Source organism: Tinamus guttatus, unplaced genomic scaffold (assembly GCF_059628265.1).
Source record: "Tinamus guttatus ecotype Peru unplaced genomic scaffold, ASM5962826v1 Tinamus_guttatus_pri_ptg000116l, whole genome shotgun sequence".
NCBI lineage: Eukaryota > Metazoa > Chordata > Aves > Tinamiformes > Tinamidae > Tinamus > Tinamus guttatus.
The window spans coordinates 77,190-219,417 of NW_028288650.1; the positions used below are offsets into that span (position 1 = coordinate 77,190).

A 142,228-nucleotide genomic window follows, 5' to 3' on the forward strand; every position below is an offset into this window, starting at 1 on the left:
TAGAACTTTTCAGAGTTGCTTTTTCATCTACATTTAGGTAACAGTTAGCACGTTCAGACTGCTGAGCAAAAAAGATCTAAGAGTAAACTGCCTCTTCTGCCTCTTCATGCAGAAAAAACATGCGGGAACTAATCAGGCTGAATTCCAATTGTAGAACAGGAAGGAAATGACCAGCTACCAAAATATAAAGTGGCTAAACTGGACTGTAGAAAGGGGGTCATCAGTAGAGGCCTAGCAGGGTCTGCTACCACAGTGCCAGAAAAGAGAACTCAGCTATACACATCGTTTGCATGGTACACTAACACTCAACTGAACTTCTCAGTATAGCATGGTATGCACAAGTCAAAAGTTGCAAACACTTCTGAATTTTACCAAAATTATTGGGGGTTTTAACCTTTTCAGCTGCAGTCAGTCATGCCCCCCAGCCAGCCATAAACATATTGATACATACAGATCTACACCGGAGACAAGGCTTAAAAGCAATGACAGTTTTTTCCATTAAGCTTCATGTCAAAAATCGTGAAATTCTTCCAACACATAAAAGCACATTTGCACTGACAACTTGTAAGGTTTTGACATTTTGATGTTCTGCTTTTGGACAAATGCAAGCCTCGATGCTGTCATATAAAAAAGCTTCATATACAGTTAGTAAGACCTCTATTACAAAGCTGACACTATTTCTCCCTAGACTTCAAATAGCAATGAACAGCCTGGCAGCCCATCCTCTAACTTCTGCAGCATCTGAGCTATCATGAGCCGAGTTACCACGAGTTTCACACGAGCCCTAGAAGCCAGAGGTGGATGCTTAAGAAAGCAAGACATCACAGCCCAATTCATTCCTGGTACAAAGTTCATTGAAATGTGGCATTAACACAAGGGATGAATTTGCCTTGATATACTAAAAATTTGATTAACACTAACCTTAGTCAAAATAGAGCTCTAAGAATTTGCACCTAACATCTTAACACAAATGAAATATGACTCACTGAGGAAGGACCTCCAGGATGATTAATTGTTTTGGATACCATGAAAAAAAAATCTGCTACAGATCATTTGCCTTATCTCTGAAATATTTAATATATTTTTTCTCTAAGGATCACAAACTAACATTTTGTGCTTGCCAACTGATATAAAATATTATATAATGAACTCATAGAGCTGAATAAAACTTCTTGCATTTTTTAAAAATGAAAACAACTAATGAAATTTCCACTTGCTGAAAAAGCAGAATCATTAGCTAGTCCTATAAGCTAAAATGCACAACACTCGAAGCATCTATTCCCACATAGACTTGTCATAAATATGGTATGGTGGGAGTTAAAAACATGAGATAGTGGAAAGGGGGAATGAGGCAGGAGCGAAATCAACCTTGAATGAATTAACTGGCCCTTCCACTTCGAGTGCCTTCAGCCGGCACTCAAGCACAAAGCAAGCAAGGAAGAAACTCTGCAACATACTAATTTCCAGGACTGCAATATGACCCAAATAGCACTTAAAAGGGAGATGAGGCTCCCCAACCTTCATCCCATGACCTTTATTCTCGGAGAACCATGTACAAAGCTTGCACTAATGCTTTCTATGCCCCATTCATTCCACAGATCCATGAGTGATGAGGCCTCCCCTACAGAGAGCTGCTGTATGAATAACCAAAGGGAAAATCGTGGACAGGCAAAAATGTGGTGAACTTCAGATCACCAGCATGAATCTTATTCAGCTCAAGGTGAAATACTGGTTCTAGCTAGCAGAGATTTGATATCAAGATGAGTCCCAGCTTCAACTCCTCCATCACAAATTAGTCTTTGTATTTCTTGTGACATCTGATTTTCACTAACAGATAGGGCTCTGACCACAGCAGAGCCTTCTACCAACAACCTCTGGTTGCAGCAATGTCCAAAAACACTTTAATACAGATTTTCAGGAATTAATAGAACAAATTATCATGTTTATGAAAAGGAAAATAAATTGAATTATAAAAAGGTCAGAAGTTTTGTGGACTGTAAATCACAGATGCTTCCAAAATACTGAAGTCAGTAAACAAAATTTGTAAAAATGTCAATTATTTAATGTAAAACACTCCAAGAAGCCACATTATGCTGTTCAATTCTCTAGTTTGGCATAAAACAGCAGCACCTTTTGTTGGGATTTATGAGAAAAGCTGCAGTGCTAACATTCTGACTCAAAGTTCTCAGGCATAACTTCAAGTATTAGCGCTTAAAAAAAGAACTTGAGATACATTAGCCCCATAACTGATATGCATTTTTAGAAATAATTCCTTACAAAGTTTGAAGGACTAGTTTTGGAAAAAGCTCTCGGAATACAGCAGGGTTTTGAATTCCAGCATCTGAAAGCAGCTTCAGAAATTCTGTCCCACTCGCCCGCTAACTTAAACATCACAGCGCTACACCTCAACCTTCCTCCTAATCCCTGCAGATATCCCTCCTTCCACATGAGGGAGCCTTTCACCTGGAATGCGGCTGAACCTCTCGTTCAGTTACCTCATCTTGGAAACGGTGGGGAAGTTCTCAACAGCTCAGGACAGCTCTTATTGGAACAGCTTTCACAAAGGAGCAGAAAGGGTTCACAAAATGAAGCAGAAAATTGGAAAGCAAAGCTGCAGTCCTTATAATACTTATAAACTAAACTACATTTACTTATTCCCAAAACAAACAAACAAAAACACCCTGCAAGGTTCCAGAAGTTACATAAAGCAAGTTTAACTCAGTGTGAGCTGACAAAAATTTTCTAGGCCCTTCTGATCTCAGAGATAGAAAATTAAGATTGCATAGAAGCGCTGCCTTGATTTTCTTTGATCCTTGTGCCACTGCATGCTGTGGCTCTGCTTCTCCTCCCAGTTATTTGGGTCTTGGCACACTGCAAGAGCACCATTTATACACAGACACACCTGACGTCAGTAAACTTCCAAAACACAACCAAACCATGAGCTCTCCAGACAGCACTAGAAGGAGCAATAAAATCACACTAACTCAAAGCACACAGCATCTCGAGAAGACATCCTCCCTAACAAGGGAAAGAAAAAAACTCAAGCTTGAAAATATATTTTGAAGGAAACAAAGAAAAAAGGTAGATGTAGATTAGTAAGCAAGTATCTACAAAACATTTTGTAGATACTTGCTTACTAATCCAGTCTCAAGTGAAGTTCACGTTTACCAGGTTAACATGCACAGCAGTTTTTTTCCAGGAAAAAACAAAGAAACAACCCCAAAAACAAAAACATGACAGCTCACTGCCATTACTCAAATTCATTTCCACTACTGCATTATTTGTCTTCCTTACTTGCACCACACTTGATGGGAGCTCTGAGGTGCACTTTCTACAATCGCAATATTGTGGTAATTGTATAATTAGTAGTTTTCGAAGTTGCTACTTACAGCACTGTTTCCTTAGTAAAATCAGCAAACCCAGAAGTGACAAATCAAGGATTAAGCTTTGCTGTCCTCACCACTTAATAGCTAGAGAATTTTACAGTCCCTCTTGTCTCAGTTCAAGTCCCTAAGGGCCATCCTTCTCCTACTGTGTATCGCTAACTGGCAATAATGGCAATAACACATGCACGAAAGGGACAATGAGCCCTTGAACTCTCCTATAGCAGTAATTTCAAAATATCAGAGTAAACAAATTTTGCATGTGAAGATAATAAGCCTAGTCACCAGTTTCCATGTTTCAGAAAGCATGAGTCCGTATACTGAGAACACATGATAAACTAAAGACACCAGGGTCCCTTAGTTTCCAGTTTTGTAAGAATTTCAAGTACTGGTTCTACTACAAACAATTTTAATAGCTTATTAACACAGTGACCTAAAATAGTGCAATACCATGGAGCCAAGTGAGGGAGAGGGCAGCAGACAAAATGCACCTTCTTCCTCAAAGGTCTCACAATCTTGATTTATGATTAGTCACCCCCTCGCAAAAAGCTCTTTTCTTCTGGCATTTAAAGTAATGACTTCAAAGTAATATTATGAGTCTCCACTGTCTACAACACTTGCTACTACACTGTGAGCACATGGGATCTGTTTTCACTTACAATAACCAACAGCAGGAAAGATGGATTCAACTCTAGGTCACGGCCAGCTATGCTGCAGGCTACAATTTAAGTGAGAAAGGCTGAGCACAAGGTGCTAACTCAGCACTGTTCCACCTTTTTAACCAAAGCGCTCCCTATCTTTTTTGGAGGGAAAGGGAAAAACAACCTGCAGATGATGCCAATGGCAGATCACCTGCCATGACTGGCAGGTATTTTGCAGGACAAAGCCTTCACTGCTCAGTGGTAGTGAACCCTGCAAAATTATCATGCTCTAGGATATGTGTAAATTGCTAACAAAATATTAATACTGAACCAAAGACCAGACAGCATAGCTTGAAAGAAGTCTGCCAAGTCCACAATATAAGCTAAGGCAACCAAAGAAAATCTTGCTTATGTTGTTTATGTAACACTTAATAAATCCCAGTGGGAGAAGGGACAGCTGTGCAAAGCTGGCTTGGTTGCCCCACTTTTTTAAACAATAATAATATCTATTATTGCCATTTCATAGAAATAAATATGCACAGAATCTGTTGAAAATTCAAGGTGAATATTGATAAAGTTTAAACACAGAAAGCAGATAAAAATACAGCCTCAGGGGTGCATTTTGGAAGAGAGCCAAAATCATCTTGGAAGCATAATCTTGATGTCAAGAATGTCTTGATTCCATATTGTTGTTTAACAAGATGAAGGGTTAAATTAGTCATTTGGCTCTCCAATGTCCTCTTGGACCTATACCCTTTCTCTTATTTCAAATAAGCAAACTGAGATGGCAGGGCATGATCCTTGGCAAGCCACATATCTATTTAACCCTGAACATTAGTAAGTACCAGATCTTTCACAGCAATACGGTTCTCTGTTGGGCTTCTCACAGGAGGCATCCCACAGTTTTGACCAAGGAAAGGGGATGTGACTGGAGAGCTGGGTTACAGCCACCAGCGGTTTGGCTCGTGCCTGTTGCTTTGCTTGGTTCCTGTGCTGAACACAGCAGCACTTTCCAGGCTTCTCTGCTTGCAGACCTGCATGAGGCAGGGCCCCGAGCGCAGGTTTTGGCCTGCTGCTCACACATGAAACATGGAATGGGCAACTCCAGGTCTCTGGAGCCTCCAATTCAGAAGGAGCACAGGCAACAAATTGCCTGGAAAGTGCTGCAGTACATTTAGAGGCTCACTTAGGTGGAATGTGAGACATACACGTGATGTTTAACATTATAACATTTAGGAAGCCTGACATTAAGTCCTTTTTAAGTTTTATGATCCCAAGTAGCTTCATTTAAGGTATTTGCCTTGTCTGGTGAAAGAACAGTATGTAAATGCATGGCCATTTCTAGATAACTTGCATTTCTGAAATATCAGTGGAGACAAAAACATTATTTTCCCTATGTTGGAGAAGCCCATAAAAGTGCCTAAGATTAAAGTAAAAGCAACTAAACATTTAAAGAATCCCACAAAAACATACAGATCAAATTGAAGAAAAAGTTTATTCAGAAGACTTACAGAAGTCTTGAGATTTGAAGCCACTGAAATATATGGAAGTGGAGAAAACAGAATTCAATTCCTTCTAAGTAGTTCAGTCCCTTCCCCGACACACACATGAGTACAGGAGCTTTTAATCAGGTCTGTAACAGGACATTCAAAAACAAAACAGCAAATTTCTAGTAGGATAAAGGGCTCCATCGAGTTGTGGTAAATGGTTTCCAAGCTCTCCATTTCACCAGGATTTGTGAGGGAATTAACTGCATCACTGCAGAAATCTAGCAGCACTACCTTAAAATACCAATTGCCTTAACTTTTCAGGAACTGTAAAGTTGAAAAATCATTTAGCCCATGGTACCAGATATAAATTAGCTTGGCTTCCTGTACACTGATACTCCAGTGTTTGGTGGACTGGCATCTAAAAAGGGGAGACCTCCAATTAAAATTTCTCACAAGCGAGACAAACAGTCCTCGCTCTGCCATGGGTTTTTGGTGCCTAACAAAGATCTCGCGTACCTGCCCTAGCCAGTGTAATACAGAGCTTCCCCCGCCTCCTCCGTGGCCCATTTGCACGCAGTTTCCAAGAAGTCAATACCCTGAAGAGCTATAACTGCTCATTACACGTAGCTGAGGTTGACTGAGGTATTCAATTCTATTGAAAGGGCACACACACCATCATCACAGACCCTTGGTTCCCTAAACCTAGTTAAAAGGTCTTAAACTGTCAGGGCAGTAATGCTCCTTTTGTTGCCCCTCTTTTATAGAGAAAATTGCAACTGGCGTTCCTGCCAGCAAAGATTCATCTATCTACAGGATTTTAAAAGGAGTACCTTAGACGGTATTAACACCACATATGGAAAGCTGCAGACTTCACTTTCCTTACATCTATGCTCTTTTCCAAACAGTACTCAGAACATGCACAGAATGTTTTTATTAGAGTTGCAGTCAAGTACATATCAGCTATAATGAAACAGTGAAACGTAACTGCTGCCAACAACATTCTGGCTTCGTCTACAATAAGTTGACTTTCTGCCCAACATCCACTCGCTATCAGGCTCCCATAGAATGACACTAAGCTGCTTCATCAACAGTCTTATTTTGCTCTTACTGCAACGCTTGACTACGCAGTTGTGCAGTAGTAAACATGACCTTAACACAGAGCACAAGTTTGGCAACAACTTGATTGCAAATGTAATCTACAACAGCCACAGAAGCTAACCATGCCAACAGCAGAGCTACAGCTAAGAACTAGGACTATAAATGGCTATATAAGATCACATCTCCCACTGCAACGTTCCAGCACAATTAACTGTAGTCTTTTTACACTTGTAAATCACTTATCTTTTGCAGCTGCTGCATAAGTAATTTAGAGGTCCTCGTACCTGACCATCCTCAAAACAAGTCCCAGTACAGGGAAAACAATAAATTTGTGGTAACGCTTCAAACATATGCTGCTAAGCAAGTGTGCAAGTCTCCGTGGGATCAGGACCTCGGATGGTGAAGTGATGTAAAGTATGCTGCAAAGTAAAACACCGTAATTTTAAAGGCTGCAAATGAAGCCCTGCTTACCGTAGCAGATAAAAAGTAAAAGCCTTCATGAAGCTTTTAGGATAAATGTCTTACAAGCTTGGCCTGTAAGTTTTGTTCAACAAAATGCAGTTATAAAACAGATACTCTTGCAGTGTTTCATATGACAGAGTGAGCAGCCCATAAATGAATTCATCTGTGATTTATTTACAAATAGGCCACAGAAATAACTAGCAACTATCCTTGCTGTTGTTACAAAGAAAAACTACAATGAAAAGATGATGCTTCTTTGAAAGAAACTGTTTAGGTACACACAAAAAAACCATAAAACTGAAGATACAAAGATGCCATTAACTAAATGGAACAGAATAAAATCCACCTACTGAAGTGAATAAAGTCTCTGGTGAATATTGTGGTCATTCTTCAGAGATTAACAGAAGGTATCTCAGCATTAGAGAATGGACATCAAATCTGCATTTTCTTTGCACTTTCTTTTGTCTGAAAATCACTTTGGAGTCTTATTGGAGGTAGTAAGAATACCAAGTTTAGGATTACCCAGGTGGAGTCACAAAAATCACTTCAAAAATAATATGATGAGATTACCTTTTCATTTATGCTGACTGACCTCTAGGGAGGCGCTGAACAAGTAGCTTCAGCAGCAACTTCAGTGAGACACAGACCTTCTCATACTCCTCAATCACCCACGGCCTCACTAGCACTCATGTGGTCACATGGACAGACACACCAAAAAGCCGAGCGGGTGGAAACTAACTTTGAGGAGGTTATTTTTCAGCCACGTCAGCTCCCTGACACCGCCAGCCACGCAGCCCCTGGAACTGACACCCACCCAGGAGAGGGAAGAGCACATGGAGAGCTTGGCTGTGCCTCGACCGACTGGGAACTGCCCTTGCAGGCAGCAGCCCAGGCCTCAGCTCCCAACAGCATCTGCAGCCTGGGGAGCAGAGCACAGTGACGCAAGGCCTTGGTTACTATGGCAACAAGCAGGGAATAAGGTTTTGTATAGAATTAGATAAATTCTCCCTTCAAAGAAACAGTTGTTCTTCTCGCAGGCAGCTATTTTTTTTTAAGCAGATATTAAAAAAATTATTAACATTTTAAAGGTTAATAAACAGTATTACTCATAGGCAAATAAACAACAGTTTAAATCTATGGCAACAATTAACAAAAAGCAGTCAATGAGAATCCTGACTCTACCGAAAACTGCATTGCTGCCTAAAGATGAAGTCAATGCTTATTTTTTTAAAGCATGTTAAATACTAGCTTATGAAAAACAGAAACAACTTTAAAACTAGATATTATTGCATAGGTACAAAAAAAAATAACAACAATCTTATTTAATTCACGAACAAACACATAAATCTGTCTTCTGTGCAATCACTTCACTAAATCACCCTTACTTGTAAAGTAATGTGAGCATTTTGCAATTCTAAGCTTACGTAAGAGTGGCAAGCTGATATACACCGGTTATACTAGTTAAAATACCTCATTTATAAACTCACAATAAGTACCTGACTTTCTTCAAGAGAATCTTCTGTTGAAAGTCAGTGATGTAAGAACAACAATGAGCTGAAGTAGCCGAAAATTACAAACCAGAAATCAGAAACACAACCATGGTTTTAGTAGGTGTAGACATGCTAAAGATACCTGTTCATCCACACTCCTCCCTTTTAAAATCTAGTGTCCCTACAGTGGTGAAAAATGACCCGACCTTCATAAAGCTTCTACAGTCTGCACTGTAGAAGGAGGTATGGAAAAAAATGTTCCCCTGTGTCCCTAACCTTCTTATTTGATTTTTTTTTCACCTATACCTCGCCCTGAAAAATATCATCTCCTTCATTTCCCCAGTTTTAGCTCCAACTTACACATGCATACATGCAAGAAAACAAGGGCAGATACCCATTAATTTCTTTCAATCAAAAAAACAGTTGTAGGTGTAAGAAAAATACAGTGACACCTTTCCATTCATGTCAGTTTTAGTCAGTACTGTATCTTTAGATTTGCTTCTTATTCTGGCTGTTGTTCCAGATAAAATACGATGAATAAATACAGCACATTAAAGGTTTACATGTTCCCTACCTGCAGCAATTGGCAATTCAGATAGAGCATTCTGAGAAGGACATTTCTCATTTCTGCCTAGAAAGTCTTCCTCTTTTGCTGATAATACTCAACATCCTTCCTTCCTTCCCTATCCCCAGCAGTTAAAAAGCATTCTTTCATTACAGGCAGGTGATAAAAGGTGTCATCTTTTTCTGCTAAGAAGTTACAGAAGAAAAGTTTTTATATTATAAATACATGACAGAAGCCGTTAAGAACACTTATATGCTTAAAAACAGCATCTTTTTCAAGCTTTTCTGCATCGCCCCAAGAGTTTACCTGCTTTGCTGGGAAAAGCTGCTTACAGACTGATGTTTAGAGTCAGGTTAACTAATTAACATTAGATAATTAGATGGCAGCCCTCACCCTGGGTTAACAGATACAGGAATACTCCATACAAGATAAACATTCAAGACAACATTTCTGATGAAGTATGTAAGAACATAACATGGCAACACAAAGAATATTCTCAAAGGATCAAAAACACACATTATATTAAAAAAAATCTAAAAATACATGAGCCATGACAAATAGCACTTAAGAACAATGCTGTGAAAAGAACTTCACCTAGATACAAGTCACATCACCATGAACATGGAAATAGTTTTTTAAGCATTAGGTTGAGCACTACACAAACCGCATCATTATTCTTCATGTCAATAAAGAACCCCCACGGGTACACAGTTAACTTACCTGTTTATGTATCTGTAACCTTAACGGACATTGCGCAAAAACATAATTATTTTGAAGTTGAACTGTTATAATTAAACTGCAAAAGAGCTTTACTAAGAGTCTGAAGCTTACTCTAAAAATACATTTCAGTACTTGTATTTGAAAAAAAGGAAAAAAAAAGGCTATTCAGAAATACAGAAAATATCATGTAAAATATTAAATGCAAGTCATGGTTTTGTACTGATTGCATTCACATATTAGCATGTGATTTAAGGATCCCGGGTTTCTCCAGGAACTCTTGCATTAGCCTTACCTAGTCTTAGGCCAGCTTACAGTCCCACAACAGGACTATCACAATGAGGCATTTTCTAAGATGCCAAAAAGAGAAGAAATGTTCATTTTTGAGAAGAAAGCCCCCAGCCAGCTGTGATCCTAGGAAAAAAAAAAAACAAAAAAAAAAACACAGTTTTAATGTAATAATACAGTTTCCCCCCAACCTTTGCAAATAAGGTCGTCATCCCACTGAACATGGCAGGATTGATTTGCATTGCCCTAGCAAAGTGTCCGGCTATGACAAGTCAAACATCAAATGCCTGAAGAACATCAACATGGTACTGAACCTACTCTTGGGCAGTATTAACACAATGATATTTAGTATGTAATTGTTATTTTCACATCATCACTTTCATTTGTCATGGTGTTATGCACTGTGTCATGGCACTCCAAAACACGCTCACCAGAGCAAGCAGAGACAGAAAGGCAAAAGCAAAAGGAATGTAAAAATCAGTCCATCTCCACTATATTACATGATCATTCAATGAGGCTTTAAAGGCATCATTTGGCCTACTTTAAACTTTACATATATATAGGTCATTCCCTCAGGGTCAGTTTCTCACTTCTCATTTCTGCAAGCAGTTGCACTGTCCTAAATCTTGCCTCAAAAGACTACATCTTTTTAATTTTACATTTAACTGTATCAGGCACCTAAAAAAAAAAAAAAGAGAGACCGATTCCCCTATAAAGCATCCCAAAACCACAGACACATAGACGCTTTTCAGAATTATTTGATCAGAAGCATTTTGCTGGTTTCGTATGATTATTTAAAGGTACAAAACAAGCAGTCTCCTAAAAGTTGTAAAGCACCAAGCGCTCTTCAGTTTGGACAGTCTCCAGCACCGTTAACAGCAACAGGACACCAGCTCCCACTTGGAGCCAGGCATCCATGGCCCAGCCAGGAGCTTTTTCATTTTTTTTTCTCCCCAAGAGGCAGCAGCGATACAAAAAGCAAGAAAAGTAGCTGGAGTATTAAGTGTCCTGACCATAATTCAGCAGAGGAAGAGGAGCGAAAGAGACACAGAGTGACCAAGGAAGCCAAAGAACCACAGGGCCTCGCAGCACCTCAAGGGGCAGAAGGAGGACGCACCTCCCCTGCTGGTACCGGGCTCCCTTTGCAGACCCCTCAGGGCAGCGGGGCGGCTGCGTAACAACCGCTGGCCACCACCTGCCCCCAGGGGCGCCCGCGGGCCGGGCCGGGCTGGGCCGGGCACACTACCGTCATCACCACCCGCGTCCCCGCGGCCGCCATTTTGTACCCCTGCCCACTCCCGCCCCGGCCCGCCAAGGCGGACGTCACGCGGCGGCACCGCCCAAGGCGGCGCTCGGTGCCCGGATGTAGGAGGCGGCGCCGAGCGTTGGCGCTGCGCCCCCTGCTCCCCCCGCGCGCCGTTGCGGGTCAGCGCGAGCCTCTGCAGTGAGGGGAAAGCGGCAGGTCCGGCGGCGGCGGCGCCGAGTGACGACAGTGAGGCCGGCGCTCGGTCGCTTTGGTTGTGGGAGAGACGCCTGACGCCCACCCGCCATCATGGTGAGGACACCCCCTCCTTGCCCTCTAGCCTCCTCCTGCCGAGCCCCCCGCCCCAGGCCCGCCGGAATATTCCAGAGCGCCGGCGGGGAGGAGGGGGCGCCGCGGCCCGGCCTAGCCTCGCTGCCCGGCCGCTGACCCGCCTGGGGGCCATCCGCCTCTTCCCACCCTCGCTGGACTTCCCTCTCCCACCGCTGCTGGCCCGGTGTGGGGGAGGCGGGTGGCACGTCTTCCTGGGCCGGCTTCCCCTCTGCCGCCCACGGTCGCCGCCTCTGCGCCGTTCGCCCCGCTGCCTCTCCGCCTACTGCCCGTGCTGCTGCCTCCCCCCGCTCCTGCTTCCTGTGCCCCCGCCAGCGCTAATCTGCCTCCCTTCCCACCTGAGCTCCTTCCTTTTTCCTCCTGCGGCTTCATATATTCACCCGCTCTTCCCCCGCACACATTTCCCTCGCCCCAAACGCGACCGCAGCTTCGCAGCCCTTTCCCCACACGCGGGGGTCGCGGCGCCGCGGCCGGGGCTCCATCTGTTTTCCAGATGCATCGGCGCTGCCGGGGCGCTCCCGTCGCGTTGCCTTGCGGGGCGGGTGAGCAGCGCCGAGAGGCTCCCCCCCGCCGTGGCGCGGCAGCGCTTGTCTCTTCGTGAGCAGACCGGAAAGCTCCGACGCACGTAGCCCGCGGCGGGAGCCTCCGCGGCCCTGGGGCCGGCTCCCTACGTGCGCCCGAGCGCGTGAAGCCGAGCGAGGGAAAGTGCCCGGGGTGGCCTCCTGGCTGCGCAGCCTTTTACATCATGGCGATTTAAATTCCCCCTTCGCTGCCGTAAAATCAGTCCAGGGATACAGCATGGAGTCCTGTACTATTTTACGTCGACACTAGGGGTGTCTTCTGCTTGCCACCACTGCCAAGAAATCAACGCCCTTTTTTTTTTTTTTTTTTTTTTTTGTTTGTTTTGTTTTTGTTTCGTTTAAATAAACATTTATTAGAGCCTAAATTATCTGGTACTCTGTCTACAAGAGAACTCTGGTGATATTTTGTTTTGAGAATTGTAGAAGTACATGGTGCAAGCAGTTTCGTTCTGAGCTCTTTACATGCAAGGCCAGCTGTTTATTGCATTTTCACATTAGCCCTCAGAGAGAGCCAGCAGCCAAAAACAATTTTCCTTTGTTTTTAAGTGGAGGATTGCAGTGTTTCCTTTAAATAATAAGGTAGTGGCAGACACTGTTCCTTATGCTCAAGCTGTCTCTGTGTGTGCACTTTGATGTATGTTAGATGTAGGTTTGGGGAAATACTTGAAAATGTTCAGGGACTTGTTTTGAATTGTGGGTTTAAGTAAGGTGTTTGCTGAATGCCTTCACACACCACGGGCTACGCTGAGACTGTCTGAAAAGAAAGCTCACATTTTGAAACAAGGTGAGATTGAGAGCTCGAAACCAAAAGTTATGCTCCTTGATAATAGTTGTTCTGAGAATGTAGACATGTATGGACAGTTTTTATCTTCCACGCAATAGCTGTGCTCTTTCTGCTGTTAGTTGGTCTCCTGTGAAAATTTTGTTCTTGGGAATTTGTCTGATGAGAGGCGCTAATGCCCACAAGAGGAGAGAAAGTGTTACTTAAGGGGGATCTGTGTCTCTGTTAGTGCTGCATAATGAATCTGGCTGTCAGGATGATTAACTCTTAATAAGACAAAATGAGGGAAAAAGTCCTGGACTCCTTTGCTACTGTAATAATGTTGGTTATTATTTTGTGTCTCCTTAAATAGTATTTCTATACACTCAGATGACATGCTGTAAGTGCTGGTACATGAAGAAAAGCTACTCCGGATATTATTTTTGTCAGCAAAATATTTGTTTGCTAGATAAGCAATAACACCACCAGGAGAGTGTGTTAGTACCCTGTTTCTGATACACCTGTTTTTAGAGGCCTTGTAGTTTGCAGAGTAAGGTAAAGCTAAATAGTTTATATGCATTTTTTTTAAAGAAGTCATTTAGATTATTGTAATTTTTATTGCTTTTACTTTATTTTTTAATAAAACTTATTTCATTCATCCTTTACTTTTTTTTTCTATAATAGTGATCTTTTTCATAGTTTGGAGTAACTTTTTTTTTATTTTTTTTCTTTTGTGTTCCTACAGGACCAGATTGCTGACAGTTAGAGTGGAGAAAGAGACGAATGTGCTGTCAGGTTCATAAAAGATATTTTAAGATAGAACATAAGTATTTAGTGAGTCAGTACAACCTTGAATGTTTTGGTATAGTGATTTTAAAAATATTTTTTAAACAGACAAAGAGTATTAAGTTGGTGAATCTATTGCAGTAAAGTCAGATGTAATATTGATATGCCATTTCTGCCAAAGATGATTTCAAAAATACCATTCACAGAAACAGTTGTTATAAAAAGGTAAACAACGCACACAGAGGCTAGAGAACAATTTTGATTTTGGATAAATTGTTTGAGCAGCCCATATTCTAGTAGGGAATGCCTCCCAGGGACTTGCCCGTACCTAGTTCTTGAGCTTTGCAGTTGCGGAGCAGAAGACGCAGAATTCCATTGAAGTAATCCAAGCACATGTTACATAACGCGCGGGTCCTCTTAATAAGCTGAAAAGAATCTTTGGGAATCTTTTGAACAGACCAGTTTAAATCTGGACCTTACTGCTGCTGCTAGCTCAGTTCTGACTCCCTGTCCTTGAACAGGGGCACTTACAGTATTTAAGTATTTTTCTCTAGCTGAAGCGATTCATTCACAAGGTGGTGTTTTTTTTTTGTTTGTTTGTTTTTTTTTCTTTTTTTGGGAGGGAGAGTACTAAACAAACTTTGGTTGAAGGGAAAGCTAGTTTTTTTTTTTTCTGCTGAAAAATCATAACTTCACTGCTATCTTTGTAAACTTGTAGAGTTGTTGCCAAATTGGACGTATTATCTGTCTGACTGCCGAGCGCGAGCCGTGGATAGAAGCTGTTTAACTGTTAAAGAAATGTCAAACTTATTGACTGCATTGGATAGCAATGCAGACCACTGCACACTACTGGTGGCTGATCTGCGGTGGGTCCATTTAAAAAAAAAAGAAAATCAAACTGCAAAGTTCATGTGTAGGTCTGGAGGAAGAAATATGTGGTAAGCTTATTTAAGCCAGTTTATTAAAGGCTTTTATTTTGAAAGTGATGGTAAAGAGGCATAGTTTAGAGGCATAGTTTGAATATACTAATTTACTTAGCTGTCATCTTTAAAGGAAAATAGGCTGTTGGGGAAGGAGGGAAGAGACTGAATTAATTACATTTTTCTCAGTGTTTCTGTGGTGGAATAAAATTGGAATTCTGTCTTTATAGGAGCAAGATGTTAAATTAAATGTACTAACTCTGAAGTTCAGAACAGTGAAGTATTAAAGTTGAGCAGTTTAAGGGAAAATTGTGTGTGGTGGACGTGCTCAGGAGCTTCCAAGAATGTCCGTCTTATCTGCTAAGGCATCTCTCCGGTTCTGTTCTGCTGACCTCAGCCTGAGAGTCAGAGAGAGGAAGCATTAAAGGAGTGAGTTTAATAATGCCTACACTGGGGCTTTTTCCAGACGTTTAAAGAAGGGTATGTGACCATATCTGTCTGTCATTGGCAAAAAGAAGACATTATAGTGTTTTTTTTTTTTTTTTGAACTTCTAGGGAAACAAATGAATTGTAAACATGCATTATTGTGCTAAAACAGTTTTCAGTTTCCTTCTATATGTATATATATCTCAGATCTGAGATGTGCAAAAAATTGTTATGGTATACCTAGGCTTCTTTAATATATGCTTCACTTTTGCTTTATGTAATGTATTTTAAGAAAAAAAACAGAACTCTAAAGATCTCATGACTTCCATATGGCTGAGGGTTGAATCGGTGCTTATCTGTCAGTGGCACAGAAGGAATAGTTCTTTTTAGTTAGAGGTACTTTTAATAGTTTTGTCATACTATAATACACCAGTTACAACTACACAGGATTTTTCAGCATTGCTCCATTTTTCATTACTGTTAAAAATTTCTCCCCTTTCTTTTGCTGTCCGTGATTATTTAAGTTTTGTTTAAAAAAAATATATTCTCTGCTAAATTGTTACATAAATATGAAGTGTAAATGATTGCTGAGCATCAAACTATGAAGGTTTTGGTTGAGTTATATGAAATGATGACCAAAACAAACAAACAAACAAAAAAAAAAACCACTTTGTCCATAGAACACTTGTTATTTGAGCCAATTTATTCCTTGAAAGTCATTTGCTTTCGACTTCGATGCCGCTCCTTTTTCCTCCAAAGATATTTTTTTCCTGATTGGCATTGTAACGTATTGTAAATTTCTAATCACAAGGAAACATTAGTGTGCTGTTCTTTGCACAGCAGCAAATTCACTGTAACCTTTTTAAAATTTCTTCCTGGCTTATGTGTTTTTCTCTGTTTCCGTATTTGTTTATTCCTGTGTGTTCGCTGCAGAAAGACCGCAGAAGCCAAGGTGGTTGATTGTAGTTCTCATGTGTTCCCATGTTGCCAGTGTTCCCATGTGTTCCCAGTTCTTTCCCCAGGATCCCCAGCAGAAATGGGAGAAGTGCTGTTCTGTGATGTCTTAGTCTCGATTCAACTCCTCTGCTTCCGGGGGAGCAAGCACTGGAAGGATGGGGATGTGAAGACTGAAGTGATGAGAAGCAAAGATCTGTATATGTACATATGTGTTTGTGTGTATATAGCAAAAGAGAAGAGCTTATAGGGTGTGCAATTGGAAAGTACTCAGCAGGATATTGTAAGGACACAAGCACTCTTTTTTATGTATAAAACTTTCACTTAACCTGTCATCAATTAAAATGGGAGTAAAAAAAAGGGTTTAAACTCCTTACCTCTGGAAATTGAGGAGTTTTATTTACTGACTTGAGTAAATATTCTAGAACATGTTCTTTTTCAGTTAGTGGTCATAAGAGCTTGTCTTGCTATGCTTTTGTGAAGCATATTTTCCTTGTTACACAAACAAAAAAAGGTGAGGTCATGGAGGGGGAATAACTTGTCTGAGGCCCTTTTGACTGTCTGAAAACTAACAGTACTGTGTCATCTGGAAAACAGAAGATGTGTGTCCCTGGAAATGAGAAGTTCAAACCAAGTGGACCGCTAGGAATTTTGATGTTTTGGGGCTGATGAATCATTGAAGTTGGAATGCAGCTTTGTGCCACTAGAAAACTTGCTGTACACTGTCCACTTGCTTTAGGGCATACAACGGTAAGTAGAAGTTAAAAGCTTAGATACACACTGCCTTCTTCCAAGGGTTAGGCCTAAAATGGGCTTTTATAGCACGTGAGAGCTATTGAGTTTCCTGGATGTCAGTGGCCTAAAGAAAGTCCTCTTAAGTCCAGCAGTTTGAGAGAGATTTGCTAGAGAGAGGTTTGCTTGCTGAATGAAGTGGGACAGACTGGGTAAGGGCCAGTGTCTTTTAATTGGGTGTAGATGCGTCTGCTGCACTGTAGCAGTTCAAGGACTTCTGGGATGTTTTTGCTGTTGTTGCCCTGGATCAATGATAAGAAAGCTTGAATGCTTTGAAATTCATTAATTCACAATGATGCAAGTGCAAGACTGGAAGCAATATATACTACTTGACATGCGTTTGTAGCTAGATCATTTTGGTCACAATTTGAAATCTTATATTTCTTTATAATCTCAATAATGCTGATTATTGAGATAAGTGTAACCAACGTTAAGGTAGAATGTAGCTTGTTTTCCTGTGCACATCTCTCTAGATATAGTTTAAGTGGCAAAAGTCAGCGTGGAGAGGGTTCGGTTATTTTTATATACATATATATATATGCATGTATATATATTTATTTTTAATGAAGTTTTCAAAAGACAACTTCTAACAGCAACAAATTTTAATTTAGCAACTATTAGTGACTAGCAACTAAGTTTTTTCCACATATTTATATATGTGAAATATTTATTTCTTGCTTCGACATTGTGTATATCTAGCACAGATGCAAACACGTTATTTTAACTGTTTGTGAAAGCTATATAGTGTCCAGCCTCTTTTGCATCATTGAGATCTCATTTGCTTGTAACTTGACAGTTGGTCTTGTTGTTGATACTCTGTGCCACAAATAAGGAAGAATCCTTAGAGATATAAAATATAGTTCTTAACTGTTAAAGAAATGTCAAACTTATTGACTGCCTTGGATAGCAAGACCATGCTGCTTGTAAACTGCCAATTAAAATGTTAGCCTCCAAGTTGTAAACAGATTTTGGCAATCCATATACTCAGGTCAGTATTTGTGAAGTCTGTGTTGATGGATGTTTTTAAGCAAACTGTTAAGGCAAAGAGCCTAAGGCCCCCAGTAAGCTGATATTGTGGCTATTTTAAAAAGCTCATGCAGTCAGCCTGAAGTTCACAGACGCTTTATAACATTTTGTAAGTTATGTAAAGTGGGAATTAAAAATGGGTTAAGATAGTTGTTATGTAAAGAACTTGAGCCAGATTTGGGGGAGGGAATAATGGATGGAAAGCCCAGAAATGAAGACCTGGGGTAATACTGTTCTGGGCAGAAAGCACACTACAGGAAAAGTGGATTCAGCTGGGATTCTCATAAAAATGTGATTTTAGTATCATCTTTAAAAGCTCTGAAACTTTCCCTCCCATACATTCGTGACAAATGTGGATTTTCTTACCCTTTTTATTTTAAACAGATGGAAATTCTGGGAAAGAAACCTATAGTATAGTACATATTTTCTCTCTCTTGCTCTCTTCCTACCCTGGTCGCTCTGTGAACAGTCCCCCTATGTCTTATCAGGTGCTTGAGGTTTTTAAGTAACAGGTTGTATAAGATGGGCAACTGTTGTTGCACCGACAACTTGTAGGTTCTGAATAATAGCGTCGCTGAAGTTGAAACGTTACTTGCATTTGCTCCTCTCGATTCTATGACTGATTTCAAAGCCAATTTATGGAAACAAACAGTACGCCTATGAACTGAGACTCATACTCCATGAAGGAAAACCTTGCAAACTTTGTGGGCATGATGACTGAGCAGCTTTTTCAGTGTTGGGTATGTAATGATATTTTGTTAAGAAATGTAATTTAGTATCGAGCCAGTGCTTAGCAGGCTTAGCACCTTGGTAGGTGAGTAATAATGAGTCAATTGATAACACTGAGGACACTCTTCTACTTCTTTTGGAGATCAAACGTGATCTCATTTACCTGCTAACAAGTCTAGCAAATTTTTCGGGATAAATATGAAAGCTCCAGTAACAAAATCCTGTATGAATAAATGCGCTTGATACTTTCTTTTGATATTTTCTTTTTATTGGGACTGAGCAGACTTATTTAACTCTGTAATAGCTGTTCTTTCTAAGTATGTCTAATAAAATGTCTCCAGTACTTAATCCTTCAAAATGTTTAAGAATCTTATAAAAAATGTTACTTTACCTGAAATATTTTTATTCAGACTAGTAAGTTTGACTCTCTTAAATAATGGAGGACTAATATTGAAGAATTTATACAGGGCACAATTTGGGTTAGTTTATTAAATTTCAGACAGTGTATTGAAAAATGAGGTTATAGCGGTGAATGTCGTTCAGAGAATGTGAGAGGTTAATAAGTTTTAATCTTTTGTAGTCTTGAACATTATAGTGAAATTCAAAATTTGCTACAATTGCACTTTCTGAAACGATTGAAGCTCACTATTTGAAAGGTCTGAAACACAAGCAGTTAGCTGTAAGGTGGTCAAAATCTTTTTACTGATATGAAAAACAGAACTCCGAAATGAGTAAAAGTGATTAAAGTCAAGTGCAACTGCAAGATAAGGTCTTAAATTTTAGGTCTTGTATATAATGCAGAAGCTTTGAAGTGCCCTGTGGTAGGGAGTTAAGCCAGTTGCATTCCAGAAAATTGCCAGCTGCGGGAGTGGGAAAAGGACTTCTGGCCATGGTTCTGTTGGGTGTCTTGCGCTGGGAGGTTGTTCTGAGCCTGTGCTATGTCTCCATGGTTGTTTATGTCAGTTTAATCCATATTTCCCAGCATCTCACAAACAGCAGTGAAATCAGTCTTGTTTTACAGTTGATGTTCTGTGATTCATAGTTCATGTTAAACAAGAGCGTGTAGGTGTTAACAAAGTGCATTTGTTGTGGGTTGCAAGTAATTAACTTGGTAAGTGTGGCCTGTGCCACGATACGAAGGGAAGCAGCAGCAAGCCAGCAACCTGCACCTCCCCAGGTAAACTGTGACTGCTGCCCACTTGTCAGTGGGAGTCTTCTGGGGCTGGCTGCACTCACTGGTGCTGTGTCTTGGACTGGGGTGCCTAGATTCCCGATTGAGAGCCTCCAGAGCAACTGGGAATTATTACCAGTAATCACTGGGAGCTGCAGGGCTGGATCTGCTTATTTTGAGAAACTGTGGACCCCATAAACAGCAGTTGCTTTTATACTGCTGCTTTGTGCATACTTTTGTGCCTGCTTTTATGTACATTTATAACTTGCATAAACTTACAACTGTTTTTAGTCTTCTGTTGCTACTTGCAACAGTTAATGAGTCTTGATTCCTGAGGAGAAGGAATCTTAGTTCTAAGACTTTACAAAAAAAAAATGGAAGCATCTCTTAAATCTTGACATCATTGTTTAAAGTTTCTTAAAGTGGGGTTGATTTCTAATTTAATCTTTTGAATATCCTCCTTTTATTAGCTTGTAGTAAAAGTGCTGAGTGTGATATCTGAATTGGATACTGAATATTAAATATTTGTGTTTTCTCACATAAATGTAAGTGACATGCCCTGAAGAATTTAAGCTTGGGTATTTTGTAGTCTTGATTGCACATGACCATCACGTCTGACTGCAGAATTGACATCACCTTTCTATTGTGGTGCAATGTCAGTATTTTCTCTATGGTACAGTTCAAATCTGTTTCAATATTTTTGAAATAATTATTGGAAATGAATGTCTTAAGAGTATCACACTGATTTCAGTTATGTTTTACTGTTTTTCACTTTGCATTCCTCTGTTGTGGAAGGCCATGATAAAAACTGGAAGGCTTTGGAAATTTGCAGTGCGTCTTTTCCAGAAAATAATAAATTCCCAATCTATTGGAGTGGCAGTACAAGAAATTCTGTACAAGTATTCCCTTGTAGGGAATTCCTTGTAGGGAATACTCCCATTTTAATATGGGAGTAATTACTTAATACTCTGAAGGCCCGTTTTGAATATCAAGAATTTTGTAAATATAACGTTTTTGATCCAGCTGTATTGGATCACTGTGGTGTTAGGGTCTGTTTTCAAACTCTAACTCATCTTTATCCTTTACTGAGTTAATTCTTAGTTCAGCCTTGACTGGCATAAACTTATCCAGAGCTTGTTAAAATGTCGCAGTTTAATAGCTGACAGCTGTAGTTTTGACGAGTTTTTTTTTTTTCCCCCCCCCCCCAAGAACCACCAAGTATTAAGATTAGTGCTAGGTAGTTATCTATCAATTTAATTATCAAATTAATATTAAATATTACTGGAATACAGCTTTTATTTTGCAGATTCTGTATCTGTGCAGCAGTTGCCCTTCAGTAAAGTCTGCTTATTCCTTTGATTTGCCCATTTGCCTAGTTCTGCTTCTCTGCATCCCTGGTTGTTGACCGTACTTGACTGTTGAGCCATGAACCAGAATTCTATGCTGTTCTTAGCCAATCTTGTGCTCAGCATGATCCACGCTTGAACTGACTACTTTCCTTTATGTTCTTCCCCTTTATATTGGTTTCCACCTCTTGTTGGCCATTCTTAAGGTTCTTTTCCTCCGTCCTTTCAAACTAAAATTTCTCTTTTTTCTTGCTAAGTGGTAGCTATCTGTTCATGGATTTCTTAAATGGATATTACCAGCATTTTGGTCAGTTACCCGATCTGTTTCCGTGCTCTTATTCTACCATTTATTCGATTTTCAAATCCGTGCGCTGACCTGTTGGCCTATTCTCAAACCCTGTCATGCATCCTCGTGGAACAGCCTGTCTGAATCGGCCCTTAAGACTTTCCTCCTCAGGACATCTGAGCTATTACTACATGTTTACTGCAACAGAATTGAATCATATATATATATATATATATATTTTTTTTAGGCCCTCTCAGATTTCTTTAAAAATATCTCTGCAACTATTCCCAAAGCTCTAATTGCAGTTAGTAGTTAACAAAGTTTACTTTTACTCTAGCAAAGTTTACAGTAATGTGTTAAAACATTACTGAAAAACTTTAAAGTTTGGGCTAATTAGCAGAGAAAGATGCACTGGTGACTGTTTAAAGTATTTCTGAGATTTAATAACTATATCCAACAGTAATTATTCCAGTTCTTCAGTTCTAGAATGTCTTTGTTTCTGTGTTTTTGCTCTACAAGTACTCCTTATATCAGTGTAGTTAATCTATCTCTAACCTACCCCTAAACTGAAGTTTTCTAAACTTTTTCTGACTGCTGCCTGTAAAAGTAGGGTTTTCAGTGTTGGTTCTGGTCTCTCTAATTTGCTAGCGCTATAGAAGTTCAGAAATGTCAGAAGACTGGCCTACCCTTAATTTCGCACACTCCTGTGTATTTGGAGTATCACAAATCATTTTTAAGGGGTAGAGTTTTGATTCTATAGTTGTTGATAAAGTTTGCCTTTTTTTCAAAATTATTCCAAAAATGTTTGAATTTCCAGGTATGCTTGAATGTACTATAGCCTTAAGCTGGCGTGGTTTATGCAACATACTAAAGCATGTTTAAAAAACAGTGCAACAGAAAAAGAGAAAAGCCTACCTCCATGGAATAGACCCCTGACTAGGTGGCAAGGATGCCCTTCATCTGGAAGGGCTACAGGGAATATATTTAATCTTTCAACTATTTTTTCCCAGTTTTGGATGGGGGTATTGAACTACTAGTTAAATTTTGAAGAGTTTTACTCATACTGCTCCAGCGAACTGTTTGCTAAAACTCTCTAGTTCTTTCTCTTTTTTAGTACCTGGGAAAGCTGAGAATTAAATAGGCATAATTAAAAATAGCTTTATGAGTGTATTTATATAGGTCATGCAGTGATTAATTCTGAGTTTTGTTGGACAACTATTTTTATGCCTTTGTATTGGAGTGAAAGTTTTGAATATTGTCAGCTTTCTTGGAAGGTGCTTGGGACAAAAACTGGTGTCTGGTTTTGTTTTTCCCCAAATCCTTGCAGAGAAAGGGAGAAGCGGGAATAGCTTTAATTGGCAGTTAATATTTTTCCTCTAATGTTTTGACTCATTTGGTAGTTTTGTGTTAACTCATTTGGCAGACTATGAGAAACTAAATAACTCATATGTTTTAGTAATTGGTCATAAGTGAATGACTCTCTTTTTCTGTTCTCTCCAGGTTCCCACTGATACTGACGTACTTTTGGCTTAGTATTGAGAATGAAGTTTTGTTTCCTTTTATGTAAATATTACTTTATTTTTCCAGCACTGAAGTTATATTCCACACAAGTGCTCACACACAATTTACTCTTCCTAGTAACTTGTGAACAGAATATGGTTTTTCTACTAATCGAAGAATTTAAGTAGAGAAGGTCAGATACAGTCTAAAACTTAGTATCTGTTTCATTAAATAGATATTGCTATCCAATTTTTGTTCCTTAATCCCTAAATCTTGTCCCAAAGAACAAGATCAACATAAGTGTATATTTTTTTTTGTTAGGGTTCTTTTTTATTTTTTGGTAGATCTTCCTATCTATTCCTCTTCTAGTTTCCCTTCAAGCATAAATTGTTTTTGAAGTAGTGTGGCCTGTTTCCCACTCCCTTTGGTGTCACTTCTCTGATATTAAGGTGTTAGCTCTTCACCCCGATAGCCCCATAACACAATACCTCTTGTTACCTCTTGTTAAATCTTAAACCACATCCTATTCTTTTGCCTATATTGTTAGTTGTAAGCTTTTAAAACCATACAGTTAACCATAAAACTGCCTTTCTTGCTATAAGTTAACTCCTTTTGTTATATGTGAAGACTTATGTATTCTGTAAATCTGTTTATCTGTTTGTTTCTTGGGCTTGTGTATAGTTCTGAAAATACCTTAAGTCTGAGGAAAAATCTGGCTGCCCAGCTCTGGGTACTTCTAGGAAAATGTGCCCCAAACTTTGCTTTAACCAGACTGTTGCAAATAAATGAAGCATCTTGCTGTTCAATGAAAACATTTCTGTCTGACTGTCAATTATGCACCAAATATATCATGCACCAAATCTTTAGTATATTGAAATTAGTATATTAAAAATAGGTCTTTCAGTGACCATGGTTATGAAATAGTGCCTCTGAAAAAAGGTGGCCAACTATGGGTTGAATTTCTCTTATCTAAAGCTCTGTATTCTGTGTGTAGAGTTTTCTTGCTTTTTTGTGATCCTTGTAGCCTTCTCTGAGTCGTCTCAAATTTAACAATCCAGAATTTGAATTTGCTCCCCCAAAAAAAGTTTTGAAGGGGTAGAGCTCCTCTGTGGGCAGCTCAATACAAGTTTCAATGTAGTAAAGTAACTGTAAATACATTGACAAGTTAACTTAGGGAAACCAGATAATTTATGACCTGTAGGAATTTCTTGATTCTTAAGATTCTAATTCTTTTGAAAGCATTTCAAGGAAATGCTCACCTCAAAGTTGCACACTGAAAATATATTTTATTACATTACTTATTTTGAGGCTCTTTGCTTAATATTTCTATTTTAGAAATTTTGAGAGACACTCTGTCTGATCTAGATTAGTAGCAGGCTTATTTTGAACTGAAAGGTGCCGTTTCATTCTTTCATATTGGTGTCGTATAGGATGTATTCTGTATAGAGTTCATATCCTAGCATTTTGTTACCTTTCTTCTGTACAGGAGAAAGGAACTTTGTGGTTACCTTCTAGTCCACAGAGCGGGCGGATGTGCTCTCGATCTGTGGTGTTGAGTTCAGTGGAATGCTGCATGCTGGGACTCTGCCCCTCGACGGGGAAGGGCAGTGTGCTGCACCTGGGGAGTTTTAAATCTCTGCACCCAAAAGTTAATGGAGGCTGTCTCATCATCATGGGTAGTGGGGTATATTAAATAGAGCACTGGTAAATATATATCCATGCTCAGAATCCTGGCACTACCTATGATGATGAGACAGCTTCCATAAACTTTTGAGTGCAGAGATTGTAAATCCCCCATTTAATATGGAATTTGGCCACTCAACAGCTTTTGGGTCAGTATCAGTCTGACTTTTGATTTGAAAACAAGCTGACATTTCTCTTGTGGAAAAAAAATCAGAGTCCATGTCTGCCTCTTAGTAGCGATAGGCTGTTTCCCCAGAGTCTTTAGCCTTCTTGGGGTTTATATATTGCAGTCCCTGGGGTTAACCAGTGAAAACATGTCAGAGAAATGTAGTGATCTTCTGTGTTTCAGACTCAAAGAACTGCTGTGCCTGGAAGTTCTCTGTTATTTCCATCTGCATAAGAGGCTTTACAGGTCAAAGTAGTATATTGACAGAAGCAGAACAAAATAGAAGATTCTCTTGCCAATACGTTTTGTGACTAATCTGGAAGGAATGGGAGGGCCAAGCTCTTTTGCTCCAAAGACTAGGTAACACAAACTCTTAATTGCATTAAAATGTACTTTGATTTAGCGGTGACAGTACATTGTTCCCTTTTAAAAGGTGACTTGCTTCAGCATCTTCCTGACAAATATTCTGTTCCTTGGCTTTTGGGGAATTTGTGGTTAACTTAGGTACTTCAAAAAAGCAATGTTCTTACGACTTTTCAAAATTCATGCAAACTTCAGAAATGACAGCTCCTGAGTGATTGCATAAGTAGCTTGAGTTGTTGTTCCTAAACAGTAGTAGTTAGATAATTTTACTTCTGGTAGCTCCTAGTAACAAGCAGAACATTATAACTTAACTCACAGAAGTTATTCTATTCTTACGACTTCTCTTAAGTTTGCTTTTGGTTTTGGGGAGGGTTGGTTTGTGGATTGCAGTTCTTATACAAGATAGCGAAATCTCTCATTGCACAAACTTGCATGACACCTTGGTTTCTAGTACCTGTGAGATTGTTCTACTCTTTATAATGATGGAATTGGTTTGTTGGTTTTCTCACCATGTGGCATGAACTTTCCTTACCTCGTTTCAAGAACGGTGTGGTGTTTCCAGTGCTCTTATGTATCTCCCTACCCATCATTTTGTGCCACTGGCACAGAGTTCATAAAACAACAGAAAACTTTCATTGGGGTTCTGGCATATTACAGATCCATGAATGAAGCTGTGTCCCGTTTAAAGCAATCTAGTTATCCGTCAAGTTTTTATTATGTCAACATCAAACTTGCACAAGATGTACTCCCACCTCCCGTGAAGGGGGTTATCAATGATGACTGGAAGTGCATCCTCCGATTTGATGGTTGCTTTCTTTCTCCAAGTTCAGGAGGAAGGCTTGGTAGTAAAACGACTTTCTATCTTTGATCAATCCGTCTGCCTAGAAAACCAGTTTTGTGAACGGTCTGCAGAGTTTCTGCAGCTGTTCTTCTATATATTGTTATGTTTTGTGTGACGATTAAAAAACTTCTGCCTCTGGTTTATGTGCAGATGAATGAATGCAGTGGTGTGTGTTTGTGTGTATAGGTATGTGATTAAACTAAGTACTTGACATTTGAGATCATGAAAGTTCAGGTTTTGTTAAAAGCTCAGCAATTGTAACTGGATTCGAACTGGGAAAGCTGTGGCATCTGTGTACATGAATATATGAATCACATAATCCCTGCTGAAATTAGATAAACTTTACAGATTGCTACTGGATGCCTCTTTTCAGAATTCAAGACGTTAACATTATGTAAGGCTTAGCTACTTGAATATATATATATATATATATATATATAAAATATGTATATTTTACACTTCTCTGTTCCATCTATCATTAATGTCTCATTTTGCTGTGTTTAGACTGAACCCCGTTAAAGCTATGCCCTCGATTTCTTTGCCTCTCCTCTGCAGTAAAAGGTTTCAGCAGCCCTCGGTAGCTGCCTCTGATTCTGGGTTGAGATCATGCTCCATTTGTTTGGGCTTCCCTGTGATGTCCTAGAATAGCTGCCTGACTGGTGCTCTTAAGCTGTTAATAACTCCCTGTGGAGAAGACCCCCGCGCAGCCCGGGATTTAAATAGAGCAGAGGATGCGAGCGGCTGCTGCCAGTTCTGGGCCGAGCGGCGACGTGCCCGGTCGCTGCTGGGCCCCAGGAGCAAACTGCAGCTCTTGGGCTTGCAGAGCCTGCTGCTTCTTGGAGTGAGAGGGGATGTGGTGACATTGGATTGGCATCAGAAAGAGTAGGGTCTGAACAAAATGCTACCTGTTTTGCTATGTACAAATCTACAGAATGTATCCTAAATAAGTGTCTTTTGTTTTAAGTCAGTCTCGTGAAATGTGGCCCAGTCAGTTGCAGTGCTTTGTTAGGATGCTAGTGAAGAACAGCAGTGCCAGGATGCTGTAAAAGCCTTAACCTGACTTGATCCTACTATAATTCTAAATCTGGCAATCCCCTTTGCCTTGGTTCATTATCTCTGATGTCTGCAATTTAAATGCCATGTTCAAGAATTAGATACTAATCTATTTATTTATTTATTTATTTATTCAGTAAGATGCAAGAATCATGACAACAATTTTTAGTTTCTCTGTTTATTGTGGGGCACATCTGCCTTAGTGAGCATGAGAGACTTCAAGTGCTTGAGTTGTAGTTGAATCCAAAGTTAAAACCATGAGAGAAATTTTGAACTAAAATCAAAAGCTCTTTATTCTACTGACAGCTATGGCTGGGAAAGCTCTTTTTTTTTTTTTTTTCTTTTCTTTTTTTTTTCCCCCTTCCTTAAAGCTGCTGTTGGAGTAAGTTAAAGTCACTGCTGAATTGTGATTATTATTATTATTTAACATTATCCAATTTCAGCCTAAAGCTTTGCAGGTGTTAGATCTGCTCTTGAACTTTTACCTGCAACATCTCATTGGAATTACAGGCTATAAATATGAAAATATAGGGCCAGTGCAGAGGTTTCATAGCTTCTGTAAATGCCTCTTGTGCTCAAAGCCCTGGAGAAAGTAATTCATTGCTCTTTATTGCTGTAATGGTTGCCTTATTTCTGGTTGACTAAAGAATAAAGAAGCAAACAGTGGATATATCTCCAATGTAAAAAGAGACCTCGTCTTTCTTAACATAATTTTGACAGATTTATTTGTAATTTATGTGTCTGTTCCATGAAAGTAACTTTGTGAATAGTCTTAGAGTGTCTGGATGTGTTGATGACTTGGAAAATAGTGGGAGACTGGGAGTGGCAGTGCAGTGCGCTGCTAGAGGAGGTCACACCTGATGTTGCAAACTCACTGTGTGTGAGGTGGGTGTCACTGTTTTTAGGTATTCTTTGAATTCTTGCTGTGCATCAGAACCTTGAAAATAAGTTTGAGAAATTGGGATAAAAAAGTGAAATTGTCAATACCCTTAAGTTGCTTTAGCTTCTGTGTGTCTTATGAAGCTAATATCTTCGCTTCCCTTAGTTCTGTGGTATTACAATATCTGACTTAACATTAATATAGTCTGAAAAAAATCAGAGATATATATTCCTTTAGAATTTAAGTAAAAATCCTGTGTATTAAAAATAGGTTCTGTTATTGGAAGTATTTAAGTACGCTATCCAAAAGATCAGCTCAGTTTATCAGTGGAAAGCTCAGAAGATTGCTTAATTTCTTGGAATCAGAAAAACAAATACTAAGTTCCGTAGCTGTATTTATTCCCATTATAAGTGTCTGTCTTCACTGCAAATTTATTTTTATAATTGAATATTCCTGTTTAAACATACAGGAAGATAATCAGTACCATGCTTTATGTTGATTCACTGATCTTTCTGATAGTCCTTTCCTCCTAGGCTAAGATACCTTTTCTGTGGGGCAAGATATATTCATGCCACTCCTGAAATGGGTGGGTTGGAAGTGTTTTGCTTACTGCTTTTAGTCATACCTAATTCCTGTTTATAACTTATTTAAAGCCATGTTTATTTTGGTATGTTCAGAAGTTTGGACATACTTGTCACTTGCGCTCCAAAGATAATCTTTAGGCTTTGATTCCAGTATGCCACATATGAAATGTGCAAGTTACAGTATGTGAGGTCCTGCATGGTTTTCTGACCATCAGTTAATTTAGTAATTTGAATATTAATGTGGTTTAAAGCCTCATGGGCTTCGTCAGAAATTCATTTTAATAAATATTTGAATCATTGGGACTGTATGGCATGGTTGGTAACCATGCAAAAGCTTTTGTAGCTTTGGTGGCAAACACCACTTTTCTTGGGTCTGCTAATTTACCCGCTCACCTGTGGGTGAAGACTACATTACTGACCAGCATGACAGCCAAAGCTCTGGTAATCTGCTGGAATGGTCTTTAAAAAAAAAAAAAAAAAATCTCGTTACCAAGTTGGCAGTTCTTCAGTTTGAAAATTGTGATGTGAAGAATGAAGTGAAAGAAGTGTCTGTATTAGGTAATTTTCTTTAATCCTTAATTTTGGTGGTCTGGAAGGTAACAAAAATAGGAAGAAACATTTTGCATTTTTGCAGAAGAAGGATTTGAGGGGGATATCCTTGACGTCTGAATGCCAGACTTGATCATCTTGCCTCGGAACACTCCCATTTTTTGGTTGATGACAAAGGGTTTGTCCATGTGCGTATGTATTTAATTAGAGAAGCAAAATTGATCATCTTCAGCTGTAGTTCTGCCCCCCAGCTGGTATGGCATAGTTATCTGTTTTAATTGCACACTGCAGTTTGTTTCTTGCTATAATGAAGATAGCTACTCTTTCAGAAGTTGCGGGCTCCAGTGCAGGAATCACAATGCATTTCCAACATGAGTTGGAGAAAATCCCATGATGTAAAAATAAGAATGTAGAAAGGCTCCATTGGGAGTGTCCCATGGGAGGCTTTGGTACACAGATGTAGGAGCCCACTGCACTACTGGAGCAGCCTGTGAGCCCAAAGCCCTTTTAACAAGGATCAACGTATTGCACCTCAATTCTTGGCAAGGTCCTGTTGAAATCAGTAAATAGCTCATAACTATTTCTACAGGGATACTAAACTAATCTAAAGAGCCACTTGTGCCACCTGTTGAATTAATGTGTTGTCTGTTTTAGGAGACAAATCAAAAGCTCTGAAATATTCCAGCTTTTAAGATGTTTTCCGGGTGTTGGTTTGTACATGTAACCCCTCATGCAGAACCCTCTAGGGGGCAGAGTTTCGAATGAGATGTAATCTAGCGTTGTGGCTTGTGTCATGGTGACATTTAGACACGCTGAGAACTGCTTTATCGAAGTAAAAAAGCGTCTGGAAACCGTCCCTTGTGTTTAAGCTCTGAGTGACTTGGAGGAAAAAAATGCTTCTAACAGAAGTACCTTAAACAAATGGATCTAGACAGTGCTGCATTTTTGCTAATAGGTGCTGAATAGCAATTTTGCATGCTTGTCTCTTAGTGTTCAAGCTTTTTAAATATGAACAACTTAAGCTGCAAAGCTTAAATTTTGTGCCAGTATTAAATTTCTCTTTCTTCTTTTATTCTCTATTCACAGCTCTTCGCCTCTTTCACCAAGAGGAAACTTTTGTCAAGATAATAGTTGTCCGTAACCTTAGAGGAGCATGTACATAACTGTTTTCACAAATAATGAGTAGTAATTGAAGTAACTGCTAGCAGAAGAAATGAAGAAACATGCTTTTATGAATAATACGTAAAAGAAATAAAGATTAAAGGATGTTAATAGATTATCCAATCAATATAAAGCACAGCTAGGAGAATGAGGAAGAGGAACAAATAAGTGGAGAACAGGATTGCAAAAAACATACTTTTGTTCTCAGTGAAATGGACTACATGCTATATGAAACTCCGAAATATTGTAATAATATGGTTTGATTTGTCACTAGTAAACTGGTATTTCTTCAGCACTCAGAATTTGGTCATTCTTCTGTTAGACTCTAGACTGTTTCTTGATCTGTAATTATTTTGGTCTAAAAGTCACGATTTTGTTGCTAATTAGCCAGGAATTGGCTTGTAGGGATCCAACAGCATTGAGTAAAAATTCATGGCTGATCTAAAAGGATAAGTCTATTCAGAAGCATTGACGCTGTTCCAGCTGCTTGATTTTGATAGTGTAACTCCAGAGACAAGAGTTCCTCTCCAACGTTAGGGTAGTGATACACAGATGTACCTGAACAAAGTGTCTTCTGTGTTAGGCGTAGGTGCCAGATGAGTGTGCTGTGCTAAGAAGTGTTAATGCTGTCCAGGCTGCCTTTCTGCAGCAAACCATGTGTGGCTGGCTTCTGGGTGCCAGGATATTCCCACTTCATGGGAGATGCGCTAAATGCTTGGCAGGAAATACTAATACTACATTGAACTTTAAGGTTTTCCCCCTTTTTCTAAGGAGAAAAATATGTTATTTTGTTATTTGCCCAATCACAATATTTTCCAGCATTCTTTGAAATGCTTACAAAGTCATGGTGTTATGTTTTAATAATTCTGTACATTAAAATTTTGGAGAAGAAAATTTGTATCTTCCCTGTCCACTTTTTTTTTTTTTTTTTTTTTTTGAAAAAGGACTTACAGCATTCTTTGTGGAATACCATAGCTGCCCATATCTGCCTGCTTTTTTCATAATTCATGAATATGAAGGAAAGTAGCTTTAGGCCTTCATCTTATCCGCTGCATGCCAAGACTTGCAACAAGAAAATACTTTATTTAATACTTGCGTTTCAGGGCTTAAATTACATCACAAATGATTTGCACACATACTGGTCCTGTTTGGAGGCAAATAAGTGACTTTTGCACTATGGTGTAAAATGTGAAAAATAACCTGCCCCCAAGATCAAGTGATCAAATCATGTCTGTGAGGACTGAATCTTTGCTCTGAGTGACCATCTTCATGTGTGCCCAGTTCACAGGTCTACACACAGATGTAGCTTGGGTAATTAATAAAAACTGAAGATTAAAAGCTATTTTTAAAGGGTAGCTTTTTGGATTCTTCTGTGAAAATGAACACTCAGCGCATGAATGACAGGTAATTACCTTTTTAAATGCTCTCCTTAAATACCACAGAGCAAATATTAAATACTCATGTAATACTTACATTATCATGTACTAGATTCTTCTCATCTTTTTTTCTAGATTCAGAAGTTCCAGTCCAGGATAGGTAAGTATTCCTAAGCTTTCTTGTTAGCCATACCTGTTTCACACACACACAGAGAGAGAGAGAGAGAGAGAGAGAGAGAGAGGAGGAAAAAAAAATATAATCTTATTCATTTATTTTTCTTTTCCTCTCCAAGGATACTTTTTTTTCTACACTACTTCATGTAGTAACTTTTCTGTGGGTTAGCATGCGCATCTAGGTGCGTAGTAAAGCTCCTTGCAACATTACAAACCCCATGCAAACGTGAGCATACACTCAGTTCAAGAATTAAAGTTGCTTCTACCGTTTAATTCTTCCTGCTCACTTTTCAGAAGCATCTTATGCTTCTTTGGCCAGTTTGTTTTTAAGGACCTGTACTGGAAATTATTTGTCCCATCACCTGGTCAAGCATGTAAATGCCTACAACATTTTTTAATGTGGTTAAGATACTATTGTATATTTGTGTGTGCATGTGCACAAGTGCACTGGTTTTAATTCAACTTTCTTCTTTAATTTGCAGCTTCCCAGTCTGGTGTTTTTCTTGCCTCTTCATGGCCTCGTGTCTTAAGAGCAGCCTAGCTGGATCCCCTGGTTCCTGTTTCTTCCTGCTTCAGAGTTCTCTGATTCCGTTTTCCCCACATTTAAAATTCCATGCCCTTTTATTTTCACGCACACACACTAAGCCTTTACTACCTGTTTTGGTCTTCATGGTTTTCGTGAGACTGGTTGGGTCTTGTCCAAGATTTCCCATGTGACGCTGTTCTTTTGGATTCCCTGCAGCCAAGGAGAAGTTTCTGGTGTTGAACAGCTCAGTCTTGCTTTTCAGTTTTTAGGGACCTGGCTGTCCCTATCTGTTTCTGGTCTTCTATTTTATCTTGCTGTAAATGCATTAGTATAGAAGTTAAGGATGTACCTTTTGCTACTCCGCTTCAAAAGCAAGTCTTATTAATTTTTTTGTAAAGAAGCGAGGGAATTTATGCATTATGGGGAATAAGGATTCTGGGGGATAAGGAATATTAGGTCCTGAAGAAAAAAGCAGACAGCCCCCCCTCCCCACAACACATCTCCTCGTGGAGATGTTTAGATTCATGAGATGTTTGTTCTGCCCCTTTCCCTCCTTATTAGGAAAAGCAACCGCATGCTTCTAAGCTAAATGCAGTACTTCTTTTTTTCCTCCATCAAGTAATCTCTTTATTTCTGTGCAGTTTGTGTAACTTTAAGGAGTCTTTATGTGCCCATATCGAACCGGAGTTCCTTGTGCTCCATGCCATGCAGGAGTTGCTGCGGAATTGAACGTGGTTTAGACTCATCCTAAACGTTTTTACTTTCTCGTGTAAAACTTTGCCTTGTGTATTTTCTTGAAAGGGTTGATTAGGAATCTCTTTGGGTATGTGGTCTCCAGGAGGAGATTAGGGGTGTGTGTTGTGATCTTCTCTGGCCCCAACAACACTGTGGGGAGACAGGTACTGGTTTTATTCTCTTTTGGAGTTCACGCTGAAGCAGCTGCAGGTTTCTTTATGTGTCGGTTCAGAGTGGCTGCACTCGCACAGAGCCTTAATTTGCCTGCTGTCACTGGATTAAGGTGTGTCTAGGGTTTAAAGCACTAAGCATTAACTTTCTATTCTGCTACAACATAAAGGCATGTTAAATTAGTCCTATACAAAAATATTGAAAAGTAAAGCTGCTGCATCTGGATTGCTGGAAGTTTGTTATTTTTATAGTGGTGTTTTTAAAATATTTTTTCTCTAATACAAATCATTAGAGGGAGGGAGGGTTAGTGGGGGAATATCTGATGGAACTTTTTCCTGCTATTGAAGTAACTTTTGTCATGGTTATTTGTAAGCATTTTTCACACTTTTTTCATATAAAGTATTAAAACACCTTTTTTTGTGAAGTTTTGATGCTAACTTAAATCCTACTTTAACTAGGCAGTGGTGTTCACACTAGTAATAAATGCCCTTTTCGGTGTTTAGAATATAGGTTCAAAGCTATTAAACTTCGTGATCTTCTGGACTTTTAATATTGGGAATAATGAAAATATGTTTACATTGGAAGATAAAACTGAATGGCTTTATATTACTTTTTACATTTTGGTAACATAGAATACAGTAGTTGGTTTTGATTTTAAAATATAGACTTTTAAAGTGACCATGTAACTTGTATTGCTGAAAATCTTTACATTGTTGAAACTTAAAATGCTTCCTCAAAGTTACCTTGGGAGTAATTACAACCTTTTTCTTTCCTGTGTTTCAGGGGAATGAGGCAAGCTACCCCTTGGAAATGTGCTCACACTGTAAGTATTTTTATCACAAATTGTATTGTTTGAGAAAGAAAACTTGAATGTCAATTGGCAATTGATAATACAACTTGCTTATGAATTTACCACTGGAAAAATTTCACAGTTTAAATACTCTTCTAAAGAATAAAGTTAAAATGTGAAAAAAATGTCTTTGAAGAATACTCTTTTTTGCTGTTTGGTTGTAATTTTGATTATAATAGTGCGGAGTGTACAATTGTTATTTATATTTTATATATAAATTTATATTTATATTTTACTCTAAATATAAATATGTGTGTGTATAGGGGGTGCGTATGTATATATAATTTTTTTTCTTGTGTATGCCTGCACCCAGGTATTTAAGTGAGAAATCAGTTAAGTTAGTGGTAGGCGCTTCTGGCCACATGAGCATAAAGTTCATTGCTTTATCCTTGTGAGGTTAGTTTATCCTGTAAAAATGACAAAGTATGTCTTGCCTAAAGATGCCCAGAGAAATGGTTGTTTTGTAGTGTCCCTCTGTAAGAGTACTTTTAATTGCTTTGTTCCTTAAACTTTTTTTTAAGTGCTAAATCTCACATCTGCTTGTATTCGCGGTCAGCTTGATCCAAACTTGCATTCTTTGATCATTGAGATCTTTCTAAACAGGACCGTAAGTTCTTCAGGATAAAGCTTATCTTGTAGACTGCTTCCGTGCACTAGTCGTAACCCTGTGTCTCATCGCAAGAGTCCCAAGCAGTAATGGAATCACAGAAGAGTCTTACTAAATATATTTTAGCATTTTTTGCTAAATTGTTGCAAAAATAATTTGAAAACCCTGTATGCCTAATTATGTACAGGTCTGTATGAATTATAATTTGAGTGATCAGCTTGCAAATACTCCGTGCATGCGAGGAGTATCTTATCTGCCTCACTGAAGCGCTGTATTGCTGGCTCACACTCTAAATGTGTACGTCGTTCAATGTGCATGCGAGTGAAACGTCCAAATTTAAGGAACACTTTAGAGCTCTTTCTGAATCATGTGTCTATTTTTAGCTGGCTGCTGCTTTGGTCAGGTTTTGCTTAGAGGCAAATTGCCCCCTGTAGATGGTTCTTCCTGGCAGTTTGTGCCTCATCTGTTTAATTCTTCTTACTTGCTCAAAATAGCAGCATATTCCTCTTCTAAACTTCTGATTTTGGGAAAACTCAAAGCTCTGTTTATTTGTAGCTTCTGCACTGCCTTATTTTATTGCTGGACTTGTCTGCCCCTTTCCTTGCAAAGGAAGAGAGGATTTCCACGTAGTTTTCTGTGGTCAAGCTGTATTTTTGAGATACCATGTAAATCTGGGCATTTTTGCAATTAAATCTTTTCTGCTCTGGTCTCACAGGAAGGGAAAGTGGGCTGCTTCTCTCAGCAGCAACACTTCACATACATTAGGGAAAACATGGCTCTCAGATCGTTTTCTTGATTGTATGTGAAGAAAAATGATTGCCTTGTGCTTAAAGATGCTTCATATTTGGAGAAAAAAAAAGATGCAATTTTTGGAATAGAAACATATACAGTAGCACTTGGAGAATAGATACGTAAGTACCTCGTTGTTCAAATGTTACATGCTCCTTCTGCTTCCAAGTAGTTTGACTGTCAGGGTGAAAGTTTCTTCAGGGTAAGACCTGAAAAGCTCCTTGCAGCTCTTTAGCTGAAGATTTTGGATAGCTAGATTTTGAGGAGACCTTTGTCAGCCAGTGCTGTGGCTCTAGGTCAGAACCTCTGTCTGGCGCTACAGTTGCCTCTGCTGCAGTGTGTCACTTTTGTAAGGAGAATTTTGCCCTCACGTTGGCAGCTCTGAAAAGCAAATTGAGACTGTTGGGCGGCAGCTGTGCACCACTGATTAGTCGTGAAGGCTGCTTTTACTGCACTCCTTCACTCGGCTGCTAGGGTTTTTCAGCGCATTGCGTTCCTGTGCACAGAATGTCTTTCTCCAGCAACCATGCCGTGTTGGAGAAATCACGGAAAATCTAGAACTGCTTTACACTGTGGTTTGTCAGTCAAGCTGCATCCAGCTACCCATAAGATTTTCTTTTTTTCCATCACAAAGAGCTGAGAAGTAAAATAATTATTTTACAGTATGCTTTGATTTTAGACTAAGATGACTAGTATCTCTTTTCTAACTTAAGAAATAGTAATTGACACATCTGATGTAGTGAAAAGGATTAGGCCAGCTGTGTGTAAGCATAGACAAGTGGTTGAATGTGTTCTCAAGGGCATCATCTTTTTGAAATTTGATCTACCAGACTGAAATGGCCGTCTTGGTTGCTTAGTCTGGAATGCTATATTCATGAATCAGACAAGATCGTAGATGTGAGACTGTAGAGGTGAGAACTTTCGTTGAAAGTCTCTCTTATTTTGAGTTCTCTGCAGGCAATGCCTTGAGAAAACACTTCTTTCCCCTCTCCTTTTCCCTTCTCTCCTTTTTAAAAGTTTAAGATTAGTTTCAGAACACATTTTACTTGCAAAGAAGCTTTATCTAATTCCTTAACAAGACCTCTGTTTATACTGATATCTAATTTGAGAAATATATCTAGACTTATTGCAGACTTGCTTTCTGGTCTCCTTTTGTCTTTGTAGTTTTATCTTTGAGCTAGTATCTGAAAAGCCAAGATTTTAAATATGTGTTTAAACATCTAGACAACACATTTCAGAAGTGCTGAGTCCTTTCAGCAAGGGGTGCTGGGATGAACAGTATTTCTGAGACTTGAACACTGCACAGGTGCCTCCAGAAGTGCTGTGTGCTCTGCAACAGTAATGTGCAGCACTTCAGAATATGTAGGCAGTTATCCCAGTAAAATCTCAGCGAATCACAGATCTGGATTTTTAAGGAATTCGTGGACAACATTTGGAACATCTGCTCTGTACTGCTGTGTCCTGGGGAAGCGTGGAGCCTTCTCTAAGAAGGCCTGCTGAGGAGTTCCATCTTGAGGATGGAACTACTAAAACACCACCAGAATGCTTCTGAAAAATACCTTTCTAGCAAGCTGTTTTCCTACAAGGAACATGTAGATCTTGCATTTTAACCTGTCATGTTGCATTTTTAGATGTATGTAAATGAGTTTGTTACCAAGAAGGTATTTTGACTGTAGAATTTTAATGCCGCAGTTGCTTGGCTGAAAGAGGAAGCTTTAGAAAATACTGTCTTTTAAAATTTATTTATTTATTTTAATTTGGCACTGTCAGAAAGACCTTCCTTCTTAATTAAAAGGCAAATGAAATGCAGAATGGGCAGGGAAAAAAGGCAAATCTGTGTGCTTTAAAACCCTGAAGCACCTGATCCTTGCACAGGGCTATGAGTAAAAACCCTTTCAAGATAATCATTTAACCGCTGTAGTTTCCAGTCAATTAGTATCTTTTGCGGCCTCAGGCACGAGTGCCCTGTGGATGGGATAATGTCCGGAGCATCCAGGGACTGCAGAACTTCACCTGAGCCGTGAGGTTACTGGGATGCTCAGTGCAGCCGGAACTCCTGCCAGCCCAGGCCTCTGAGTCCCCCGCAAATGCTGCTTCTACGAGCTAAGCAGAGCTTGACCCTCCTTGTTTTGCTCAGCGGTTTTATCACCGGTTCATGCTTTTGCGGACTCGGACCTCCTTGGAGGTGGCGATCCTAGTGGCGATCTCTGTCCTAGTCTCCTGAGTCTGTCTTGTTAAGTTCTGTCTCCTACTGCCCCCCTCAGTCCTTGTGGCTCCAGTGCCTTCTCTGTATCAGAGTTACCCTCTGACTTGCGTTCCAGGATAGTTGAGTTGTCTGAGGCAAGAGTTGGTGAATACCTTTGATAAGTGGTAAGAGGAAGCCTTCTGCCCTGTCAGACCTTGTAAGCATCTGTACTGTGTCTGAAGTTTGCTCTTTTCTGTTCTCAGCTACTGCTGTTGTGCATCCCTGCATTAGTGACTAGTTGATATATAGATACTGACAGTGGGAAGTTTAATTGGAAGTTTGTTAGTGCTCTGGTAGAGGATCAGGTTACTGAATCTGCTACAGTCTTCAAGCCTAAGTCTCCAAGCTCTGCATATTGGCTGACCTTACAAGGGAAACTAAGTGCCATGTGCTTCTATTCTGTACTTATCATAGAATCATAGAATGCTTAAGGTTGGAAGGGACCTCTAGAGGTCATCTAGTCCAACCCCCTGCACACGCCTGTGCATGTGGCACAGGACTGCATCCAAGCGGGTTTTGAAGATCTCCAGAGAAGGAGACTCCACAACCTCTCTGTGCAGCCTGTTCTAGTGCTCTGTCACCCTCACTGTTAAAAAAAAAAAAAAAAAGAAATTCCTTAAGTTCATGTGGAACTTTCGGTGCTTCAGGTTGTGGCTATTACCTCTAGTTCTGTCGGTGGCCACCACTGAAAAGAGACCAGCACCATCCTCTTCACTCCCTCCCTTGAGGTACTTATATACACTGATTAGATCCCCTCTCAGCCTTCTCTTCTCCAGGCTTCATCTACTTCATCTTCTTAAGCTTTTATAAGATGTGTGTAAAAAATGGATCAAGTGGTACATATGTGAAGTACACAAGTAAAACAATTTATTTTACAATTGGAGCAAGTAGACTGAATGGACCTGGGAAATTTTGCAGAAAAAGCTTGTGTTAGGGTGGGAAGGAAGTTTGTGTGGGAAGATTGAAAATTTCATGCTCTGCAGGCTGTCTGCTGGGTTTGCTTGTGCCCTCTACCTCTGTAGTGCTTCTGAAGATCCTCAGGTCCTCTTTCCTACCCGCATGTGCTGAGTAACTTGGAAACAAACTTTGGTCTTCTAAATGAAACTGGATGCAAATTTCCAGGTTGTCACAGAGAGAGTTTTCAGGCCCTTTAGCATGGACAACACGGCAAAATCGAAGATCCTAAAGTAAGGTGTTACATGTTAGAACTGAACCTTGCTTTAAATCTGAAGAGAGCAGATTTAAATCTGAAGGTGGCATGATATTGCTGCAGCAAGAACCCGAACCCCTTTTAGTTTCTGGGACAAAAAGCACTGATTGGAGGCTGTGGTTAAGTGTTTGTCCAGATTTTGTTGAAGACGGAGGGAGATTTTGCTTCTGGTCTGTGTGTGGGGTGTTTCCGAATAGGTGTATGGATGTTGCTCAGCATTGACGGTCCCACTGTGGCGCTGGCAGCGCTTCTCATGCATTTGGTGTGCCGAAGCAGCTCTCCTTCACTGTCATCGTGTATTAATAGAATTCCCTCTGACGTACTCTGTTATTTTACTTTAAACTTAATGCCGTTTCCCTGCAAGAGAAGCTGGGTGTCTCTTTTGTTTCGGGCTTGTATTTGTGAGGGCTGTGTGGCTAAGAACTAGCTAAGCGTGGTCAATCCCTCGGAAGGTTGTGTCAGCAGATGCTGCCCGGGGGGCACATAGCTCCCGCAGCATGGCTGGTGCGGGGAGAGAAAAGGGTAAGTTTGAAAGCACTGGGGAAAATGTTTCATTTAACTAGCAGTGTTTATTGAACTCTTTGTGAGATTTTTCTTTTTTAACCCTTTTCAGTTGATGCTGATGAGATTAAACGACTAGGGAAGAGATTTAAAAAGCTCGATTTGGACAACTCTGGTTCTTTGAGTGTGGAAGAGTTCATGTCTTTACCTGAGTTGCAGCAGAACCCATTAGTACAGCGAGTAATAGATATATTTGACACTGATGGAAATGGAGAAGTGGACTTCAAAGGTAAGAAGCTATGCTTTCTGCTAGTTTCATTTGATCAGAATTCCTCATGCCTCAAAACTTAAGTGCAGCTGCAAGTGGGAAAGGAATTGGGAAGAAAACTTGTTAATAAGGTATTAATTCCACGTAAAAATAGCTGCTAGTGAAACTATTCCCTTTAGCAAGTTTCTCATATTGTAGAACAATGCACTCTTGCATGAAATGCTTAAAAGAGCAAAGTGCTCAGTAGTTGGTCCTATTTATTTATCAGCATCCATTAAGTACCTCTTGAATCATCCAGATGCAGACTTCTAATGGAGGTGCTATCTGGAGTACACCCTTGCACTAAAAAGGCTATGAAAAGGACTAACTTGTACTTGTCCCAGTGTCAGTGTGAGATACCTGACTTGGAGTATTTTAAAAGGGCCTTCTGCACTGTGAAGGTGATGCTGAGTTTGTGTTGTCATCTCCTTTGCAGGATTCTGTGCTCAGTTGTGCCTATCTGTTTTTTTTGTTCGTTTGTTTTTAATGGTTTAAGTAGTTGCTTCAGTCTAAAAGTGAACATTTTGACTAGAGTCTGAAATTTTGAAGAAATATATTTCAAATATTCTTTCTTATTAGAAAGATCACAAGATCAAACGCCTTAATTATTAGTATATTGAAACAATTTCTCTCCCTTAGAAGTGACAGTTCCTGTAACATCAGGAAGGCTCAGGCTAATGTAGATATCTCTGTGGTCACACCTAGAAACTGTGATTCCAGTTTTCTATTGCCTCTTTTTATAGAAGAAAATTTTTCAAGGTGACTTATATTGATGGGTTGACTTTTTAAATAAAATACTAATAAACATATAAGTTATCGAAGTTCTTGAATTTTTAGTATTTTTAAAAAGCTCCTTCTAAACTTGTGAATGGGGGAAAATATAGTGCAATTGGAAAACTCTGAAGACTTTTTATTGGTGGTGGTTTCTGAAGCTCTGTAAATTTGTGTTGCAGTTCACAATGCACTTGCAAAAATGATGCAGTGAGGGAAGATGCTATATAATATATGATATTAAGCTATAATTAATAGAATTATGAAGAGCTCTTTCTTGTAGGTGGGAACAGGAAGCTGTCGGAGCTAGTTGTGTGTCATAAAGAAAGTGCTGTTGCTGCAATAGGTGGCAGTGAATTTTAACATGTTGTCTAACTATGTCTGGTTCACTTAAATTTTTGACCTCTATTACAGGGAAGCTCAGAGGAAAAGACAAATTACTAGTGGGAATAAACTTGCATATTTTTGATAGAAGACCTTTAGACCTGTAATTATGGAGGAAAAATTAAGCTATTTGGCAGTTCAGCTGCAATTTTGCTCTGTTGCTTTCATTACTGAAAGCTCTAGAGAGTCTTATTGTGGGATCTCACCTGCACGTGTCATGTCTGCGTGTGTTATCCTGGCAAGCATAGTGTAGGGCTGGTACCTTGGATAATGACCTTGTTGTTAAACAGTGTGAACCGTCTCTTTTCCCTGCTTTTCATATGAAGATATCCTTCGGGGGCTTTGTTTTGGTAGAAGAGTTTTCAGCTTGATATAATTCTTGCCTTAGGTTGAGAAATTTGTGTTGAGATGAGCTCTACAATTAAAGTTCCCACTGGAGTAGGTTTAGTCAAGATCTAGATGCATTTTCATATAAGGAATTGGATGAAACAAAGTGTGGGAATAGGTGCCGCAAGGTAAGCCACATCTTAAAGACTTCATGGTAAAGATTCTTCCTGCAATGTCTGAAAAAAATTCTGAGCGTGATTTTCTTGTGCTTGTTAAGAAAAACACTATGGCTTCAAACAAACAAATCTGTTCTGTGTCCCTCAGAGTTTATAGAAGGGGTCTCCCAGTTCAGCGTCAAAGGAGACAAGGAGCAGAAGTTGAGGTGTAAGTATTTTGTTTTTCCTTTTGTAAACAACAACAAACTTTGTCTCTACAGAGTTTGGTTTTGTTATTTAATGGTAAAGAATATGGATTTATTGATTTCTGCTGCCAAGGTGCTTTATTTTTGCTGGTGAGGTTTTTTTCAGTTCAGTATTCTTAGAACTATTTTATACCTGGTTCTTGAAAACATCAGCTGAGATTATGGCTTTAAGGTGGGTTTTTTCATTATGTTGTTTCTGCTGCTTTTTTGCAAAATGAAGCTTAAAAATATAACTGCTACTTTTAACATGTTACAAACAATCTTCACTGTTAAATACAGCATTTTTTCCCTCGGTGGTGCTGAGTGATGTAATGAATGTGCTTTGCAGTAACATCATGACTGTGCATTACCCTGTTATGGCCACATTTGTTACTGAAAGGGTCTTTTTTGTGTGTGTGTTTTACTTCTGTAGTTGCTTTTCGCATTTATGATATGGACAAAGATGGTTATATCTCGAATGGGGAGCTCTTCCAGGTGCTGAAGATGATGGTTGGGAACAATCTCAAAGACACTCAGTTACAGCAAATTGTAGATAAAACCATAATTAATGCAGATAAGGATGGTGATGGAAGAATATCTTTTGAAGAATTCTGTGCTGTAAGTAGATCTCTAAAGAATTTTTTGATAATTTGAAATGAAAATGAAGACGCAGTAAACGTTTTCGCAGGCTGAGGTTATGGAAGCAGGGGGGTGGTTGTGGTGTGGGGGCCGGGCCCTTCTGCTGCGGCTGCGTGGTGACAATCTCGTCCCCTGGTGTGTGGGACACGGTGGAGCACACGGGCTCGAGTGTGTCGGTTTGTGAGGGGGCAGCTGCTTCCACTGAGTGCAGCTGCCTGCAGAGGAGAGCCAGGCAGAGCCCTCTTCCAGGAGAAGCGCTGTGGGATCTGCACAGGAAAAAATAGTTAGCGCTAGTCTTGTGTTTAGTTCAGAACCAACAAAGCTAGATTGACATGGAGGCTTGCGGGGTTTTGAGTAACTGGTTTGTTGTAGGAAGCTGATTTTTCCTTGTTTTGAACACTTATAGTATACTTTTCAGTTGTGTTGAATGTCTTTGAATGCTTTATTGAAATACTGAGTGAAAAAGGGTAAAGAAGAGTGACTAGGTACAGTCTGTTGAGTAGAAGAAAAGCTTTAAACCACCTGAGAGCTGGGTAAGACGAGTGCTCTGCCTCTTAGAAGCTGCAGGTGGCTGGAGGGGAGAGCTGCATCCTGCAGAGGGTGACTCTAGCCTAGCCAGGTTAATCTCCCTGCCTCTAAACTAGGTGTCTGCTCCCAATCACCCTTCAGAAGGGTTTATCTTTTCTGTGCGAGGAGGGAGGTCTAGGTCGATTAGCGACCTCTGCAGAGCACAGCACAGCGTGTGTGGCGGCCACAGGAGTGAGAGGCTTCTCGCCCAAACGGACAGCGACTCCCCAAGTGCTGCTTCTGGAAAAGCCCGAACATGTCAAGACACACTTTCAGCCCCTTTGGTAGGGATGATGGTAACACTTCAGACCCAAAGTTGATTTAGATCCATCATGTTGGATCATGTTGGTATAATCAGAGTTGACAGCGAGCTTTAAATCTCTTATCTCTCTTATCTCTCTATATATACACACACACCATACGTTCAAACTTTTATTTGAAAATCACAGTGCTCATTTACACATTGGTTTTAAATGGAGAGTGTGTAGATTTATTTAGAATTGAATAGAACCTGCCTGAGTTGTGACATATGTGTTCAAGCATTGCATTTACTTCTCACCATTGGAAATTTGCAATTGAATTCAAGCAAGTAGTTTGTAATTATCTGCGTGTTTATTTTTGTGACATCTTGTTGAGAAAGTGAGGTTCTTCCTTAGCCATGTTAGCCTGCAGACACCCATAGACGAGTGAGACATTCCTTTTGTTTCTCTGCTGGGGTCTCTACTTTTAGCCGTCCACTGAACATCATTTTGCTCTTTCTCTTTCCTTTCTGTCTCTGGACTTCTGCACAGACTTCCTGTCTTGCAGTAGCATACCCCTCCCTTACATTTTTTCACTTAGAAGAGTGAGTGAGTGTATGCACATGTCTGTGCTCCTGGTTTATCTTCTTCCTTTTCTTACTGCATTTACCTCCTTTTGGATTTTGTGCAGTTCCTACAGAAATATTTTTCTATCACTGCATTTGACTGCTCCAGTTGGCCTTTAATATTCTTTCCATATTGTAAAAACAAAACCCAAATCCAACAGAACACTCCTGATTTTGCATCGTTCTCTCTTCTTCCTGCACGTGGGAGTCACACTTTTGGGACCCTGGTAAAGATGGAGAACTTCATAGAGTGTTTAAAGAGGAAAAAAGAAGCAAACACATTTTGGTTAGAAGGTCGAAGCACAGATAAATGGTAGAGTGACCCTGGTCTTTCCAGGCTCTTGGTGTGTAAACTGAACCAATAGAGTGACCTTGGGTGTTGCTTAATCCACATCAGACAGCGCTTGCAATATCTAAATTAGTTTAGCTTAGGCTAGAGATACATTTAGGTCCAATAATAATTAAATTTTATCTTCTGAATAAAGTTACTGTGTGTTTTGTTACCTTCTGAATCTCATATTTTTTGTCATTGTGTATTTTTCTCCTAGGTTGTAGGAGGCCTAGATATCCACAAAAAGATGGTGGTAGATGTGTGACTCTGTAGGGCACCACCCAACACTTTTGCTTTCTTCTCCATCTCTGAAGATCTGCTCAAGACGTCCAGCAATGCTCTCTGTGTATTTAAATGGAAGTATTTTTCTCTGTGAAGCCACATTTTTCCAACATGAGCCTCATGAAGCCAACTAAGTGTTATTGAACTTTTATTCTCTCAATAACTCAGTGTAGCACTTTAAATTCTGAAGGACAGCAAAGATTGAAAGAGCATATCAGTGTGGTGGAGAAAGGGAAGGGGTTGGCTTTTTAATTTATTTTTCTTCATCTTTTATAACAAGGAAATATCTATATATATATATGTGTGTGTGTATTTATATATAGATATATATGTAGCTTTCTATATGTAGTAGCTAGATGGGCTTTAATTTAATATACTTGATTCAGAAACAGAACTAGAGTACAAAGTGCCAAGCAGAATATTAACAGTTCAATATATGGATATACATCCTTACTTTTATTTCACACAGTTTTATATATATAGTAGAAGAATGTAAAATTTTAACTGGGTGTTAGGTAAACTCTTTTCTTTTTCCTGTGACTGTTGAGATGTTTCTATATATTGACTGGCTGACAAAGCGTTGCTTCTTATTAATTTACCTTAATTACTTTTTTTTTTTTTGGGTAACACAGGAGACTAAGTTTATTTATACCTGTTAATATATTACCAGGGACTGTGTCCCTTTGCTAAATAACTTAGTACAGTTCTACTTAATATGAGAATATAGTTTAATGCTACTGCCAAGAACCAGTCCCCATGGGTGCAGTGACTGCACAGTGTTCCCCTGGCCACTAGATCTTGTCACCTAGGAACTAGGAGCGATTACACTTATCCCTAGGGAAATGTAAACCTGCTATTCGAGATCCAGTTAGATGTGGCTGCTGCTCGTGATACTAGATGCGTTCATGATTTTCTCTTGTACTTAGTTTAATGAAATTAGGATTGACATTAACTGCAGGATTCCCATCTGCTTCTTTTGTATAGTACTTAGATTATAAAATGCTCTTGCCAGTAAATTCTGCTATTTCGACTATGATAGTTTCCCCTCTGCATTTAAAGAATACTACAAGTAGCGAATATTGCTGGTAATATTTTATATATATGTATATAGGATTCATACATGGGGAAAATCTTGTTAACCTATGCCATAGAGGAGGAGAACTTCACACTATCTAAATTTATACCTCTTGCAGTTCTCCAGCCCTTTGCCTGGAGAATTTTTCTTTTCTAGATTTGTCCATATCATAATTTGTAACGGATGGTAACTTGATATATTTGTGTGATATAAAAGTAGCGAGCCATATTTCATGACTTTATATCATCCCTTCCCTTTTCTGCAATGGTACTATTGGCTGGAAGGAAAACATTTGGTAGGTTTTTTTTAGGACAGTACATCTTTCCTGTATAGTAGTTTTTCTATTTAAAAAGAAAATTGTTTTATAATCAGCAGTGGAAAGTGCAGGTTTTCTGAACCTAGTTCAGTCGAGCACCTGTCTGCCATAGCTGTTCCTTCAAGTGAGTGCTGCACATCATGGGCTCTGTCTGTGAGAGAGAAATTCAGGTGCTTGGTGTCCTTGCATGACATGAAGTTTTGCATGTAGATCGATTTGAAATGTTCCTCTTGTTTACATAATTTGCATAATTTAAAATACAATGTTGCCAAACTTTGGTAAATGTTCATGTTCAAAACAAAACCTCTCCACTACATGTAACTTTCTTCCCCTGGATCAGTTACATGGCTTATCCCAGCCCGTGGTTGTATCTGCTCCAGTGTCAACTGCCATGTGCTCTGCTTCAAGGGGGAACGAGTCTTTTGTGAATTTTTTGTACATAAGTATTTGTTACAAACATTTTAGCAAGTGCTTTCAATTTCTCTTACTTGCTTGTGCATATCTTGGCTGGCGTTATAGAAAATAGTGCTAATGTTATTTCCTTAAGGGGGTTGCAAGGGGAGGGATGAGGTTTTCTTTTTTTTTTCTTCTTTTTTTCTTTTTCTTTTTTTTTTTTTTTTTTAGTTTGTGTGGGGAAAAAATGATTTTTGTTGAATGTTTAGTTTTTCCTCTGCATGCTACATCATATGTTGTGGGAACTATAAGAACCTTCATACTATATGAATACAAAATAAAATATTTGAACCTTGGCTTGAGCTCTATTTTCCTAAATGTTTCCTTTTAAACTTAAGACAGCTTTTCACCCACCCAGGTTTAAACCAGATTTGCTGTCTGTAATTTCTTTAACCCATCTTTCTTAAGTTCTAAAGACTTAGAAAAAAACTATATAAGAATAGACTGTCTGCTGAACACTTCCAGGCTTCACTTTAATGTTCCAAGCCCCCATGTTTTGTTTCTTTTTAGAGACATTAATTCTTTATGTGCTACACTTTCTCTTTGGAGCATGAAAGGCTGCTGATTTTTCTGCAGGTGGAAACAACCCTTGTGGTAGGAATTTCCTCTGCAACCGCAGCTTGGACTCTATATTGCCTTATGCGTTTCATGGATCATAAAATGCAGCACTTGAGAAATTTCGTTTTGCTGCATGAGTGTCACATTCTCCCCTTCTACAGCAGCTCTTGCTCAGGATACACTAACACTCTCTTCATAGTGTTTCAAGGTAAGGGAGAGGATGAGGCAACACTGATTTTTATTCTTGCTTCATGTAGTAGGTGCATTGCTTTATCTGCAGCTGCTTAAGGGGGCAGTTGTCTTCCCTAGGGAGCTGGGGATTTTGGATAATTTTAAAAAACAGTCTTAGCTCTTTGGTGTTGAAGACTTGAAATAATTTTGCCATAAAAACACTCCCTGGTACGTGGGGCACTGCTCATGTTACAGATATTGTTTCTCAATCTTGTGCTACTTTATCTATTTTCTTTCACTGTTTTGAAATAGTTTTAGGGACAAGTCTAGCAGGGGGAAGGGGCCCCCAGGGCAGTCCCAATGGGCCAGCTCCTGGAGGTTCCCTCATCTCCCTATTCCGCATCAAGGGATCGTGAGTGTTCAGGGACACGTGGGTACTTGGGGGGCAGCCTTGGGTGCTGCCCCAGAGCTTCTGAGTGCTCCCTCAGGAAAAGGATATTGGTGAGATCAAAATAAACCTTGCTCTCCTAGGAACAACTACTCAGGATTAAGTGTACTACTAACTGCTTAATCTTTCCTTTTTTTCTTTTTTGTTCAACATTCTGCTGTACGAGCAGCAGACTTCACATGCCTCCAATTTGTCATATAAAGTCTCAGAAGAGGGATAGCTGAAAAGATGGTCTCATCCTAAAGCCTCTCAGGAGTCTCCAAGTAAACACTGAAAGCTACCCTTGAGTCTTTCTAGAAAGGTGCTGAGCCAGGGCTGTAGGGTTGCCAGCACTTTGTGCCATCTTCTTTAGGCTCTTCAAAGCCTTCTCAAGGCCTTCTAAATCCTGAAAATGCTGCCTTAATTATTTGAGAGTCAGAAAATCCTTTAGGTGTTGAGAATAAGCTTAAACACAGACACTTTAGACTTTTTTTTTTTTTTTTAATACCTACACACAAGGCAGAATCACTTAAAATACTTGAGCTGGGCTGCCTGAAGGGAACTGGACTGCACAAATAGTGCACAAATAGTGGATTTTTCTGGGCTTCCATGTCCCCTAGAAGGTAAAACGGGTCCTTGTGTAACTCTAGGCCTCTGCAGTCCATCTCTTGTGTACATGGAGGTCCTGCCTCCCAGCCCCAGTTCTCGGAGTGGCAGCAGCACTTTGCATCTCAGAACCTTTCAGCTGCTCTGCTGGCCACAGCCCTAATATTGCCATAGACTTTGGAGGGTGGACTCCCTGTAGCAGAGAAAAGGACAAAGTCAATGCAGCCACCACCATGGCACTCTACAGAGTTGTTTTGCTCTCCTGCTTCTGTGTGCACCCCATGGAGGAAGGGTAAGGAAGATGCTCCCTGTCTATTCCTGCATGCAGTGACTTGGGCTGCTGCTGGGACAGGGGCTTCCGGAGGCTGTTCCTGTGCTGAGAGCCCCGGCCGCCCTCCCACGGCTCCCTGCTGCCCGCCCCCTCAGCAGGGCTCCTCCGGGACCACCCCGGAGCTCCCGAGCCTGGAGAGCTTTTCCACAGGAGGCGGCTGTGGATGCAGACACCAAGCCCTGCAGGAAGGAGGGGAAGGAAGCAGGAGAAGAGCACTGCGCTCCCTGGCTCCCAAGGGCAAGAGCCACCCCCAGCAGCCACCCTCCTCCAAGAGCACATGCAGGTAAATGGGACAGGAGTTAAGACCCCCCCTGGAAAAACCTCTAACTGCAACCAGTTTATTTTCATGTAAGGAACAAAGATAACAGGACTTACCTAAAATTAGATTGCAAATTGCTGTCCGTGCCATTTTTATGTTCTGAAAAGATCCCAAAATATGAATTTTTCTGGAAAAAAAAAAGCAGGTATGAAGCATTAGTTACTGGAGGGGGAAGAAAAAAAAAAATCACACAATAAATGGAGAATCTGGAAGTCAGAGGTGAACAAGAGCCTTCAAATCACTGTACGAATTCTTTTTCCACAGTTGTAATCTTTTTCTAATGAGGTAGATATATTTTGTAAATACTCTGCTGGATTTTAGAATTTGCCAGTTTACTACTGTAGCAGCTTTGGGAGAAAAACATTTTTTATAGGGCTGGGGGGTGCAATTTTGATTGCTCATACAAAGACATTCTTACACTGCGTAGAATCATCCCTTTCTGGATGTACTGGTATACTGTCTAGGAGGAAAGTCTGTACTTACGTGTCAGCAAGAACTATTCGTGTTCTTGTCACGTTTTCTATAGTGAACTTGGTTTTTCCACCTTTCCCTGCTATTCTCCCTATTGCTCTTGACAGATGGTCTCCTTTCAAAGGCTTGACTAGAAGGAGAAGAAACAAAGTAAAACATCAGATGTGTTTCTGGAATACATTGTGCAAGTTACTGAAATGACCAACTTATGTTACTGAAGCAACCTTACTGTAGGTGAAATATATATTTATATTCACATATAGTGATATATGTGACAAACATCTAATGATACATGGCCACAGTGTTTGGCAACACAGAACTGTAATAGAAGGTACCAGGCAGTTACGACTGAAGAAAGAAACAAAGCAGGAGCAGAGAGAATTAACCCAAATAGGAATATAACAGATCAGACATCAATAGCTCTGTCCTTCGGCATCCTGCCATGCACTGCACAGTGTCCTCTGCTTCCCTGCTACGTTTAAAAAAAAAAAAAAAAAAAAAACCACCACATAAATAACAAAAACACCCACATGCTATGCTCTCAACCCCAGGACACCTTCAAGTAAGTTTAAAGAACTGTTTTCTATGATGAGGAAAATTCAATCAGATAATTAATTTGGCAAAGGTCATTTTTAAGCAAGCAGTCTGGGGGGTTTTGTGAAGACATCCTACAAAGAGGACTTAACCTTGGAGTGTTCATACACTTAGACAGGAATCCACTATGACTGACAAGGTAAGAGCTATTTTGTTTTGAAGAGAAGGAAAAAGGAAAAAAAAAATTCACAGATGATAAATGCAACTGCTAGAACATCACAGCGGAAAATACTTACCATCTGTAACCTCAAAAGATTCTAGAAAAAGATCATCTAATCTGATGAGTGCAAGAGCATCCTAAAATATTAACAGATCAGTTATCAGTAAGTTCATTACAGCACCACAATACATACTTGCAAGGCAATATATTATGCATTTCCTTTATGTACATAAAAATATTTCCCCATGTAATGGGTCAAATAGATAAAAACAGCCCAGCTGCTTCTTCAGTAGCAATATAGACTTCTAGTTTTGAACAGAGAACACTGCAAACATCATTCCCCCATAATCCACGTAAGCAGGTGAGGTCAGTGTAGGTACCCTGCTAAAAGGGTTTCTTCTCAGCGAGGAGAGCTCTGAACACAGCTGTAGCTATTGACCTAACCTAACCCAAAAGGAACAGTCTTTGCATGAGCAGAGCAGCTCTAAGCCCTTAATTTCATGTTTCTCTCTTATGTATCACAAGGTATTTCCTCTATTTCATAAATGTAAAGAACAGTATCACTGACAGTAAGATGCATGCCTTTTGAGGATTATATTTCCACTCATACACAATTTCATGTATTTTTTTAATCTAAATACCATTTTATTATTTCTTACTTGCAAAAAGGCCTAATTTGCAAGAAGGCCTAAGAGCTAAAGCAACAAATTCGAGCAGCGCTCTGCCTCGCTGCTGGCAGACTCACCTCCACTTGAAAGCCCAGCACGAACGCCTTCACAAAGTCAGCCGCTTTCGTTAGAGCACTTATGTCCTTCGTCTCTTGACAAGTCTGCACGAGAGGTGAGGTTTGCAAGCTAAGACCATTCGAGTACAATCATGACTTGAAAAAGAAGATCTAAGAAACAAAGGCTGAACATGGAAAGCTGCACCCAGGAGATGCTCCTTCTCTATTGCCTGAATATGCTTTGTGCTTTCATGTAACGCCGGTTCTCCGCCACAGGTCACTCAGCAGAACTGCAAGACCATTCTGGCCCTCCCAGGTTATTTCTGGGACATGTAACCCTGGCCTGGTCACATCACCTTCCCTAGCAAGTTGGCGTTGACTTCTTGTTGATATCAGTATCGGTATTTCCCTCATTTCTCCCTTGTAGCTACCCTCTTGCTTGCAGTAAACTTTAAAGGTTTGGAAGCAAAATTAGCATTGGTGTCTGAATTTTCCTATTACATCTGAAAACCTTATACGTTAATATTGCTAATGCAATTACTCACACATCAGGAACATAGCACAAGCTTTGGATAAACAGCTAGAATAACTGGTTCCAGTAAGAATAATAAGAATGAAGAATAAACAACACCACAACTTGCAAGTACACGTTGCTCTCTGTACCCTGCACTATTTCAAGGCAATCCACTAAAGAACTACAAGGTTTTAAATCGTGTTCCCTTATCTGCAACTGTGAACAAAAGATGCCAGGGTCCCCTCAGAAAACCTCTATCAACTCATAACAGCCCCTTTAAAGTTTAGTAGCCTTAAATACCTGAAAGATACTGATTTTGGAATGCACTAACACACAGACCAACAGTCTTCAATTAATTTGCTAATGAATAGCTTTCCTCTTACAAAAACAGAGAAAAAAACAGTTTTTGCAGGCCACCAAAAGGTAGAATTTTGTTTTGACTGCTTGCTTCTAGCACTGACTGACAGATGTTATTTCAATTCCTCTAACAACTTTCACCGTTTCTCCAAGTATTTTACAAATACTTATAATGCCCTTGGCAAATACCCAAGGGTTCGACCTGCTGCCCAGAAACCCATAACGAACACCACAGCGGTACCCGAGCGAGACGCTGCGTTTTAAACGCCTGTTTAACCAGAAGCGCCGCAGGAAGGGCCCTCCTTCTACCTTGATTTCGACGTTCCTCGTTTTCAGGTTGAACCTGATCTGCAGCTGCAGGTGCTCCACGACGGGCGTGAAGATCTTCATCCAGTTCTCCTTGAGCGGCGTGTACCTGTTGGCCGGCACCGGGATCCGCCTCGTCTCCTCGCCGCCGGCCTGCCGGGGAGCGCGGCGTGAGGGGGGCGGAACCGCGCGGCGAGAGGCCCCGCCGGCCGCCTCCGCGCCCCGCGCACCCGCAGCGCCTCGGCGGCGGCGGGCGGGAAGAGCGGCCTCTTGCCGGGCCGCGGCCCCGCCGCGTCCGTGTCCATCGCCGCCGCTTCCTCGCCGCCCGCCCGCCGCTTCCGCCTGCCGCGCCTGGACGCGACACTCGTGAAGCCGCCCTCAGCCCCGGCCTCCGCCGCCTCCATGACGGCCACGCGAGCCCACGTGGACGCCCCGGCGGCCGCCGGGAGGAGCGCGGCGCTTCCGGCGGGGCGGGGCGGGGCGGAGCGGGGCGGCGGGGCACGGCACTTCCGGCGGGGCGGGCGGCCGGGCACCATGTCGGCGGCGGCGCTGGAGCGGCCGCAGCTCGTGGCGCACGCGCAGCACGCGCTCAGCTACACGGCCTTCGAGGGCAAGTGGGTGCCGCGCAGCGCGCGCCTGCTCTGCCTGGGCAGCGCCCCGCGCGGCACCGGCGTCCTGCAGCTCTACGAGCTGCGCGGCGGCCGCCTGGCGCTGCTGCGCGAGGTGAGGCCCGCCCGCCGCCCGCCGCCATCTTGCGCCGCGAGGCGCCGCTCGGTGCGGGGCTCACGCAGAGGGGGAGAGCGGCGCGGCCCCGCTCGCTGCCCCTTCCCGCCCTGCGCTGGAGCTCGGGGAGCCCCCACACCCGCGTCTCGCAGCCTGGCGGCCGTCCTGGCCACACCGGGCCCGGGGGCTGCAGCAGCGCGGCCAGATGCCCTAGGGGAGTAAAAATGCCAAATAATCCGTGGGAGTTCCACTGAAATCCCCGATAACCGAGTGGGCTTTCGGGAATCGCCTGTGCAGGCTATGGTCCCTTAGTGTCGTGCGCTGACACAAAGCTTTTTTTATTTATTTATTTTATTTTATTTTTTTTTAAGATTGAAAAGGCCAAACCTCTAAAATGTGGAACTTTTGGGGCTACATCGCTGCAGCAGAGGTACTTAGCTACAGGAGATTTTGGTGGAAACCTCAATGTATGGTAAGAACACGTTTTCCTCCGAAGCGTTCCCACGTGGTGGAATGCACGTTCAGCTGAAGCCGGTGTTTGGGCTTTGCCTCTCTCCCTGTGCAGGAATTGCTGTCCCTGCCGCTCTGAGTGCGGCCCAGTCGCAGGCCTGCTTGGCTAGGGCCACCCCTGTGCTCACACAGCATGCAAGGAGACAGCGCTGCGCTTTAAGTTAACATGGTTTCATTTACATCTTCCGTTTTCAGCTACATAAATCTGTAAAAGCTTCCAAAGGAAATTTAGTCTCCTTTAGGAAAAGGTAGTTTTTTTTTTTTTTGTGAAGAGGCTTTTAGATGGATGTGTGAGTATGAATAAGAGATTAATTACAACATAAATGTCATGGCTAGGTTACATGCATCTTTTAGTCTCTTTATTTCAGGTAGGTAAATGAAAGTTATATATGTATATATATAAAACAAACAAAAACTAAACACACACAACAAACTTTCTTTTGACTCTCCTTTTTTCCTGTTTTATTTCTCTTGCCAGGGAACTGGTGATTCTACTTTGTTGGAATACTGACAATGACATGGGTTGATAGTTAACAAAGGAATAAAAATCAAAATAATATTAGTAAAGACTTGCAAAGCTCAAGAACCAGTGGGAAAGAGCCTGAGATGCACACTTGGGTGGGTGCAGCTTTTATTGGAACTGGAGGAACAGCTGTCAGATGGGGGAGCATCCTTATTGGGAGCAAATGGGTTTGGGGAGTATTTCTGATCCGCAGTGTGGTTACTTTTGAGCCTCCCACAAAGGTCGGTTCCTGTGGGTGACTGTGAGGATCCCACAAGTGGCTGGATGAAAAGGGAAGTCCAGACCTGAACAAAAACCTTCAGCTCAATCCAAATTAATGACCAAAGAAGACATCAGAGGAAGACGCTAGGTCCTTGCTGCTGATATCAGTGCTTTGTTGTTGCCGTGGAAGGAGTTCTTACATGCTGTGCTCAGGCCATGTTTCCACTCATTTTTATATCAACCCCGATCATCAAGGGAAGTGCCATGTTATCTCTTCTTTTTTTCTTTTGCCTAGGAATTTAGAAGCTCCTGAGATACCAGTGTATTCTGTGAAAGCTCATAAGGAAATCGTGAACAGTATAGATGGTGTAGGTGGCTTAGGAATTGGCGAAGGTGCACCGGAAATTGTGACTGGCAGTCGAGATGGTGAGTTAATCTACTCTGAAAGTCTTTGCAGTTATTCCAAAAAATAGTCTCCAAGCTCTGGTGGCTGGGGACCGTCTCTCAGTGGGAAAGTGAAGGCAGTGTGATGGTTTGTCCCTAACACAAACTCCGTTGTGGCTCTTTGGCAGGAACGGTGAAGGTGTGGGACCCCAGGCAGAAGGATTCTCCTGTTGCTAATATGGAGCCTGTAGAGGGGGAGAGCAAGAGAGACTGCTGGACAGTCGCGTTTGGTAACTGAATTGGGAGCCAGTTGTAACCGGTCCGCCCCCACACAGGACTGTGCTTTGACAGCCCACCATTTCTGGGAGACGCCTGCATCCAGATATAGTCTTTGTGATTTCAGCAGTACTCGGGGGAAGCAGAGGGATGGGGATTTTGTTCATATTGTTTGAAGAAACAGATTGCCAGTTTTGAAGTTATATTTTCTCTACACTTTAGGTTTGAAAACCAGCCCATTCATTAAATCTTAATATTACAATAGTAATGTTTTTCTTGACTTTGAAATTGCAGAGCTAGGATTTCTGAAACTCACTTCTGAAAGCCTCTGAAGAGAGTTTTCTGTGCTCTGATTATTTTTTTCTCTGTGTCTAGGAAATGCTTACAATCAAGAGGAACGTGTTGTATGTGCTGGATATGACAACGGGGACATTAAATTGTTTGACTTAAAAACCATGTCACTGCGATGGGAGACTAATATTAAGAATGGGGTAATGTATCAGATGAGCTTGTTTTCATTCTAGCATGCATGCAGGATGGAAAAACTTAAAAGGATACTTTGTCTATTGAAAATCTACCTGGAAGTCTTATCTTCTAGGATTATAGCAAGGATTTTTTTTTTTGCAAATTCAGAAGATTACACTTCTGAAGCTGTTAAATCTGGATAGCATGAGGTATTTCAGCAGGAACTATTTGGGTGGGTAAGCTTGGGTGGTTTGGGAGTAACATGTTGGGTCATGTTTTAGGTGTTCTTTTGGAATTTTGATACTTTCAAGCTGGTGACATTGTTATTGTAAAAGTGACCAATGATTATATTATATTTGCTTTATATTACATTATATTTACAAATCTGATTACAAATCTGAGAGCAAAGATGTGTGTTTTATCAGTGGCTGAATTTCAAGGTTGAATAGGTGTGTTGTTGTATTTCCAGGTGTGTAGTTTGGAGTTCGACAGGAAAGATATAAATATGAACAAGCTAGTGGCCACATCACTTGAGGGAAAATTTCATGTTTTTGATATGAGAACTCAGCATCCGACCAAAGGCTTTGCTTCCGTTTCAGAAAAGGTATGAGGAGTCAGAGGACAACTTGCTCTGAGACAAACTTTGAAATAAGCTGCTGAAGTATTTGGAAACGATACAGGTTTAGAACTGTTGTGTGTGATGTTGGATAGAGGCTTGGGTATTGGGGCAGGAGGGGCCGGCGCAGGGCTGGCCTGGCCCGAGCTCCTCCTGTGCCTTCCCCTGCCTCCAGAGACCGATCCTGGGCTTCTCTGGCCTTCGCTCCCATTGCAGCTCTCTGTGCTCAGTTGTGCTCTCAGCCTGGCAGGGGCATATCCAGTTGTGATGAGCACACAGATTTCCATCTTAACTGTATCCCAAAATAAGTAATAAGTGCATGTGGGCTGACTTCATGAAAGCAGCAGTGGCTGAAGATCCTGCATTCTTTCTCATGGAGCTGATTTGTAACCCACTTTCATACAATGCTGTTTTTCATCAGGCTCACAAATCTACCATGTGGCAGGTTCGGCACCTCCCGCAGAACAGAGATATATTTATGACAAGTGGAGGAGCTGGGAGCCTTCATCTCTGGAAATAGTAAGTGATCCCTCTCCATTTTACAGCAGGAGAAATCAAAACAACCATATATTGTTTTAAGAAAGAATCTTCCTGAAAACACTGAGTGGGTCCTGCTTTTAAGCTCAGAGGTTCTAGTTAAAATTTCTGTTTACAAGTACAGTAGAAAAGTGATTTCTATGTCAGTACTGGATGATGAAGCCTAAATTAATCCCTAAAGAATGTGATTATTGACAGCATAGGTGAACTGTGCCCTTGTCACTTACCTTAACATACTGGAGATCCAATTACATTTTCAGTCAACAGGCTGATAAGTGGATTTCTTAAATTTCTTGTATGGCAGCAGTTATGGATAAGAAAGATATTGAAAGCCCAGCCTATAATAATTCTTAACTTGATATCTTCTCAATTCCATGCCAAAACAGTGTAATCATCATGATGCAGTGATACAGATCCCTGTAACCCTTTTGTTTCATAGGGAGAGATGTAATTTTCTTTCCTGTGGCAAAAGTCAAATGGTTGAAAAATGCGGAGGTGTGGGAGAGAAGTGTCAGGATTCAAAGGCGTTTTACTGAAGGGTTAATTCGGAACAAAGCGTTCAAGAGCTGTGTCCAGTGCCTATGCCTATGATGTGACTGTGAGTGAGATCCTTCGGATCCAAAGCACTCACCCTTTTGGATTCTGTGAATGGTGAAGAGCCGCAGCATTAAATATTCACTAAGAATGCACTGAGGATGTGGCTGGATATAATGATTCATTATTCCTAAGATATTCATCTTATCTTGAGAACAGAGGAAACCCTTTTCTTTGGGCTTATGAAAATGAAAAGGATGATGATGTTTGTATAATTAAATTTAAAACGCATGTTTTACTTGCCAGTGAATACCCTGCTCAGCGCTCAAAGAAGGATTCGGAAGGAACTGAGATGGGGGTGGCAGGTTCCGTCAGCCTCTTGCAGAATGTGACTTTGTCAACACAGCCGATTTCCAGCCTGGACTGGAGCCCCGACAAAAAGGGCCTGTGTGTCTGTACTTCGTTTGACCAAACCGTGAGGGTGCTCATAGTGACCAAACTTAACAAAATCTGACAGGACAACCGCGATTGTCAGTGGGAAAGCAAGATAACTTGCATTTGTAAGTATGGGTGGGAGACACCTCCTGTTTCCAGCTAAATTAATTATTAAAACTGGATTAAAGAAATAGAGGCCAGATCTTTCTATTGAAAGTTCAGAAATGTGCCATTAGAGTTGTTTGATTGTGCTGCAATGACTTGAACAAGTTACTTAGGCACAAAACTTTCACCTTCTTGAAATGTGAATTTCCATTAAAATGTGCCTTTGTTTTATCACAACCTGTAAGTTCACAAATTACTATATATTTTTTGCAGTTTAACCACAGTGGAAAATATGTTCTCCTTTAGGTAAGTCAAACCTTAAATGGTTTGACTTTTTTCTAAATAGGATTTGTCCATATGCATCTAGACTATGGAAACTGCTATATGATTCTTCATAGAAATTCCTTGATCATATTAGAATGTTTAAGTGACTTAGATTCTTTAATACCCTATAATGAGTACTGAAACATTCAGGTTTGATGGAATAAGCTTTTCTTGAAGATGGTATTCAAATTAAACTATTAAGCATGATGCATTGTTTTATTGTTTTATTGGTTTAGTTTGTTTTTGTAACAAAAATGTTGTTTTGTATATTTGCTTGTAACTTTGGCTACAAATAAAGCTATGTGGAGTGCTGTTTCAATATGAACAAAGTATATTATTCAAACATCTGGAGGTCTGGAGAAAGGAAGTGTGGGATGTGCAAGAGTGTTTTGTAATACTTAGATAAAACATCATTTTGCAGCAACAGTTACTAGAATTTACCTCCATCATGAACAACTGTACGGCAGACAAAGTACTGTCTTGTCTTTAGCACTACGGTTCTCCAAAACCCCGTATGATTGAGCAGTTAGTTATTGTAGTTGCACCCCAAATTCTCTTTGAAATTGCCTTTACCTGCGCTGTGTTTCTTTTCTGCTTTAATCATAACTGTCTGCAGCACGTGCAGTGTTGGAAAGAGGAACTGGTGTGTGACAGATGGGTGAGTTGCCTGTGCTGCATCAAGCCCTGCTTTCCAGGGAGCGCTCCTGAAAACGACTCTGCTCTGCGGAGAGACGGGCCCGGGGCTCCGCGTCTGTACCTGCCCTGCCACCAGCTGGCCTTTGAGCAAGATGCAGGAAGAACAAGCTGCCAAATGCTGCTGACAGCCAAGGTATGTAAAAAGGGCAACGTGGAAGCCAGAGACTTTTTGATGTGGAGAGGGAAATGGTTGGAACGAGAGGTTGAGGGCTGCGGGTGAAGGGCAGCACTAGAACCAAGATCAGTTAGGGGTTCAGAGATCAGGTGAAGAGGGTAGGTCGTGGAGATCAGGGGGTTGGCAACATCCAGGCTAAATACAAGTCAGATGGATTTGCCCTTCTAATGCCTTGCTATGTTAATTGATTAGAACCAGTGAGGAAAAAAATAGTAGGGGCCTGTGGTCTGAAAAGCTTGCAGGCTGTAGGACTTTGTGGAAGCTAAAAATCATTTGTGCCTGTATAGGAGAGAGGGGCCTGGAGAAGAACTGCAGTAGATGCAAATGTAGTGTGTCTGTTGAAGGTCATGGGTTTTAGTAGGCCAGAGATACTTACGTCTAGCCTTCAAATTCATGGTCTTTTGTCCTCGGTTCAGCAAGCACCAGCAGTGCTGAAGACACAACAGCTGACAGTAACACATGGGAATGTGTCCGGAGCGATCCCAAAAATTCACTTCCAGTAAAACAGTTCTTAGGTTTGCCTTGTGTCAATCTGTCCTGTCGTGAAGGGGATGCCTGGTCTGGGGGCTGGACGGTGGCTGGAGTGTCCTGAAAAGGCTGCAGCCACAGAGGCCTCTCGGGGAAGGGTCCCTGGTACTCTGGGCACATAGCTGAGCTGCTAAGGCTGAACGGAGGATTTTGAGATTCCTGGACAAGGCTAGAGGTCGGCCCATCTGCCAAAGCTGCAGCACTATAACCTCTCGTGCAGCACAGATGCACGTGCAAGCCTTGCTCTGGCTCGGCGAACAAGGGGCAGGTTATGCAGCGTGTCAGAGGTAACACGGGCCAGTGAGTGCTCTCTTGTATAGACTGTGTGGCAGGAGGGAAAGATTTATGAGATCCAGCTGTCTCCCTAAGACTTGACAGTTTGCTTGCAGGTGTAATAGTTGGTATTTGATTTTTCTTGACACAAGTAATCCCATCTGCTTGCACACATGGCATAACACTGAGATAATGTGTCCCTCAGTTATTTTCAGCGTTGCCCCTCTTAGGGGTGCATCCTGGAGGGTGAGGAAGGGAGGGAATTACTGTGCTGCAGTCTTGCCTCAGACCTCTTTGAAAAGCTCAGGCTGGAGTTCAACCAGTTTGAATCTAAAATGCAGTGTTAAAAGATGACCTCCATTAGCTTTGTACTGTAAATAAAATATACTCACTGAAAGTGATGCTAGGCAGTAGAATTCTGTGGAAATAGGGGTTTTCTCTCTAGTAGTAATTCTGAGTTACACGCAAAGTGAGGGAAGAAAAAACTCAGTAGAGATACCTATGAGAAAAACAAGTCCAGTGCCGGACTGGGCTCTTGATCTTATTTTGTGCATTTGCCCTGCAGCATCAATGTTCCTCCTTTACACAAAGAACTCCAGGGATAGCCCCAAGTGAGCCTAGATGGTGATACAGATTAGGGCAAGAACTAGTAAACGGCTCTTCCTAAAGCTCCAGAAGCCTCAAAAAAATGAAACTTGTTACCTCTGGCCACTTAATTTGGGGAGGGTTCATTTTATCTTTTGTTCTGACGATAAAGGAAGTTGTTTCCCTCACAGGCAGCTAGCTTCATGAAAATTTGTGACCGTTTGCACGGTGAGAGTTTGCAAAAAAAAATCAGAGTTTGAGGAGAGCACAGATGAATGGCAGTGCTGCTCTTGGCAAGAAAACGAGCGGCTGCATCTGGGTATCTAGAACAATAAAGGAGAGTTACTGACTGGACAAAAGAGCTGCTGCTAATGTCTGCACTGTGCTGTACAGCCTCCTGATCAGATTCCTGCTCCTCCTAAGCTAAGCAAGAAACGTAAGCTGACCAAAAACTGCTGGTGGTAGCCCAGATGGCCCTATTTATAGTCTTTCTCCCTCTTGCTGAAGACTGGCACTTTGCAGCCTGGCAGCTGTAGAAATACAGCGGGTTCTAAATAAAGTCCTGCTGCTCCCAGGGTGGAAGGCGCTGGGCTGGATCCGGGAGCCCTGCCAAGCCCTGCGCTGCTGCGGGCTGCGAACTGCCCCGCTTGGTGCCGGGTACCCCGCAGGCTCGGCAGGAGCGGGAGCACTGCCCGTGCGCAGGTACCGAGTGTGGCCCCAGCTGCTACAAGTCGGGACTTCTTTCCTATCAGCACGGTTACGTTTGCTGTTTGCACAGGTCCTCAGAGATGGCAGCCCTCTAAGGTTCCTGTAAAGGTGGCCTACATTTGGCTGGTATATAATTACTATACACACACACACAAATTAAGATGTAGCCATGAAATTGAACTGTAAGCAAAGGAAAGCAAGTGACAATGCTGTGTGTGAAGCAGCAATACAGTGCACTGGTGAGGTGGAAGAAGCACTACTTAGTGTCCCTGTTTTTCTAACGACCAGAACCAGCAATGCAAGTGACACAGATAGGACTGAGGAAAAAAATAGTGTGCCACCTTTTGAGAACTTCCTTTGGAACAGCTCATACATGAACTATATTCATTTATAAATACTCACTGCTTGTGTAATCCAGTTGTGCAGTTCAGAAAAGCTGCCTGTGGCCCAAAGGAGCTTATAATGGAAGTACATGAGGAAAGTTAACAAGTTACTGCATGAAATGTAATGAAAAGTTAATTTATTTTGGTGGCACAGCCAGTGGTGACAGCAAACATGCTACCTAGTTGGTTGAATGTTTGCAAGGAAGCTAAATAGCACCAGGGCGAGCCACAGGGCTCAGAGGACAGGGTTGTTGATGATGATTCATAGAAACATGTTCTGATTTAGTAGAAGGATGACAAAAGAATGCAGGATTAGAAGAAAAATGTGAATGGGCCCAAATTGCACTGGCAATTTTTGTGTCTCCAAAAATACTGAGGCCCTGATTTTTCCTGAGGCCATTTCCATCAGCACAGTGCACTTTAGCCTCCCTTTGCACAGATGAAATGTGCTTTTTCACACGGTGAAAAGCCTCGAATCTTTCTTACTCTTAGTTATGGTTTTGCTGAGAGGAATAAGGGAGCTGTACCCTCGGTGCATCATATGGCACAGCAGGACCCTGCACCTCTTAATGCTGTCTTTGTAGCTCTTTCTGGCTCTGGTGTTGCTAGGGTGCTGTCTCAGCCTGTTCTGCTGCTGTCCACCAGGTATAATCCAACTCCAGGTGTATCCTCTGTGCATGAAAGGCTTTTTCCTCCAGCTCTCCCCATCTTTTGTCTCTTCCCTCTTGCCTGTAAGCTGCCGGAGGCAGAGACAATCTCAGAGCATTTCCAGCGTGGGGCCCTGCGAGGCTCAGGTTTCTAGGCAGCACTGCAGTAACAAGGAAAAAATAACAATAACACGTAGGTGCAGCTAATGAAATCCGTTTGGTTGCGGCCCATGCTAAACCTCTCACGTTCTGAGTCATCAGACTGCCTACAGAGATGGTGGAGGCTCTGCTTTGTGTGTCTTCCTGGCATAGTTTGGCAGGGCAGGACTTTGCAGCCTGTTAGCAGGCTCCACTCCTGTAGCACCTGCAGAGACCCTGCTGCTTTTTCCATTGCTGATGTTCTCATTCTCTTCCTCCTACTGCTTCCCTCCTGCTTGTGCACAAGGCTGGACCAGAGAGCTGTGCAGCCTTCCTGCCTCCCCAGGGCCTCGTGCAGGTGTTCAGGGAAGGGATGCGAGGAATAGGGAACAGGGACATGGAGCTGCTTCGTGTCCAGGCTGGACTGCAGAAGCAACAGTCAAGAGTGACTGCTAGGAATGGCTGTTACTCCCGTCCCTGTCCTTTGCAGGGGGGATCTAGGATGTGGCTGGCAGCAGTGTGAATCATTTTCTGTGCTTAGCACTGACAGAGGTCTGACCAAAGCACAATGGAGGCTGTGCATTAGTTGTGCTGATGCATTCGGCCTAGGATATGACGATCCTCCTCCATGGGCTAGGAAAATTCTAAACTGGACAGTTCAAAAGAGTCAGACTATCCTAATAGTGACTTTCCACCATAAAAAAAAAAGATTTATATGCACCTTTTCTGGTTTTACCTGCCTTTGCAATTCTTTTGCTAGGGGAATGAAGCACTGAATTCTCCCACACAGCCTAGCAGCTACATGCTAAGGCTCTTGGTGACATTTATTGCTTGTCACCAGCATCTGGTAGCACTAGTCAAGGTATCACTGCCCTGGTTACACAGGCCCTTCTCTCCTTCTGTCTCGGTTGTGCGTCCTCTGAGCACAACTGACCAAAGAGATGTGTAATAAAAATGCAATGTTTGTCTGCTAAGGGTGTTTTTTTGCTACCTGCCCTTAGCTCTAGAACAGCCCTAAGCCCATAGGAAAGCTGCATTAAAAACGACGACTAAAAACACAGTAAAAGGAAGGGATTCAAGAAGATTCTTTAGGCAAGCAGGTCACTTTGCTTTTCATCCTATTTATACTAGAATATATCTGGATATATTAGGATTTTTTTTTTTGAGTTTTATAACATATAGAGACTGCTGATGACATATTTTATCACCTAAAAACCAAGTACTTTGGGGACCCTAACTATGAAAATTACTTGTAAAAGACAATGGTAATTTGGGTCCTAATCCTAATTTACTCCTAAAGTTATGCCAGGCTTCCTATTAAAATGAAGTTGCGCTATGAATAATATGATTGTACTGAGTTTATCCACAGAAGCTAAAAAGTGAGAACTGTGGAATAATAATGCATCTAGGAAAAAAAAAACTCAATTTCTAACACAATTTACTTCCACAACCTTTGTGAGAGAGACAGCTATAAAAAATGACAGCCTTGTATAATAACGGGAAGAAATGCTATCTTGGAACAATATCAAAATAAATGCTCCAAGTATAGTAAGTTGTTTTCAATTTATTCCTACAGTTTCCATAAATAAATGGCTCTAACCTAATATATATATATCTGCATTTAGCAAATAAATCTTAGTACATAAAGTAACCAGATATGGTACCCAGCACTTCACCACATCCTGTAATTTAATCTAGCTGCCATGAATACAAGCTCTTTGATCTGTCCTAACTATCCTTATCTCAGGAGAAATCTCAGCTTTCCTATCGGTTAGGTTAAGATGCTTTAATCAGGGAATTTGAGCTAGCCTTATTGACTTACATTATTTTCCCTCTCTAAAACAAAGCTACATCAAGCTCAGTTTCCTTTTTTTTCCCATGAACTTTTACATCTATATTTTGATTAGAAATGTTAAGTTGGTAAAAGGGAAAAGAGTCTGGTTTTAGTAGGTTTTAAGGCATTCTAATTCAATTTGAGTGCAGAAAAAATGTATTTCCTAAATACTTTATCTGAAAGGTGAATGTAAGTTCATCTGAGCCTCCAGGGTGCCACATACAGTGTCCCCAAGGCCAGCAAGCTGGAAAATTTTGGAGGTTACTCTTTTTCTCCCTGTGCTGTGTGGCACTGCCAGCACTTTGGGGGCTCCTGGAGATGTGAGAGGTCTCTGGGTTAGCTTCAACACAGCATTTCCTTTCTGGTCTAGCGACAGCGGCACAAGCCTGAGAGCTGGAAATCACGCGATCTCTTCCTGAGCCCACCATCTGCCTTGTGATAAATCACTGCAGAGTCTCTCTTCCTGCTCTCATGTCTCCGGTCTCCCAAATACGGACAGAGAGGTAAGTTACCACAAACATGCCCTGGGCCAAGCGCACTTGTCGCTGTCCTTGTGCCAGCATTTGTCTCGCCACAGGCCAGGGGAAACGTCAGCTCCTTGGCCGTATTCAGAGGGGCAGGGTGTGCAGGCAGGCAAGTCCCGCTGAGCAGATGGGAGGTCGCTCCTGCTGCACCCTCCTCTGGTAACTCGCCCGTCTGCCTGGGGGTAACACTGCAAATTCATCAGGTTACCTGGCCAAGAAGCCATCCTCCCCGTCACAAAATGCCTGGTGTGGAAGTGCCTGACGTGGCTGAGGCCTCCAGGTGCTGCACCCACTCACACCCCCAGATGGCTCTGCTTGCCCCAGCCTGGGATTTTAGAAGGTACCTTTTTGATACTCTGCTTGTTAATGACGTTGGCCATAACTTGACTTAAACACAGTAGGTCAAGAACTCTGTCATGAAATGGCTTGCGGCTCAAGGTGTCCAGATTCAGATTGACTCATGAAATAATTTGAAGATGGATGTTTTGCAGGAATAGACAAACACGATTTGAGCCCAGGCTCCAGAATAAGTGGAGGTAGCACACGGTTTCTCGGCTGAGTTTCAGCATAATGTAACTATATTCTCACTGGCCTGGCAAAGCTCATTTTAAGGCTGAAGAGGTTCAGTGTTTTCGGCACTGTTCTTGAATCTCTAGAGGCTTAAGGCAACAACTGCCAGAATACAAGGGAGTGCTTTCTGTGCCTGGATGAATTGGCTTTCTAGTAATTGATAGAAAGGGCTCATGCTGAACACGAGGCAAAAGTATCTACTGAGAAAGACTGAATTACTAAATGAATCTGCTCTTGCTAAGGCTCACGTTAAATGGCCATAAAGAGCAATTAGTGTCAAAAGAAGCAGGACTTGCAGACAGAGCAATCCCATTTCTTTTTTTCTCCCTTACAAGGACTATAGCTGCCTGTTATAGTCACCTTTTGCTTTTACAGGTGATAGAGAAGTATTTTTTTCTGATTTTAACATCTGTATTTTTATTCTGCCAATGATTCATTAACCATTTGTTAGAAGTAGCTTCTTGCATGTGTATTTGCATTCACACCAGATGCACAGCAGAAGAATCCAGGCTAGTTTTGGGTTTCTCTTCGGTATGAGCATCTCCATAGGATTTTCAGTGGAAGCACTCCTGGCAGTTGGATTTGCCACCCTAAGGCTGTAGTTCAGGCTGCAGTCATCAGAGGTAGAAATGCATATTTTTGCTGGAGGGAGATTTTTAACTCATCTGCAACAGCAAAGCTTGACTTGAACATAGGTTATACTCAACTATTTCCGAGGCACCTTTCCTCACAGGCATTACTGTGCTTTTCAGTGCAGAGTGGGGCTTTGGGGAAGGCTTTCAGGGTTAACAAAATTATTCAGATTGTTTGAAGTAAGTAACCCTGGGCGCTCCCTTCTCTCCATGCAATTGCCAGGATTTGCCAAGAACGTGCCCCAAATTTTCTGAGGATTTGGGGTCCTATGAGAGCTGTCATCTCAGTCCAACAAGCAGCTTCTGCACAGCTGCTGTGTTATATTAGCCAAACTGGTGAGAGATGTTACTTGTCATTAATCTTATTTCTTGTGGACAACCTTGCTGGTCTTTCATAGTGTGCACAGTCGCTGCTGCTGCTGTTTTGTTAATTTAATACAAAGGACAGATTGGCTGAATGGAAAGAGTGCCATTTGAATGGGTCTTTCTCCACGCTGAGATGATTGTCCTGGGCTGTTTCCTCCTGGCTTGTCCTGCATATGATCTAGTGGCTGGGAGGCTCAGTGTTGCCAGCCTTCCTGCCATTCACACCACAGGAGCAACATTAAGGGTTTTTACCATACATTGGAGAGAGAAGATAACAGAGGATTTGGACAGAGTGCTCCAAATGAGTGCAGTTGAACATCTTTTTCCCCCAGTGGAATTCACACAGTTTTGGGATTTAGTGGTGGGGATGTCTGAGGGACTATGGCACTTTGTGCACAGAGGGCTACACAAAATCTGTGTTTTTGAAGCTTTGATTTTCACTTAGGTGGGGTAAAAACCTTGTGCTTAATCCAATGCGCAGTGACAATTTACTTGTGATTGGCAGCAGTGGTCTCCTCATGTGGCCATTAGATACTAAGCTTCTGCTGATGTTGAGGCATAGAGTTTCCTTAGTGCTTGGAAAGATGAGGTTTGGCTATTACTTAAATATCCCATCAGGGTCACTATCCCTGATATGCCATATAAAACAGCACTCCCACTTTTTATCTGAAATGCTACTTAGAAACATATCTACCAACAAGGTTCTGTTCATGTAGCTAAGGTGCAAGGTCTTGTAACAAGAAGCTTTCTTTTTAACAAAATATGTAGGCCTGATGTTCCAAGACAGAGAGTTGAAGCTGTTCAACATTTCATACTCTCAGTATTTTTGATAATACACTGATAAAATATTAATTCATGCCTCAAATAAAGCAAACCTGCCTGTGCTATTGAATTATAATCCTGATGAGAATAATGAATGAGACTTTAGAACAGAAACCCTCTGTTCACATGTAAGCATAATATTTCCAGTGGGGTCATGACTACAGGGTTTGGCCTATATGTCTGCTTGCAATGAACACTGGCTTTGGAGCAGTCAATATATAGTTCACATAGTGAGTCAGATAAATCATAAGTGAGTAATCACTGCTTATTTTGAAATGTTTAGATTTGTCTTTTGTTAGTTTGAGAATGACAGAGAAAAATCAATAATCATTCATAGGCCTCTCAAGTTAAATGGCTTCCACTAAGTGCATAAAATCATAGTATGATATGAGAATGGCACCAATGTAGAACAGTTGAATTATGAGAGCTGCATTTCAATCAGTTTTTGAGTGGTATAAAGGTATATCCCCAGTTCCTCATTCCTTGCTTTTGAAAGCCAAGTAAGCACTGTAGCCATTCTGAGCAGAAAGATTAATGTTTACAGCAACCTTCTGGATGATCTTCCACTATTCCGTGGCACCAAGAACAGGGACTCGTTACCTGAACAACCCCCTCAGCAGATGCTAGTTTGGGTTCAGCAGGGAACGTGAGACAAGCGTGAGCCGCTAGAAGGAGGCAGAGAGCTGCACTTTACGGCTCAGCCCGTACCCGGTGCTGTGCATACCGTGTTCCCGTTGATCCTGCAACTGTTGGGATTAGGAAGTCTGATTCTGGCACAAACTCCCTCTGTACCATTTGGTAAATCAGACAGTCTGTCAGTTTCCCTCTCTCTGTTTCCTGATCTGTGATGTGCAAATGCAGAGGAAGGAAGGACCCGAGCAGGTTTAAAGGGTTGTAAGATCTGTGCTCATCTCTTTGGACTCTGGAAGGGCAAACTATTATTTTATTGAGGAGATTTGGTCTTGCACCTGGGGGCGCAGATGTGGACCCTCTCCATGCATAACATGTAGCGGGCGGATGTCGAGGATGGGCTTGACCAGAGGGGCCGCGCAGCGGCGCTGGGCAGCTTGGCCCCCCGTGCGGTGGCTTTCGCTCGCAGCTGCTTCGTGGGCCCCGCAGGGGGCAGCGCCGCCGCCTGCGCCCCCAGCACTGCCTGGCCCTCGGGCGTCTCTCGGCAGCGGCCCTGCTGCGGGGAGTCTGGTCTGTCTCCTCACTATAGTTGGCGGGACACGACTCCCACAGCTTGCACGGATGCACAGACACACACAGACTTCTCACATGGACGTGCAAGCCTTTCACCCGCTCGAACAGAAATGCACAAAGTGCCTCCAACGAGCTAGCCTATCAATCCAATCTGGACATCCATCCAGGACATCTCCTGAAGAAGTGAAGCCTTTTAGGTCCCCTTCCCTGCTACCTTTCTCCCCCTTTTCTCTCTTTACGCTTACCCCATGCAAGCAAAGATCCCTTTGGCTTCAAGAGCTGCTGTTTCCTGACCCGGAGAATGACCAGGGGCCTGATCCAAGTTCAAGATGGTGTGACAGGACTCCTCAGTGCACCTGGAAAGAGCAGGTCCCTTCCACGCGGGGCTCACCTCCTGAGCCTCAGCCACGGAGCACGTTTTCCCACGCAGCTCCCCACAGTCCGCCTCCGAGAGCAGATGTTGCATTCAGAGGTGGGAGACACCATGAGTCACACCATGTCACACCATGAGTGACACTTCAGGCACAGCAGCGCAGGGCCTCCCATTGCCCCGCACTTGTCTGCTGCGCTCGCCCTGCGCAGCCCCTAGGCTGCACACCGTTTATTCTCTTCCCTCCCTTAGGCAGCCAGAGGGCCCTCGCTGAGTCTCCTGAGGCTGTTGTGACTTTCCTGGGTCTATCTGCAGAGCCCTGACAACTTTCACAGGCAAGAAAGCAAGGAAACAGGAAGAACATGAAATTGGCAGGATATGAAAAAAAAAATCAAGACTGTGAAAGGAAAGCAGTACTATTCTACAAAAATTTCAGGATTTTCGCTTCAAAATGTCTGCCTGGAGCAAGGCTTAAAAGCTTAAGTATATCTCCTTTCTTTTTCTCTTTTTTTCTTTCAGAAAGTCCAGGAAAAAAAAAAAAAAAAAAAAGGTTTCTGGTCTATTTTGAGGCATATCGATGTTTTTGGAGGGTTCTTTTCCCCAGTCTTAAACAATGAAAAGGTGAAATTTAAAGAAGAGAATTGGTATTAATTCAAAATAATGATGAAATATGATTTTTTTAGTGGCACTGAATAAAACAGACACTGACCGTTTGTCTTAAAAAATCCGGAAGAGGACCACGCTTTCATCACATCCCGTGTACGAGCGCCCTCGGTTTCCTCGCACTGATGCGTGCCGATTTCCGGGACAGGGCATGGCAGCGCGGCCCCATTCCACGCGTGCGCATGCGCATGCGCGTGGCGGCCGTGGTCCTCCCGGAGGACTTTCCCAGGAAGGCCGGGACGCGGGAGCGGGACAAAAGGGCGGGAAGCCGCCGAGCAGCCGCCCCCTCTTCTCGCACCCCGCGTCGCGGCGGTGACGTCAGCGTGGCGCGCCCCGGCAAGGCCCCGCCCCTGCGGCGGCAGCGCGCGCGCAAGGCCGCACGGAGGCAAGCGCGGGGCGCCCTATCCGCGCTCCCGGTGGCTGTTCCGGTTCCTGGTGGAAGCTCAGCTGGATAACGGCCATTTCCCGTATTCCTTTTGAGGAAACGCTCCCCGGGGAGCTCAGCCGGGTAACGGCGCTTCCCTGTATTCTGTTCGTGGAAACGCTTCCCGTGCGCGGGGCGGCGCTTGGGGTGAGGAGGGGCACGTGGCCCGGCGGCTGCTGGGGATGAGGGGCACGTGACCCAGCGACCGTTGTTGGGGGGGGCTGGTGAGGGGGACTTGCCGGCGTCATTGGGGTACGTCACCTGCCTTCGCTTATTTGTGTATGTATTTATATATCCCCAGTTCCCGCGCGGAGTCCGTTAGAACAAGAGCCTCGTGACAAACTGTCCCCCGAGGGTGGCTGTTCCTCAGGCAGGAGAAGGTGAAGTTCCTACTAAGAGTCGATAAAGCCGTGTTGCAGCTCCGGGTGCCTTGGGGGCTTCACAGCTTTTGCTTAAGAAAAGCCTCTCCTCTGGGGAGAAGCTACCCAGGCTAGAGCTGCAGGAGTCCAGGGGCGCTCTTCTCCTTGGCAGAGAGGCAGCTGCTACTTAACACTACTGGGCAAGAGTAGCCCAGCGGTAACTTGGATCTTGTTACAATTCTCCCCCACTTTGTCATAGTGTTTTGTTGCAAATTTAGTGGCTGCTAGCAACTTAAGGCTCTTTAACTTGAAACTTTAGGTTGTGCCAGTTAAAAGGCCTCATGCAAAAGTGCAAAGACTTGATTTTGAAGTAAGTCAAAATTGAAAGGTGTCTGGAATATTTCTTAGTTTAGAGAAAAAAAAAAGTTTTTAGTGTAATATTGATAATCCTGTAGCAGTGCTTTCATTGCTAAAGAAATGAAGGCATTTGATGCAAGGCTGTTCTCCAGAATATGAGGAACTTGAACATAAAAGTGCGAAAGTGCTTTTTTAGTGGTTTGTAGGCTTCCTATCAGAAATGTGGATGTACTGACTAATATACAGAAATCACAGAAGCTATTTTCATAAGCATGAAAGCATAAGCTTTCTCTTTGAAGTGGTTGCAAGATGTTTAGAATCACTTCCTCCCTTGTGCACAACTGATCTCCTTTACACAGGAAATACCAAAGGGTTGGTTGCTTTGTTTTTAATGGCAGCAGGGCAAAAATCATAGGATGTATATGGAATGGTGAACAAAATACAGGAAAATGTCAGTCCCTATAGATAAATAAGCAGGGCCGGGGGCCCGTGCTGGTCATTGCACTTCCAGAAACATAGCGCAGAATTGGAGCTGGAGGAACGAAGGTGGCTGAGGAGTGACGAAGAGAGAGAAGCTCGATGCTATTACGTTTAGTGACACGTGGTAATGCCATGAAAGCCTCGAGGCTGCAGACTAGACTGCTTTTCATTGTAATTAGGTGCTTTTCTGTGCTCTTCATGCTGGACCTCTGTTCGTGTGTACAGACTGCAGTTATCTACCCATCGGCATTGGTGGCCTTCCCTGCGTGTGGTGCTCTGCATGAGCTCTGTTTTTCTGGGCTGGGAAGTGTGTATGCCCAGGCCTCTGACTTCCTTGCCTCCTGTGTTCTCCCTGTGCCTTGCTCTCCCTCTGTCAGGCTGTGCTTAGTGCCATTCCCTTTCTTCTTGTTCCCCTCCCTTCAGTGTGGATCTCTCATTCCACATTCTGTGGAGCTACTGGCCAAAGGAAAAAAAAAATCAGTTTAAAAGGACTAAAAAATCCCCATGGCTATGTTTCTGGGTATTTATGGCACTAATACCAGTGGATAGTGGCAGCAAAATTTGGAAGAGGCCCTAGACTTCATGATTCAGACTATATTTCAGCTGTAGACCAGAGGCATGTTATCTTCTGTTCACTATGAATTCGGTTGGATGACAGTATTTGGTACGTGTTCCTGTCACACATGGAAAAATACTGGGAATGTGAAGATACTGGTCTCCTCCAACCTGACGGAGTAAGCTCTTTATGCAAGTTTTGCTGTACAAAAAGTTCTCCTGGGTGTTATATTTTACAGGAGCGTTTAGACTTAGAAATTTAACATCATTGTAGCGCCTCAGTGTTCAGCTGAGCTGTGCCGACGTAGTCGGTGTGTGAGAGCTTTTGCAAAAGCCTATCGCCAGGGAGTGCTCTGGACATTTACAAAGACAGCGAGGCCGATCATCGCCCCACTGACAGACTACGGATAGGTTCGAGCCTGTGTGTGCTGCATTTGTGCAGCAGGGGAAACGACTGTGTCAGTTTGGAGTTGTGGAATCTAGGACAGCTGATGATCCTGCAGAGGGAATAAAAATGTTTTAGGAACTGTACGCATGAGGTTAAAATTTGATATCAAAGCTGGTTTACATGGATGTGGGTGGGACTGCGGTGTGTATGGGTTGCTTAGGCTAAGAAGGGATATTTAATTCCCTCATGTGATGTCACCCATGGACTGAAGTATAACTGAGCTTCAAAAATATTATCCTTGCCTTTAAAATTAGATCCTTAAGAAGAGGTGGGGGGTGGGGGCGGCAGGGGGAAGAATGTGCAAATCCTCAGAAGCTGAAAGGACTTTGTCAGCAGCATCGGCCGGAGCCTGCCGCCCGTGGGCGGTGGTGCAGGCTGCTTCAGGGAGCTTGGGGATGCTCACTGGAGCCTGGCTTGGAAGGCAGTGTTAGCAATGACTGCTTGACTTTGCCAGTTTGTAATACACTGTGAAGAGTGTTTTGCATAGCTGTCGTAGCTTGGTTTGGGATATTTGTAAGGCGATCAGGATAAGCTTGTTGGTGCATACTTGGTATTTCATGGTAGGGTTCATTGCTTTTGCACTGGAAATCTCTCCTGTAAACATGATTGTGAGTTGGCACTACAAGAACCCTCTGAATGCATGTGCGGGATGTGCTCTCCAGCTGCCCCAGCTGGCTCTGCCGCAAAACAGAGCTGGAGGCATTGGAATGGTTAGTAGCTAACTTTTCTTATTATACAGCAGTAATGCTGAGGAATTTGTCCCACATCAGCACCTAGTGTCCTTGGCAGTTTGTAAGCAAGGAATAAAATGGATCTCTCGGTCTGTAATCTAAGGACTCATTGTTATGATTTCTGGTAGCTTTAGCTGTGGTAGCACAAGATGTTTGTTGCTAGTGCAGCAGTGCAAGAGCAGCAGGGACGTGTTGCTTCTCTCACCCATCTGCGTTGGCTGCAGCTTGTGAGTGAGGACTTGCCTGGAGGGGGCTCGGTGCCCTTCTTTAGGAGCAGCACTGGTGTTCTAGTGCATCTGAGGGGTTTAAGACAATGTTGTGTTCCCTAATCAAAGGGTTGTAGATTTGTTTGGTGTTTTCTTGGCATATCTGTAAGTATCTGTGAAAAGAAGGAAAGTTAATCTGTTTTTTTTTTTTTTTTCCCTCTAAAATAAGTAATATGAAAAAATAAGATCTGAACTCCTATGAAAGTACTGAAGACCAGTTAGCTCTTCAATAGGTAAGAATTAATGCAAACTCTCATTATGCCACAACGCTAAGGATGCTTGGCTATTTTTGTCTTCTGTCTGTGTGCTGTGTGGAACTGTTCCAGCTCTGTTTTGTTAGTGTCTGTTGCTGCCCCTTTGGTACAGGCGCAAGTGTCCATTACTCGCTGCGTGTGTCTGCAGCAGCGTCTCCTGCAGGAGTGTCCAGCGCCACAGGAGAGTCTGGGTTGTTCTGGCCATTCCTGTCTCTCTAGGAAGGACAGCATCGTTCTTAAGCCAGGGCTGGCAGTTGCTCCCTGAGGCTGCGTTAAAGCATAGGATAGATTCTGATCTACAAATTGTGCACTTCCCCTCTTGCCCTTTCTCACCTTTGTATGCCAGCAAGGAGCCTGCTTTGGTTATGGTTGAGGCTGCAGCATTGTTTTTGTTCGTTTGTTTTTTTTTTTTTTTGGTTTATCCTGAACTGACTGGAAAGAACACAGTGTATTCCTTGTTTTCTAAGCAAAACTTTACATAAATGTGGTGATCTTTCTTAATAAATGAGAATTACCACCTGTGTGAGCTCATTTTACGACATCTTTATTGATCAGACTTGCATGCAATTAATCAGTTTTCTCGTGTAAATAGTTTGGTTTATGACTTAACTGCCCTTTTCTTCCTTAAATACTTGCCTACTACCAACCCCAGCTGCTTTCCACAAAACTGCATGACTTTTTTTTTAAGCTCAGGGTTGGAAAGAAAAGTTGTGTCTGGTAGATGGATGTTATGAAGTCATATCCCATTTTTCATCACTATTCGTTCCCCTTGTCTTTAATTGAAATAGCCCCTTTTCTATTTTATGTTTATAGGTTATGAACTTTCATTTGCATTCCTCAAATTAAAGGTGGTATGAATTACTGTAATTATGCACACAACCACAAATTATTCTATCTTGTTTTTCCAATAATTAGTAATGGAAATACTATCTTACCTGTATTCCCTCCAGCCTTCCCAATTACTAACATGCGTACTTGGCATGTATTTTCATATCCTCACTTATCTGAATATTTGTCAGATCTTCTTGTCTCTTGAAGTAGGATCTGTAACAAAATGTGGCTGACAGTCAGTAAATCCAACAAAGAGAAAATGTGTAATAAGAATCCCTTTCGGGAACCAAGGAAGTTTCCACTTGTTGAAAATACACAGAAAACTCTTTGTAGAACTTTGAGATAAACTTTTTTTGTGTGTTTTAACAGCATGAGGATTGAGAGAAATATTGCCTTCAGATACAGATATATCCAGTCACTGGTGTGCTCCTAGTTCCTCCTGTTGTGGTGTTTCCTTTTGCAAGTGTGAGTGAGAAGCCTGCGTGCTGATTTTGGCCAAGAGTTTTGTGGAAGGTCTGGCATGCAGATTTTCTAATGTAGTGTAAGTTTATTCTTGTTGATTTACTGTTATCAAAACTATTTCAAGCTATTCGCTGCCTTATTGCTGGCATGTGCCAGCACTGTAACATATTATCCTGTTCAGAGATTAGTGATCTGGAACAAGAGCCCAGCAGAGAGCACGCGGTCCCTGTGCAGCAGGAGCAGCAAGCTGCTGGTTCCTGTTGCAAGGAGCAGAGAAGCACAAAGGCTCTGGGAATCTCTCTCCCTGCCTGGGCACAGGGAGCAGACCCTGGCCCAGGGTGCTGCCCGCAGCTTCGTTCCATGAGGGCTGCTGCCTCTTCCCCTGCCCTTGCTGCTTGACAGAGACAGGTAAATTCTTTGTGATAAGAGGGCAAACTTAATTCTTTCCGGTTCCTGAGACAGCCATAGCATAAAAATTCACTTTGGACAATGTTTGCAATGGATAAGGTTTCCATCCACCTTATCTCATCCTTCAGGCTGCATACATGTTCCAGTGACTGCTTGTCGTTGCAGCTGCAGTAAAATGGCCCAAGTCAGTTGTGAGCAGTCACACATTCCTACTGCAGGAGTTTGCTGGGGTTTCTTCCTGCTGCTGCCGTTTTGGCTGTCCTCATAGAGGGTGACTCTGTCCCCACACGTCCATCACATTCAGACTGCGATTGCTTCAGTATTGTAGGTGGTAGTAAACCTTGTGGCTGGATGTTGGTCTGAGTTCCCCCTCTCCTGCATGAGTTAAGTGTAGTAATTTCTGTTGATGGGCACTTTCCAACCAGGTTTAGCTGTATTAACAGCTGATACAATCCAATTTCTTCAGTTGCTCAGAGTAGTGTTTTTTTCTGCTTTATTATATGGCAAGAGGAGGTGGCCTTAAGTTGCATTAGGGGAGGTTCAGGTTGAATATTTGGAAAAAATTCTCCATGGAGAGAGCGCTGAAGCGTTGGAACAGGCTGTCCCGTGAAGTGGTGGAGTCGCCATCCCTGGCAGGGTTCAGGAAACGTGTAGATGAGGTGCTTAGGGATGTAGTTTAGCAGGCCTGGTGGTGATGGGTTTACAGTTGGGCTCGATGATCTTGAAGGCCTCTTCCAACCATAACGCTTCTGTGATTCTATGACTAGAAGTTAACAACAAAGTTGCTGGATTGTGGCTGAAAAAAAAAAAAACTAACGAGGCTTATTATAGTGCAGGTTGCGAGGTCAGAACTAAACACAAATAGTCATTATTGACGACAGAGATGATGCCGTTGCTCTTGTGCTTTCCTGTGGGCCGCACACTGCGCATCAAGCTGGGCGCCCTTGCAGATGCTGCGGCACGCTGAAGCAGGCTGCGCCTCTCTGGATTGATGCAGCGGTTGAGCCTGCCAAGGTTAGCTCTGCCGTCCTGCACTTGGTCTGACAAACAGCTCTGAGCACAATGCACATCAAGCAGCTGGGCAGAATTCTCACTCTAAACCATGCAAACAGTGGAGCTGTTCAATAGGTGATGCTATTTTCAGAATCCCTCTGGTGCGGTAACAGCTGGAGCTGTGGGCAGGTTTGAGCATAGGAGCTCCGCCCTGTTTTTCCTCCCCATCTTTCTCTTGTTTGACCTCTAGAAGACACAATAAATAGAAACCTTTCTCACACAAACCATGCTCTTGCCAGGAAAAGACTAAGTCTTCATTTAAAACCAATTCCAGCACTGTGGCAGATGTTTGCTGTCTCATTGCTGTTTATGCCTGCCAAGTGCCATGGTGTCAGGCATCAAACTTTCAAGGTGCAGTTTCTCCAGCCACTGCCCTCTGTACTCAGCATTTTGGGCTAGATGATCCCAGCGACCCCAAGTGAAGGGACTGTGCTGAGCCAGGTGTTCCTGCTGTTCTTCATAGCAGCCCATCAAAAGGGAAGGAAAAGCTTTTTTACTTCTTTCCTCACAACATTCAAAAAACGCTTTCTCCATCAGTCGAAGTTGTAGAAAATAACTGGACTTTAAGTAACTTCCCATGTCCTAAATAGCATATGGTGTTAGAGAATTAAAGATCTCGGTTGTAAGCTAACCAGATGTGGCATGACTGCTTCCAGGCAAGGGTGCTGTGGGTGCTGGGATCAGCACTAGAATATTTTGGGATTTTTTTTTTCCATATCTTTGATCTCACAGTGGCTGTGAATAGATGTGTCTACAGGATTTTCACAGTAATCTGCAATCCCAGAATAAACTCAGCTTTCTTTGGGTAAAGTTATACCTCAGATTATAACAGCCTATAGAGAATTCGAAGAACTAGATGCATGGTTTACAAAAAACTTCTTGGACCAACTCCTAAATCTAGGATTGGAGATTAAAATTGACCCTGACATAACTGGTGCTGCATAACCATTTTAAAGCTGAAGTCCTGTCTGCTGCTAAGATGGAACAAGCCACATCCCTCTTTAAAGTTCTGCCTGCTTCTTGATGTAACTCCTTAGATTGCAATTTATAGAGCACTTTTAAACATGCAGATAACTTCTTTCTCACACTTGTATAGTATTTTCAGAGCATTGCAAGGCTGGGCACTGCTGCTGTGCCACTCCTAGATTCCCTTAGTGCCGCCTGGCACAGCGGGCAGGATGTAGCCCTGCAGTTGCAGTACCTCTAACAACATTACTATCTATACAGCCTTTCAGAACTCTTTAGAAGTAGCTCCTTTTTTACTATGTGCAATGAATAAATGCTAAAACTTCATATTTTAAGATAATCTTTTGACTACCTAGAGAGTTAATGAAATGATTATTGGTTTTATTCCTTCTTTTCAGATGGAAATGTCAGAAGATGATAATGTGGAAGATTACCCCAGTGAAATTCATGATTATCTCGCAGCATTTGAAAAATCTCTTGTTTCTGTAGATGAGATGCTTCAGACAATGATGTCTGTTTCCAGGATCGAGCTTTTCCGAAAGGTAAATATTCTCACATCTGACAGCATTTTTATTACTAGTACAGGAGCATCTGGGAACCCTACCTTAAATAAAGGGGCCTCTTAGGCTAACCCTGAACAGACAAATATGACACTTCTTACCCTAGATACCTTGAATACCCTTGATTTAATACTTGCAATTTTTATATCTCTAGGATATCCAGAGGGTCTTGCAAACTAAACAATGAAATGTATGTTCTTCCAAGCTGAAAAATGATGGCACTAGCAGTGAGCCCTTTAGGTAAACTCCATTGTAGCTCATTAGCCTTCCTGGCAGTGCATGCTGAATGCTTTTTCCAGAAGGGATAGCTCATCCACAGTTGTGTCCAAGTGGCCTTTTCACAATGATCTTCAGGGAATTCAGTTTACCCAGGAAGGATAGAAAGGTGAATTGGCGGCAATGAAAATTGATCTTCTGATTCCAGGAGTTTAGATTTGCAGAATGTGGTGCTTGAACAATTGAGCTGTTTACTCTAGCTATGTTGTTAAAGTTTATAAAACCCTTTTTTTTTTTTTTTCTGACATAAATACAGAGCAAGGTACTGCCCAAAGACCTCCTACAAGCCTCCTTTTTCTTTTTAACTTTTAAAAGCAGACATGCAATTTTTTTCTTTGGGGCAAGAAAATGCAAAAGCACAGAGGAACTACATTGTCCTCCGGGATTTCTAGTACAAGTTATGAAGAAAATGGTCTTAACAACAGTCTTTTGACGGCATCCCTGTTAAAGCTAGTGAGCTGTGCAACGATGTTATCAGGGTTTCTGGAAATCCTGTAGGATTAAATAATAAATTGACTTTAACAGTCAAGGGGAAAAAAAAATCTCATTACCTTTCTTTGTTCTTGGCTGTACAGCCCTAAGTATTCCATCATGTGCTGAACACAATCTAACACGTACAGTGTTCATGTCTGTTAATTGTAGACTGACATTTGAACTTTTAGTTTTTTATATCGTTAGGTTTTTTTTCTTCTGATAATAGCAAAAACTCTTTTAAAGTTTTTGTAGAAAAACAGGGCTTCTTCCTGCCTATTGGAACAGTAGTCTTAGGACTACATGCTAAGAGATCTTGTGCTTTTGGCCATCTTGGACTGTGACATTTAACATAAAGCTGGGAAAATGTTATCAGTGCTTGGACCAGGAGGAAATGGGTCTGTGAGACAGGGAAGCAAACGTAAACAGTCTCAGTGAAACTGTGCTGCAGTGAAGGGGTTGCGTGTGAAGGGGTTTGTAACAAATACAAGTGTAAAACATGCATACTGCTGAAGCTGTGCATATCTTGCTTGAATGTATCATCATTTTTTTTTCTCATTTTAGTTGGAGCCTCTTGAGCAAGCAAAGCTGGATTTGGTTTCAGCCTATGCATTAAATTCAATGTTCTGGAGTGAGTATATGGTGGGAGGAAAACGCAGTATTTATCATGGTCATTTGAACGCTTGTTTCTAGACTATGCCAACATAACATAATCATATTCCATAGCCAAATAATTAAAAACCTGTAGTCACCCTGAGAATCCAAAGTAGTGCCGTCCTTAAATCAGGGTAACTGATGCTGAAATTCCAACCTAAAAGTTGGTACTTATGTAGGCATTTTTTATGAGTCATGATGTTTCTTGTTTTCCTCGGCAGTCTTTTCTAACTTTCTTATATGGGCCAAAAATCTAACCATGCTAAATTATTTTTTTAATCAGAAATAGTTTCAGATGCTGTGCAGTGCAGGTAACTTACTAGCGGTGTTGCCCGCAAACTGCGGTCTGCCTACGTGACTGATGAGTTCTGCCCTTAGTCATCCCAGCCTTCAGTTCCATGAAATGTGTTTTCCTCTTGTAGTGTACTTGGCTACTCAGGGAATAAATCCAAAGGAGCATCCGGTGAAACGAGAACTGGTAAGATTTTTGCACTATTTGCATGGCAATATTGTGCTTACCCAGGGCAGTTAACTCTTGTCTAAGTAAACATGTGTTTAAATCTGCCTTTAGATGTGCTGCCATAATAGCGTGCATATACTGCACGGCGTTGAATAGCTGCCTATTCATATAGCCTCCAGACTTCTCTAAATTAAGACAGTCATATTTTCAGTTCTAAACAGTATTGTTTAAGGCCAAGTTGAAGAGCCTGCTGAAATTGGAAAAGAACAAGAAGATAAATAGTGTCATCTTATCTTTCATTTTTCTTTCCCCACATTTGAGAATTGGATTCTGAACAGAGCAGCTTTTCACTTGTATCTGTTGAATGGAAAAATGTTACATGTCTGATAATAATTTATAACTTCCAGTATGGTATTTTTTCTTATAAATACTTGGAATCCTATTAATCTCTGAGGCTGCCTTTTCTTACTCTTGTGCGACTCCCGAAGTATCGTGTGGTTGATTTACTGGCACAGACGGGAAAGAGCCCCCTCCCCCTTCCAAGTCCTCCATTAATTCATTTTCTCAGCAGTAAAGAATTCAGTTCAGCAACAAAGCTAAAAGCTTTTTTGGCACCAGTTGTGTGTGTATTGTCCAGTAATTCTGCATTAGTGACATATTTACAACCTGTAATAAATCTTTTAGTTTTGTCTTTATATTCCATTTAGCGGCATGACTATGCTATAGAAGGTAGGCTATCTTCAGCATTCTGCTGACCTAAAAAATCAGACCGTTTAGCCTGAGGAAAAAATAGAAATCAAAATTTAATAGCAGCCTGTTTCGATTCCTTTATAAATGAAAATATTAAATCTGGGCAATCTTAAAATATTTAAACAATCCTTACATAACTAGCGCTATGAAAGATAAGGCTGCAAATGTGTAAAGCTGGTCTGAATAACAAAATTACTTCTATTTTTAGTTTTTTTTAGTAGTCTAGACTCCATTTTATTTAAAAATGGATCGGTTAATATTTCATGAGTTTTCAATTTCTTGATCATCCTGTGCTATATATTCTCAATATTGTGTTAACTCTACCAAAAAAATCATCTGAATCTCATCTGCTTTAGATATTTTATGCTATTTTACTTCACAATTGCCATTCATTCTGAAGAATGAATGAACGATCACAGGCCAGACTCTTGTCAGTTCTCTTTTCCTTTTATACGTGTCAAGGTGGATGAAACTTGTTGCTTCCATCCAGGAGTTGTGTGATACTGTTCATGTGGAAGGGGCTTAATAACTGCTCTGTCACTTTTTTGTTCCTTTTCTTTGTGGTGGTGTGTTTAGAACTGCTCTTGTGTATGTACAAGGAATAGATGGGGATGAAACTTGCATTCAAGCCATCCAAGTTCATTTCTCTTGTCATGTTGTTGATGTTTCTGTCAGCTCTTCTATCCAGTGTTGAAACATGTGGGTTTCCCTTCTGTTTTCATTAGCTAAGTCAACCCAAACGAATACTCTAGCATATCATGTTTTCAGGCACTGTAGAGCTCTCCTAGTTCAAGTTATCTCTTTGATACAGGAAAAAGTGGCCAATATTTTGATAAATGAGTTGCTTCTAAGGGTGACTATAGGGAATGAAAAATCCAGTTCTGTAGTTTACAGTTTAAGTTCCAGATTCAAAAAAGGAGTCAGTGATGCTGTGTTTTGTTACACATTATCAATGTGAACTTAATTATATCAATATTTCATGGAGGTACTGTAGGTGTCTCTGCTTGAGCAGGGGGGTCCCTTCCAACCTCAACCATTTGGTAATTCTGTGTGTAATATTCATATATGTTGTGTTATTTGCCATTTATAATTCAGTGTCAGATAAAGTACTATGTGTGTGCTGCAGCTGTTTATTATTGGTAGTACAGTAACACTTAAAAGGCCTGCATCTCAAGGCCGTACTTACTAAATAATCAGGTATGGAATGCCTGATCCCAAACTAACTTCTGTGTATTTGTTCAGAATTACTGCAGGTATCCCCTGTGGTCAGGGGAGAGAAATAGGCACTTAACCCGGGGTGATGTCCTAGAGGAGTTGAGTTACCCCTCAAAGTCCTTTCTCTACAGATGGCCCAAGTGGCTGAGGATGAGTAGGTAGGAAAGGTAGGAAGCTAAGCTGGCAGGGTCAATCCAAGCTGAGACACCACATTACTGTGGGAAGGAGAAGTAAAAGGATTTCCTCGTTCTATGGTATGGCAGTAGAGAAAGGTGCTTTATTGGTGGTGGTCATAAAAGGAGCCTCTTGTACAGCTGGAAAAGCATTAGGCTGCCTTGGCTGGAGAGGGTTTGCCAAGGAGCCAGTCCAGAGTTTAACCACACCGTTTCTGCGTCCTTGCACTCTTACTGCCTGTAATGTCTTTGACTGGATGTGCTGTAGACTGACATTCTTCTATAAATATATCAAATATCCATTGAAATAACTCATTTCATTTTGCCATGTTTATTTAGGCCAAAATCCAAATTGAGTTTACTATTTGGCGGCTTTTTAAATTTTACAAGATAATAACACTTCTCTTGGCTCACTCTAAATTAGATGAAGTCTTATAGAGATGGAGATTCTACACACTCTTAGGATAGTAGATGTCATGCAGATATTGGTACAGTAACTGCCTGTGATGGAAAATCTTAAAAGGAAGCCTCAAGTTTGCAAAGAGCCTGATACAAATTTAACTGAAATCTTTAAATTTAGATACTGTTTTTCTGCGTATTATAGAAATGTGTAGGTGTGTGGAGAACTTCTCATTGTTTTTATCAACAATCTTGGGAGAACAATATGAAATATATTGGACCTTTTCTTTTCTTTCCCTAGGAGAGAATAAGAACATACATGAACAAGGTCAAAGAAATAGAAGACAAGAAAAAAGCATCCAAACTTGATAAAGGAGCAGCTTCCAGATTTGTAAGAAACGCACTCTGGGAACCAAACCCTGGAAATGAACCTACCCCCAAAACTCCTGCTAAAGCGAAAAAGAGAAAGACAAACTAATTTTTTTTTCCCTTATGCAAGTCAGAGATGACTAGAATTTTTAAAATGTCTTGCACACTGTAAGTGTCTTGTAGAGCTGCAGTGCAAGAACATCCCGGTTAGGCTATACTGAAAATGTTTTATGGGATTGTATTTTGTCCAGAGGTCATTGAGGTCATCACTATACAATATATGAGTATCTTGTCCGATAAAAATAAATCCTAGGTGTTAAAAGCAAAACATTACCTGCTGTATTTTAAGTGCTGAACAATGGACACACTTGTTTGTGTATCTAATATCCTGTGTATTAAAACAGTATGAAACAGTGCTATCTAGTCTGTGGTGTTTATATAGGAGCCAGGTTTGTTTTTTCGTTATATTACTGTATGAAACACTATATTTGTAGAGTTTGGTAAGGCTTATTCGGTATGTTAAATTGTCCCACTTTCAGCTTCTGAAATTGAATTCATGGCATATATCCCTTTACTTCTGTTGCCTTTCAGAAAGCCACAAGAAACTAGGTAGAATTCCACTTGTCCCTGTCACCTGCTGCTGGTACTGATAAGATCTGATACGTGCTCTGAGGTGAGGGGTGTATCTGTTGCTTTCTCCAGTGAGGGTTTCAGAAGTAGCATTTTCTCTTTAGTAAGAAGCTTCCTCAGGTAAGGGAGGAGGTGCGTTAGTTTTTGAGAGATGTTTTATTTTATTTTTTAGTATACTGCAAATCAAAATTCAAATATCAAAACAAAATCTGTCTAGCATTTAGCAGTACCCCAATTATGAAGCAATGATAAACACTTCAGTTGACGACAATACAGTCCTGGGTAGCAATCTACAAACCAGCTTGGGAAATGCAGTTAGTGTGGAAGATCTAGACCATACTAAATGGTTGATTTGTAGTTTAATAAAGTAATTTAATTTGTAGTTTAATCATTTAATCTCGTACATCTGCAATACCATGAGTTGAATGACCTGCAATGGACTGCTACTTGATAGGGTGCTAAAATGTCGTTTCATCATTGATAACTCAAAAAATACATATCCAAAGGTAAACAACACTTATTAAAAATACATTCTATATCTCGGAAACTTTTCTGGTGCCAGGTATAACTTTACACCTTTTTATTTAGCAAACTCGGTGAACAAATAATAATTCTTGTATGGTAGATGTTCATCTAGGTGTTCATCTTTAAAATCGCAGGATTGTTTCCACAAAGTGTGCATGTCAAAGGCCTCTAAACACTCTCTAGATGAAAGCTGAGTGCGTCTTTCCTATATGTTAATGTCACAGTTATGCCTAACTAAAGTGCTGCTAGGAGTCTCCTTTGGCTTAAGGTTCAACCTGAGACACCACTGGGTATTCTTGCCTAAGGTCAGTAGTATCTTGTAAAGCAATTCTTTGGTGTGCTTAATTGGTTGAGGCAGAGTTTACTTGGAAGTCTGTGTGTCCCCTTGACCACGATGCTGGAGATGGTGGATAATCATATAAGCAACAGAGACCTCGGCAGATACATGTTTTGGATCACTTAACAGCTGTTCCTGGTTAATCCCTGTGTTAAAAAGGGGCCTTTGAACTACTTGGGAAGGCAACAATATTAGAGTGATCTGAAGTGGCACAAGGCATTTAGGGATGTTCTGGAAGGTGACATCTTAAACTTGGATTGACATCTTGGAGAAACAAACAGCTTGGCGTGTATTTACACGCAGTGCTTTTCATTAAAGTGGAGTTGCAGGAGGCTTCCATTACATTATTTTCCTCTTATGATTCAGTTATAACCTTTGTTTTAAAAGGATAAGTTCCAAAAAGGACCATAATTCATTGTCCAGTGGAGTACACAGACTGCCTTTGTAAATGTTTACACAAGAATAAGTGAAGTCTATTAAGAGTCTGGAGGTAGCAGTCAGCCTTGGGTATAATTAACTGTATACGGGTAGCTGGCATTCATGGTAGGACAGTTGATACATGTGTTAACATGTACAACTTCATAAGGTTTTGAAGCTAGTATTTTTAGTAAGATTTTTTTGGTGTAACCGGACAAATTCCCCACAAACTGAGCAGCAGTAACACCATGTGCATCTTGTTCAATATCCACCCGGAGTGGTTTCTATACTACTGATGGCAGGATGCTAGGGGGCTGAAAAGAAGGGAAAATCTCTGGGTGATTCCTAGTCCCACTGCTGTATGTGCTGAAGTCAAGTGCAGAAATTTTTCAAGTGCAGAAGTTATTTAAAGAGAACATTAAGGTATACTGGGCTCCTACCTGCTTTGTCTTGATTTTGCTATAAATATATGGAGGGATAGTTGATATTAGTTAGAAACACCACCTAAAAGAATTACAGAATTGCTGTTTGAGAATGTTTTTTTAAGCTGAGAAATGAGAAAAGTGTGTAATACTCTGATTTATGGTGGAAATATGTATTCAGCAGGACTTATTGGACAATGATCAATGATGCCAAAAAAATCAAGTTTTGCATTCAAGCTATTGAAAGTAAAAATAGTATTTATTGTTAAAGGGCCAAAATAATTGAAACTGGCTGCATCTCAAATATGGAAGGATCCTTCCTTTGTTATAAATTGGGATGTAAAAATGGCAAAAGAGACTATTTGTTAAAGAGAGAAATATGTATGTCTCTTAGTTCCAACTTTACTTCCATTTGATTTAAAAAAAAATTGGCATTTAACAATTATGGGGAAATAGTATATAAAACAAAGCCACTTGCCATTTTGGAAGAGTCTGTGACACTTCAGTGGAGGGGGAAAAAAAATGCATGCTAGGTTTTCTTTTTGCTAATTCACTTTGAATTATTCCTTGCAGAAAGTTCCAGAGTCTGCCTGAATGCTTGTGTTATGCAGTTAGCTTACTTTCCTTGGCCAAAGTAGCATGGCTTTTGTTTGTTTGTTTGGTTTTTTTTTTTTGTTTGTTTGTTTTGTTTTTTTTCCCAATTTCTGCTCTCCGGTGTGAGGCACTTGTCACATTTTACCAGCAGACCTACTGATTTTTTTGATTATTTCTAACCTTTCCTGTAACAGCAGATTAGAGATCTGTGGATACTTACTACTGGTAATCTAAGAAGCAGACCTTGTAGTGGTGTTTTCATCAGCTGTACCAAAGGGAAAAGAGCAAAGGCTTGTTTTTAATACTAAGCTGAGTGAATATGGCGTGGAAATCTGGTAATGGCAAGGTATCAGTTTTGTAAAGTGATATATTTCAGAGGGATAACTAAATTTGACTGTGAATAAAAAGCTTTATAAATGGAACATTTAAGAGCCTATCTTTTACTTTTCAGCATAGTGTTGCCTTGACATGCATCATTTCAGTTTGGCAGCCCAAGCAAATGGATGGGAGCAATTCAGGATGATAATTCAGTATCGCCAAGAGGCGGCTTCTCAATTTAGTGTGGACACATTCTGTGGTAATATAAAGCCTCTATTAAGTGACAGAAAATGGGTCTAATTCAGCACTTTGCTCCAGCTTTACGCCAAGACAGCCATGATTTCAAAGGTACTTAAACTGGACATCCAAAGACTAGATCAGCAACATGATTTTCAAGCTAAGGATCACTCAAAGTCATGGTGATGCATCTTAAAAAGCAGTGATTCAGAGTAGGCAGGAAAGAAATGAAGCTTGGCTGCCCTTGCCAATGGACTGTAAAGTAAGTAGCAGTTGTAGGGGCACGGTCTTGCTGTTGTCTACCAGCTCAAATTGATAAAGTAAATGTGCAGTTGCTGAGTTACAGCATTGAAGTTGGCAAAAAAGTAGTTTTTGATGTTACCCATTTGTTATAAATGCTCGTGTTCATGAACATGTTTGAGACTTTATTTTTCTCTTGTAGTTTTCTAGTATGTTTATTTTTCTTCATCACTTGAGTGTTTTTGGGTTTAATTAATCATTGTTTAAAGCCACAAAGTCACTGTCTCCATTATTAAAAGGTGAGAGATAGAAATGTCTGTAATAAACATTGTCAAGCATAAACAGTCGTATTAATTTGTTGCCCCAAGCTGAAAAAACTACTCTGCAACTCCTCTACAAGACAAAACGTGTTTTCTTATGCAGTGTGTCCATGGAGAGAGTGTTTTCTCAAAGTAGTTAATTGTTGCCTGTATATGTATACACTGCACACCCAGGTGAATTTTATCTCTTGCTAGACAGTAGGCTCTTTTCTCAATGTATAAAGTGCAAGGTAATGAAATGTTACTGTCAGAGACAGTAACACATACTATTCCTTTATGGCAATTCAACTTTTGTTTTCATCAAAGTAGAAAAAATCCAGCATTAAAGAACAGAAAATATAGTCTTACATAAGTATATGTATGTTGTGTAATGAAAACACCCCTAAAATCTACCTGATTCTAAAAAGTCACTGATTTCCAGTGCAGTTTATTTGATTACTAATTAGAGGCCACTTTGCTCTGTAGACAGCATTTCTTAAGCTTTGTTTAACGTCTAGTATATGCGGGGCTTACTGCTGATACTTGCACAGTGCCTCAACCTGTGTGTCTAGGTGGGTGTTTTTTTTTTTTTTTTTTTTTCCTCAGTTTCCAGATGTTTATAACTTGGCCTACTTTTAACTGTTTGCATTAGATTTGTAAAGGCTGAACAGTTGTTATAGTTATTCTCAAGAACATGGTTCATAAAGTATAGGCTGCTTTGCCAATGATAGCTAAGACTTGTGAATTTGTTTTTTCTAAAGGTTGTAACCCTCTTTCATTGAGGTGACAATCTGAAATGTAGTGAAAAATTGTCCACATTAGGGCTCTACAGAAGACACAGAAAACTGCATAATAGGCATAATATTAATCAGCTACTAGTTTGCTGTGTGTTCCAGCTTTCCCATGCATGGATGATGACATGGTGCTCTAACATACTATTTTTGCAAAGTTGCAGATCTAATACAACTTTACTGGTAACTTCCTCCCCTCTTCCTCTCCCCTCCCTCCCTTGCTCCCCCTCCCTCCCTCTGTCTCTGTCCTCCTATTTCTCCAAGGAGGAAATAAGCTTCAAAGATCATCTTCTGTTTTCTTTCCTGCCACCCAGGTGAGGTCAAATGAAGGGACAGATTTTAGCCTAGGATTTACTTGTGCAGATTCTGCCATTAGTTATGGAGACTTCTGAATATCAGTACAGGGAAGAGCCTCCTACCCCATGGCACTTCCATTCCCATCACAAATAGTCAAGATATAATTGAGCCAGGCCTTCAGTTAATGTACACTGTTAAGCTCATTTGCATCCAAAGAGGATCAGAAGTTCAAAGTCATTTAACATAAGGCATGTATTAGGTGAACTGCTGGCCACAGGAACCTCAGGGGCCATTACCTCAGCTGGCAAAGATTAGCGACAATTTATTCTATTCAAGCATCTGAGCCAAAGTGCCACCAACCTCAGGGAAAAAAGAAAAGATTCTCAGCTGGTGACTTTGGAACTGCGTTAACACATCTGTGGCCCTATGTTGGTAAGATATTGGAGTGGTTCTTTGTAATGTAACTGAAGAATGCATCTTAAAAGGGTAGATTTTGGGAGGTGTGTGGAAAATGAAACATTAAAATTTGTCATTTGTCCCATTTAATTTATCTGATAAGGTCTTTATTTTAGTAGGCTAGTGTATTTATAAATTAGAGGCAAGCATTTTTCAGTTTGGTCAGAGCAGAGAAGGCATGTAAATCATGCTGTTGAATTCCTTTGTGCTTTAAGTCCATTTCAGCTCTTTTTTGGTCTTGCAGCTGCTTTTCTGCCTTCAGTCTAATTAGAGAGGGTCACTCTCCTGCTAGCTCTTAGACTGAGCAAAAGAATCACTGCGAGGAATTCTTCAAGCATCCTGCAAGTTTGGGCTCTTTGGGCACATCTGTATGACATTACCTAAATGGCAAGAATTGCAGCAGAAATGATATCTATTAAAACAGAGAGGCCAGAACCTCTTCTAGTAAGTTAAATTAGTTTGAATTAAAAGCGAAGGGGAACAGGGTGCATATATCCCTTGAAGCCAATACACACTTACTCCTTTGCTGCAGCCATGGAGAAGCATTTCTCCTGTTTTTGTTCGCCACGTCCTCTGTACCTCTCCAGAAGGGTACTCTGCACAAAAGGTGAGCAAGTCTCTTCCCCCTTTTCTGTGTCTTCCTCTTTGGCGTGTGAGGGAGCAATGCTGTAGCTCCTCCGCCCCAGCCAGGCGGCTGTGCGCCATTTTATCCCTCAGTGGCGGCCCTGTTCCACACTGAGGCACCGGAGCACTGAAATGGCGGCCAAGCCTACTGTCTGTGTCCCTTTCTACAGTCGCGTCTAGGTGGTAAGGTATCGCCCATAAAGTACGTGTAGCGCTTATGGAGGTGCTGCCTCAAGCCCTCCTTGTCATCTTTGAGGGTGATGGGTGTTTGTCATTTCCCACTTATGTCCCTGCGTGGCCCTTTGCTCCGAGCGGCTTCGCGGAGAACATGGCGGCGGCCCCTTACATAGCGGCAGCGTGTGGAGAAGGGGGCCAGGCTGAGGGGAGCCCTCTGACTTTTTTTTTTTTTTTTTTTTTTTTTTTTTCTCTCTTTGCAAATCCCAGCGCTGATGTCTCTTTTCCACTTGGTGGCAGCAAAGGAGCATTGAAGATCCTACAGGCAGTGCCGCGGCGGGCCTCTCCAGCGCCTCGGAAATCTGCTCCTCAGATGGGGAAAAAAAAAAAAAAAAAAAAAGAAAACCACGAGCCCCGAGAATCTTCATTTAAAGACGTAGCAGCATTGCAGCATTACTTATGAGACAGGTGAGAGTGTGTCTCCAGCCATCACGGGGTGGGGGGGGGGGGGAAATGCAGCTTTGTTACCTTATATCTTTTTTTTTTTTTTTTTTTAACAAGGCCATACAGTAGACAGCATTGTGTCTTTTAACTTTGACAGATTTTAACAGCTTTTTATGAGCAAGCAGTTACATTTCCATATGCTCTGCTTAGTTTCTCTCTAGTTTCTTGGTGAGGCTTTAAAAATGGTGTGTGTAGATGTGTGGGTATATGTGTGTATATATAATGTAATCTAATCTTTGCACAATTGGAAAGTAATACACTGATTTCTAAATTCAGCTGAGTTTACAGACCTGTTTCTCCTCTCACTTGCACCTGTTTTATGCTCATGAAAGGCTGTTAACTCTGATGGATTTGTTTCTAATTTACACTGGTGTAAGTGAGAAGCAGATCAGGCCCTTTACATTTCTGCTTAGGATTTTGATGGAAGGCAAATACTGACTGAAAAAAGCAGCGTGTCTCAGCTGCAGACTGGAGAGCAGATCCATAGCTGGTGAAAGATCCTCGTTCCATGAATTCCAAAGGAGGATTTGCGCTTCTTTGAGATTGAACTATCTCAAACCAGAAGGGCTTAGCAGGTGTTGACTTGTGTTCCATACTTACTCCAACTTACTGTTGGTTCAACTTGGCATGATATGTCACACAGTGTGTGTTGTGTGAGGTAAGCACCTACCTGGAGTGTCCCCCTCCACATTACAGTTGCCTTTCTCCCAGCGAGAGGGGAAATACAGGGCTCCATCCCTAAGCAGCAAAAATGGATGTTGCTCTGTTAGTGGAATGATGCTGCCACTAGCAGAAGATGTAGTCCCAAATATTTCCCCCTTCTCCCAGCCCTCTCCCTTGCCACACTCTGGCATTTTTTTTAGGGCAAAGTCTTATTCTTACAGTGTTTATTCTCTGCTTAGCATCCAGTCACTGGTGACTTTTATGCCTATGCCTACATTAGTAAATGAGGCTAGCATATCACAGATTCCCCAAACTTGTGTTTTAAATCTTGAATTTTGCGTGCACTTGCATTTATACCACTGCAAGTCTTGGATAGGCTCACTGACTCCTGTGGATTTACATCGTTATAGTAGTAAGGCATTAGTAAATGCTTATTTAAAAGGCTTTCTTAGACCCAAGGTTTGATTCTGCTTTAAAATACATCCTAACTGCAATGAAATCAGCAATATTATGTAGCTGTGAAATCCCAGTAGGGGCCACAGCCCTTACATGTTCCCTTTTGCATTCCTTGAGCAAAACTTCTGGCAGTTCACTCCTGCCCCAAGTTTCCCACTGAATTTAGGAGGAATGCAAAGCCAAGTCCTTTATCTTCAGTCACAGCTCACTGACATATGTAGCTACTCGCATAGTGGTCATTCCTTTTTTTCTCTCCAGAATTTCAGCAGCATGAGACTCTTTGAAGATTCTGGTGCTGAATCAAGCTGTTGGTATAACATTACACTGGTCGAGTCCTAAGATGAATTCCCTGTTTGCACCTCGGAGTGTGAATACAAAATACTCAGTTCCCTGAAGAAACTCAGTAGAGAATGAACACTAGCTGCCAAACCCTGTAGTTCGTTAGAATTTTTTTTTTTAAGAGGGAAAGCAGATTATTATACATGTTCATTGAGGCAAAAAGCATTTTTATCCTTCCTCCTCCTTTTTCACAAACATGCGCCCGTACCTGTGCTGCCTTTGGGAGTTCTCCCAGCCCACAGAAGATGGGCGTCAGTGTAACAAACAGCAGAAAAGGAATCGCAGGACTGAGACATCAGGGAAAGAGAGCTGGCAGGGCTATCAAATTAAGTCCTCTGCTAGACAACTATACTGCCTAGTCCTGTTTAAAACTCCTGTCAACATCCTTAAAAACAGTTAGGTTTCTTGGTTCAAAGAAGCTGCTTCACAATTCCATTCCTCTATTTAAGGTGTGGGTTTAATAACCTCTTCCTTATTTCAAGTCAAAATGTGTCCATGGGCAGCTTAAATCCATTTGTTTGTATGTCAAAGACTGTTTGAGTTTAAATGGAAAACCTACTTTTGTTCCAACTGAAGTGAATGTTGCCCTTTTCTGATTGATTATAATCTCTTTTAATCTTGGGTTTACTTTGTGGAGGAGAAACTAGGACTAAAACTGGTACGAGCCATTCTATAGGTGCAAAAAGCACGATTCCAATGCTACTTTGAACACAGGTCCCAAGCAGAGTTCCCAATGACTTTGGCTCAGGCTTTTGCTCGTATGACTTCCAAAATCTCTGTGCATCCTGGATCTGGAAGTGAGTCCCTTGAATGTGGAATTCAGTGCAGCTTTCTGCTTTGTAGGGAGTGGTATTTTTGTCTAGTGAAAGAAGTCACTGAACTCTTCAAGCTCAGCAGCACCTGCAGCTAGCACTGGTATGGATCCATCATTAGAAGTGATTGCAAGAAAGAGGAAATTAAGGAATGAGGCAAATAGCCAAGGGGGAATAGCAGTTTGCACTCTCATGGATGTTACCTACAGGTGCAGAGGCCTAATGCTCCTATCTCCCTGGATTGCAGCCGGTGGTAGGTGTTGCCCAGCAAATCAAACTGGGGAGGGAAAAGCTTAACTCTGTTGGCTCCATTTCCTTGCAAAGGCAGATAGGTTCAGCACTGCCCCTTGAGCAAACACCTCCTCTAGCACTGCAGTGTCCCAGCAGCACCCGGTAAGCAGAGGACTTCTCCTCTGTGGAATGGGCTGTTGGTTTTTTTCCACAGTCCCTATGAGGCCATGGTTACTATTGTTGTCTGCAGTAGACACACATGGAAACTTTAATAAATTAAAACTGTTAAGGAGAGATTGGCAGCACCAGTTGAAGTGATATCATTTTGATTATACATTTATTATAGTTTGTTGATGGATAAGTCAAAGAAACAGACATTTTTCATAACAATGCCAGGTTAACTTGCTAGTTTTAGCTAAATACAGTTCTCCAGTTGTATCCCTTGCTACGTTGGTAAGGTCTGTTGAGTGTGAGGCCTGAAGTTCTGCTCTCATCACTGCTGACTGGAGTAGCAGTGCATTGACTTATGCCAGCTGTAGATGTGAGGTGACGGTCCTGAATGGTGAAGTTAGGTTTTTGAGCAGCCTTTTAGCCAGCTTGTTGAAAAGTGGTCCTTGAGAAGCCTGAATATTCTGGTGAAAAGGGTAAGACATCTCCTTATATATATAGCAGGAAAAAAAGCATTCCAGATGGGTTTCACTGTCACGGGATCTATGCAGCCAGCTGAGGGGAATGGGTGTAGATGAGCTCCTTCCAGAAGTGTGTTTATTTTAAAATTATTTTTATTTTTTAAATGCAGCCATTGCTGGTACTGTGATTTTTAGGGAAGCTCTTTGAAACTTTGTGTGTGTGTGTGTGTGTATGTGTGTGTGTACTTGATGTCAGTGAAGATAATGCAGGCTTGGTCATTGTCTTTGGTAGCGTGACCGGGGGAAAGCTGCTGCCTAGCGATATGTGTCTCATTTAGGGTAGGTTTCTTGGTGTCTGCACTGTGCTGGACAGCGTGGGCTGCAGACTGCAGCCCGTCACTGTAACCCCAGCTGAGGCCTTTCCTGCTTGAGGGAAGGTGCTTGCTTGGTGCTAGGGAATCTGGAGTTGCTGTTGCTGTCTTCTTACTTCCTCCTCCCCCTTTTTCTCCTCACTTTTGTCTGGTTTACTTTCTCCACTGATCAAAACAGGTAGCTCAGCTCAGTGTCTCAAAGTGGGGTACAGTATGTCCCGAGTTTGAAAGAAGGTAATGCTTCTTTTCTCTGCAAATAATAGAATAGTTATGTTAAGACTTTAAAATAATTTGCTACTGAAAGTGAACCACACACCTTCCTGCAGCCCTTTGCAGAAGGAGTGGGGCTGCTTAGTTAAGCCGTTCCAATTACTATGTCATTTTATGTGTATAACCATAGGTGAAACCATTGCGCTTTTGGTTAGAGTGGAGTATTTCTTTTGTTTTTCTCCTTTTTTCGGTTTCCCACTGCTCTTTCTAACAAACATAAAGTGACCATCCTAACAAGAACAAGATGATTCTGTTTGCTGCTTTCTGTGGATGGGGGGGAGCACTGGCATTCCTGGGTTTCTGGTAGTCACTAGAGCTGAAGTGTGAAGAGTTTGTCCAGAGCCACTCAGCGAGTCCCTGCTGGAGTGGGGAACCCACCATCGAATCCACATTTAGGGTTTCCTGAGATGGTGCTCCGGACCTGGAGCTTCTCTGGAGCTTCTCTAGATGCTGTTCTTTTCACCAACCAGTCCTTGTTTTTCTGCAAGCATTCACCCTGGTAGGGTGGGTTCCCTTTCAGAGGCTCATGCCTAAAGTTCACAAAAGATGTTGTAATGCTAATAAGGAGACTAAAGAGGAGAAGGGAGTAGAGTGAAGCAAGGAGCAGATGCATAACCACTCCTCCCGCTCAGTATTTCCCCTGGAGCGTTCCCTCAGAGATCACCCTATAATGTCAGCTCTGTTTACTCCTTGAGTAAATGTCTGGTGTCACTTTAATAAATCAGATGAACTCTTCTCAAGAAGATATGAAGCCTGTCATTTGTTCATTAAGATTATTTACTATAGAGTATGGAGCTGAAATACAATAACTGCTAAACATGACAAAATGGATGAAGGCTGCTTAGTGAGTTTGAAGGTAAAAGGGTGTTGACATAAATCAGTCAATACCTAGTTTAGATCATTATACGGGGTTTTATTCAGAAGCTTCTAAATCTATTGTAAACAGTATGCCGTGTTTCAAGCAGCTCTGCACAACAGGTAGGGTCTGATTTAGGCATGTGCTTGCTCTCAGATGCTCCTCATGGCCTGCACGGACCCGCGGAGGGACCCTGCCGTGCGTGGGGCAGGCGACTGCCCAGCAGCAGAGGCTGCCTTTACCGTGCACTGTGCTTGCTTTGGGGACCAGCACCATGACGGGGCATGGTGCCATCTAAGGTTTTCTTATCTCTTTTCATGACTGATTTGCATTTTGTTGGACTCATTGTCATCTCTGGAATTAAAGAGCTTCTGATAGAGAAATGTCCCTGCTTGGCTCCAGAGGCTGTTGCTACAGACTAGAACCAGGGCAGTAGGAAAGTTAATAGCAACTGTTTGGTGGCTTAATTATTTTGTATGCTTCTTGCTTTCAAGCTGTGGATAGTTTTTCAGTAGACTTATAAATGCTGCCAGTACGGTTCCTTGGGAAGCCAACAAACACTGACAGGCCTGGCAGTTGTACGAATTTACAGTTGACATTGCTGAATCCTGATGGAATTCCTCTGGAGCTGAGTAGGGCTCAGGGCAAAGGGAAGACTCGGACATTCAGATGTATAAGGAGTAGGTGCAGAGAGCCATCCCTCACACTGAGGCGGGACCTGTGAGTCTTTTCTGTCTGTGGCCTATATAGGCTGTGATCAGCTTCAGACCCCGTCATTGTTCAGAGGGGACAGTTTCCCTCTGTCATGAGGGACTGTGAAGTTTCTGGTGTCTTTTTTGGGATAAGCTTGAGTCAAGAGGTGCACAGCAGGAGCCACCCTGCACCTGGTGGCTCCTGTTCTGATGGCAGGTCGGCCTCTGGCCCGGCGGAAGGGGGACCTGCCTGTTCCTTGCCCTTGTTTCTGTCCTCGCAGTATCACAGGACTCTCCCGGTCTGCTGAACAACCTGCCTAAGCAGTAGGGGAGCTGCAGGGAGTGCTGTCTTGCTCCCTAGATTTTTGTGAGGCCACTGGGGGATAGTTAATGCCCTCATGGGCTGGATTACACCATGGATCTGCTGCAGAACCTCTCACACTTGTGGGATCCAGTTGCAGGCCTCAGTTTAAACTATATTAAGTTTCACAGGGAAGCCTTGGTTTGAGTTTTGAGTTCTGGTGTAGCACACCTGCTAAAAATGTGCTTAGCTTTATACATATGGGTAATCCTCACCTCTCTTCCCATCATGGGGGAGAGAAGCTCTGTTGTTCAGGGCGGCAAAAGTCGCAGCGAAGCTGTGGTGTTTGTTGTACAAAGAGCTGTTGTCAGCTCTGCTCCTTCGATAGTGCAGCCTAGTGTCCCAATACATCCCTAACTGGTGTGATTGACAGTGCTGTGTCCTTGTAACGAAGCTAAGGCAGGGTGGGGAGAAAAGAATCCTGCTGTTTTCAAAGAAAGCAGTTGAGCTGCTATAGCCAGTGTTCTCTGTTGACATTTTTGTGTTTGTAAAACCTCACAGCTTCCTTTGTCAATCCCCTGAAATCATCAAGAGAATGAAATAAAAATACTGGGAAAGATTGCTGGACGTGAAAGTGTGTGAAATGTACTTGACCACTCTGCTAGTCACTAGAAACAGAAAAAGAAACAGAGAGAAAGGGTGGTGAGGAGGTGACACAGCAGCAATGGGCAACACGGCTCTAAGTATGTGTGACCAGGGGTCTCTAATATTAGGCTTTTATCCCATTACATCTAATTGACATGAAACTTTGTCATTAACAAACTGAGAAGTACTTACTCCCTGAAATATCTGGGACATTATAGTGACTTTCTTTTCCTGAGAGGTTGTTGAAAGGACTATTATGGCACAGCTCATGTGTAACCTGGGAAAATGATGCAGTAGTCTGCAAAGTTAATGAAAAGTCATTTGTCATGGGAGTGCAGGTGTGACCCAGTTTCTACGTTCTAACACATGGTGGAAGTAAGCGGCTGGATTGTAGGCGTGTCGCCAAGCACGATGCACATTCTGCGGGTGTCACTGGTGCAGCGCTCCGTGCATCTCGCTGATAGCGAGAAGTCTTTAAATATGTGATCTTTTCTTCTAAGGTCAAGCAAGATTACTCCATAACTTAATTTTAGCTTTGCTATCTCTGCAGTCAAAATGGTAGCATTCAGTGGGGCTTTGCTTTTCAGTGTCTGCTTTTGAAGTGTTACTTTTAAGGGGCTTGATAGCTTTTTATTTTTTGGGGGGTGAGGAGGGGTTGCTCAGTTTGGAGTAAATGGGCTTTGGGAAAGCGTTTTGTGATTAAGAACCCTCTGGGTTCATTCCCATGCCAAGCAAAGCAGCATGTCAGCAGGAAAGGTGGCATTTACACTAGCTGTGTGGTTGGCAAGGGGAAAAATCTGCAGATGACCAGCAGCATCTGTACCGTGACTTTTGCGGGGCTACTGCAAAGGTTGAGATGTGAAAGCTGCTGAAGTACCTTGCATAGAGCAGTGTGCTATTTGATAGAGCTCTAGTTGCAGCAAATTGTGTTGGGCTCTTTTTAGGAGCCAGATGTTCAGCTGGTCTCAATCACTGCCCATAAATGTCAGAGGAAAGCAAAAAGAGAAAAAATCCCAACCCCTTCAGTTTGTCTTTCTTTGTGACAGGTCTAGTCCTTTCGCAAAAATAATGTTTTCACATGATTGCTGTTTGGATATATTATCTAGTTTCTTTCTGACAGAGCAAGAAAGAAAAAAAAAAAAAAACGGCGAAGGGTAGTCTTGATCCCTTGCTGCTGCTGCTGTGTGCTGTTCTTTGAATTGCTTAGTCAGTTATACCCTCAACCTCAAAATCCTGCAAGGTTGAAGTGCCTGAAATGCTTGTTTAAGCATCCAGTATGAGATACGTGATCCAAGCCAGCTCAGAACGAAAGCTGGAGCTCTCCCCACTCTTCTGCTTGTTTCTACTGCCGCAGATTCGGGTCCCTGTGCATCACACTGAGCCTCACAGATGGCACAGGAACCATCCTGCTTTGATAGCACATTCGAAGTCCCCAGCTGAGTGAAGGTCCCTCTTGTTTTTTGCAGTTAGCACTGAATGCTGCTGAATTGCACTGGGGAGGTGTCTGGTCCCATGGCTCAAATGCAGGTCATGGAAGTTGAACCTTGCTGAAGGCCAAGCTATGGGCTGCCCTGGGGGGGTGCCTTGTCGCCTTCCATTTTAAATAGTTTTTCTGAGGCAAAAGTACTTCTATAGCAGCTTCAGTGTGAAGTGTTGAAGGACAAGCTTTTTTGATTGTTTTGTTTCAAGGGATGTTTAGCAAAGTTGTGTCTTGTGTTGAGATCTAGCTGCCATGTTGTTGTTTTGGCTATGCTAAAGATGGTCATTTTATTCTAGTAATTTTTTGTATATATTCATTAATAAACGCTACCAAAAACAGTTTTCTGGTCAAGAAGGTCACAGACCTTCTTTTTCTTGGTCTGATTCAGTTTTTTTTTTTGTTGTTTGTTTGTTTGTTTTTGTTTGTTTGTTTGTTTGTTTTTCCTCAGAGGTCCTGAAAGGACCTTCTAGGGCTACGTGGATGCTCTACTTTGAAAGAATAATATAAATATAGCTCATTTTAGTAGCCTTCGTCCAACCTGTATATTCTATAAGCCTCATTTGTGTATGTTTACAAGCCGTTATATTATACTTTTAAGGAACCCACTGTGCGTATTACATGGAGACAAGAGGACACAAGCACTTCTTAACTTTCCAGTCTGGTGTGCCTCCTCTTTAAGAATCTCATGCTGGAAACAAGATTAAGAAGTTACAAAATAGGCTCCCTGGTGGCCCCTCACCTTCCTCCCTCATTGGTTCTGAGGTCAAATTTCAAAAGAATTCTAGAAGGTTATTGAATTTCAGGTTGTGTTTTCCCATCACAGTGATTCTGGCCAAAACCCTTTTTAATCTAAAGGAGCAACTGTAACCTTGCTAATAACTAAGAAAACAATGGGCAAAGGGAAAAGACCTGCCAAAAGCTACAAGGCATTTCTGTTGGCAGAATAATTGGTAGATCATTATTTTCGTTGAAAACAATGTGATTTGTATTTCTAATTTTGTAAGATGACTTAATTAATAACACATGCTCAGCAGCGTTGCGTGCAGAGTGGCTCTTGGCAGAAGATGCTTTTAGAGCAGTATTATGGGGCACAGGTGGGATGGTCCAGTACAGCAGATACGGCCCTGACCGCTGCTCAGAGGCGACTGGGCTTGTTTGGGAAGGCCTCAGTCACCACGATGCCCTTGGCACTGAAATGCAAGCTACTTTTTAAAAGACAATGCAATATACGTGGGATTATGGGATGGTCAGGGGATGCAAACACTGGCCTGTGTTTGCAGCAGTGGGCACATGAGAGCAGAATGCTACTGCATGGCGATGCGTGGGAGCATTAGGCCATCTGCAGGGCACTTAGACGGAAGCTGTTCACTCGGACCAAAGAGGTTGAGGGAATTACGCTGGTTCTGCACTGGCCTTGTAGTCCATGTAGTTATTGAGGATGTTTTAGGTGTGAGCATTTATGTGTGCGTGTTTGGGACAGGAGACTGTGGGAGCGCTAGCAGGAAAGGGAAAGCCTTAGAGCACCCATCTGAGGAGCAGGTGGTTTGAAGGCAGAAGTTCCCACATACTTAATTGCAGTCCAAAAATGACAATCCTTAAACCTGGTCTTTTTGCTTCTCAAAGATTGCTTTTGTGCCCTAGTTATGGGCTGTCGTGGTGCTGAGTTTCATTTTGCTCTTGCTTATTTTTCCTTTGTACAGTTTGCTTCTGTCACTCCCTGGAGGAAATCAGCTTGTAGTGAAGGTGGAGGGGGCAGAAGAAAGTGAAGGAAGGACGCGGGACTGTGGCGTCTTCCTTGTGCTGAAACCCCCTAGCCACTGAGAAACTTGCTGTAATTATCCAGAGCATCTTGGCTCTTGGCATGCATGTGAGACCTTGTCTGCTGCGCTATATACAGTAGGTGATTAACTATTGTTTCACACTGATGAAGCAGGTTGTTCTATCCATGATTCAAATCCTCTTCACAACCCCTTTTCTGTAAAATTCTTCTTTTTTCATTATACAGTCATAATTACTTCTTTTTTTGTAGAGTGCGTAACCTGCATACATTGAGTGGCAAGTCTCGAAACCATAATAAGCTGAATGCTCACCTTGGAAGCCATTATTCCAGTCATTAGAACACAGTTTATTCCTCTAGAGGACATTAACACTTGAAAATGTGTCAACTAGAGTACAAAATTTATCATGATCAAGATCCACCTGCCAACTAATTAGAATATAACATTCTGATTTCCTGTACTCTGGTATTAATCAAATGCTTGATGACCATTTGTATTTTTAAGTTGTTTCAGTTTCTAGCAAAGCTCTTTTGAAGGCCAAAGTGATGTGCTCTGACACAGGAGAGATCCTGCAAATAAGGGAAGCCGAAGGGCCGGAGGCAGGGTTGGCATGCTGCTTAGAGGGGCTCCGTCCAAATGCAGACAGTGAGAGAAGCACTGAGACTGGGGCTGGTGGATGGCTTAAAATACGCTTCATATAGCAAAGTTGTTGAAAACCCACTGTCTCTTTAACAAAAATGTAGCAGAAGCTTAACTTCCCACAGGGCTGGAAAAGGATTATAGCTGGAAAATTTTCTAGGTATCAGCTTTAATATTTGCTAATGTTCTGAGAATTCCTGATAGCTTTTCCTAGAAGTAAGGGTTCACACCTTGAGCTAGAGTGTAATATAGCAGTTTGTTTGTGCCTATTTTCTTTCAGCAACACATTTGTTGTAACACTAATAATTCTAGTAGGTAGAGGATTTTTCAGAATTATGAATAAAAAAACAGGTATGGAAATGAGTGAATTATGTGATGACTCTTACAGGAGACTCCCTGAAGATATGTTAAAATGCTCTTACTGATACCTGAAGATCTGTTCAACCACTGATGTTGCAAAATTATGTCCTAAGTGGTTTTAAAAGTTCTATGTGATTTTACAGGACTGAAAGGTTTTTGTCGTTTGTTTTTTAAATTGGAATTTATTTCTGAGCTGAATACTCTTTCCCCCTGCTTTCAGTTTCAAAGGTCATTTTGGTATGTGATTTACTATACTTCTCCATTTGCCAAAGGCCTTAATCTGACAGAAGAAAGAATTGCAGAGAGGTGTGTTAAATCCTGTGTGGTTAATTATTTGGTTTGATTGTGATCTTAGTTGTGTGCTTTGCTTTTCATGAGAGTAGCTTCCAGTAACAAAAAGGCGCAGGAAACAGATTCATTAAAGAACAAATATGGATAGTACTTGGATGAAAATTAATCATTTCACAAATGAAACAAACTTAAGAACTATCCACTTAGGTAGTTTAGATTGAGAGCTGAAATCTAACACTGTCAGCAAGAAGAGCTGGCAAGAGCTCTAAATTCAGGCACCCCGTTAATTAGTGTAGGGGGCTCTAATGAAGATGGTCAGTGGCGCAAGGCTGGTGAGTGATGCGGTAGCATGTGCTGGTGTTGGAGCTCGCTGAAAGTAGCCCCTGCTAAAACATGGGCTTCTCTGCTCAGACTTCCTCGGTGGGGATGCAGCCTGCAGTGGGGAAGATGGGAGGCAAGGCCTGTGCGTGCGCAGCTGGCTGCAGAGCTGCTGTGGTGAGAGCGTCTGGACGTCTGGAATAGCAGGGCCCGGGGAGGACGAGGCTGTACCAAGCAGAACTCTGTAGAGATGCCCTGTGTTGCCAAGGAACGGATAGTCCAGCAGAGAGGACCGGGATGTTGTCCTGTCTCCAGAGGAACTGTCCCGGCTGCCCCTTTCTGGAGAGGGGTGCGTGCTGCCCCTGCCAGTGCAGCGGCCCACAGCGCACCTTTGGGAGAGCTTGTGCCCCAGGGAGCTTGAACCTGGAGTGTGGAGCCTGCATACCCAGGTGCACCTAGCAGCAAGGTGAGACCAGGAGAGGAAACTCTAGCCTAAGTATGTGACCCAGCAACAGTCTGGCCTTAGGAAGGCTGGGGAACAGCAACGACATAAGGGGATCTGTTGCTGTGAAGGTAAATACCAGGGAGAATGAGTCACCCCAAAGGGAAACTGAGGTATGAACTTCCCCTTCCTTGCTGTGCATAGAAGGGAAAACCCTTTTCTGTGAGGCTCGTTCAGGAAGATGCACATGTCAGCGTAGTCACTGTGTGACTTGACTGGGATGGTTGCTGATTGTTGATGTCCTCTTCCCCCAGGGCCATCACAAGGGCAGTGAAATGATGAAGCCGTGGGTATAAGCAAAACATGGCTGTTAACACTTGCACTTCAGGATATGTTTATATTATTGGCATTTTTTTGTTACGATTATATGAGCTCATTCACTGCTCACTCACCAGAGCCACCAGATTCTTCAGTCATCCATCAGTTTAATAGCAGATGGACATAAGTGCTGGAACAAGCCTCCTTGCAAGCACATGGAGGCTCCGTCTAGCCCCGGAAGAGCCAAAGGAGAAGGCAACAGCGCTTGATCCTGCTCTCTCTGAGATGGAAGCAGCACCAAGTGTAAGTAGTGCAAGGGCTGTGAGGATCAGATCTACTGTATCCTCTAGCGAGAGAGTTTGTGCAGGGGTTTCCTGTTTCCCCACTTTGAAAGAGGAGAGGAATCTTGCTGTTAATGACTGCTGTCTGAGCTCTACTAAATTAGAGCTACTTATCTAAGACCAGCAGCAAGGCTTCATCCTTGGCTGATGCAGCAACTAGAAATGAATGATCTAAGTTGCATATGCTCATTCCTGGGATCACTTATCTTCATGCCACAAACCTGCTGCTGGATCCAAAACATTTCTCTTTCCAATACTGCTGTAAAACAAAGGGGCTCAGCCTTTCCCCATTCCTGGTTTCTTGTGCAGGCCAGCAGCAATGGGGAGTGAGGCACAGCACAGCCATACTCTGCACAAGTGCACGGTAACATGCTGAGGGACTGAAGCAGGCGAAAAAACAGCTTGCTCTGTTTTTCAGGTATTTTTTTTCCATGCCCTGTATTGTTCTGTAGGAGCTCGGGGGTTATGATGGTAGAGTGTGCTCTCCGAAAGTCACAGCGCGTCAGGTAATACCCAGTGCTGGCATTTCTTCCCTGACTGGATTTGTGCAAAGTACATGGGACTATAGCTACCCGATCCTATTTTTGGGAGGTAACGTGAGAAACTTGATGTACTCAGTAAAACTCCCATAATGAAGATTTGCAAACAAACCCTGTAAACAAGCAGTAAACAAGACGGAGCTGGCAGGGATCTGTGCCGCTATCACTCAGCACTTGGCAGCGCCACTGCTGAGCTCTCCTGGCTCCAGCCCAGCTGGGCGAGCTCACTCAGACAGAAGAATCCCAAAATATCTGCAAGGGGCTCCTGACATTATTCTGTCACTGCTGCTAGGGCTGTTTGGGGTGTGTGGAAAATTTCTTCTGCTCAAAAGAATGACATAGTGTAATGTGATAACAAGCCCTGGAAGGTTATCAGTGATATAATCAAATGTATCTGTGGGACAAAGCCCCTCACTGAACACTAATTAAAACTTGCCTCTTGCTGCCTGCTCTGTTTGGTGGCCGTTATTTAGCAGCGAGCTGCAAAGCACTGGAGCAGAAAGGTAACTCTCAATATTTTAAAACCAGCTCTTTTCAAATCTTGCATCAAAAGAAACTGCAGACTTTTTTTTTTTTTTTTTGTGGGCTGCCTGAATGACAGATCATGGAGCCGTTTGCAGGCAATTGCTCTCTGTCCATAGCATCAGTTACAAGACGAACTGAAAAAACAAAACTTGTCCTTTTTAACTTCCTTTGAGCTGGTAAGGTTATTGCAATGCAGATGTTTAAACTTCTCTTGTCCTTTAATAGAATGTGCAGTGTTGTTTTCCTGCTTATTACAATACTTTTTTTTCCCTTCTCCCTCTAGCACCCAAGCAACCCTTCCAAAAAGGGTCACACACAGGATGGGAAATGTGTCAGTTGGCGGCTGAAGGCAAAGGCTGTGCCGATGGTTTCCGTGGTGCTAGGACCTCTGCGTTGGGCATTCTGCTGCCTGGTGCAAGAGGGGATCAGCACCTGGCCTGAGCGCAGGCACAGTTCTCTCCTCGGCACAGGCTGCTGTGGCTGTTCCCAGAAGCGGGACGCCTGCAGCCCAGGGAGGTGAGTGGCAGCCTGGGGCAGGACTGGGATGCACATGGAGCCCTGCTAGTAGCAGTGGAAGTACCAAGGATCTCTTACCTGCTGCGCAAGGCCCTGCGCACGGAGAGCAAGAGGCAGCTGTTGTTCCCGAGGGCTCAGGAGGGCCACACAGAGTCCTGGGGAGCAGAAGGGGTGTTCGGGGTCATGACGCAGGTTAGGGGTTAAGCCAAGAATGAAACCTGAAGGGAAAACTGCAGGTCTGGGCAGCTTCCCTGCTGACTTTATTGAATCTAGTTTTTTTTTTTTCCCCAAGATCTAGTTTTTGGTTTGCTTACTGAACTGCCTGAGCACAACAGCATTGCTTGGGGACATGCTGTGCACTTCCCCATTCACATGTAAACCGGGCTTAATCCATTGGCCACATGCATGGGCTGCATCCACAATTCCTGGTGTGTACTGCAGTCGGGAATTCCCAAAGCATGTTGTGCTGCTTCTCAAATGTTATGTCAATATTAGGCTCAAAATTGAGGCTCAGGTTGTTCTTGACAGATGGACCCTGTGCTCTTTGCTGCTCCCTGCTTCCTCCTCCACCATGCAGTTTCACTGCAGCCCTTTGGCACCTTTGTGGCTGTCACCGAGCAGAAGGAGCTGAGGTGGAATTTGGGAGCTTGTTCTTGACTCAGTTGGCTGGGGAAGTTTGATACTAAATTCACCACAGGCAGTGGAATGAGAGCTGGGATCCTTGTGTCAGGCCTGCAGCTTCTGAGGTGCCTCCCGTTGTCAGGCAGACAGGCAGCTCTGCGTCAGCCTCTCCAGGAGTGGAGAGGTCATTCTGTCCCTTTGAGGCGATGCTAGTGGCTCCGTCTTGTTTCAGAAGTGGTCACCCTCGCGTCTTCAATTTGTCTGGCTTTGGCTTCTGGCCATTAAATCTTGTCATGCTCTTTCCACTAGATTAATGAGACCTCTACTACCAGAAACTTTCCCTTTGTAAGCAATGATTCTATCTTATGATATATTTAATAGAATCCAGTTGCCTTTTGCTGATGTAGCTCAGCTCTCTTAGCTCGCATCACTTGTCTCGCACCTGCCTAATCACTGCAGTTCACAGCAGTCTGTGTCTCCCTCCCTAGTCTTCACGATGGGGATAATAACGCTCTGTTTCTCTTCTACCCTGTTGCCATCCTGTGCTTGTTATACAAGCTGGTTCCTTTCAGGGGCCTTTTCCTTTGTCGGGTTTTTGGCCCATGAGCTCTCGACCTGGGCTTAGACTTTGAAGTGGTTACCAGAATACACATAACAAAATAAAAATAAATATGTTCTTACTCAGGTCTTGTTATGTTCCCCTCAAGTTTTCCTTCTCATTCAGTTAAGAAGACAGCACATTCCCACAGTGCTACTCTACTCAAATTAAAAAATCATAATGTAAATCATATTTGTATGAATAATTTAATTTCTAGGAAATGCATTAGGGAAACCCTTTCAGATAAGGTTTCAAATTTGCAGTAGTAATGATCTGAGAGGAAGAGATTGTTTGCTGTGGAGTAAATTATGCATTAGAGGAGCCTTTTAATATTCTTATTTAACACCTGATATTGATATGTTCATTGATCTCCAAAAACTGCAATACAGTAGTATGGCAATCAATTAAAACTATAATTAAAATGAATCCTGTGCCTGGCCACCCAGGATTTGTGACAATGCAGATGTTTATACATAGCCTCCCATTTCCCCGTCTCCGCTCTGTGGTGAGTGATGCTATTTTAAGAACAAAAGGAACTTGTCTGGACGGGGAGGTTCCAGTAGAGCCCTTTGGCTGGTGCTCTGTGCACTGCGTTTGAGGCTTAGCCTCCGTTAGCTCTTTCAAAGGAAGCTGCTTGCGGCTCGGCCGAGGCCGGGAGGAGAGGGCTGCAGGCAGGGTGTCCCTCGCACCATCGGTGCTGAGCAAGGGCCACGGGATGCTCGGCCAGCAGCGCTTCCCCTGAGTGCGGCTCTTGGTCTCTCCGTGTGTCCATCGCAGCTCAATGCTGGGCGCAGGCAAAGCCCAGCCCAAAGGCCTCCTTACTCTCCAAGCCATTACTGCTGGAGCTGTTGGATGGTGGAGGGGGATCTTGCTCTCTTGCTGAGGCACCTAAGCGGTGTTCTTCCCTGTGCAATACTGCCCAGCTTCCTTTCCCTCTGGCCTGCACAGGTGGCCAGGTAGAAAGGATAAAGCCCTTCCCAGCATGGGGAGCAAGTGCAGAGTGACTCTCAAGCACGTCACCTCCCCAGGGGTGACAGTAGCAATGTCCCCCCTCTGCTGGGGAGCATGAGGGTATCTAGGCTTCCTTTGCACGCCAGGAGCTGGCAAGGTTTGGGTTCGTGAAGGGTCTGCTGGCTGCCGTGCGATACTCCTGCCTTGTGCAACAGCGCTGCTGTTTCCCCTCAGCTAGAGCCCAAGGAGGACACCAGGAGCTGGGTCTGAGCAGTTGCCTCCTCACTGCCCACACAGGACCATGCAGCGATTAGCCAGTCCTGCCCCCTCAGCCTGGATAAGCCCTGGGCTTCTGAAAGCACTTCCTTCGCAGCTTCCCAGTCAGAGGAAAGCTCCTTTTAAGCTCTGCTCAGGTGCTTTCTCAGATGGATTTTGCTTTAGTAGTTAAAGCAATAGGATAGGTCTATTCATACTCCACTTTAAATATTTATATACTTTCTCTCTACGTATGTGTTATTTATAGAGAGGTACTTTTAAAAATGTTTATAAATTATGGTTCAAAAAGAAAAGTCCCCAGTGAAATGTCAGTAAGACCAATAAAAGTTTGCTTTGACCGATCTAGGGGTAGGAAGTAGGAGGAACTGTAGAAGTTCTGGAGGTGATTTCAGCTGAACAAAATTTAAATGGTTGGAGGCCATTTAAGTAGTGAAGTCTGGGACCTGCAGGAGGAGCTGATTGCAGTCCACTTGGGGTGTGTGCTCGCGAGTGCTCCCTCCTGCCCTGCTGCTCAGGCTGTGCCGCAAGGCCGTGTGCGTGTGTGCATGCACTAAACACCTTCGAGTTTGCACAGAGCCACTGTGGATCCCACGGCGGCAGTGGGTGCTCTGTGCTGGACTGGGGCCTCTTGCCTGGATGTGCACCCTGAGCCCACAGAGCTTGGTCACGGGCAGGCCACTTTGCTAGGAGGGGGAAGGAGGCAGCTTTTTGTTGGTGTCTGAAGGGGTGACCTGGAGCACCAGCTCCGGGGCACTGACCGCAGCTCCTCCTGTGGCTCCCTCGGCCTCTCCTGGGATGTGGGGCCAGCTGGAGCTGTGCTGGGCTCCCTACCGATGCGTGGCACAAGGTTGAGGTCTCTGCTTTGGGTTCTTCGTTTGAAGATCGCACTTATGACTGTGCTTGTTTGTAAAAGAGCTATGCCTTTAAAGGCTATTTTGAGGACCCCTTTTTTTAAAGTAGGGGTACTACAAGAGTATCTTAGAGAGTTCAGGGCTCATTCAAACTGGGGTGATTGTGAAGTGAACGATAAATAAGTTTGGATCCAGAGGGTGCTTTTCGGCTTATGTCTGAATTGTGAGGCCAGTGAGGTACCACTGTGAAGTTAGACGCAGATCTCTTTCTTGCCTCAACTTTTGCAAGAATGGAATCTGTTCAAAGCAAGTAAAATAAAATCAGAAAGGAAAGGATGTCTTTGTGACACCATTTATTCAGAGCTCAGGTCCACTTGGGACATTACTTAACCTCCAAGCTGGAATATTTGGTTGCAAGTAAACAGTTAGGTGAAATTTCCTTTCATTTGTCATTTTGTGTTAGTCACTCATGCTTTCTAGAGGTTGCCTAGAGTATTGTATCATCCCTAGGGCCCTGTTTTATGAGTTCACTAAAATTAAGTTTGGGAAGTTTTCCGGCCAAAAGCTAGAGCTGAAAGCCAGGGTCCCTTGAAGGAACCTGATAACAAGGGGGGACGGATGGCCTTTCATCTGCAGCTTGCGTTCCAAGTGCGTGTGTTTCTTTTTTTTTGCATTTATTTTCCCTCCTCCTTCACCGCTGGCATGCTCCAGCCCTGGTTTGAAGTCAGCCGTACGAACTGCAGCCCCCGGCTGCCCTTCCAGATGTATCGAGCCTGTGGCTTAGATTGTCGGGGTGGGCTAGTAGAGGAAAACAGCACAAGAATAAGCTGTGTTGGGGGAAAAAGAGGTTTCCTGCTTAATTCCTTTGCAATTATTTACCGTGCCCTGGACATACGCAGTAAGAAAGCCCTCTTGTGCGCACAGGTTGTGTTGGGAGGGTCGTGCTGAGCACGAGGGCTCTCGGGGATACGGCAGGAGACAGAAGTGGTTTCAGCTTGGCCTGTTTCTTGGCTGCTGTGGGGCGTTGAAAGACAACGGGCAGCTGTGCAGCCAGCAGAGTGACCGGCCATGTCCACTGGAGCCCCGTGGGGAGCGCTGCGGCCTGAGGCCAGCGCTTGGCAGCAGCAGCAGCTCCCGAGCTCTTCGGGTTTGTCCCCTTTGCACAGTGCCCAGATGACGAGAAGCAGCACTTGGCTGTGCCAAGAGCGACGTTACGAAATGTTCCTTGTTACTGACTGGCTGCATAGCCCAGAGTGAATCTGAGTGGTAACCAAGTCTGAAACATCCCCGATTCAGCACCAAATGCCTGTGGAGGTGTCTCGGCTGGGTGGTCTCCTTCAGGAGCTGTTGAGGATCCCCACTTAGGATCCTACACTTAGGATCCCCAGGCTATTGGGGTTGCTTTTGCTTTTGGCTTTTTTGTTGCTGTTTTAAATGCAAATGTAGAAGGGAAGACCTTGCCTTGAGGCCAAGCTGCAGGGAGAGGAAATGCCTGGTACTGATTGGCCTATATAAGTAGGGGAGGGAAAACTGAAATAGCTTTTGGGAAGCTTTCTGGGAGGGGGAAAAAGAAAACAACAACAAAAACCCACTCCATTTCAGAGCTAAAAACTGGCAAACTTCAAGAAAAGCACCATTTCAAATAAAATTGTTCTACGTTTTTTTATTGATCACTTAGTGAATTCGAGAGAAAGACGGGGGTGCAAAGCAGGAGAAGTGGTAGGTGGGTGGCTGGACTGTTGCCTGAGGGAGAGGCAGCAGGATAACTGGGAGTATTGACTGTGTGAGGCACACTGGAAAACCAAGAGTTCTTCAAACTAAATCTCTGATTTGTCAGTAACCAGTATGTCGGAAACGCTCAGTTTGAAGGCTGATCTCTTGAAACTAGTTTGCAGACTTTCTGATCAGGGCTGAGAGGTCAGCAGTGCAGTGCCTGCAATAGGCAGATATGCAGAAACTTTTTTGCTGGTAGACTGAGGTTTTTTCTTTTCTTAGTTCTCTGATTCATCGGGATTTCATGGTGGTGGATTGTGGGTGTTTGCTTGCCATTTGCAACAAAAAAGAAAACTTCACGCAGTGAATATTTTTACAAAAAAGTCTTTCTATATGAAACTTTAATTCATTTTTTTAGTGGGAGGATTGACTAGTAAATTTAGAAGCAGAGTTTTGAATAGGTGGAGAGACAAATCATCTAATGAGAGAGAGATCAAAAAGTGCCACAGGATTTTGGAGCGTGAGTTCTGAGGCAAGCTGCGCACTTCGTCCTTAACCGGAGCGTGTCTAACCTGCAGCATGGCTCTTGGACCCTGGAGGGCTGCCGGCTGTGCAGAGACAGTCGTTTTCTTGGGGCGGAAGATGCTGGTAGAGGAGACTGGTGCCTTCAGCATCCACTGAGTGGTTCAGGGAATTTCCTTGGGCCGGTCTGTGCCCCTGACAGGGAAAGCTGCTGGCGCAGAACTGCTGTGTAGGGGCTCCCCAGCCTCCCTACTGAGCCGGGGGTTGTGGCAGAGGCATGGGGGGACATGAGGGTCAGGGGACAGACACTCCTCCTTGTGACAGCTGGTTGTGGAAGAGATGTTACAGCATGTAGGGTAGATCTTGGTAGCAGCAATCCCAAAAGATTGTCTTTCAAGAACAAAACATGCATTTCCTCTGTTTTCTGGGTACTTTTAGGAAATCATGATTTCTGACTGTTCCCAGTCTTGCTCCATGAATGTTTCTTTGCAGGAATTTGCTCCCTGGTGGCTTCTTGCTGTTAGATGGACAGCTGTGTGGTATGAGAACGACAAGTGAAATGCCCTTTATTCCTTGTACAAGGCTGCAGGTTGCAGAAGCAGCAGTGTTTTCCTGGGAAGAAGGGCAGCCTGACTGTAACATGGCTCTGGAAGGGGAGGTTAAAGCCGCCTCATGATCTGTGCAAGCGCGAGCGGGTCCGAGTAGTCTCGTGGTGCAGGGTAGGGAGCCCCGCTCCAGCTGCTGCCGCAAGCAGCTTCCCTCCCTGCACAAATCCCTGTCCCGAAGGCAGCGGGAGCAGCCTTCTTGCCTGGTCCCATTAGTTTTCTCAATTACTTTGCAAGGCTGAAAGTGTCATTACAGGCTTTTACAACACCCTTTTCAGGTTAGGCTCTGGAATAGTGTCAGCCCTAATGCTCACACTGGGAGGAGAAGATCCGCATTGGAAGCGATCCCCGGAACTCCCATGCCTTGGGCTGATGGAAATCAGCCCTGTTACTCAGGTGCCAATATTGGTCCCCTGTGGTAGTCTCTGTACCAGCTTCAATAATATTTTCTTATTGCTGTACTGTTGTGACCATCTTAAAAGAAAGGGAAAACATAGTAGATCACAAAGCCATAACCCAGTGTATTGGAGAAAAATGCCTAGAAGCAAAATCTCTGAGCGTGGGGGATGGATCCAGGCTTTTCTCAGGAAATGACTTAATGACCACAGCCAAGACACCCTGCTTGGTATCCACTAAGTTCTGTTCGCTGCAAAAATTCCAGAGGCTTAAAGTTTAGGGCTAGTGTTGTATGTTCTGTAAGTTAATTATGCTGCTCTACAGGATTAGGGGTCAGTATCAACTCCCTTCTCTGCAGGAAAATGGTTTTCTCCTGGAGCTTTCTGCTTCTGAACAGCTCAGAACTCCTAGCACCGTTTTTCTAAGGAATTCGTCTTTCTCTGAGATTAGAATACAAAGCATATTTTCTACGTAAAGGCCTTCTGCTCTTCCCAGCTATAACAGTAACTTGTTCGCTAAGAACATGAAATATCGAAGGAGAAAGAAGGTAAAAATGAGATTTTTGGCCGGGACTTCAAGGTCTTTCTCTTTTTAGCATTTTAGGGCTTTGTGATTTTAATCGTTACCTATGTGGATGCTCTTTTATAAAAACATGAATATATTATATTGATTTATAGCTCACTCTGGCTTGACTATCAAAAAAGCTCTGTTAGGAATAGAAATAAATTACACTGGAGAAAGGGGTCTTGATCCTTCCGTGTTGAGCTCCTAGTAGGATATGTGCGATTAACCCATCAGACAAATCGTCTGCTGGAAGGGCGAGAGAAGAGGATGTGCTCAGCTGTAAGGAGGACTGCACGGAACTGCTGCTCCATGCCAGCCTCCTAGATTGATGCTACAGCCACGCGCTCCAGGAGCACGTAGGGCGCCTGGGAGCACGCAGGGCATGCAGGTGCATTGAGAGCGAGCAGGATGCCTGGGAGCGTGCAGGGAGCGCACAGTGTGCCCAGGAGCACGCAGGGCACACGGCGAGGCATGCAGGTGCGCTGGGAGCGAGCAGGGTGCCCAGGAACGTGCAGGGCAGACAGCAGGGCGTGCAGGTGCACTGGGAACGAGCAGTGCGTGCAGGGCACACTGGTTTATTTTTACCAGTGATTAATTTTACCAGCCATGGAGCTGCCTGTCTCTCTCTGAAGCTCCCCCAGGAATATGCTTTTCCTTGCTGGACTAGTCATGTTTTTACTGTCACTTTGCCCATAGTAGTCGCTGGCCTAAGCAGATTTACGCTGGTGCAGAGGGGGCTGCTGGCCATCCCTGCGATTGTAGCTTAGCCTCAGCACAGAGATAAGAACCCTGCTGAGTGTAGTAAGAATGTCCTGCGCTGCGAGAAGCCAGGGAAGGCTCCTGGGCTTTGGTGGGCTGGATAAAGGTTCTTCCTAGTGCCGGGCGTATTGAGGAGCAGGGTCTCTGTGATGGTGAGCCGAAGACCTTTACCTGGGGCTAAACACAACTTAGAGAGCTTGGAGCCGGGAGCAGCCCTGCCCTGCCTGGCCGCACGCGGAGCCCAGCAACCAGCCGGCCAGTCAGCCAGGTGATCCCGCGCCAACCGCGGAGGCCGCCCAAGGAGCTGCCTGGTCGCGCGCCGGCCGCGCGGCTGCAGCTCCCGCCTCTCCTGCTCAGCCCCTCCTGACATTCCCCATCACTGGCCCAAGGAGCTGCCTGTAACACCTACAGAATTAAATGGAGAATGTCTGCATCTTTTTTTCTGTTTAGGCCTTGTGCTGTACTCTGCAAAGAATATTCTTCTGTTATTGCTGCAGGAAAACATAAATTATTAGACTGTAGGTGTCTGAATTGTTTCAAAAGCAATTTGCCCTGCATATTTAAAGTCTGTTACAACTGTTTGATTTTTTTTTCTTGCCTATAAAAACTGTCAAATTGAGGGGATGAGTAGTAGGGAGAAGTTGATAAGATTTGCATGAGCTGCACTGCTAAGAGAGCTCTAACTGCTCCATAACAAAGTTCAATTCTTTAAAATTTTAAAGAGTTTATGTAAGTAGGTCTGTGATGGGTTATTTGTTAAAAAATTCTGTAATCCTGTTATTGAACAACTCCCTGTATGAGGTAGTTAAAACAGCACAAGCACTGGTTAAAATGCTTGAGGCTTTTTTCATAGGGGGAAAAAAAACAGTCTTTTACAGGAGCGTTTCTGCTTAAAGGTTCTTTTTGAAATTTTCATAATTTTAAAATAGGTTTTTCACTGCTAAAAGAAATTTGAGCTGAGGAACAGAGCTCCACGAAGCTGCCTTGCACTGGCCTCGTGCACCTAGTTTCTCTATGTGCTCATTTGCCGCAATGACACTGGAAAGGCTGCTAGCTAGAAGGAGGTTTTCTTTTTATCCAACATCATGAGATGCAAGAAATGCACTTACTTGTAGTGCCTCATTAACACCTTAGATCCTGGGAGGTCTGCTGCACTAGCCTGCATTCCAGCATTGATCCACTGAGGTTAGCAGGGGAAGCAGGGAAAGCCACTTTCTTCACTGCTGCTCAGCTGCTCAGTGAGCTTGGAGCAGTTGCTTCATTTCCTTGGGTTTCTGAGAACTTTAGAGAAAACCCTTGTGCATTAGAAGGGTGCTTGGAATCCCTCGTTAATCTCCCTGCACGCACATTTATCCAGAGCTGCCATCTGCTTGCTTCAGCAGTATGGAAATTGTGTTCTCCAGATACCTGGCATCAGGTACAGTTAATGCTCTGCTGATGCTCTGAGTTTGTGTAAGTGAAGTCGTTGCATGGAATTGAAGCTGCGAGTGCTTTTGTGAAATAGGCGAGTCCTATTCCAGCTCTTGAGTAGTATGTTCAGGGCAGCTTAGGGAAATCTTTTAAAAATGTTGAACTCTGACGTGAGAAGGGAGGTTAACATCGTAGCGCAGAAGCTTCCATTTGGGATTTCACTGGGATGCTGGCAGTGATACAACCCTTAAAAGTGCAGGGGGATCCTTAGGATCGCGGAGAGCCAGGAAGGTCGTTTAACGCTTGTCAAAGTCAGTGCCTGTGCTTCCCCTGCTGCCCTCCTGGTGCCACTGGCCAGGACAGAGAGCCAGGTACTGCCCAAATGACCCTCTGATAGTCTCCCTCTATTCTCAGCTGATGTTTGACTGGAGCAGAACCCTTACGGATTATGAGCCTCAGGGGGACAGAGGCACAGGGAACGCTGTAGGGAAAGGAACCAGATCAGATATTTTTTTTTTATTCCAACATTGCTGTTACTTTGCTAGTTTTGAAATCTTTGTGTGATAGAGAGTAAACCATTGCAGAGCGGAGTCTGAAGAAGAGACTTATAACTCAAAGTGACTCAGATAGAAACTACACGAACTGCAGCACAAAGTCCTCCAGTCAGAGATGCAATCTTTTCCTAGGGTGTGGGGTTTTTAACTTTTTGTTTCTTTAATTATGCTACTCCTATGTCCATTTGACCTCATGGGAAATCAAAAGGATATCACATGCCGTAGCAAAAGCATAAAAAAGGTAAATCTCTGAGTAAGAAAATATTGAAAAAAAAAATAAACACCAATATGTCTTCATCATCTGCCTCCTACCTATGCACACAGATTAAGTTGATCAGATGATCAAAAATAAGAGGAAAAATAACAAAACAAAACAATACAATTAAAGCCCTTGCCAGAACTAGGGGAAAAGAAACATCAGGAAAAAAAAAATCCTGGCAAAATGAGTGACAACTGCAGCAAAAGGCAATGCTTTTGCCTCTGGGTAAGGCAGGTTTTGTGAGCTTTTTCCCTTCCCTTGGCCTTAAAGTAAATAAATAAATAAATACATACATCAACGAGCCTTATTAACAAAGCCTAGAAAGGTGGTGGTTGTAGCAATATCCTCCCTCACCAAGAGCAAGGTTCGCTGCCCTTTCCTTTCATGCCTGTGGCAGAGGTCAGCTTTGGAGAGGGATGCGTTCTCGCTGCTGGAAGCGCTGCTGACTGTCGCTGCCTGCGACTGTTTCCCTCCCAGTTGTGGGTATTTTATTTTATTTAAGCGTCAGCATCCCAAGCTTATTGGGAGAGGAAATGTATCAAAAAAGCAACTCACAACCAAGCTTAAAAGAAAAAATAAAGACAGAGAAAGGAATAGAAAGGGGAGGAGGAAAAAAAGGACAGGGGATCAGTCCAATTTTCTGTGGAGCTGCCTCGCATTGTTGGGGCTGCCTGGTGATGTTCCACTACTTCAATTGAAAGCGAATTTCTCTTATTGAATCCCATCCAGAGATATCATAACCTCAAAAGGCTACTATTACCCAGAGGGGCTCAAATGAAACCATCTGAGCGTGACTTTTGAAATGCAAGAAGTCACAATTGTCATTTGACAACACGGGACCTGTCAGGGCCCCTCTTTGCAGACAGACGAGTTGTTTACATAATCCTTCCACCCTTCCATCCCTCAGATTGAGGTGAAAAGCCTTCCATTGCTGGACTTTTTTTTTTTTCCTTAGTAGGTGCAGAGCCAAAATAATAATAAGATTCTAGTGAACCCCATAAAACTGTCTGGGTGTTGATGAGCAAGATTTAAACGTCAGCTTTTTGAATAGGCAATTGGAAGACCTCTGTGTTGCAGTGAACCTGGTCACACTTAATATAATAATAACAACCCGGAATTGGAATAGTGAAGCAGAGTTCAAGCTGCTGGAAAAAGACATTAAGGAAATGCAACCACAAAGCTTGTTGAAACCAAAGGGCAAAAGATTCTTGAATGCAGTCCTTCCAGCTGGTGAGACCCCCCCAGCCACCCTCAGCTTCTCCTGTTGACCATGAGAATGAACGATTATTTAAATACCCGGTGGAAGAAATTCAATTTGGACCTGATGGTTTTGAGGGGAAGGGTAGGGCCGCCCTGCGTATCCAGGAGTCTTGCATTTGCTGGGTACAGGGATCTGCTCAGCCTGGGGCCTGTGTGTGTGGCTGTGCTCCGTGGGCCAGGTAACCCCCAAGCACGAGGCCTGGGGACTGGTGCTGGCATTGAGTTTGCGCTGCCGGGCCTGGGCCGAGCTGGTGGAGCCCCAGTCGGGGCAGAGCCTCTCTGCTTTGAAGTGGTTAAGCTACAGGGTGATTAAAGAACCCAAGGGCAGAGTAAATCTTATGGCTACTGTTGTACAGTCCTGTGCATCATCTCGATTGAACCACAGCAAAATGCCGCTCTGGTCTCATGAATTCCTTTCCACCATCAGGCAGCTTTCAAACAGCAGGGAAGGGTGTCTTCCCACCACTAAAAGTAGAAGGGGAGAGGAAAGCAGGTCTGGAAGAAGTGTTGTGTTAATCCTTCTGGTCTGGTGGAAGCACGTCCTGATGCAATCTTAGGTGAAACAGTTCATCAGGAAAGGAGGTCCTTGGGATGAGAAGGGGGCACTTAGGCCCTGACCTAGAGGAGCCTTCCGGCAGAGCCAGGAGACACAGCCTCGCACTGAGTAACACATGTTGAGATCTGATAAAACAGGATTCACGTGGAGCTCCGTGGCGGCAGGTTCAAGGCAGCTCATTTGATCATAATTCAAGCCATTTGCGTAATTAATGATGCTCCCAGATGTTTGGCAGAACAAACTCGTGGGCGCTGAAGAGCAGTGCGTTGTCTCTGCGACCCTATGCGGATGCGAGGAGTTTGGCCACACTGAGGACGCAGCTCCTCTTGTTGTGGGCATCCCTAGCTCTGTGCTTTGGTGACACCACAGCAGGCCTGTCTGTGTATCAGGTAACTCATGTGTTGCTGCATGTAAGGTTTAACGCTCTTACAGTGAGGCAGAGTACAGGGCCGGCGTGTGCTGCTCATCGGGAACAGCGTGGATTCAGCCAGCTCAATGGGAATGAGCTGTTAGGTGGTCTGCAGGTTTTCTGAGTCTCATGCTAATCCAAGGCCACTTCAGATTAAACAATCACATACGCGTTCCCTGAAAGATGAACCTGATGACATGGTCACAGTAGCTGGTTTTCAGATTTTATATTTCATGGCTCTTTCTTTTTTTCCTTCCTTTTTCTAAAAGGAAATGATGAGACCTACTGGCCCTTGCTAGCCTGGTGTTACAGTGCAGATCCTTAGCTGTTATTAATAGGTGCAGTTCTATTGAGGTCAGTGCAGCTGCTCCCGTTCATACTCGTAAGGAATGTCGTTCCCTGATGCATTTCCAAGTCAGATTTCTTGATTTATTTAGAAAAGAGCTAAGCCTGATACTCTCATTCTCTGTCTAAAACTGGAAAATCACTCGATGTTGTAAAGGGCATAGTGCTGTCAATAACCTATTGAGCAGCTCTAGCAATAAACCACTGAGGATACTGGCTGTTGTAAAGGATATATGTTTTTTTAACATCTACTTTATAAGTCTGTTTAAGTGGAAGTTACGGTGGTGGCTGGATGCATACCTAGGGCCACAACTGCAGAAGAGTGAGGCGGAGTTGGACTAGCTGATCCCTTCCAACCTTAAGGATTCTATGATTCTATGATTCTATGCTTAGGCTATCTGAATGCACATGTTGTACCCATGTGTTACCAGGCCCCGGTGCAAGCCACAGGTGTGAATGCAACACTCGAGCAGAGCAGGATTGCTTCAAAGAGAGGGAATGGGGTAGATTAGCTAGATGACTAATTTATTGAGGAAGCCAAGTTCTCATTTTATGAACAGTTTTCTTAGTTTCCATCTTTAAAAGCTTCATTTACATTTCAGACCAGTATATTTCATGTAGATGTGTTTTCAAAATAATCAAAATCCTTAAAGATATGTTTTTGGCAATGGCTTTTGCTGTAAGCAGAAGCCTGGATACTTTATTTATCCTCTTGATTGGTCTCTGATAATACTTATTGGGAAGGAACTGCTAGCAGAACCTGGGAATCATTTTTGTAATTGATCTTTTCAACTTTTTTGACGCACTTTGGAAGGTTGGCAGCTGCCTCTCTGAAGTCAGCGGAGGATCATGTGAGCCAAGAGCCTGCAGCGGAGCCTGGCTCTGGTGCGGTAGCCGCGTGGCTGCCACGGGTGCTCTCCTGCGACGTCGTGCAGTGCTGCTCAGGTCAGGGTGCAGCTGCAAAACTTTGTAGCCACAGGTATCGAGTGGGCAGGCCAGCGAGGTTCACTGCTCCCAAAATGGAGAAAACAAACCCCCAAATTGCTCATTCTTCCTTCATGTCAAAAGCTGGCCCGTTCGCCACGCAGAGGGCAGCTCTCTGGTGCTTCTCAACACGCTTTGTGCTGCTGGGAGGCTTGGCAAGTTGGGCATAATGTGCTCCTTCCTGCTGGAATGTACAAATCCACATGTGTAAGTGATAACTGCCTTCAGGAGCCCCTAGACTGGCACCTCTGGGAGTCTTTCTGCTGAGGTGCTTGGGTTCTGGCCGTGGTCCTTGAATCAGGCCACACGGTGAAGTGCGTTGTTAGATGCTCATCGTGTAGGATGAGGCTTTTTGTTATGTGTTTCCTCTCGCCCTGCCAGTGCATGTCTCTAAAGAACCTTTTGAATAGATCAGCCACTCTCTATTACTTCTTTATTTTTCTTTTTTATCTTTATATTTTTTTTTCCTTCTGATCCTGTCTAGTCTCTTGTCTGTAAATATTAAAGTAGAGCTCTTTGCTCTGGTCACCCTTAATCTATAAAATAAACTACTTTTAAAAAGGTGGGGAAGAAATGATAATAGATGGTTTAATAAAAGATACTGCCTCTCCCTACAAGCTTTCCTTTGCTCTGAAACAATGCAGCAGTGTGATAAAATAAACTGCTGCTGCCGTATGTTTCACAGAAGAATCTTCTGTGTTTCCCAAGAGGTGACAGTCACGGTAGTGTTGAATTCAGTATAGCTGGAGACTGCCTTTTAGAGTCTGGAAAATGACTGTTTGAGGATGTTTTGATAATTATTTTTACTGACAGCCGAAGTAACTTCAGCAAGACAGGAGTGTGTGGATGTGTGTATATATACGTATAAATACATACACATAAACACTAAATACATACACATAAACACACACACATTTATATGTTTATTTACTGACATCATTGTAGGTAGCTCCTGCCCTGTTGGGGTGAGTAGCAGGGGTGTCTCCATGTGGATGCCAGTGTGTAGTACATGACACCTATGCTGCCTGCCAAAACTGCAGCCAAACCAAGAAACTGTCACCAAACGAAAACAAAATCCAGAAATTCATGGTACCAGCTGCCTCTGTGATGTTTGAACCAGATTTTCTGAGGACCCCTGTGTTTCTTGGCACTGCTGTGATTTGAGGCAATCCGAGCTTGCTGGGTGGGCTTCCCAGGTTCTCCGCGCTCTGCTCCGCTGGGGATGTGGACTGGTGCCTGTGGGATGCAAAGGCCTTGTCTAGGGCAGCAGCACAGCAGGGCTTTTGTTTCTCAGTATGGTGAAGCCTCGAGTCTCTAAAAAGGGTCTGCTAATGGCAGGGAAAGGATTTAAATTGTGGAAGAAAAAACGTACTTTTCACAGCATAAAGGTCTGAGGTGTATGGGGGTAAAACCAGCTGGATTTGGAACACGCAATGCTCACCAAGGAAAGACAAATCTGGGCTTTCTTCCTTCCCCTGTCGTAGGCCAGTTTCTTTCCTCTGCTGCCTTTTCCTGTCCTTCTGTAGCACATCATCTCCCTGTGTGCACTGGGTTGTCCGTCCCGTCTGCTGGAGACGCTGCGGGTGCTGGGCTGCCCTTCGGGGGCATTCCGGGCTGTTCTGGCACCCTCGCTGAGCCCGCCTTGTGCTGCTGTAGCCAGAGCAGTGAATCAGACACCAGCCAGCCTGTGTCCTTGCCTTAGCCGGTCAAGCATTCCGTGCTGCTGAATGTCGTCTTAGCATTTTGCTAAACAACTTCTAAAGGTCTTAACAATATGACAGATGGGCCACTGAATGGATGCTTTAATGGCTGTGCTTGCTTTGGTTTGGTTTGACAGTGTTTATTGTTACTTAGATACTGTCTAAACAAATGCGGGCCTCGCCCTTACAGTGCTCAGGTGGGGGCTTGATTCTGGTGGTAGGTGGGTGTCAGTCTGTCGTGTAGGGGGTATCCGTTGGTCTCACTGCCATCGTTGTCTCATATTCTGGAATTTCAAGGTCTGGATAATGTCTGCAAAGCTTAAGGCCTGTTTTAAGGATTCTAGGTAGTGGATATAGAACCGTTAAAAGGTAACTTGTGGCAAAGTGTAATTTTGCAGCAACAGGGTATGGGCCCCCATCCATACTTAACTTGGCTTCTGAAAGTGTTTTATAGAAGGTACTGTTCCTGCTCCTCTCAATAAAAAGGACAAGAAAAAATGCCTAAAGCCATTTCTATTAGGAAATCAATGGGAAAAGAGTACTTTTTCCATAATTAATTCTTTTTTTATTATTTTTTCCCCAAATCTATGCGTAGGCTGTGTGTATTTTGTTTGCTACACATACAGCAGGGGAAGGTCATACCTTCCAGGCTCATACCTGAGCCTGGGGCAGGCAGGAGCTGCTCTCAGCTCGCTCTGGGAGTCAGGCTCTAGGTCTCGGCAAGCCCCTGCGCCGCAGCTGGCTTCCTGTCATCCTGCTCTCAGCCTGGGCACCTTGGCGTTTGAGACACGAGTGCCAGTAACACGGTGGTTCTGATTGATGCGCACACAGGCTGCTCTGCCACACAACTCCATCCCCCAAACTTTCAAAACACTGATCTGAAATAACAAAGTGTCACAGCTGAGGTCTTCTGATTATTGCCCTTTAAAGCTTTTTTCACATGGGCAGGCTTCACAAAAACCTATTTTACTCAAAGAAATTAGGTTTCTGGTTAGCAGGAGCCCTAAATAGACATGAATTACAGGAACGTCCTTTGAAACCCCATGCAGTACTTGTTTCATTAAATCCTATGAAGCGACCTTAATTTAGTGGAACACTGGATAGGTTGTTCTTTTAACCTATTAGCACTTTGGCCAGTCCCATAAACCATATTCATGGATGATTCCATCAAGAAGGACAACAGTGGGATTAATATTATTTCAGGATACAGTAAATGCCACAATGATGAAGCTGTTTAAGATCTGGTGCTCACTGTGTCACACTGAATGCATTGACATTTACTCTGCCATCACTTCATTTCCAATATTCCTTCCAAATCAGCCGATGCTAATGTTTCAGCGTGTGTGCAGAATGCAATTCCATGGGGCTGGGGACAAGGAGATGTGAGCTCAGAGCAAGTTCCTCCTGCCCGGCTCCCTCAGTCCCTGCTGTGCCCGGCAGGCCAGGCCCAGTCCATGACAGCTGCGCGTGCGGGCACAGAAGAGGCAGTGGGAGGCCGTGCAGGGCCGGGGCTGCCCTGTGCTCGAGGGAAGGGAGCGCGAGGCCGTGCGGGGCTGAGGCTGCCCTGTGCTCGAGGGAAGGGAGCGCGAGGCTGTGCGGGGCTGGGGCTGCCCTGTGCTCCAGGGAAGGGAGCCCGAGGCCGTGCAGGGCCGGGGCTGCCCTGTGCTCGAGGGAAGGGAGCGCGAGGCCGTGCGGGGCCGGGGCTGCCCTGTGCTCGAGGGAAGGGAGCGCGAGGCCGTGTGGGGCCGGGGCTGCCCTGTGCTCCAGGGAAGGGAGCGCGAGGCCGTGCGGGGCCGGGGCTGCCCTGTGCTCGAGGGAAGGGAGCGCGAGGCCGTGCGGGGCCGGGGCTGCCCTGTGCTCCAGGGAAGGGAGCGCGAGGCCGTGCGGGGCCGGGGCTGCCCTGTGCTCGAGGGAAGGGAGCGCGAGGCCGTGCGGGGCCGGGGCTGCCCTGTGCTCCAGGGAAGGGAGCGCGAGGCCGTGCGGGGCCGGGGCTGCCCTGTGCTCCAGGGAAGGGAGCGCGAGGCCGTGCGGGGCTGGGGCTGCCCTGTGCTCGAGGGAAGGGAGCGCGAGGCCGTGCAGGGCCGGGGCTGCCCTGTGCTCCAGGGAAGGGAGCGCGAGGCTGTGCGGGGCTGGGGCTGCCCTGTGCTCGAGGGAAGGGAGCGCGAGGCCGTGCGGGGCCGGGGCTGCCCTGTGCTCGAGGGAAGGGAGCGCGAGGCCGTGCGGGGCCGGGGCTGCCCTGTGCTCCAGGGAAGGGAGCGCGAGGCCGTGCGGGGCCGGGGCTGCCCTGTGCTCCAGGGAAGGGAGCGCGAGGCCGTGCGGGGCCGGGGCTGCCCTGTGCTCCAGGGAAGGGAGCGCGAGGCCGTGCGGGGCCGGGGCTGCCCTGTGCTCCAGGGAAGGGAGCGCGAGGCCGTGCGGGGCTGGGGCTGCCCTGTGCTCCAGGGAAGGGAGCGCGAGGCCGTGCGGGGCCGGGGCTGCCCTGTGCTCCAGGGAAGGGAGCGCGAGGCCGTGCGGGGCCGGGGCTGCCCTGTGCTCCAGGGAAGGGAGCGCGAGGCCGTGCGGGGCCGGGGCTGCCCTGTGCTCCAGGGAAGGGAGCGCGAGGCTGTGCGGGGCTGGGGCTGCCCTGTGCTCGAGGGAAGGGAGCGCGAGGCCGTGCGGGGCTGGGGCTGCCCTGTGCTCCAGGGAAGGGAGCGCGAGGCCGTGCGGGGCCGGGGCTGCCCTGTGCTCGAGGGAAGGGAGCGCGAGGCCGTGCGGGGCTGGGGCTGCCCTGTGCTCCAGGGAAGGGAGCGCGAGGCCGTGCGGGGCCAGGGCTGCCCTGTGCTCGAGGGAAGGGAGCGCGAGGCCGTGCGGGGCTGGGGCTGCCCTGTGCTCCAGGGAACTGGGGCTGCCCTGTGCTCCAGGGAAGGGAGCGCGAGGCCGTGCGGGGCTGGGGCTGCCCTGTGCTCCAGGGAAGGGAGCGCGAGGCCGTGCGGGGCTGGGGCTGCCCTGTGCTCCAGGGAAGGGAGCGCGAGGCCAGCTGCCCAAGGAGCGCTCGGGTGCAGCTGCTGCTTCCTGGACGTGGGCGTTCGTCTGCAAGGAATAGCAGCAGAGCCTGTTTTTTTATGATGTTAGAAGTAAGAGTGCAACGAGAGTGGCACGCAATGACATCCGCCCTTGGTACTTACATGGCACGTGCTGTGGTGGCCAGAGGCCCTGCCCATGTGCAGTGCCGCATGCAGAAGTGCCGCAGTCTTCAGTGCCCTTCCCCGAGCGGCGCCGCGGAGCCGGAGCAGCTCAGCGAGCCCCGCGCTGCGGAGAGGCAGCTCGGAGGGGATTCCGCAGCCCTGGATTCCTGCCGTTCGTTCCATGCAGAGAAGTAGGTTTCTGTGGAGAGACTCACATAGGAGCCAGCCGTGCTGGAGCCTCTCTCCTGATGCTGTCGGACAAGGATGCTCGAGTGCCCTGTCAATGTGCGCACATGAAACCAGCTGCAGAACGCAGATTGGAAAGCAAGTTCCCCCTTGTCTTAATCTGTTCAAGCGGAGTTTGTTTGTGTGGTTGAGAGAAATTCTGTTGATCTCTGAAGGGATCCAGTTTGGTCTTCTCCTGCTTGGAAATCACTGGCACAAAATGTAAAATGTAAGGAAAGGTCTGCATAGTCTGTTCAGTCTAGCCCCACCAAAAAATTATGATAAAGTTGAGGAAGAGAAAAGCTTGTATGCACATAAATAGAAAATAGTGGAATGTGTTTTGCTTGGTGGAAATGAAGTTGTCTCTGTGAGTAATTGTTATTCTTCAGTATACTGTGATGATAACTACATACTTGACTTCTTTATGTGTAATTTTAGCAGGTATAAAATCCTTCCTGTGTTCAATTGGGATGATAGATCAGTTGTCTTCAGAAGCATCTCTCACTCTTCCTTTGAACCATTTCAAGAGATTTAGAGACAGATATGTCTTAATCTTGTTGTTTTATCCTCCAGTCTTACTGGAATAATGTTGGATGAAGTTAAATAAACACCTGAGCTAATAAGACAAAAATCTGGTAGGGAAGGTTTAGGTGCATTTCTGCCTTCAGGGCAGAGGCATGGACAAACCATTTTCTTAGGCATTACACTTTTGTCATTCTGTAAATGAAAACATTTGCTCGCAGGAGTTTCTTCCTAAAGCTGTAGGTCTCCCTGTGCCTCGTGGCAGCCTCTTGGCAGAAGTGCTCAGCTAGGAGCTTGCTGGTGGGAAGGAGGCTCCGTTGTGTCTGCCAGTCATTGCTAAGCCTTATTGCTGGTGCCTAAAGAGAAAATTGCTATAAGCCTATTTGGACCTGGATGTGGGGGAGAACCATGGGTTCCTGAAGAGTGTCTTGATGGAAGTCTCCACAGAGTAGATGATGGCGCACAGCATGGTGAAAACTTCAGTTCTCTTCAGATCTGAAGTGCCAACAAGAATTCTCCATCAGAGTTTGTGTCATTTTACTGCGTTGCCAAATATCAGTCACTGAGTATAACTGCAAGCTAGTGCCTCGTGGTGGCTGTGGTTAGCAGCCCCCGTGCTTCCCAGCTGGAAGAGGGGGTGTATCGCCTTGTGGGCGCTTTCATCAGATCCTGAGAGGCCCAGAAAACCAGATGTCGTTAATGGAAAGCATTGACTGTTATAGCTACCCTATTCCTCGTAGAACTGACATTCACCACTGCAATATATCAAAATTAAAATACCATGATCTTAAGTTTTTCAGGAAGGGTTTTCACCCTTATCATAAAGGGAGATTTTTCAGTTAATCACACAAAGTGAATCTGCCTAAGAGAAAACCACATGATTTTGGCCTCTGTTTTGCATTGGGCTTTTGGAGCCCTTTAAAGACCCTTTTCCTCTGTAGCAGCTGGGCTGTGCTTTTCACCATGCAGCTCTTCAGTGGGTACATTACAAGTGTGCGTGAAGGGATGATGGTAGCAAGAGTGTGGAAGAGGATTTGAGTGGGGGAGCACTGGAGAAAGGTGTTTCAGGGCCAGGTGCTGGAGAGAAACCAGAGGACAGGTAACGTGAGCTCTCTTGGCTGTGATCCTGTGCTTGTACGACCTTGGAGCTCCCCCGCAGGCTCTGAGCACTCCTGGGTCGCGGTTCCTCTGCAGAACTGCCCTGTTCTGCAGGGTCCACGTGCTGAAAGATGGCACACCCACATAATGCAAACTATTCTGTTTTGCTCTTGAGAAATGAAGTTAGACTACACAAAAAGCATTTGCCTGTGATAGATGCATATCCTTGAAGTGTTTCCCCAACGCTAACATGCAAATGCTTCAGAACAAAAATATACTTTGATGAAATAGTTTGCATCATCAGTATTTCTTGTTATGAATTCTCTGGCATATCCTAGTCAGAAGTGCTGACAGGTTTAATCCTTCCTGTTTTAGAGCAGCTCACAAAATTAGGGCAATTCTAGTACTCACAGAGCTCTCATGATATGATTGGATGTCAGGAGTATGTGGGGGACTTGGAATAAACTTGGCCTTGACAGTGAACTTGGCCTTGTGCCCTTTGCATGATCCTTCTAACTCAGTTTCATCATCAATAGGACAGACCTTCAGATACCTTCAGAGCATCTCATTAGCAAAGTCAACAGGTTCTGCACAGTTATTTCCTCATTTAAGGGGAAATGCCTAGATTTTCAAACCATCACCATGTGGTTCCTCTTTGCAGGTTTCTCAAGGCCCTGAAGAGTAGACACATTTCATATGTTTATTGGAATTTCTGCTTTGCACCTTTCCATTTTTGTAACTGCATTGAGCTTACAGTGAGGCTATCTATTGTAGTAGGAAATGGTCTGCTATCCTTTCATCATAATAATCTGAAATCCTTTCCCTGCTAGAAAATGTTTGGATGGAGAGAGATTAGAAACAAGATCTGATAACCCTTAATTCTTTGGCCATTTATTCTTCCTGTCACATGATATGAGTGGTCTCTTGACCTAAAGGAAAATTACTGCTACCCTGTAGGAAAAAAGCGGTGTCCAACATATACAAGAGAGGTAGTGCTGTCCACCTACGTCTACGTCCAGATACCTTTCTTTCTGACAAAAGCTCTTGGCCCATCCTAAACGTAGCTGCCTCTGCTTTGGATTTAATGTGCTGTGACACCACAGGGACTCCATCTGTGTGGTCCAGTGCAGTGGTTGCCTGCATTGCTGAGGCTGAGGTTTTCCAAAAGGCACGAGGAACGATGCAGTGCTGAATGCTCGTGGGACTGCTGCTCGTCTGCAGGCTGCCCTGGAAACCTTGGCCTAAAGGCCTGGCTCAGGAAACCCAGCGCCGTTTTGCCACTGATGTGGCAGATCAATGCAGGGTTCTCCCTGCAGGTACCGCAAGCCTCATTTCCTGCTCCGGTCCTTTGCTGGGTAAGGTTTTGACCTGTACCGCACTGTTTGTTGCTGGTTTTGATTTACTGCTCCATCAAAAGATCCAGGTGATCCCCAAATTTCCTATATTAGCACAATTTTGATGTAATTCATCTCAAGAGTTTGTTCAATAACCTGCTCTGGGAGCCGTGTTTACCACAGCAGCTCATGCTCCTGCAGGTGCCGGACGTCTCCTTGGCAAAAGGAGAGGAGGACAGGGGAAGTGCGGGCAGGTATGCACCCTTGGGTTATGAGCACAGGGTTTCACTGCCTGCGTTCAGTGCAGCACTCAAATCAGAAGGGTACCAGAGAATGGAGTTGGCTTCATCTCAAAGGGATGGCCTTGGAGAACAACTTGTGCTTTTGAAAATGTGATACTGTGTTTTTTTAACTGGTTCTTGAAAGCGGCTGCGTATAAAAGCATATGGGAGGTGGTTTCTTGGCTTCTCTGAGTTCCGCATTGTGAAGTGCTATCAGCCTTGTATTACCATAGTATTAGATTCCTTGAGGATCTGTTAATTCAAAATTGAGGTTAAAGCAGTCTTTTTTATAAAATAAACAACATTTTAGTACATTGGAGGTGTCAAGGAAGCTCAGTGAGGTAAGGGAAAGTAATTTTTGGAAAAATCCAGATGTCCCTAAGTGGGTGTCAGCATCTAACATCAGTTCTTTTCTTTAAGTGCCCGAGTCAGAGCTCACTCAGCTGACTCCATGGGCATTTTTGTTAAGGATACTCCAACCTGGAGGTGCTGAAAAATAATTTGAAATCAAAACAAAAGCCTTTGGTGCCTTTTGAAGATTTGAAATGAAGCCAGAGAGTTTTCAGCAAAGCAGCATGTTACTGTATTAACACCAGAAAAATAATCTTGCTGATTAAAGCAGGGAAGTCTGCACAGAGCAGACTCTCCGATGTGGTTATGAGACACCTCGCAAAATCAGTGTTCGTTATTCTCTGGGAATATGTTCATTCCCATCAATTTCTACTGCCTTGCAATGGAGTTCAGCTTTACTTTGCCCTAGAGCTACCTGTCCGGGTGGCGGTTGGCGCGGGTTTGTGGCAGCCTCGCAGCACTCGTGGGCCCACAACTTCCCCCCTGGGGAGCTGCCCTCCACAGCGCGGGCAGGAGCGGCTGGCGGCTGGGCAAGGGCCGGAGCGGGCAGGCGATGCCCGGCACCGCGTCACGGGCACCGCGCGAGGGCCGGAGCGGGCAGGCGATGCCCGGCACCGCGTCACGGGCACCGCGCGAGGGCCGGAGCCGGCAGGCGATCCCCGCACCGCATCACGGGCACCGCGCGAGGGCCGGAGCCGGCAGGCGATCCCCGGCACCGCGTCACGGGCACCGCGCGAGGGCCGGAGCGGGCAGGCGATCCCTGGCACCGCGTCACGGGCACCGCGCGAGGGACGAGGTGCGTCTGCCTGGCACTGTGCTGGGGCACAGGCGAAGCAAGAGGTGCCGCCCGCTTTGGCAGAAACCTTCGTGGGCACTGGGACTGCAGGTGCCAGCTCTTGCCTTGGACTCACTCAGTCCCCTTGCTCTTGCTAATTTTGTTGTGTTTATGCTCAAAGCAGTTACAAGACATTCAAGTCCGAAATGAGAAACACTTGTCGAACCTCTTCTCCTTGAACCCAACCCAATTTTTCCAAGTATTTGGCTACTTGTTGGTAAATACTACAGGTATTTATAAAAATCGAGGGCTTTGGGGGCTACTAAACCCAAAGCCACTAATGGCTTTGGTTGTCATGGGTGATGCCAGTGGGGCTCCTATGCAAGCAAGGGCATCAAAGATCTCCCTGCTGTGGCTGCTTCACAGCCACACGTTTCTTCCCTCTGAGAGGGCCGCAGGCGCTGGGTCCTGCGGCAGCCTGTCCGCCAGGTAGCTCATGTTTGGCGGCTCTGCACAGACGTGCTGCTGGCTACACTGCGCCGAGCTGTGGCAATGCAGGGTGATGCTCTTTCTCGTACGGTGCAAATGCTGCATTTTACAGCTTAGAGGTAACAGGATGATTTCCTGTGTGAGACACTGAAGATTAATGGGTCTGTCAAGATCCATATTCTGTGGCTTTGCAGAGCTGAGACATAAAAGGATTGTGGTGGTATGTGAACCACCTTTGGGCTTAAAACTATTTCTGCAGTTCAGTCCCAGACAGCTGGAACGAGCACAGTCTCGGAATTCGGTTGCCTCCTCCTCAGCCCCAGCAGGGCTGCAGGCAGGAGAGGCCGTGTCGGAGTGAGAAGGTAGCGCTGCCGTGTGGAGCACAAAGTTTTTTAAAGCTTTCTTCATGTTTTCTGGACTTTTGGGGGCAGATCCTGGTCCCATGAGAAGTGATGGAAAAAACCTCTTTTCCTCTATAAGGGTTGAAGCATCCCCTGGGCAATATTCAGGGTGAAAGGACAGGGGACAGAGCAGGATGGATATTTCTGAGTTCTTTATTTTTAGAAAGAAATCCTCTTGGGATCAAGTCTTTACTTAGGCAAGAATTTCTATTTACCCATCCTCTGGATAGAGGACAAAAAAAAGGAAGAAAGTGATCTACAACTAGCAGCAACGAACAGGGCTCTTCAGTGGAGCTACAGCAGCTTCGTGCAGCGCTGGGCACATTGAACCCTCTTGGGGCTGTGCCGGGTGCGACTAACCCCATCGGCCCCAGAGGCCTCACGCCCCATCCTCTAGCTTTAGGTAGCTCCTGTTTCCTTCAGTAAGAGTTACCCAGAGCATATAACATGATCTCAAAAAGTTGCTGTTAGTCATTTAGCCACAAACATTTCAAAGGAAACCGCACTCCAGCTGCAAAGGTTTCCGATTCCCCAGGATGGGCTAGTGAAATCTCAAAGGTGCTGCCTCGGATCTGTTTTTCTTCTGGCTCTCCTTTCACGCTGAATTTAATTTGCATTTCCCTGTGTGGTGCTGACAGGATAATAACATTGTAGCGTTGTCACATCTGGTTAGGGAGAGGGGCAGGAGAAGGAGGAAACGAGGAACTCTGCTCTAACCTCAGCTCTGCTCTGTGAACAGAGCAACAGAGGAGCCGGGCAGCGTGCGGCCTGCGGCCTCCCTCGCGCCGCACGGGCCACCTCGCGTGCCGGGGCAGCCAGCACTTCCATGAGCATCGCTGACCTCCAGACACCCGGCGCACACAGACACGGGGAGCTGGTGTCAATTAACCCCTCATCTGCTGCCTTTTCCCTGCTTCCGTCAGCGGGAGACACCGGAGCTGCCCTTCGGCCGGCTTCCAGCTCCTCCCTGCTTCCCTCACAAAGTCGGGCTCCTGGCAGGTTGTGAGAGGACCAGCTGAACTGAGGTTTGCAGGATAAAATAAGCAAATGAGACAAAATGAAAATGAGCTAATTTTAGTGACAAAAAAACCTCTCTGTGGATGCTGGCAATAATTTCAAAAATGCTTCTGTTGCTTACGTGAGATTGCTGTCTAATTAGTACTCAACAAGTGCTTAAATCAAATTTGAAAATAAGATGGAAATTTCTAAAGTGCTTTTGCCCTAGGTGCCCAGGCATTGTAAGTGGGCTTTTCTGTCTGCTTCCAAAGCTGCAGAATTGAATCAGAGCGAGACATTTTTTTCTCTATCTTTGTGGCAACAAAAAGGGATTTAAAAGAAATTCAGACCTCTTCTCCTACCCTTGCCTTGTTCTAGAGATTTCAAATTGCACGTGTCTGCTGTGCGGCCCTCTTTGCTCGGTGGGCGGGTATAACCCTTCCGGGAAGGGCAGGGTGACTCCGAGCCTCCTTTTGGCCCTGCTGCTGGTGCAGACAGAGCCCGGTGAGCACTGGCAGCCCCTCCGCAGGTGGAGGCTGAGACCGTGTGGTGCGTGCGAGCAGCTTTCCTGTCTGAGAAGCTCTTCATCTTCTTGAGGGATGGGTTTCTTTTGTCTCATATTAAGCATGAGCACAGCAGATTTGGTCTTGTTTCTTGCTCTTTGCTGTGTCTGGGAACCCTCCAAGGTAGGCCCGATGCCTGCGCAGGTGTTGTGGGTTATGCCACCAGCTGAAGCAGTGCTACAGCCAAGGAGCTAGCCCAGCTGGGGCCCATCTCGTTACCTGGGGCCCCAGAAGGCTCTGTTTCTCCTCATCAGGCTGAGGAATCATGTTCAGGTGTTGCACACCAGTTCTGAATAAATAGGGGGCATATCAGCAAGATCTGTAAAGCAGTTGCTGTGTACCATTTGCTTGTGTTTCTGTCTTGAGATTTATTTATTTATTTATTTATTTGCGTTTTCTTTTTATCTTATTAAGAGATTAAATGGTATTTGATAAGTCTGAGCAGGGTTAGAATAGTCTGCAAGGAAATGAGGGATTTTTGTACTGAAGGTGACTGTGGGGGCCAGGAACACAGCTTCTTGCCTTGCTTGCGCTGAACCTGCTCTGGGCAGAGCTGTGCCGGGCCTGGGCTGCCGAGCCCTGGCTAGCGGAGCTATCCCAAGTCGTGCTGGGCTCTGGAGATCATCAGGAGTGCAGAGGCAAAGGGTTTCTTTGGCCACTTAGGGAAGACTAATGCAGATCCATGGAATCTGAAGAATTGTGGGCCCAAGTCCTTCCTTTTTCCATAAGGAAGGAAGCTTTTCTTCTGCCTCCAGGAGCTTGCTGAATTTCTCATGGGTTATCTGAGAGCTTTGTTTCTGGATCCCATTCTTGTGGGTTCTTCCATTTTTAGAAAATATTTTTTCCTAAGACTCTTTCGGCCAGGTTATATGCTACAAATCATGTAGGTTAAAATGGCAACTAAGATGTTATATCAGCTCAGGATTTAGGGTTTAGAACACAAAGAGCTTGCTAAATGCAGAGGGCTCCCCTGCACCCTCAAGGAGCCTGAGACCCAGCTGTGCTCTTCATCCCACTCCATGTACTTTCCCACCTGGGAAGCACCAAGTCCGGCAATGCGGCCATGAGGAGGATGCCTCAAGCTCTGAGAAAAGAAACCCTTGTGATTTCCTACAAAAATCACCAGCTGGACTGAACAGGTGAGTTGTCTGTTGGGTTCTTTAGTTAAGGGACAAGGTATTCTCCGGAGGCATTAAGGGTTAAGACCATACAATACTAGGAAAACCAAGATAATGTTTGTGGTTATTACTGTGTTATAAGTAAAGGTTGTCCTGGTGCAGAGGCCAGAGGTGCATCCTCAGAGCTATTAGTGTCTCAATTGCTGTGATAGTCAAAAGGCTGCAGGGGCCCTTCATGCTCTTCTGGCTTGGGCCATGAACAGAGTAGTGGCAAAGGGGGAGCTGTCAAGGCGGCTCCTGCCTGCCCCGAGTTGTCTGTGGGTACGGACTGTTCCTGTGGCAGCCGGGGTAGGACTGGCCTGGTCTGTCCACATCTCCTGGTGACTGCACGGGGAGTTGTGGTGGCCACCAGATCAGTGGCAGCATAACGTAGAATCGTAGAATCAGGATGTGCTGAGGGCTTTTGGCTGTGACTTTGCGGTTTTGCATGTTCCTTTTTTTTTTTTTTTTCTTTGATTACTCTTTTTTCTTGAGGGAATTTTTCCATACATTTAATTTCTTTTAAAAATCTGCCTGTTCAGTATGTACTTTGCACCCTTGCTCTAAGCTCACTGCTGGTCCTGAATGTCAAGAGCAAAGCTAGAGAATATTACATTTGCTAAAAAAACTGACACGTTCCTACTTTCACACAAGGAAGTATCGGCACTTCCAATGCTCCCGAGACTTCAAAATGAACCGTTTTATTGAGCGATATGATGACAGCCCTAGTTGAGCAGAGCTGTAATTATTATCTCTAAGAGACCCAAGAGAACACTTTTTTTTTTTTTTTCTTCCAGAAAAGAAAGATGTGTGTGTGTGTGTATATATATATATATCTTTAATTCTGGTATCAGCAGTTTGAGATTTGTCAGGTGTAACTAAAAATAGGACTAGCAGCCAGACGTGCTTCATGGGACGGTTTATGGCAGCCTCTGGAAGTCACTGAGTGTGGCGGAGCGCAGGGCAGGGGCGTGAGCAGTTGTGTCTGGCCTGGCTGCTGTGAGAACCGGGCTGTGCTCAGCATGTGCCTGGCGGGGGGACCCCCAAGTCTTGGGAGCAGCACAAGGAGCAGTGTAGGGGAGTAGCCAGGCCATTTGGAGGAGTAAAGCAGTCTGGTAGGCTGTGCGTTTTCCCCTTGGATTTTCCTGGTGACAGATGTTGTGACTCTTGCACTCTGACAGCGTAGGTTACGTTTGTGCTAAAGCTAAGGAAGTCAAGAAGCAGCACGTTTCTCAGGGCAGGTACCTTTTCACATCGGCAGGTGTGAAGATACGTAAATCTTGCTTACAAGGATGCTCTGTGACCCTTTCATCAATGCTTTTTGAGGCTCAGATGACAAAGCAGCAAAGACAAGCAAGATAAAAGCAGCCGGGGGAGCAAAAAAAGGCTACTTGCGTTCCTCCTTTAGGTAAGGGGTGTCACTGACTGAGAAGCTGGAGAGCCCTGTGCGGCTCTTGGCTCCTTAGTGCCTGTTGTGCAAAGCTGTGGGTACAGCCTCTCCTGGTGCTTTTGGATTTCAAGCTTCTGAAGTCACTCCTAACATGATACAAGTGGGAGGGAAGTCTCTGCATCCGTGCTGGTTTTGTGCCAGCCCGTGTGCCAAGATATGTTTATTTTGTGTTTTTCTGAGAATAGAGTCCTTTGAAGACCTCTGTGGGTGAAATATGATATAGTATGTGAGCTCCTACATTATTTTCTCCACACAGTGGAAATACTAGAAAACCAGTTGTTAGATCCTCAGCTTATATTATTGCCCTTGCTGAATGCACTTCCCTAAAATGAAGCCATTTTACACTAAATTAGTTTTTGTCTCTGTGTTAGCATGTCCTATATTACTTAGACATTCCTTCCTAAACTCAACCTGTTGGCTCTTTCCCCCTTGTGATTATTTTTCTTGCTGTCCTCAGGCTCCCTTGTCCGAGAGCAAAGCTGCAGACGCGTTCTGGGCAGTGACCTGCGTGCGGAGGTGCCGCGTGAGGCTGCAGGAAGGGAGCTCCACGTGCTCCTCCCCACTGTGGCCACACTGCACAGTGATACAGTGCCGAGGTTTATATGCTGTTAGAAACCCAAACCCACTGCCAGGTTTTTAAGAGCTTCTTGGCTCTCAGAGCATCGAGACTGCAACTTCATTTGCCAGTGGGAAGCCTTGGGAATATCAACGGGAATCTCAGAGTTTCTTCTATCTAGCCTTCCAAAGTGAAGGCAAATAGTGGGGATGGGACATCAAGGAGGGGCAAAAAAAGCAGGCTAGGGGAAGCTTTGGCACTGAAAGCTAACTTTAGTTATGTAGAAGTAGTGCTAATTCCTGGCAAGACGGGGTTAATCAGTATGAAAACAATGAATGCCACTGTACTCATGAAGTGTATGTTAGAGTTGGTGTTTTGACGCGAAGTTCTTGGTCACTCGTGGGTTTGTTTTACGAACATTCGTAGCGCTGTGCGGTGTGGCTGCTGCTGATGTCCTGTGACGGGCAGGGTGGGAAGATGTGGGGCCGCCCCAGCCCTGGCCTTGCGCCGCAGCTCTGAGCTCGGGCCGTAACATGTAATGTGTGGGGCGCAAACGTTGCTGAAGGAACGCGGACTGCTCCAGCCCTGGCTGAGGTTATTCCCCATGTTCAGATTTATTGGTAAAGCACTGCTGAAACTGTGTCTCTCCTTTTAAAAATTGCCCTGCAAATGATATGCTGAAAAGTCTGAAGTTCCCATATTGTCTGAACTGTTCTTTATTGTGTGAATGGCCTGGTTTTGCTGACTGAAAGGCCAAATGCTTTGTGGCCAGATGGTATTGATTCTTTACAGTTGTGTTCCTACATCAGATGTAGATATTGTATTCCACTTCCCATTACATCTGAAATGACTGGCTCTAATTGACAATATGGCCTCCACATTGCGCTGGTTGCTTTGTGCGAGCTGGCCGCTGCTCAGCATTATTTTGTATTATTAACTCCTGTACATTGCCCCTGCTGTTTGATCAGCCTGTTTCTCTTTGTTCTAAGCCATATGTGTTTTCAAAACTAATACTTATACACCTTTCAAGGTCTCGGATTGTCGTACAAAAGGCGGTAAATCTCTTGGGGATCTAGCTATATCCTGGAGCATACAAGCTAATGAGAAAAATAACTTCAGAACACCATGCTTTGGTGTTCTGATATTCTATCTCTGAGCTTTCAAATTGAGGACAGAAAAGAAAAAAGGATCCACTGTGATGAAGCATTAGCTGCATGAATGGTAAGTCTGAAGTTTATACTCCCAAGGGAGACTGTATTTAACAGGGGCGATTCCCTTGCTCCTGGATTTCTCATCAGTCCTGCAGGCACTTTCTGGATTTAAATAATAAGGAATATACCCCAGATTCTCTTGAATTTAGATGTAACTATGATGCAGGAAAGACTTAGCGAGCAGAGTGTAAGACTCCTTAGATCCACGGGACTTGCAAAAGTGTCTTTTCCTCCTGGCTCTATAGTGCAGAGGAACTTGCAAACAGATGACACCCATGAGTTGCCCCAGACTGAATTAAACAGAGTGACAGGGCTAAGCTGAAATGAGGAGGGCAAAGTATTTCTGTTCCTTGTTCCTCTGGGTATACAGCATGTGGCTCTCCAAAGAGTAGATGGTTCCCCTTGATGGCTTAATACCTGCGTGAAGAGAAGGTTTGTGAATAGCACACAGAAAAAGTCTCTGACTTGATTTTCTCATGAACCTGTGGATAATCAGACTCCCTCAGTGCAGGAGTTACAAATTTCTTCAAGAAACAGGCTATTAAAAAAAAAAAACCCAAAAAACCAAAAAAAAACACTTTTTACTATGACTGGTTAAAAACAGTTTGCTTGCCCAAGGTGAACAAAAGAAAGTAATTCTTAATGTAGAGCTAGAAAAATATGTTCAGTCTGATGTTGTGAAAGGCTTTCCTGGCTCAGGTGATGTTTTCCTTTCGGTGGTGCATTTGTGCACAAGCTGTTGGTTTGGTAAGATGGTTTTCATCCAGAGGCTGTTTCTGCACAAAGGATTTTCTCTCAGTGCAATAAAGCAAACTTGCCCATCAAGCTCGAGCCGGAAAACCATATTTAACTTTTGTTAGTAGAAACACTTTAAAACCCCGTTTTAAAACCAGTTTGGAGATGTGAGCGGAGCTCTGGGTGAGAAGCAGTGAACCATGGTGACTCCAATACTGGCAGATTCTGTCCTGGAAATAAATCTGAATAACTGTTCAAGGTGTTGTTAGTGCCACAGTTACTGTATTTCATGAGAATCTTATGCTCCTATGTATTTATCCTCATGTTACTCAGAGAGGGGGATTTGTGCTCAGAAAAGCCAAGTGGCAGCAAGTGACACGTGTGGTCTGTGCCAGGGCTGCCCGTTCAAGCCACCCTTTGGGTAGCTCGGAACTAGCCAAACGACTGAGCAGCCCCAGCAGCAGAGCTGGGTTTTGGAGGGGACAGGCCAGTGCTGGCTGAGAGTGGCATTGAGGGCTTGGTGCTTGTGAGGAAGCCTTGGCTGTAGATTGAGATTATAACCTGAGTTCAGAAACAGGGAACAATTCAGCCAGATCTTTTTCCAGGAATAGCCATAATCAGATTCTTTTCTTTACTGTTTTTTGTAACACCGCTAATTGAGATCACCCAAAATGTTACCATGAACTAAAGTCAACATCAATTAAAAATCCCATTCATATTCCCTATGAAAACACATGGCCTTCAGAAGTGTTTGGTTTTCATCGGACCTTCTCATCTGTTTGTCATTTAAAGTTCAGGCCATTTTCCATATTTCTATCAAATGTTCCCTCGCATGGAAGTCTGGCAAATGAGCTTGCAAAATACCTTTTTTGAAGTTATAAATAATCTAATACTTGCCTGCAGTTGACCTCTGTATAGAATAATATACAAATTAATGTGTGAAGCTGAGGGGTGCGCAGTGCTCGGCTGCGCTGTGCTGAGTGCAGGAAGGGTCGCAACAGCCTCGTGGGTTCCCAGCACCACCGAGCTGGCCTTGAGCCGGGACGGGCACTGGGACAGCATCTGCAGTGGGGGCAGCCTTCCGGAGAGGGGTTGGGGTGCTGGTGCTCCTCCTGAGGGCCTTTTGGTTATTTATTTAAACAAAGAGAAAGAGGGAAAGAAAAGAAAAAAGGCTGTCAGGCAAATGCTTTTTTGCTGTGATGGCTTTTAGGCTGTCACATTTGTTCTGTCAAAGTCCAATCCCATTTAACATTGCAACCTGCACCTTATCTGCAGCGTGAGGTTGAGCAGGTTGCTGCAGTGCTCCGTGTCCGTGCCCTGCCTGAAACCCAAGGACAGTTCCATGGAGCCAGTACTGATACTTTCCCAAGTAGCCTCTTCTATGCTCTGTGCTTAACTCTGATCTCCACAGTTCTGTTTGCTGTGCTGTGCAGAGGGGTCTTTGGCTGTGGTCTTGGTCAGGCTCCTACTGCCTGGTGGTGCTTGTCGTGTCTGCAAGCAGAGCTGGTCTGGGGCTGTTCATTGCAAGAAAAAGTTGCAAAAAATCTTAAATTTCTAAAAGTTCCTTAGACTTTATATTTGACTGCTTATCATTGTGATATACTAGGTGTGATTTTGCTTCTTTTTCTTAGCCCATTAATACATTTTGAGAGTGTTAATTACACTTCAATTGCATTAGCCGAAGGATCTAAACATTTTTGAAGGTTATAGGCAGCTGAGATTAAACAGCAGGAACAGGTCTGCGTCGCATTTTGGTGGAAGGCACTAAGCCGCCCCTCCAGGCGCAGCGGCTGCAGACCCTGTGGGTTTCCGGGTCTCCTGTGCCCTCTTGGTAGGGAAGGGTGTTTTGGCACAGGGCACAAGAGGTCACAGAAGCCACTTCAGTGTGTGCTTTGTGTGTTGCAGTGCCTCAGGGACCGATATTCGCTTATCTGGCCAGAAGGTTGTGGATCCAAGTTGCACCCTAGGAGTCAGGCCTGTATTTATAGCTAAGGAAATTGTGTGTTCTTGGAAGGTGTGGTATAGGAAAGACACCTGTAGGTCCTGGCTGTTATTCTCCCTTTTTGAGCTAACACACTATTTTGATTTTGAGATTAATCCATAAGAAACTTAGAGATTTGTGGTTTGTTTCAGAGAAGATGACTAAAGAGCCACAGAATGGCTGTTTTCAGAAGCAGGTACCAGTGGTCTTTAAATTAGGAGAGCCAGAGTCTATTTACGTCAAGAAATAATGTAGTCCTGTCCTTTCTGTCTTGAAATTTGAAGCTGACCTTCGAAACAGGGAGTCTTCCTTTACTGAGGTTTTTAGGGATCAGATCTGTCCTTGCATTTCAGTATCCGGACAAGCATGCTTTGTATTTTTTTCTAGAATTTGTATGAGCAGTTAAAGCTACATCTGGTCTGCAGATAGCGTTGTGTACATGGTAGGATCAATATAAAAATTTTACACACAGTTATTTAGATCCCTGAAATACCATAAAGGATTAACAAACATGGAAGTTTAAAAATACTCTGTTTCATACTCCGTGCGCTTGCCTGCTTGTGTTTGAACCATTTCACTTGATCTTTGCCACACTTCCCTGTCGAGCAGTGAGAAGTTCATCAGTCCTCCTTCGCTGAAAGCGGTGCAATGATGTGAGTCCACAAGAGCTGCAGCCACCACAAGCCTTAGGACAATAAATGTGAGCATGGGCACCAGGGGGATGTCTTGAGCAATGTCGGTAACCCAAAGCCATGTGTTTGTAGTGTGGCTAAGCCAGAAGGAGGTGGATGAGCAGGCAGGGAGTTCCGCTCGGCTGGCCAGGGAATGCTGGCTGCTAAGTGTGGTCATCCCCTTCTGGAGATGGGGAGTTACAATTGATTAACTGTGACACTGATAAATTGATTTTAGGATCTTCTCTTAATTCAGTGGCACATCTACATCTAGTTCTTGTTTGCCTCTTCCAACATTAAGAGTCTTTATGGACTCAGCTCTGTAATTAAATGTTTCATCTGTGAAAAGGATAGATCACAGGAAAATGGGAGCTCTATTTGTGCACTTGTATTAGGCTTTGTCAGACATTAAGTAAGAGAATTGTTCATGTTGGCCTGCTGCTTCTGGCTTTTCAGATGATCCTCTGTATTGTTAAATTATCTACAGGCACCAGGAACATTTTTGTAAATGCCTGCATGCAGGAAAGATACCCTTACATGAGCATAATTAGAAATATTTATATACGGTAAAAATTTAACTGAATCAGAATTACTGGAAAATGTAATTTTTTAAATTATTTTTATTTTTTTGCTCTAATCGAGTTGAGTTAAAGCCATAATTATTTTCAGCTCTTGCTGTGTGCTCTGCTTCTCACCCTTGGTCGTGGCAGTTGCTTTGCTGTGTCTGAGCTGGTCTTGGCTGAGATGACTCTTGTCTTTATAGCTTTGGTTTAACAGGTGGTTACTCCAGAGCCCAAAAGTTCTAATAAATTGTGTTAATGAGCTTAAATGCTCATGTGAGTAATATGTTGGGATTCCTGACGCTCGTTCTATGTAGACAACTAGGAAGTAAACGCAGTCGCTGTCTCTGTCGCTGCAGGTGCCAGCGGTTGTGGTAGCCCCTGCGGTCTGGCCCACCTGGGAGGCGGACGTGGCCGTGGGGACAGCGCTGCGTGGAGCTCTGTGCTCGTGGGCCAGCCCAGAGGGCACCAGAGCAGCTGGGGCCACCAGGGAACACGCTTTTACTGGCTGTGCTTTGGTGGTGTGGGCGTGGGAAGAGGGAGGCCACTGGTCTTTGGTGCCGCAAGGTCACTGGCCCTCGGCCACCCAAAGCCCCTCACCTTGTTTAAGGAAGGACCCTCGCAGGTCTGGGCTCCGAGTGAAGGAGGGGTTCACGAGGTAAGGCAAGCTGGTGTGAGTGTGTGCCTGGCTTTGGGTGTCTGCCTAGACCTGCAACAGGGGCCACGAGAGAAACCAATAAAATCCTTAAGACTTCATCTTTGGTAATTTATTTTTAAGTTGAATAAGAATGGGAATATTAAAGGCAGAAATATTGTCACGAGTGGTCACCATCTACTTTCAGGAAGGGAGAAATCAGAGGAGTAATTTCAAAGTCTGCATTTCTGTGCTCCTCTGCACAGGAATGTGAATGAGTGGTTTAATGCCACACTTGGGACAGTGAAAGGCTTGTATAAAATAAGGTCTGTGATTCTGGGCCAGGCCAAACAGGGACTATGGATCTTTGGGAGTTTGAGAAAACATTTTTTCTAGAGGGACTGGAATGTCACACAACTGGCATGGTGAAGGAACCTCAAAAGCCTATGAAAATGCGGTGCTCAGGACACTGAACTTGAAGCCCGCAAGTGTGAGGTTTTGCGTCCTGCTTCCAAAATGTACATCAGCACTTTGTCTTATCACTTGATATTCTTGATTAACCACGTGAATATCTAACCTCATTTTGAATCTTCCTAAGTTTTTAACATCATATCACAATTAGGTTTTACAGTATGAGTAGTTTCATAGAATCTTTTAATGAGAATTTCACAGAAAAAAATACTGTTCCTTCTCTGTTTTCAATTTGCTCACCTTTAATTTTTTGTAATTGGTCTCCTTGCTTTTGCCTGTGAGAAGGCAGGAAGAGGATGCAGCTTCAGACTTTTCCACTCTGTAGTTTTCTACTAGGCTTTTGTTACGCCTTTCTTGACGTTGTGTGCCTTCTAGCGGAGCGCCCCGTTGTTGCTGGGGGGCGTTTGGTGTTTTGGCGTTACTGGGCACGGTGCCAGCAGCGAGCCTGGCCTCTCCGAAAGCAGGTCCTGCCCCGGTCTGACGGATTTTGCGGGAGCTGTTCGCACAACCACCTTCCTGCTGTCGGTGGCTCCCGCGCTGCCGTCCAGCCCTGCTGCTGGAAGCAGAGCTGTTGGAGTAGCTGAGTCGCCCTGTGGCTGGACGTCGTGGCCGATCCAATGATTCTCATGTGACAGGGCGCCCAGTGCTCGCCAGTGTCTCTGATCCCCCGATGAAATATTGATACGCTTTTAATATTTAAGGTTATGATTCTTGCATGCTGTCCTTTAGGTGTATCTGCCTCTGCAGCCACTGTGTACTCTATGGAGCTGAAATATCCTGTGTAGGAAAGTCGGCCTTTCCCTCTTTCAAGAGAGGCTTATAATGACTGGCCTTAGTCGAGTCGTTATGCACAGGAATAGCAGTGCTTTAAATACACTTAGCGCGGCCCATGGTAGTGTAACGCAGTGCAAAGCACTCAATGTGCCTTTCATCTCCTGTAACTCCTTAAGCTGCACCCCGCAATGGGGGCTCCTCCAGCCCAACAGTGGGAGAGCTGAGGGGCAGAGAGGCGCCCTGGAAACGGGCAGGGAAGCGCCGGGGCAGATCCGCCGCAGTGACGCAGGAGTCGACGCACAGCACGTGTGTTTCGAAGTCCAGTTCCAGGCTTTCTGGAATCTCCTTCCTTTCCTCTCCAGAATGCTTTGAGTGGCTCAAAATCCTGAGGACAAATAAAGCAGGTTTATTTTGGTTCTGTTACAGTGCTGGGACTTCTAAAGCTCACACTTCTGAGTTTTCTTCCTTAAAAGGGTGCAATACGCATTTTACAAAAAGAGAGGGGAGGACGGGGAAAGAGGAGTGAAATGGTCATTTCTGATACTCACCTATTTCCAAGAGCTTGGAATGAAAATGAAGACCCATACAAAACACAAACACTGGGACTTTGTGGTAAAACCTGCAGCTGACAGCCCTTTTTTTCCTGCATGCGTGATCCCAAGGCAGTCTGAGCAGAGAGCTTGCTCGAGGTGCTTCTTCCCACACAGAGGTGCTTGGCTCTGCGCTCGCCGGCTTTCTGGGAGAGCACAGGAGCCGCCTGCGCTTGCCAGGGCCAACCAGAGAGGCCTGGAAGCGGCTGTGCTCGGTGGCTGCTCTGGCGGCCCGTGCTCCGGCTGCACCTCCTGCAGCTGCCTGCGCCTGCTGGCGCCGCTCTCCTGAATGGGCTTCTCGTCCCGCTGGAGAGCGTGGTGAGGGATGCAGGGGGAGCGAAGGATGGGGATGGAGTGCTCAGGGCAGCGTTTCCTCCCGCTGGAGCGGGAGCAAAGCCCTTGCTGCATTGTGCAGGGCAAAGCTCATCCTGCTGGCGGTCCCTCACTTAGACCCGTAGGGATCTGCGCCTTGAGATACACTGTGTAAAAATGCCCGTGATGAGGCCTCTTGAGAGCAGTGTGAAAACCCTCTCTGGGCACTGTCAGACGTGTCAGCCCTTTGGGGGCTGTCGCCCTAAGCAGCGATTTTCCCGATGCCCAGAACAGCCCTGCTGTTTGCAGCGATGCCACACGGTAGCGCACCCAGCTGCTGCTGGGCTGGGGTGTTTTCCTGGCACTGAAGGCCAGATAACAAACTTATTGCTTGCTGCACGGTTTGTTTGTAAGTTGCATTTTTTTTTTTTTTTTAAGTTAGTTAAGGACAAAAAATGAGAAGCCAAACTATAGGTATTATTTGATTGACAGTAATGGCTCTGAGAGAAGCCATTTAAATATTATTTACATATTATTTGAAGCCATAATAAGCTATCAGTCAGTCCATAGCATGCATCATTATTAAATGGATCTCTGGCATGGTAAATCATAACGGTGTTATGCAAATTTAGCACATTTAAAAAACTTTTGTGAGAATATGACTGTACAAGCAGGGAAGCCAAATTTTCAACCTTAGCCACTGTGTCATTTTAAATGTAAAACCTGTCCCTTGTGTGTGCGGCTAATGCCTCTGCAAGGCGCCCTAATAAGGGCCAGCCTCAGCGAAGCCGAGTGGGTGTTTAGGTCCCTCCTGATTTAACCAAACACTTCAGCATGCAGGGCTTGGGCTTATGCTGCTTTGGTGAACTAAGACCAAAGCTCTAAAATACCCTGCAGGATGAAAACACATTTTCTGTTTCCCTGAAAAACCTTTGTCTCCAAGATGGACTGTGTATGATGAGATTGATAAAACGTGAATGGAAATAAGGGTGGGGAGGTGGGCTTTGCTGGCAGGCGTTAAGTGACCGTAGTGGCAGCAAATGGCACTTTTCCATGAGTTCTCCCTGAGTGTGCAGTTCTGCATCCCATGCAGCCAGGGCAGTTGGCAGTGGGATTCAGAGAAAGCGACTGTGCCTCAAGGCTGGTGCTCAGCTTCCTCAGGAAGCTGCTGGGCTCTGGGGTGGCACTGCCGCAGGTCCTGTGTAGACGCAGGAAGGGCCTGGGCTCGGACAATACAGGATTTTTAGTCCACTTCTACTGTGTAGAACACTCAAAACTACCTGGCTGGCAGGAACAGCACTCCGGGAGAATCCAGTTCAGAGCTGCATAATCGAAGTTGAGAAGGGTAGATGGGATGGGATAGATGGGACTGCAGCACCCATGTCTGCTCTAGCCCCTCTGTAGCATACCCCCTGTTTAAGCTTCAGGGGAAACTTTTTCTTGCAGATGTTTATGTTTGGGTCTGAGGAGCACAGGGCTGAGTCCCACCAGGGGCTGCGAATCCTTGTGCTGATTTACCAAAGGCTTCACCGGAGCCTGCAAGTCCTTCCCCAGTCTGTTACTCAAAAAATGATGACAATCATTAACATTATATTGCTGGAGTTTCTCTGAGTCCTGGCAGTTCCCTGGCAAATACCCTGCCTCCTTGGTTGTTGCAAAGCCGTAGGGCCCCTTGCCTGGGGGTTTTGCCGTGCAGGGCTGCTCTGCAGCGCGTGTGTGGGAGCCGCTCTCCCTGCGTGCTGCCGCGGCTCCCGCCGACGGGCGCGTGTTTTGCGCAGGCGCGCGGGCTGCCAGTGAAGGGCCTTGCTGGCCCAGCCAACATGCTGTCAACACTGCCGAAGCCAAGCTCATTGAGATTGCTTTGGCTGCAAAGGCTCCTGAAATGCAGAAGAAAGCCAGTGCTCTGTTTTGGCCGAGAGACGATGTGTTCTTTCGGTGCAGCCTTCCCCTGAGCTTTGGCCAGTTCCTCAGCATAAGTTTATGAGAGGGAGTCCTGCAAGGCGCTGCTAGAAGAGCAGCTTTGGAGCGTGGAGCAGGATGCAGAGGAAGGCGCTGGTGCTGGGGTGCTGCCCCCGCTGGCTGCTCTGTGTGCTTCTGCGCTGGGAGCCTATACCCCCGAGGGATGTGCTGGGTTAACTCCTGCTTGTGCTGATGGGAGCACTGTCAACATCCCATATCCACGGGATTTGGTGAGTGCTTCAATTTGAGACACCTGCTTCTGGTTTGCTCCCTCACTGAATCTTGGCTGCTCAGGAGTAAGCAATAACCGAAGTGTGTTGTGCATAAAAGACCCCCAAAACCAAACAAAATGCCCTTATTTGGCATTGCTTTGGAATTACTTCCTGCCTTGCAACATCTGTTTGACTCCGAGTTCAGGTCTGCCAAAAGGCTTGGGTTCCCATGGAGGGAGCGCGCGCAGCATTAATGCTCAGATAAATAAACGCAACAGGCAACGAGGCTGCCGAGAGCCGGTGGCAGGACGTGTGAAAGTACCATGTTTCAGCTAATGGTGTCAGTTCCAGAAAGGCATGCAAACTGGTTTAATCAAATGTTACATTTTATTAAATTCCTGACCATTGGGAAGGAGATTGCAGGGGAGAATTTAAAAGATTGGGAGTTTCTGACTTTATTTCTGCTCTGCTGATAAGCGGTAATTTTTGCAGAAGGGAAGAAGTAATCCCCTGCAATAAAACCATTTTCATAATGCCGTGGGAATGAGTTATTGCTTGAGGTAAGGCACAATTTCTAATGGCTGCCTGAGCTTTCATCTCTATCTTTCATGGGCTACTGAGACATTTTTATAGTGCTGACACAAAAAGAGAGCATTTATGTTGCTTCCATTCTCCATCTGTCAACAGTTAGGTTAAAGTGCCACTACAGGAATACTTTTGATCTGATTTCCATTCCAATGTGGTTCATCAATATACAGTATTTGAACCATACCAACTCTCAGGGTCCTAATCACGTAATTTTTATGCACCATTAACGGTTAGTGAATAGGAAACAAAAATCCGTCTTTATAATGTGAAGATGGGTTAGGGCAGTACTTTCTTTTATTCTGAATTTCTCTCATATACCTCCCTTACAGGTTTCTTAAGCATCGTGAGTTGGTTTTGAGTGAACAGTGTGAGAAGTCAGGTTGTGTTAGGCCAGACAGCAAAAGAATTTTGTCTTGCTTGCATGAAATGTATCAATAAACACCAATAATTGATTCAAATTTGTGAATTGGGAAAGATTGCCTTGTAATAAACCTTCTAATCCATGTTTTGCTTAAGACTCCTTTCAGCTGTTGAGTCATTTTTTAATGGTGTAAACCCCAGGAGTGTCTCTCTGCAGACCTCTGTGAGCAAAGCTCCTACTGACTTGTTCTGTGCTTGCGAGGGCTGGGCAGGAAGGTGCCTGTGCAGCAAAATGAAGCAGGCTGCAAAGTGCCCAGGCTCCCTATTTCTAGCCAGCAACACTGTGAAAATGGCTTTATGAGTATCTAGAAAAGGTATAAACAGCAGAGAGCAAGACTGGAAGGGCAAG

The 142,228-nt window shown here is 43.8% G+C and overlaps 4 protein-coding genes across 4 annotated transcripts; 3 read left to right on the forward strand and 1 right to left on the reverse strand.

Moving 5' to 3' along the window:
- Nucleotides 1-11,523: 11,523 nt before the first annotated feature.
- On the forward strand, nt 11,524-46,479 carry PPP3R1 (protein phosphatase 3 regulatory subunit B, alpha). Its single transcript, XM_088521287.1, has 6 exons — nt 11,524-11,689; nt 34,048-34,087; nt 39,579-39,755; nt 41,580-41,639; nt 42,089-42,273; nt 44,275-46,479. Exons 1-6 carry the CDS (start codon nt 11,687-11,689, stop codon nt 44,320-44,322), a joined length of 513 nt encoding a protein of 170 aa, XP_088377413.1. The 5' UTR covers nt 11,524-11,686; the 3' UTR covers nt 44,323-46,479.
- A 1,591-nt stretch (nt 46,480-48,070) lies between these two features.
- PNO1 (partner of NOB1 homolog) lies at nt 48,071-52,125 on the reverse strand. The gene is made up of 7 exons (XM_088521227.1): nt 51,952-52,125; nt 51,725-51,874; nt 50,566-50,649; nt 49,897-49,957; nt 49,079-49,196; nt 48,648-48,722; nt 48,071-48,134 (listed from the first exon to the last, which is right to left on the reverse strand). The coding sequence occupies exons 1-7, from the start codon at nt 52,123-52,125 to the stop codon at nt 48,071-48,073; spliced, it is 726 nt and encodes a 241-aa protein (XP_088377353.1).
- A 130-nt stretch (nt 52,126-52,255) lies between these two features.
- On the forward strand, nt 52,256-57,024 carry DNAAF10 (dynein axonemal assembly factor 10). The gene is made up of 8 exons (XM_088521236.1): nt 52,256-52,444; nt 52,816-52,916; nt 53,974-54,104; nt 54,251-54,352; nt 54,714-54,829; nt 55,273-55,407; nt 55,841-55,938; nt 56,797-57,024. The coding sequence occupies exons 1-8, from the start codon at nt 52,256-52,258 to the stop codon at nt 57,002-57,004; spliced, it is 1,080 nt and encodes a 359-aa protein (XP_088377362.1). The 3' UTR covers nt 57,005-57,024.
- Nucleotides 57,025-58,121: 1,097 nt separating this feature from the next.
- Nucleotides 58,122-81,807, forward strand: C1D (C1D nuclear receptor corepressor). Its single transcript, XM_088521228.1, has 5 exons — nt 58,122-58,183; nt 76,464-76,607; nt 77,937-78,003; nt 78,449-78,504; nt 81,325-81,807. Exons 1-5 carry the CDS (start codon nt 58,166-58,168, stop codon nt 81,499-81,501), a joined length of 462 nt encoding a protein of 153 aa, XP_088377354.1. The 5' UTR covers nt 58,122-58,165; the 3' UTR covers nt 81,502-81,807.
- The last annotated feature ends 60,421 nt before the right edge of the window (nt 81,808-142,228 follow it).

Coding starts and splice junctions, on each gene's coding strand:
- PPP3R1 (XM_088521287.1), top strand. Junction 34,088..39,578: donor CTTGGAAATGTGCTCACACT/GTAAGTATTTTT, acceptor AACCCTTTTCAG/TTGATGCTGATGAGATTAAA. Junction 42,274..44,274: donor CTTTTGAAGAATTCTGTGCT/GTAAGTAGATCT, acceptor TTTTTCTCCTAG/GTTGTAGGAGGCCTAGATAT.
- PNO1 (XM_088521227.1), bottom strand. CDS start 52,125: ATGGAGGCGGCGGAGGCCGGGGCTGAGGGCGGCTTCACGAGTGTCGCG. Junction 49,197..49,896: donor ATCTTTTGAGGTTACAGATG/GTAAGTATTTTC, acceptor TTCTCCTTCTAG/TCAAGCCTTTGAAAGGAGAC. Junction 48,723..49,078: donor CGAATAGTTCTTGCTGACAC/GTAAGTACAGAC, acceptor TTTTTTTTCCAG/AAAAATTCATATTTTGGGAT.
- DNAAF10 (XM_088521236.1), top strand. CDS start 52,256: ATGTCGGCGGCGGCGCTGGAGCGGCCGCAGCTCGTGGCGCACGCGCAG. Junction 52,917..53,973: donor GGTGGAAACCTCAATGTATG/GTAAGAACACGT, acceptor TCTTTTGCCTAG/GAATTTAGAAGCTCCTGAGA. Junction 55,408..55,840: donor TTGCTTCCGTTTCAGAAAAG/GTATGAGGAGTC, acceptor GTTTTTCATCAG/GCTCACAAATCTACCATGTG.
- C1D (XM_088521228.1), top strand. Junction 76,608..77,936: donor GGATCGAGCTTTTCCGAAAG/GTAAATATTCTC, acceptor TTCTCATTTTAG/TTGGAGCCTCTTGAGCAAGC. Junction 78,505..81,324: donor ATCCGGTGAAACGAGAACTG/GTAAGATTTTTG, acceptor TTCTTTCCCTAG/GAGAGAATAAGAACATACAT.